General features: G+C 46.0%; 4 protein-coding genes and 1 long non-coding RNA gene across 11 annotated transcripts; 2 read left to right on the forward strand and 3 right to left on the reverse strand.

Annotated features, from left to right (window-relative positions):
* Window positions 1-5183: 5183 nt before the first annotated feature.
* Window positions 5184-9813, forward strand: LOC146176427 (thioredoxin domain-containing protein 9). 2 transcript variants are annotated; one of them, XM_084582762.1, is made up of 4 exons: window positions 5184-5342; window positions 6450-6570; window positions 6924-7177; window positions 8424-9813. In XM_084582762.1, the coding sequence occupies exons 2-4, from the start codon at window positions 6450-6452 to the stop codon at window positions 8703-8705; spliced, it is 657 nt and encodes a 218-aa protein (XP_084438888.1). In that variant the 5' UTR covers window positions 5184-5342; the 3' UTR covers window positions 8706-9813. The 2 variants fall into 2 exon arrangements, with proteins under 2 accessions (XP_084438888.1, XP_084438887.1); XM_084582761.1 differs by lacking the exon at window positions 5184-5342 and adding an exon at window positions 5765-5902.
* A 3085-nt stretch (window positions 9814-12898) lies between these two features.
* stnB (stoned B) lies at window positions 12899-62775 on the reverse strand. Of its 3 annotated transcripts, none has more exons than XM_084582755.1 (9): window positions 62636-62775; window positions 37073-39915; window positions 33203-33460; window positions 32894-33068; window positions 23715-23883; window positions 19817-19898; window positions 18736-18951; window positions 16276-16411; window positions 12899-13820 (listed from the first exon to the last, which is right to left on the reverse strand). In XM_084582755.1, the coding sequence occupies exons 2-9, from the start codon at window positions 39899-39901 to the stop codon at window positions 13465-13467; spliced, it is 4221 nt and encodes a 1406-aa protein (XP_084438881.1). In that variant the 5' UTR covers window positions 39902-39915; window positions 62636-62775; the 3' UTR covers window positions 12899-13464. The 3 variants fall into 3 exon arrangements, with proteins under 3 accessions (XP_084438881.1, XP_084438883.1, XP_084438882.1); XM_084582757.1 differs by lacking the exon at window positions 62636-62775 and adding an exon at window positions 47150-47406; XM_084582756.1 differs by lacking the exon at window positions 62636-62775 and adding an exon at window positions 42326-42549.
* ps (RNA-binding protein Nova-1-like protein passilla) lies at window positions 47655-80854 on the forward strand. 3 transcript variants are annotated; one of them, XM_084582759.1, is made up of 5 exons: window positions 47655-47761; window positions 60086-60128; window positions 76174-76317; window positions 76858-77012; window positions 77971-80854. In XM_084582759.1, the coding sequence occupies exons 2-5, from the start codon at window positions 60095-60097 to the stop codon at window positions 79180-79182; spliced, it is 1545 nt and encodes a 514-aa protein (XP_084438885.1). In that variant the 5' UTR covers window positions 47655-47761; window positions 60086-60094; the 3' UTR covers window positions 79183-80854. The 3 variants fall into 3 exon arrangements, with proteins under 3 accessions (XP_084438885.1, XP_084438884.1, XP_084438886.1); XM_084582760.1 differs by lacking the exons at window positions 47655-47761; window positions 60086-60128 and adding exons at window positions 73100-73316; window positions 75714-75912; XM_084582758.1 differs by lacking the exons at window positions 47655-47761; window positions 60086-60128 and adding an exon at window positions 72924-73083.
* Window positions 80568-101160, reverse strand: LOC146176430 (uncharacterized). Of its 2 annotated transcripts, none has more exons than XM_084582763.1 (6): window positions 100932-101160; window positions 100135-100207; window positions 99249-99370; window positions 96397-96525; window positions 91610-91714; window positions 80568-81025 (listed from the first exon to the last, which is right to left on the reverse strand). In XM_084582763.1, exons 1-6 carry the CDS (start codon window positions 101037-101039, stop codon window positions 80897-80899), a joined length of 666 nt encoding a protein of 221 aa, XP_084438889.1. In that variant the 5' UTR covers window positions 101040-101160; the 3' UTR covers window positions 80568-80896. The 2 variants fall into 2 exon arrangements, with proteins under 2 accessions (XP_084438889.1, XP_084438890.1); XM_084582764.1 differs by having other exon boundaries at window positions 100135-100230; window positions 100932-101147.
* Window positions 101161-104792: 3632 nt separating this feature from the next.
* On the reverse strand, window positions 104793-110464 carry LOC146176431 (uncharacterized). The gene is made up of 3 exons (XR_014701185.1): window positions 110179-110464; window positions 108435-108520; window positions 104793-105037 (listed from the first exon to the last, which is right to left on the reverse strand). It is a non-coding gene; the product is annotated as an uncharacterized LOC146176431 (long non-coding RNA).
* Between the last annotated feature and the right edge of the window lie 10825 nt (window positions 110465-121289).

Genomic DNA, 121289 nt, shown 5'->3' on the forward strand with positions numbered 1-121289 from the left:
TGGCTCCGCAAGGGACAAAACGACAGAAGAGACGAAGAAAGCGGGCTGTTCCGACTAGCATCTACCGCCCCCAGGAGCCGAGCAGCCTAGCGATTAGCGGCGCATGCTTTTTCAATGGGCACTAGCTTGAGAAAGCCTATACTACTACTACCACTACTATTACTATTATTATTATTATTATTAGTAGTAGTAGTAGTAGTCGTAGTAGTAGTAGTAGTAGTAGTAGTAGTAGTAGTAGTAGTAGTAGTAGTAGTAGTATAGAGGAAGACTCGTTTCACTAAGTTGGCACTGAATTGTCTGTAGGTAACGGCCAAATTAACTGGCTAAATATTACATTCACAGTTTTAATTATTATTGATAATAATATTCATTGGTTCACAGGAAGGGAAAGGCGCGGTATCTGTCACACTTGTGTCTGTGGACACCAAGGGATGAAGGTGTCCACATACACAAGGGAGGAAGAGAGAAAGAGGAGCCGTAGCGGGGGGGGGGGGGGGCTACGGAGTTGTTCAGGTGTCCACAGACACAAGTGTGACAGATACTGCGCCTTTCCCTTCCTGTGAACCAATTATTATTATTATTTATTAAAACTGTGAAGATAATATTTAGCCAGTTAATTCGGCCGTTAACTAGACAATTCAGTGCCAGCTTCGTGAAACGAGTCTTCCTCTATACTACTAGCCCCGCCGGGGTGGTGCAGTGGTAAGACGCCCGACTACTGTGCCGGAGTTCCCGGGTTCGAACCCGACCTCGGCGGCTGCGTTTCGATGGAGGCGAAACGAAGAGGCGTCGTGTGCTGTGCGATGTCAGCGCACGTTAAAGATCCCCAGGTGGTCGAAATTACTCCGTAGCCCTCCACTACGGCTCCTCTTTCTCTCTTTCCACTTTCATTCCCACCTTCCTCCCTTCCCTTACGGCGCGGTTCGGGTGTCCACAGAGCAAGTGTGACAGTTACTGCGCCTTTCCCTTCCTGTGAACCAATTTAATTTAACTCTATACTACTACTAGTACTAATGATAATAATAATTAGCAGAGAAATATTACTGTGCATAATTATTATTATTAATAATATTTAGTAGTAGTAGTAGTAGTAGTAGCAGTAGTGGTAGTAGTAGTAGTAGTAGTAGTAGTAGTAGTAGTAGTAGTAGTAGTAGTAGTAGTAGTAGTAGTATTATAGGCTCCCTCAAGCTAGTGCCGCGTCCAACGGGACGCCCATTAAAAAAGCATGCGCCGCTAATCGCTAGGCTGCTCGGCTCCTGGGGGCGGTAGATGCTAGTCGGAACAGCCCGTTTTCTTCGTCTCTGCTGTTGCTTTGTCCCTTGCGGAGCCACCGTACCGAGCAATCCCAAATACGCGGTCGGGTTCGAACCCGGGTGTCATCTGCTGATGTCGTCCCATTGAAATGCATGGGTTCGTTTTCCTGAAACCTCTTTCTCGCCGCGAGATCGACCTAGAGGTGGCGCCACCGTCACTCCGGTAGTGTGGATCGGCAGCTTGCGGCGCTCGCAGAAACGCACGCTGCGTAGGTCTGCTTCCGAGTTTACGGCGGGTTTGTTGCCGATGAAAACGTGTCTTCTGCAGTATTTCTGCAATATTGCATAAAAAATCCAAGGATTTCACCAATGCAGCAGAAGAAGTGCGGATTTTAGAAAAACAAAGCACGCAATCACCAGACTTCCAGATTTACTTCGCACGTTTCTTGCGCTGTACCGCGCTCGCGCGCCTAATGCTTGGGCCTGCCTAAGACAGCTTTGTTTTTCTTATCGACTTTTAAACAGTTTGCGCGTCTCATGCGAGTGAGACCGGCGAATTTAGTGTCAAGCCCACGCAGATACCTGCAATACTTTAGATTGAATCGAGAAAGCCTGGTTCATTATATCGTACTTAACTCGAGGATTAAGCAGGTTAAATGTAGCACTGGCAGCGCACTGCATGGCGAGTCGCTTTAGACTGAGTGCACATCAACTCTGGCCCAGACAACCACGCACAAGCATTCCCCAAATATGAGATCACGCCGACACTATACAGGAAACCTCGGCGCACAGGAAAGCTGATTGTTCACGTGTACAGTGCAGAGTGGATTGAATTTGCCGAGATGCTTTTTGCGGCCACTGTCACAGAATGTGACATATAGCGTATTACTGCATGTGCCACTAACTGTAAATGATTTCCTGAAACCGAGGAAAGTATAAGGAATTTCTCATGTGTGTGATGGTAATATATATAACGGTAAATTAGTAGTGTAATTATTTTGTTTTGCAATGCCAATCAATTTTACCGTGTGAGAGAACTTTAACACACTTGACAGAATTTACAATAATCAGCGATTAATTTTCAGTAACGTTAAAGTGCAAGCTACGAATTACTCGCTGCGAATGCATCGTTATAGACTGCGCATGGGCACTGTCATGTTTTGGGAAGCAATTTTACAGGCTGAAAATTTCTTTATCACTAATTATTTAGCAGTGACTAAATCTTATGCGAAGTAAAATATTAGGGTTGCTTCCAAAACAGATGCTGGATATAAAACTATTCCGAAAGAAATGGAGGTCATCTTATCATGCGGCTATAAAGATGTATTTATTCCCGAACTAAACACTGATATTTAACCCCTCATGATGCTGTTTTACTCCCCTTGTCAGAAACGACGAGTTTGCTCGGAAGACAGCACTTGGACGAAAAGGGATTATAATGATTATAATAGGCTACCAGTAAAGTACATTAATCTAGGTGTATTATGTAATATTTAGGGTAACAATTAGGTGCAGGGAATATGTTTCTCAAACATTCGAGCATTTCTCTAAAGCAAAATTTGCTCACTAAAACTTTTGCGGATGCACAAAAGCCTTCAACAACAACAAAAAAAAAAAAGAAAAAAAAAAAGAAAAAAAAAAAAGAAATGCATATTGGCCCGGGTTGAACGCATGAAAGCGGCATCGGCTATGACGGATGATTGCAGAGGCTGGTTTTGGTGTCGTTTTTTTTTTTCATTATTAACACCACATTTACCACGTGGGATTGTTTATTGTGCAGTCAAATCCCACAGCAGAGGAATGCCTTTCGAAACGGTTGTGATTGAATCCCCTGTTCTCGAAACCAGCAGTCGAGCGCCCTTACCATTGAGACACCGTGACAGAGGTTTAAAAGAAAAAAAAAAAAAGAAAAGTACTCACACAACTCTATCGTGAATACAGCAGGCATAGTAGGCATAGAGTGGTCTGTTCAAACTGCATTCTGCTATATGAAGCAGTCTGCGGTGGCATATGTTTCATTAGCTGCGGTATTCCAAACAGAAACGGGAATATGCGATTTCTGAGCGTTTGCATTAACTTTTATTGACGACAGCGACCTGTTTTGCTTTGACACGATGGTAACGACAGTACCACTTCGTTTGAAACATTGCATGTCAAAGGATCTCACGCGCCGAAGACCGCGATGAATGATGTCCTTATCCAAGCATGACATACTCGATACGGACAAGTATTATTTTTTTTAATGAAGCGTGGGGTTATAGACTATTCATATTTATTTTGCAAGAGGCATATAGGTAAGCAATAGCTCACAGTAACCGCGAAACAAACAAAAACACTCCTGTACACGCCGCACGCGCGCGTTAATCACTGCGGGCTGGCACGCGACGCGAAAACGCAACGTTTTCGCGTCGATGTGCCAGCCCGCAGTGATTAACGCACCCACACTGAGTAGGATTCGCCGCTTAGCCGCAAGGTGGCGACTCTGCTCGATCTCGAGGCCAATATTCTCATGCAAAACACGGCGCAATTCAAGGCTTCCTCTGGCTTCACTTTCAGGCGCCCGATGCGAGAAGCGTCATTGGAGGCCTTTAGTTTCATCCAGTTACGCTGCCCGCTTTTTTTTTTTTTTAATTCTTGGGTCAGATTACTCGAAACACCCTGTGAAATAGCCTAAGTTCAATCGCGATAGTACCGTGGTCTTGTGGTTGGCTGTTGCATATATGTTGTTGCTTGATCGATGCACTCAATTTTATTTAGTTCCATTGCGGCATTTCAGATAGCGAATAATATATTTGCTCCCTTTTCGGTGTTTCTTCTTCTCATTCCAAGTAACGTTGATGTGTCTGATTTTTGGGGCCTCTTATATATAGTTGCAATGTAGGTCCCGGCTCCCGAGCACCCAGTGCCGTTCAGGAGAATCACTATCACTCGCGCCCCCGACCTAATCTTTCCTTATTCAGACATATAATTCCTATTTCTGGCCCAATTTCACTGCAGCAGTCTAAAAAAAAAGTAAAAAAAAAATATTCTCGAAGTTCTGTAAAAATCCGCGAGCATTCCTTTTTTACCAAATTTTACTTCTAAAATATCTTGAATCAGGGAAATTTCACCAAATGGAACACCCCTGCTGTCTCCTCTTAACTTACTGAACGGGCCTGGAGTACAGAAAACAGTACGTACTGCAGAATCGTTCCACATCTTTTTTGCGTATAAGTATTGCGAAATAAACCGAAATGTACTGAGAAGGCGGCGGTTACCTAGCTTTGGCACATCGCTTGCCTGCAGCAACATAGTCAATACCGCGTTGAGCGGTGCTTCATAGCTTAAACGACTTTGACTGTGACACTGCGGATGGGAAGCAGGAAATAAAATGAAAAGCAAGGAATGCATAATACGTATGCATGTTCGTTGCATCGCGTCTGCAGACATCCCCTTCAAATGCAGCAATGCAGATTATACTTGGATAAAAGCTGAACTTTTAAACAGAAATGTTACGCTGCAGCAGCGTGGAAGTTGTTGTTGTGGCTGTAGGAAGAAGGAAAAGAAAATACAGGGGCCTGCTACTGGCTCTGTAGCTGAGCCACCTCCGCTGCCTCGTGCGGACAGAAGAAAAAATAGAGAAGAAAGAAAAAGAACAGGGGGAGAAAGACGCGCGCCGCAACAGCAGCCGTCGTCCACCACCGAAGCGGTGGCGGGTGCAATGACGGCATACAACAGATAAAAATTCGGTGGATGGCTAGACCCCGCCGCAAGCGGCGTTGAACCTACCGTCCCAACCCCGCAGGGCCATGAGCAGCCACCCCGACCAGCGTGGAAGCAGGCGCCACGCAAACGCCGTTGCGCCAGGGCGCCAGGCCGAGCGGTGACGTAAGTCACGTGAGAGCATTGAGAGCATCGTGAGAGTAACAAGGGACCACCCCCCCGGACCAGGGTGTTGTGAGGTCTGCCTCGGCGCTGTCGGCGCCACGAGAGTCGAGTGCCATTGGCCGTTGTGTGCGTCGTGCGCTGTGTGATCGCGTTGTTACCGGCAGTGAAAATCTTGTCTCTCGAATTGTACCGGTTGTGATTACTTCAACGCAACGTACTAAGGTCAGTCTGCCCCTCACGGCTCATTTTGTTGTTGTCGGCGACAGTGTTTTGTGGCACAGCTCTGTTTTAAGCACCTGTCATTCGCTCTCCGTGAATCGCACCCACGCCCAAATACGGGCAAGGACAGAAAAATTATGCCCATATTTGTCGTTACATTGGCGCCGCTGTACGCACCTGGGCTTATGTTTGCCAGTTCCCAAAGGTTTCATTCACAGATCATGTTCACATCTGACTTTTGATAGTAATGAAGTGCGCATGGTGAAGGCCTTCGAGTCGATAGGTAGTGGGTTCGAAGGCCTTCGAAATGCCCGTGTGACAGCGGTAGGATGTAGGATGCTGCGCATTCAAGAATGCATCACCAAGTCGCCCTGCGTAGAAACTACTGTCGACTGCGTCCGCGGGTCCACGCATCGTTCATTTAATCGACTGAAGGTGGCCTTCCAAGATTTGTCCATGAATATGAGCTGGCCATTCGCAGTTGAGCATGCACTATCATTTCGGTCATGGCCACTGGTCAACGCATGTATTATTCAGCCAAGGCTTCGTCATGTTTCTGCCGGGTAATGGACGATTACAGTGTGCATTTACGCAACGAAAATTTCTAAGGGGAGCCGCAGACGGGAAGCATATCTGTCGCGTCATAATCCTTGTCAGTGTCACGACCAGAGTTGCTGAATGGCAGTAACTTTCTCTGCCAACTTTTGCTATGGATTTCTTACATGATTAGCTACCTGTGTCATGTTTGTATGGCTTGTGCGTATTTTGATTTCTGATGACGTAGGAACATACCTTCAAACCGCAAAACTTGATGCAAAGCCCATTGGTTGCGTATTTTATGACGTAGGTAGTGGTATTTATCCCAGAGATTGTATGCATGCAAAAGCAGGTCACGTCTGATAACTTTTTTTAATGGTGCTCTGTTTCTGCTAGCCCTGAGCACTCACTATGGTACTCGATGTCCCAACCCAAATACATGCTTAAGAATAAACAAAACATAGGATGAAAGATTTTTCAGGCTTTTCGATTCTCATTTGTGCTCAGACTCCAGCAAGTGCTGCTCATGTATTAAGGCTTCCCAGTTGACTTGGTCTTTGTTGTGGTGCACAGATGGCTGTCAACATTCAGGAAGCCGTGGCCAAGAATCTCTTGGAGGCCTCTAAGGTCATTGAAGAGCAGATAGATGCCGAGATTGAGAAACTCGACAAAATGGCTGATGACGACCTCGAAGGTATCTTTTCCATGATCAGCTTCTGTTTATGGTGGTTTATTGCATTAGTTGCATGACAGGGGAAGTGTAGACCTTAAATTGTCTTATTATTTTGTGTTTCTTTCGGCCCTCACATATTATCCTCGTAATACACCAGGCTTAAATAATCACCATGGCCCTTATCCCTCTGTTACATGTTGACATATGCATTTACACAGAACTTACTGTTCCCACAGTGGAAAGGTTATTGTCTGCATTTACAAACATTGGAAAGGATGAAGGGGAAGAGAAGTTGCAAACAATATCAGCATTGAAACTAAAATGTTGCACACTTCATTTGCACATAAATGACTGCAACCCTGCATCTGCTTCAGGACTACGGCAGAAGCGCCTGGATGCCATGAAGAAGTATGAGAAGAAGAAGCGTGAATGGCTGCAAAAGGGCCATGGCGAGTACTCGGAGCTGGCCTCCGAGCCCGACTTCTTCGAGGCGTGCAAGACCAGCCAGGATGTGGTCGTCCACTTCTACCGCCAGAGCACCTTCCGCTGCAATATTGTGGACAAGCACCTGGCCATTCTTGCCATGAAACACGTCGAGACACGTTTCTGCAAGATCAGTGTTGAAAAGGTAGGCATTTCCAGCTGCAGTGGTGAGAGGTTGGTATGATGTACAGCCACCCAAATCATGGCGCACGTGAAGGCCACATTTTCTGTGATTTGGAGCGTTAAAAAGGAGCTAACGTGGGAAATGTCCAGGAATAAGCAAGGGTTGACCAAGCCCTTGCTTAATCCTGGCTTTACAGCACGTTTAATCCCATCTAATGCGCAGGAGCACGAAAAAGGGGGCCATTGCTCACACCCGTTAAAGATTTGGGCGGCTGTACCAAAACGTGCCACCGGCCGCTGCTTATCTCTGCGTAAGCATGAAACGGTTGGCAATGAGTTGTTCGGTGCCACATGGTGCTGTGTATAGAAACTTCTGCTTTGTAAATTGCACTCGTTATTCTATATTGCCTGGTATTTTGAGATTTGTAATACTGAAAAATATTAAATGTAAACCAAAGGCCTTCAGAAAGGGATTTTCTAAATGTTCATAATTCTGCAGAGTCATTGATTTGTCCTGTGTTTTAACAAGATTTGACTGCAGCTAGTGCCAGGCAATGCTGAAGAACCCGATCCCACTCTTAACATCATTATGTTAATGGCCCTGTTGTCCAGAAAATCCGGCATCGGCACTGTTGCTGTTTTCAGCGTCGACACTGGCATTTTGAGCGAAAAATCACGAGCATAGCCCTGACAGGGCAGGTGACATGACTAGGCACTGATTGGTTGGCAGGTTGTGTGGCATCACAAGACCTCTAGACATGGAAGAGTAAGCAGGCATTGCCAACTCTGGCTTCTTCTTTGAGGGGGGAGTCGAACCCTCTGGGACGCTTGAATCCCGAATCAAGCACGCTACCCCTAGGCCATAATGTGGCTTGGTTAAAGCGGAGTTTTATGTCTATGGCAGGCGGTCTGTTACATAACGTGCTAGCTCACAGCTGCATGCTAATGAGTGTGCGTGAGATAATAATGGCACCCGTTAAAGGATTAGTGATTAAGGAAATATCAAAGTGAATTTACGCAAACTAGGACTTGCGAGCGGATTAAGGAAAACACTGTCACGCCATACCTTTAAAGGCAGAACTTAAGTATGCCCATAACGTTTTCGTTTTAGGTGTAGCTAAGTCGGCCATTACCGTAACTATTTTTTCTTTTTTATGGAAGGATGGTTTTTCTATTTATTTTTTTTTTAAGTTCTGAGCCGAGTCTTTTGTGGGGACAGCTCCCGGATAGTCACTCTAACCTTGCTGTCTCGCATCTGTTGTGCACAGGCTCCATTTTTGTGCGAGCGCATGAAGATTCGTGTGATTCCCACCATCGTGCTCTTCAAGGACTTCAAGTCGAAAGACTTCATCGTGGGCTTCGACGACCTTGGCGGCGTGGACGACTTCAGCACAGAGATGTTGGAGTGGCGCATTGCGCGTGCCCACGTCATCAACTACTCTGGAGACCTGAGCACACCCCCCACTCAGGCGCAGGAGCGCAGGCCCCTGCTTTCCGTTGAACGCAAGACCATCCGTGGGTCTGCTGAAGACAACAGCGACGATGATTGATGCCATGTGAACAAAGAGATGGGCTGGGCTCGTATATGCATCTATTGGGAGTTGGTCTGTTTCCAGTGGCCTTCACTCATCATTTCTCGCTAATATTTGAGTCGGGCTATTTATATGCAGTTTAGTGAGGGAGGAAGAGGGAACGGATGCTTTTTTTTTTTTACATTTTTTGCATTTTTGATATGCAGTACTAGTAGAAAAAAAGTAATATGTCGAAAAACTTGCACGAAAACATTTCACCTGCAGGACTAACGTTTTCATATTCGTAAAGTGTCTGTCCTGAATTTTTCTCTCATAAGACAATTATTGGCGATTGAAGCATTCTAGATACTTTCCAGCATTCTTACCAAATGCTTATATGTCTTGGCTAATTCATACATTTCCCAATAAGCACTTGGCAGCAGTTATGCTTGTTGATAAGTCTTGTCTGCTTGGAACTCGAGCTCTGTTCTCAAATTCAAGCAAGATTTGGAAAGCTCTGTTGCTTACAGTACTTTTTCTATTGAAGTTTGCTCTCGAGAGATGCACAATGTAACATATATTGCAGTTTTGTATTCCTAGGTGAACCGCTACAATAGCGGGTGAGTAGTACTGTAAACAAGACAGCCAAGTTGCAAATTGTTTTCAAAAGTTGCTGCGGAATTCGTTCCAAATGCCATTCACAGTCTCGATGTGCTGTCTTGTGTTCATTCTGTTTAAGTTCTGTTTTCACAAAAGCCGAGAAAGGTCCCGTGTAATTTTTTCTGCATACATAATTTTTAGCAACAGCAAGTTCGTCACTGTGAATGGCCACAAGTTTAAGTAAATAGGACTTGTTTTGTTTCAATGTCTAGAACTTTTTTCTTTATAGGCACTCCCATCCCTCACTACATCATTTTCTTAGTCTCCAATAATAAAGATTGCTCTTGCTGCTCGTCCTGCGATTGAAAAGTATTTTTCCTGTGTTTTCCAATTACATAGGACAGCTGAAATCTTGTGATGTATTGAAGTGATTATTTGTCTTGTAGATTGCATCTGGGGCACTCAGTGCTCTCAAGTTGATTTGAAATTTTTCACATTCTCATAGGGCTAATTAAAAAAAGCCAGGTAAATGGCACCTTGTTGGAAACATTCTAGTCATCGTTTTTCAAAGTGATTTACCACTTTCAAATCACGATTTCTTCTGAAGCATATTGAAAGTGTCTTCACTTTGCACAATTCTGAAGCATATTGAAAGTGTCTTCACTTTGCAGAATGAAGAAAAGAACAGTGGCACTGTTAGAGACAAACAGTAAGAGCATCCAAATCCTATATTTTACCCAAAATGAATGAGAAGTTGTGGGTGCACTAGAGTCATCGCTAGTGACAGCATTAGAAGCAATTTTGCTGCTACCGGTTCCTGTTACAACCCAATGTTGCCGTAATTATCCGTAATTGTTTTCAGTGTTAGAAAAATATAAGAATAAAAGTATTTTTTTAGCAAATGGTGATCATTTTTAGCAATCCGAGGACTAGTACTAGCGGTACTAGCTAGTAAGGGTCGTATGTATGGCCAAATACTGACTATAAACAAAATGGCGCCTGTGCTGTCACGGTTGCAGCCGGCTCATACGAGTTTTTTTAACTACGTATTACACATACGAGTTTTTTAAACTACGTATGTATTACGAATGTGTCACTTTTTAGTTAATATAAGAAATTTTTATTTGCAAAACGTACGCTAACTGACATAAGCGCTGGGAACGAGAGTATTCATTCCATCGCCGAACGCAGGTCGAATGAGTTGTGGCGAACTCATTACGTTGCGAATGGAATTAGGAGGAACGCCATTAGTTTTCGCGTGTGTGGCACCATGCGAATGGCATTAACACTTAAGGCATTAGGTGCTTTATGTCATTTTTTGTGCCCGTGTGGCAGCGGTATAATGGGTCCAACCTGACAACAGCTATCTAGCTTATCGGCACTTGCAAACTCACCCACGCCACATGGTCTTCCTCAAGTTACTGCTGTACAGCAAACATCGGCACATCACACAGGGCATTCACAAATTTCTTGTATTCAGTTACAAATTTTCACTGCAGCTTTTCGAAGAATTGTTACCTCTGTACATAATAAATAGCAATATCTCTCACTGAACTGGAAGGTGCCCAGTCATTAAGTCCTCCCCAGGATGCGTATTTGAAAGCACAGCCTTTTATGGAGCACCTAAAACTGCAGACTGTCATGTTCTGCGTGGGATATGTAAACTCACAGGAATAAAGACACTAAAACCTTTGTCTATGACATGCGACAAGAAATTCACCTACACAATTGTTTTTCTCGCGCAGTTTAGGTTTCAGCCTACGACGACAGCTGCGATGTTATTGATAAAATGGGGTCATGCAAGACATTGCGTAAGTTGCGATACAATTGCTGCTAATTCACTTTTGTTATTCAGACTTCTGGACAGGTGTGCTTAAGAATTGACTCATAAATTTATCTCGCAGCAGTGTTTTCTGAACACCGTACTGCGCATTCAACTGTGCCACTGCTCTCCACCGTTTTGGTGTAGGGTCTAGCCAGAATACATACGAGCATACATGCTCAGTACAGTCCTGTATGACATTAAAAGTGGTGCACTTTCCACTGAAGAAGGTTATGTTCCCACAAACCTTATGGCATTCTGTGTCCAAGAGCTCCTAGTCAGGAGGTGCCAAGAAAGACTGCAACGCATCTATGTATTTTGCATTTTTATCGTAAAAAACTAAAATTTTGCCACTTAAACCGCAGGCTCGTTTGCGGTGAAACTGCACACAAAACGTGTGTTTTGGTAAGTTTTGTATGGTGTCAAGTTTCAAAACGATACCTGGTTGAGCCGTGCATTATGTAAAAGCGCAATCCTCTATGCCTAGATCGACAAATCGAAACCCGCAAACAGTTTTCCGGCTGGAGGGTGGCAGTGGCGCCATCTATCACTCAATTAGCACGCCACCGCTGCTTTCCCTTTCGCACTGTAGACTGGCATATTGCAGCTCCACACTCCACATCACAGTGAAGCAAAGACTGAGCATCATAGAAGAATAAAACAATAAAACTGCAGCACACAACAAAATAATCGAAAAAAATGGTTCAGGAGTTCGCGATGCCATCCTCCAAAACTTTGAGAAGAGCCATGAAAGCATGCAATATTAGTTGAATTCGATCCTGCAAGGCTTTGAGGAGAGCCACGAAAGCATGCAATATTATTTGAATTGGATCCTCCAAGGCTTTGAGGAGAGCCACGAAAGCATGCAATATTAGTTGAATTGGATACACGGACTGAAAGAGATAGTACCATTTTATTGATAAAACCTAGTTAAACCAGTTGTTCCTGATATTTTTTTCCACTAAGTTGGGTGAAAATGTTCGAAGCACTTTAGCTGAAGCAGGTGAAACTTCCCCGGAACAGCGCATTGAAAGGGGCCGCGCACCTTGCAACACTCCGGTACTTTGTCATGGCATTTTCCACTGAAGAATAAGAGATGGCATCACCACCTCCCATCAGTGAGAAAATTGTGTTTGCGGGTTTCGGTTCATCAATTTCGACGTAGACGATTGCACTTTATCATCACGCACGATTCAACCAAGTCGCACATGATGAGAAATAAACTCAGCCAAGATAGAAAAGTTACCGAAATACAGAAGCTCCATGTGCAGTTTTACCACAAACGAATCGGCAGTTGAAGCGGGAAATTTTTCTTCACGAGATAAACATGCAAAATACTGTATAGGCAGCCCATCCAAAGGAAACAGCTAGAGCAGCTTTTGCATTGTCCAAAATACTTTCGTAATTCAGCCGCTCAACAAATACTTTGCTCTTTAACATGAAACAAACGATGGCTCTCAGCTCTCCGCTTGTTTGGCGCATGATAGCTATATAGTTGCTTATGCGCCGTAAAACCCCAAATAACTATAACTAACTAACCAACCAGTGTTTATATAGTAGCAGCTGTCACATTTCCCTTCATGCACATGATTTCTAACTTGATGCACCACACACCAATGCAAGTGCAAAAAGAGCTCATTATCCAAAACCCATCGCAGACTCTCTTCCAATAAAATAAAAATAAAAGCTATTGCATTTTAAAGGTTCAAAATATTTTGACGACAAACCTTAGCCAGTGGTAAAACGCAAACGCAGTGTCTCACTCATCACCGATTCAGTAGGCAACGAAACCAAGATGAAATGCAGTAAGTGTGCTTAGTGTTTCATCTTTATTTTCCTTCAGCAATGACTGGTGCCCATACAGACACACCTTGTGCACAGAACCTCCCGGCCATGGATATACAGTTGTGCAACGAATGACTTGGTCGCTCCATTGCCGCTGTTTTATTTGCCGAGCACACACCGCTATACAACAGATGCCGAGACACTCCAAAGCTCCTGCACGCGTACGAGCGTGTGCTCTCCGGGACTATTTACGCAGCCAGCGTGGTCAACAGGAACACGGGCAGAGGCAAGCTGGCAATGCATGAATGAACTATGGCTGCAGTCACGTGTCTTCTCGGCCCTTTTCCGGTTGCTGCCGCTGAGCGATCACAGAGTTGACACAGCCCGTGTACAGAGTCAACAAAAAACTTGAAAACAAGCGGTCATAATACATGCACAAGGAAAAACGGGATCTTTAAAACTCTCTTTCAACAGGAACACATTGTGCATAGCACAGAAGACTGAACATCTGACATACATGCTGTGACTAGATAGGGCACTGCGCCCCACACGAGGGCAGCCAGGGGAGGTGTGCGCGGCACAGCAGCACACTCAGTCCGAGTCGTCGCTGGTGGCGGCGGTGGCAACAGCAGCAGCCACGGTCGTAGCTGGCTCATAAGGGGGCGCTTGCTGGGCTACGGCGGCCAGACTAGAGATTTCAGTCTCTGAGGGGGGCACTTCACCCGTCTGCAGCTCTATTTCCACTCGGTACTCGTGCTTGGACAGGTAGCGGACATATTTCTCCGGCGGATTTTCGTTGGAGACAGAGATGGACCGCACTGTGGTGTGCGACACACTGGTCGCCGGCATGGTGAACTCGACGGCGACGTGTTGTTCGAACGAGGCGGGAATCTGGTCGAATGAGGTCAGGTCTAGTCGCAGCAAGAACAGCTGGGTGGTGTAGGCACCTGCACGCAACGGAGCGCCGACAAACCGTCATGCTTTGCTCACGACGTCGACGACGTTGTGATGGACTTTGACAGAATACTGGTGCATTCACTCAAAGGTTTTGTTCGGGTAGCAAAGCTGTCCTCCAAAACGGCCCACCAAATTGGTCAAATCACTCAGTGCACGATCCTCACAAGTTAGTAAGAAAGCTTAAAAGCTTCATTTCTGATGATCCACATTGCCATAAGGAAGCAAGGACATAGAAGACATGAAGAGAAGGCAAAAAGGATGAGGAATGATGGAAACTATGGCGACGAATGTCAGTGAAATGAATTCCAATAGAATGAATTAGGTTTTGTTTCTAGTCACGCATTGGTGGCCACCTGCTGCCTACAAGGATCATACTTATGTAGCAATGTTTTTAAAGCTACCCGATTTATGGTAGCTGCAAGGAGATCGCAGGGAATTAAGGAATAGCCTCGGCAATACTATGAATTTCATGGAGTTACAAAAATACATGCATCACCCAAAACTGGAGAAAATATGTATGCAGAGGCAGAGGAAATATATTCACGCAAATCTGTTTATAGTGCGACTGGCTATCGCATAGCCGCCAATTTGTGGGCAGCGCCTGGCGCTCAAAGGAAAGTGGTCACAGCTCATGTGCTCATATTGTACACGGTAGTGCAGGATTATGTTCAGGACATCCTAAATTATACACATTGCACATAACACATTCTAGCCAAGGAATTTCACACATTCACATTATCCCAAAATTCATGTCAAATACGACTGTTACCTCAATTTTTTCCTGTATGTAGAGGGAAGAGGTTATAGATATGGTAAAATGCAACGTTGCAAGAGTTTGTACGTGGCCAAGAAAACAAGCGAAAAACGAGAGCAAGAAAATGTACAGTGTCTAAATGATCCTGTCCTTATCCACACTTTTTCCCGCACTCAGTTTTTATGCATTTCTCGCTGTCGTGACATCAAGTGAAAGGTCAGTCCTCACTTTTCTTTTGCATTAGTGGCAGCATGGAACACTACAACGAAAATTTGTTAGCAGGCATGAATTTAGGCTGCAGTCTCGTTAGAAACAGATGCACAGAGTCCCCAGCTGATCGTAAAGCATTTAGCACATATTTAAACAGTGCCAGACTTGACTACTTGTGTTCTAGTACTATTCTCCTGTCTTGTGTGTCGTCTCAAGCAACGACAAAAATTGATCAAGTTGGTGTGTGCCAATATTTAACACAAAAAAATATATAAATATATCTTGAAGACTCAACGTGCAGCAGCAACTGCCCAGCAAGGGTCTGTGCTAGCCTAGGCTCTACACTATCTGTGCAAAAAAATTACCGCTTCTAAAAGAATGTATGGCAAAAGGATGGGTAGCTAACAAATAATGCAAAAGGGTTAGTTACTGGGAAACTGTAATAACGTGATTTAACATGATCACAAAGACACTGCATGTATTAAAGAGCCTGTAACAGTTTTTAAGCTGCAGCTAAAGAACTTTGCACTTCAGTGAGAACCACACTCGAACAAGAAAGCTGTGTGAGAAGTGATTACCTCTGCTTTTACCATGAAAGCAAGTACAGAGCTTGTACTGCTGACATTTGCGAGTTGCGCAAAGAACTGATACTGTCTGTTGTAAAAGCTGACAGTCCATTGCAGCATTCTTCTGAATGGCAAGTAAGCACATGGCCAAAGGAACACCTCCGTGATAGGGAGGCATAGTTAAAGGCTGCGCACGCCCTCCAAAATAAACCGACTGCAGACACCAACCTGTTTTCTCAGTTAATCACTCAGTACAAAACCTTGAATAACAACAAAGCTTTTCAAAAGTGCAAGCCTCTTCAGGGCTGCTATACTGCTACGTTCTCAATATGGGAGACGTACGTGTAAGGGTACACTGAATGCGGCGCAATGCAGTTATTCATGAGAAAAATGAGGGAGAATGGGCACAGAGAGAGAGAGAGAGGCGAATCCAAATTAAGGATATAAATATAGATGCATCGGTTCACCACCTCCATGCTAGACAAGCTCAAAAGCTGCAGGTGCTGTTGTCAGACAGCAATTTGCAGCAGAAAACTGATTCTCGTAACTTAGCGCGAAATAATGCTCCCGCACAAATTCCGCGCAGAATTTGCCTCAATATTTTTTTCAAATAGCTGAAGGTGTACTACTCATATATGCCTGCTAGGTGCAGTTTAAACAAGTTTCCGCTGCAATATCGAGGCTACAAGAGCACATTACTTTCCTCTGAAGATGGGAGCGATCGGAACAGAAGCTCAAGAACTCGCGTTACATTCTCCGCAGATGGTCTTTTATGATTAGCCCTCTGGTGAGACAGTAACCCTTTCGCTTTTGGGGCCATTCCTTACGCAGATGGCATCCATTTCCCGGGGCAAAACTTTGGCACGCTCTTTGACTGGCCCTGTTTGCTTTGACCACCGGGGTGGCAGCCCTTACCTTGACCTTCCTTTGGCAGCCGAGGCATGCGCCACACGACAGCCTTGAAAGCATGCTCGTATTTGGCCTGCCCCGTGGACACCTCGATGAGGCTCGTCTCAAGCGGCTGGGCAGTGCCAATGATTCGCTCCAGGCCCTACAAGCGAGGAGGACAGGAAGGACACATCAATAAACATACTTCTCCTTGCTGCAGATTGCGTTTGCCAGTGAGCATGCCACAAGCTTAACTGATAGAGCACTGCATCATTAAATAGTACAACAGAACCTCACTGCCGTTAAACAGGGTCATGAAAAATGTCCCTTTCGTCCGCACCTAATAAATTCAACAAGCAGAGGCATGGGGAAACACATCCACGCGGATCAGTTTACGGCTGACAATTATTTTTATGGCTATGCACCACCTTGGAACTGGTGACTGCGATATCAGCAATGTGCAGGCTGATGATATTATACTGATACATAGTGGACCGTCGGACCATGCGTTATGGCTCAACCGCATGTATTTGCATGATTCTAACAAGCACCTTTTTTTATTAAAATAAGCGTTTAAAAAATCCAGCGCGTTACAATCGGACTTGAAAACCTCAGAATCGAAATCGAAACCTCAAAGCCCAAAATGAAGTAACTTAATAAACTACAGCTAGCCACATTACCATCAGTATCAACAAGGTGGGGAGCTTCTGGTGAGCAGTCTCTGATTTTTGGTCGAGTGTTTGTCCAGCTGCTCTGTATGCACCATGGTATCAGGGCTTAAATTAGCCCATAAAGGATCATGTGCACCGTGCACACAGAGTACAGCGACTGGCCCTATCAGCAAGCCCTCGCACGGTCTCAAAAGAGCGATGCTCGGGGACAATGCGAGATGGATTCATGGCGCGTGGAAGGCCCTCCTGCTAGCAATGGTCATCTATGAAAATGTGCAATTTCCAACCCCTTAGACGGTACTGAAGATGATCTTTCACGGTCAGTGGACAGCTAGAAAGAGCTGTTTTCTGACTCTAATGGCGAGTAGCCTATGACGTACCGCGTCTCGTAGTTGCGTTTGTATGTGCCGATTTTGTTCCATTAAATTCTTTAAGCAATTTTCAGACGCTTTTTCACTGCATTATTTCTCGTGTGTAGTAGAATTGGGGCCAAGTTATTTTCATGGTTTCCAGGCATTAAATACTATTACTGCGATTTATAATCGGGGGCATGTTAGAATCGTGCAAATACGGTATCATCCACGGTGACATGGAAGAGTGTTGGAACGCTCAAGTTCTGCGCACTGTACAGAATGCAGTCCTGCCAAGGAATTTTTCTAAATTCTTATCAACCGTGATTGTATCATATATATATATATATATATATATATATATATATAAGAAAAGATAAACCTGGCAATGATTCACTGCTCTCTGCCAGATGAAGTGGGGCAGTGCAGGTTAAATAGGACTCATAAAACTGATGCGAGAATGAAGCAGCGATTTCCCCTCAAGAAAGGTCATCCAGCCAATACTAGCACCAACTGATTTTCACGACACTGCGGGCAATACCATAGTCCCAGTGTGAGAGGGGACGAAGCTAGCCTGACTTGGGATTAATCTCACGGATTAACAGTGATGGCATGGCAATTGGTTGGTACCATTGGCTTGGATGGCCTTTTTTGAGACATTTTTTGCTTCGTCCTCGAGTTGCATCAGACCATGCACAATCACACAGGGACCAAAAGTATGGGCACAGTCAGCTAGCAGGTGATGCCTTGTATCGACCTTTCCCTACTACATGAGGTCAACATTCATTTGCAACCGAGTTCCTAAAAAGATAAACGGACACGAGATGTGTTCTCAGTGCCATATCTCACCCATACTCTTTTATGCTAAAGGAGTACATTCCTATTTGCAAAAACAACTATGTACAAGGTTCACAGTGCACACCGTTTTGTTCAACGCAGTTCAACATGTAATACTTCTGATGACTGGCCTTTGACCTACGCAGAGAACAATGATGCAGCTGGTTTCACAGCCATGGAAGACTTTTATAGTCCTGACTTTTTGTACGCTTCGCCTTAAGCACTGCACCCAAGAATGATACCACCAAAATAAGCATCTGCAGAATGCAAAAACATTTAGGAAATGCTAGACACACATCATTAGATAAATGCTAAATGCATTACAACCACAAGAAACGGTATGAAACAGGTCACAGCCATGCTTCGATGTCACAGATGTAGCATTATGGACCTTTGCAACAAAGGTTATCTGGACTGTTGCGTGAACTTGGTGCTAATGTGGTGGAAACAGCAGCGAAAACTGTTTGCAACGGCCCCCAGAGAGGAGAATTTTCGGCATCCTCCTGGCTTGTTGCAAAGGTCTAGTAAGCTGATCCCACTGGAATTGCCACAGCTTTCTCGCTACTGTTTGCCACTTCACGACCAGCAGGCGGCTCGCCCTTATCGCAAGAAACTGCGTGCAAGCGCACCTTAATCTTCCCCGGTCGCCGGGCCGCTGACTTGAGGGCCCCGTATCGGAAGTGCTTCTCCACCCTGAACAGGTAGACCCAGCACTCTGGGATGGGAAAGCGGATCTGCACATCCTCGCAGGGCACCTGGCCATGCTTGCGGCTGTGATATCCGGGCACCAGGACGTCCGCACGGAGCTCCACATGCCTCGGCGACACCCGCATCACGACCTTCAGCTGGGAGGGACAGTGAGGCAAAACAGCACTCCCTCAAACAAAGGGCAGCCGGCTGACACACTGGCAACCAGAAGCTCTCTCCATCAACATCACTGCACAAAACTTGGCACAGCACAGATGAAATTTTATCAGCTGATGCTCAGGATTTGACTGAGTGTTATACCCCAATCAAGAGTTAAATACATCTCATCAGATGATTTTACTGAGTGTTACACCCCTGTCAGGAGCTAAATGCACCTCATTAGCTGATACACATGATTTTACTAAATGTTACACCCCTGTCAAAAGTTAAATGCACCTCACAGGAGTGCGCTTCAACACCTGTCTACAGACAACCCCAAGTGGCACTTAGCTTGAGCACCAAACGGCAACGCAGAGTGCAGTCATAAAAAAAAAAAAGGCGACAGAAAATGCCCGGATGTTTCATACAATACAATGAAAAGAGGAAACTTCTTAAAAGCTGACTGCTTGACATGACGGAATAAAAACACGTAAGTGCATTTGCATACCTTAGTGTTGACACACTGCAAACTATAAATAAGCCAAAAAAGCTAGAAAAGGACTTTCCAGCCGTGTCTGGCAGGAATACAAAGAAAATGTTTCCGACGACTCGGGTTTTTCAGAACATGGGAAACGCTGACATCCGACACTACGCTTTATCAAATTTGAATGCCCCTAACTGACAAGCCTGTGAAACCAAGACATTCACTTCTACCTGCACAGCTGAACTGTGAGTGGCTTTTGGTTACTTTAGAGTTTGACTTCGTCACAAAAATGACAAGTGCTGCTATGGCGATTTTTATTGCTAGATCAAGAGTAAGCTGCCCCGAAAATATCATGCCAGCACAGGAATACAGTTGCTTACCTGCAGGGGTAGTTCTCGTGCTTTTGGCGGTCGAATCCGAAATCGCATCAATTCAAAGAGGCAGGCATCAGGGGGGTGCAACCTGGTTGGCAGTAGAGTTTTCCAAAGCACTTATCGTACCCAACAATAACTAAAATCACTTTTCAAAATAAATACACAATCAAGTGCGCTACAGGTACAGCTACAAAGCAGGCAATTTTCTTCAAACATTTTGGGGGTTTCTCTTTTGAAACTATAGTACAGTCTTGGCGATATGCACACAGTTGACACGAATTAATTTCGGGGTGATACAAATTTTAAAAAATTGTTGTTCTTAGGTTATTCTTTCAGCATGGCGGAACTGTGCTGTTTGTGCAATGAAGCCTCCTCACAAGGCTTCATCACACTTTTTGCATAGTCAGCAGTTTTCTTTTTTTTCCAATTCAAACGGAGGGAGGCATAATACATATTTTATATTTGCACATCCTTAGACCGCAGACTTCCTACAGATGTCCAAGTTCTTTTCATGCCAAGTATATCTCCAGGGAGAAAACGATAACAAAGACAAGACCTTGAATGCATCTCTCCTTAGACTCTCTCATTTGGAATACAGTCACCGCCTGATTTTTCGGACTCCAAACATTCGGACACATTTGATTATTCGGACTGCTTCACAGCACCACAACCTTTCCCATAGACTGTAATATATAACAACTGCCGAAATTTCAGACACCTTTCCACCTCCAGTTCGATTTTTTAGACTCAATCGACTGGACTTGTCTCTTATCGATGCTAGCTGAACACCCATTTTTGTTTTGAACTGAGTCTCCTTGCTGTTCCACGAGGTGGTGTTACTGAAAATGCACGCTCATCATCATTGCTTCAGCGAGTTCGCATAAGGAGACTGGCTACAGCAGTTTTAGTCAATGGTCGAGCTTAAGCCACGTCTAGGCAATCCAGTAGCCGATGCTTGTTCTGTGCCTCAATTCCTCCGTGGGTGTGCTGCAGTGCTAAGCCAGACTAGGCAACGTCAGGCGTCATATGTGACTGGTGTCAACGTGATGGTGCATTGTGCTGTGTTGAGGTTGCAGGCGATCCGACGCGGCATACGGAAAGGTCTGAAGTGTGCATAGAAATGAGGCAGCGTGCAACAGAGCATTGAAAATTTCCTTAAACCAACTGCCGAGGCTGAACAATTCGGACTTTCTTGTGGTCCCCGCAAGGCCCGAATAAATGGTCAGCAACTGTATATCTCTTTTACCAGGTTTCCTTTAAAGCCAACTGCAATAAAATTTTTGTTCTGTAAAAGAACTCTTCTAGTAGCCTCAAAAGAACGTACCAAAGCAAAATATGTCATTCATAATAAAATTGAGTGCATCCGGAATCATTGTCAAAAAAATCTTTTTAAAACCGAAACTGCTAAAAGGGCGGCCATTATTACTAGGAGGTGGAAATGATAAAGAAGCAGACACAAATGAAGCCTTGGGCACTGCAGCTGTGACATTTTGGCGGCTTGCTTCTTGCTAACATGAGGATGGGGGAAATTTAAGCTCTGCCCCTCTTTGGTGGTGCAATGGGTAGGGCACTCGGCCGCGGCCCACAAGGATACAGGATCGAATCCAATCAGTGGCGGCCACTTTTCGATGGAGGCGAAAAAGCAAGGTCCCTTTGTGCTATGCTATGTCGGTGCATAGCACAGCATGTCAGTGCATGCTAAAGAACCCCAGGTGGTCAAAATTACTGAAGACCTCCACTATGGCGTCTCTCATAGCCTGAGTCGCTTCGGGACATTAAACCCAACAAACCAAACCAAATTGAAGCTTTGCTTTAAGGCTATAAGATGATAGCATAGGCAACCAGCCCATATATCAAGCCCTGCTTTAACGAAGCCAATAAACGTGCCTGCATGCCCTACAGCTGGTAACATGAATCCAGGCTGATTGTGATATCATCCTCCCATATCAAAAGAGAGGCCCGAGTTGGCAGCTCCTGCCAAACATAACGGCAGGCAACCCTACGTCCAGTTAGTGCTCGGCCATGTCAGCTGCCAGCTACCGCCTGCCATCGCCATGCTCATGATTTTTCGCTCACAACGGCAACACCGGATTTTTGGGGAACAGGGTCCTTAACGCTATTGCATTAAAACCTCAGCAAGTCGACTGTGAGCAATAGAAATGCTGATCTATTGAATTTGGACCAATCCAAACAAATGTCTGCCATCATCATCATCGTTATCGTCGTCGTCAGCCGGACTATACCCACTGCAGGGCGACGGCCTCTTCTACATTCCTCCCATTAACCCAGTGCTGTGCTAGCTGCGTCCACTTCCGACATAAACTATTCTAAATTGTTTTGCTCAACGTTTTCTGTGCTTCGGGAATGCATGTAAAGCATTTGTTCTTGTCATCTGTGTGCACTTATCTGTGTGCACTTTTGCCTACAATGGTTACAAAGTGTTCCAGCATGGTAATCACGACAGAAATGATAAAAACTCCACCTCTGTAGCAAGCCAAGGACTCCTGAGCTATATCTAAGCCTCCAGCTTCTTAGTGCATGCCGTGTCTAGTCTGTTTAATCACAATGAACGTCCATCCCTATATCAAATATGGCATGTTGTCCAAGTCCGCAACATGATGCTAGGTGCATGCTTCATCTGCTACACAGCTTTGAAAATGCTTGCAACAACAAAATTCATATTCTAAGAAGCATGAAACCTCATTACAGCTAAGTCTTACAACCCACTAAACACATTAGCCAAACTAAAATTTCATTGTAGCTTTTGGGTGTCCTGAGCGCCCAAATGCACAAACATTCAAACACCCCCAGCTTTTCTTTGCCCACACTTTCATTAAACTAAGCGGAACCCCCGTATAGTAGTCACTGAAACCAGCAAAAATCTTTACTATATCAGGGTCTTTACTATATCAAATGTCGGTAATGAAATGGCCCTGAAGATGCTGTTTAGTAATTAAATCTAAACATATGCTGTTGCTTAATGAAAAAAAAAAAAAAAATTGTTTCCATGTCTCTCTTATCATCTCTTTGTGTGCCATTTCCTTTTTCTTTTTCAGTTATAAGATCTCCCTTTTTTTGTTTACACCTTGTGGTTACCTTGTTTACACCTTGTGGTTGTGGTGTGTTTATACCTTTTCAGCAAGAATGCAATGTGAATACAAATATACAATTGAGTTTGATTTCATGTGAAAACCAAAGCATTGCATGAACATGGCATCATCTTCAGCTGTTTCTATCTTTTAAAAGGCAACAGATTAGAAATGCGTGCGACGGTCAAGCACTGCAAAACCGCACAGGCCATGCCCCCAATTCTTGCCACCACTGCCTCGTGCTGCACAATGCTATGAAAGAAGGCACCACTTTCTTTCCACGTTCGAGGCCAGATTTACATTTGTTTCCTACGCGCTGCATGCTTTCCCACATGGCTCCAAGTTGGCTTCTCATGGGTGCTAAACCTTGCGGTAAAGCGATTATAAAACAATTTGTCATTTCGCAGGAAGTCGTCACCGCAGCAAGAAGCACTTCGCAATAACCGATTTTTAACAAAAATGTATTTACTAATAACAGAGGAAAATGAACAGTCATCTGTGGAAGATGAACTGGGACTTCAGTTTTACTTTACTATATCCGAGTTTACTAAAGCGGGGTTCTGCTTAGTGCTGTAATTGCTTATTAGCATTGGTTCACTTTGCAGGCAGTCACAGTTAACTGAATTGGTGTGATCAGCTCTGGGACTGTGCACGAGTACAATTTTTCTTGTCTTTCTAATGCGGGTCGGACAAGAACGGACACAAGCCACGACATGTGACGTTCTTCAGCACATTACCAAGGCTGTTGATGTTCCATTAGAAGCCTTAAAGACACTGGGAACCTCCCTAACAGAGCGAACAGCAAGAGAACTTACTTGATGACACGGTTGTTCTCGAACTCTCCCTGCAAGACGCACGAGTGGAACTCGCAGTTCTCCAGGCGGATCCACTCCTCGGTGACAACCGGCATGATGTCGTAACGGCCGACAACCTCCTTGCCCTGGCGTGTCAGGTCGTTGATGCCCACCTCAATGTCTGGCATTCCTGGGAACATCAAGGACAATCTCATCATCTTAAGACTGAGCTACATGTGAGCAAAAATGAGAGTGACGCGACAAGGCGGCGCGGCGAAAGCGATCAACATTCGCTCCGTCGCCTACTGGTCAAGATACATGCACGCGATAATGCGAACCGACGGCAATGCAAAACGGCGACGGCGCTCTGCGTTGCTGGCATAGTACACCGCAAAACTATTTGCAAATGAAACAACAGTCATAACAATTGCAAAAATTTGCGACAACATGCAAAACAAAATGCATTCACAACACACTATATCGAATTTGAAGCGTTCAACATGTGTTAAGTTGTGCTATACAAGTGGTCACGTGACCTTTTGCCTTTTTGGTGGCGATTAGACGTTCACTGAATCCTTGGCCATTTCACCATCGTTTGTACAAAGCGAGAAATTTACATCGCAACGCAACACTACAGAAGAAAGAAAGTGCGAAATGAGCGGCAGTGACATACGCTTCACGTTCATGCTATTGGCTGATCGCGCATGCACTTCAGGGCGAACGAGCAAAACTTTCTATTTCGGCACATCCAAGCGGCACACGCATTTCTGTTCGTGCGACATGTGCTGCTGTCGCGTTCACATGAGTTTTCGCGTACATGTAGCTCAGCTTTTACTGCAAGCTGGAAGCACAAGCATGCCCTGCCTTCATAACAGTGCCGACAGGTATAAGCAGAACAGGTCATGCGGCTAACCATGCAATAACTGCACTCTAGCTTTGAGGGTTCAATCTGCTTGTCCAAAACAATGATACACTACACAGCTCAATTCAAATGAAGGGTTCAAATGAAGGGATGAAGGGTTCAGTGGTGTTATGCGGTCCATTTGTTTCGCAGCATTGATAATGCTGCCTCTCAATATGGATGACGTGGCAAGGCTTAGGCAAGTTTAACAGCCTTGCCTTGATGCCCAATCACAGAAGCCATGGCCGATGCATGCCATCACCCGTCTCATGTCAAGAGGTGCAGCTGTAGATTATACCGCTGTCGCACGGGCATTTCGAACACCCTCGAACTGATTGTCTATCGACTCGAAGGCCTTTGAACGCCACACAGGCATTTTCAATGGCCACTGAGTCGACAGTCTATCGAGTCAACGGAACAGCTAAGAACTTAATCGAGATCTCGAACGCCTTCGAGCGTCACGCAAGGTTGCTAGCGTTGCCCCGAGGAGCACCACGCGCACTCTCATGCACAGTGCGTTTACAATACAAAAACATGAAAAAGCGTTATTATTCCATATCTTTATTTTATGCGGTAAAATATTTGTCTGCATAATAATTTTAAAATAGCATCACTCTACCACTGTAACCTGCGCCGCCGAGAAAAGCAATCAAAACTGCAACAATTTGTATGAACGTCAACGCATTTAAAGAAACGAATAAACAAAGTTGTCCTTTAATAAAACTAAAAACCTGCAGTTACATAAAAAAAATAAGTTATATTTTATTTTGCATTTATAGAAAGATTTTAGTTCTTCAAGCAAAACCGAAAGCAATGATAGTGGTGCCACATAAGTTTGGCGCCAATCACCAGAACTATTTCAACAGCCTTCGAGTTTTGCCGTGTAGCAGCAGCACAACTCAGAGTTCAATCGTGACTGAAACTCTCGAAGGCTATCTACTCAATTGCTTTTGAAAATGATCATGTGACAAGGGTATTACTCCCTTTTGTCAGTGTGCTGATAGCGCCTGTGCCGCGTCTGAAACATTGTCTGTCCGTGACGTCACTGGTCACATGTGTGCTTGCTATATAAGATGCTGTTCGCGTGAAATAAAGGGTTGTTGTTATCGTGCCGGGATCGGGGCAAGTCTCAGTTCCTTCCTGCCCGCTGCCCGGCCGCGCTCGGCGTCCGGCCAGGGACCGAACGCTACATGGTGTCAGAAGTGGGATCCTCTGGCGTTTGAGAGGCGTTGCCTTAACTTCGTCAACGGGCGCCATGTCAGAGGACAACGCAGCCAAGCCCTCCCACGGAATGTTCGCGGTTCCAGCTCCGCCAAGGTTTGACTTCGACCGGACGTCCGAATGGCCTTCTTGGATCCAACTCTTTGATGACTACCGCTTCGCCTCGGGCCTAAATGAGCGAAATGAAGAAGCGCAGGTCCGGACGCTACTTTATACGATGGGCAGGCAAGCAAGAGAAATCTTCTCTACTTTTTCATTACCTGAAGAAGAACAGAAGCAATACGAAGTCGTCAAAAAGAAGTTCGACGAGCACTTCGTCGCCGCAAGGAACCTTGTTTATGAGAGCGCGTGCTTTCACCGTCGCACTCAAGAACCTGGAGAGTCCGTCGACCAATTCGTTACCGCGTTGCACACGATGGCGGACCGGTGCGACTACAAGGAAAAGGAACGCATGATTCGCGACAGGTTCGTGGTCGGCCTCAGGGACGCTAAGCTCTCTGAGTCGCTTCAAATGGATGCGAATTTGACTCTCGCCAGCGCTTTGGCAAAAGCGCGTTTAAAGGAGACCGTCCAACGACAGCAGCTGCAACTGCGAGAAACCGGCGACGAACCCTTGGTAACGGCGACCGGCAATCTTGACGCGGTCAGCAACCAAGGGCAGCCCAGAAAGTATTCTTCAGGACAGCACTCGGACAGCTCGTCAAAGAACTATTCATCTGGAATACAAGGTCCGCGTCCCAGAGTCCAGTCCTACCGACCAGGCACCCCCGGGTCATGCCCCAACTGCGGTCAAGGAACGCACCCCAGAGCCTCGTGCCCGGCAAAAGCAGCCAAATGCAACTACTGCGGTTGTTCCGGACACTTTGCAGCGGTATGTCGAAAAAAGGCTGCACGTGATGGAAAGAAGGTACAGCTTTCTTCTCTCCATATGGACAAGGCGGCGTTCTTCGTTGGCGTAGTGAACGGGGAGTACTCTAATTCTCGGTATGTACAGGTCGTCATTAACGGCACTCCGGCGTTCGCAAAAGTTGATTCCGGTGCCGAAGTTTCTGTTGTGCCCTCGACGTTTCCCGGTTTACCTACCAGGCTAGAAAAGTGCGACCTAACCCTAACAGGCCCGTCGAATGAGCCACTGAATGTTTTGGGAAAGTTTCATGCCACTATCCAGAGGAAACAAAACACTGTACAGCAAATTGTGTACGTGGTCTCACCATTACGCTCCGTACTTTTGGGTCTCCCAGCGCTTGAGGCTCTGGAAGTTATTAAATTTGCGGACTCGGTCAGTAGCGCAACAGCCGTCGAAGCTTCCTACCCGCAGCTTTTCAGTGGTCTAGGAGCGATAAAAGGAGAATACAAAATTAGACTAAAGCCGAACTCGACACCTTTTGCAATTCATGTTGCGCGTCGCATAGCCTTACCCTTGCGTGACCGAGTTAAACAAGAGCTCGAGCGTATGGAGCGAGATGGCGTGATCCGCAAAGTAGAAGAACCAACAGAATGGTGTGCAGGAATTGTGCCAGTACTCAAACCATCTGGAGCGGTTCGTATTTGCGTTGACTTGACTCAATTAAACAAAAGTGTACTTCGCGAACGCTATGTCATGCCGACTGTGGATGATAGCTTCGGTCTTTTAGGTGGTGCGTCTGTGTTTTCGAAGCTGGACGCCAACTCTGGCTTCTTTCAGATTAAGTTGTCGCCCGAATGCCAGTTGTTAACTACGTTCATAACGCCAGTTGGGCGATACTGTTTTCAAAGACTGCCGTTTGGAATAACGTCGGCACCCGAGATCTTTCAGAGGAAAATGTCGCAGATACTTGGAGGAATCCCAGGCGTGATAAACCTGATGGATGATGTGCTCATTTTTGGTAACGACAAGGCTCAACATGACGAACGCCTGCGTCTAACTTTAGATCGTCTCGCCAGTGCCGGTGTTACGCTAAACAAAGAAAAGTGTGCCTTTGGGGTAACTGAGATAAAATTTCTTGGCTGTGTGCTTAGTAAAGATGGCATCAAGCCGGATCCTGAAAAAGTTCGTGCTATCAAAGAACTGGCGACGCCAGCTAACGTGTCTGATGTTCGACGGCTGCTCGGTATGGCTAATCATCTGGCAAGATTCATACCAGATTTGGCTTCGAAAACGGCGCCTTTGCGTCACTTGCTTTTGAAGGGTTCCGAATGGACGTGGGGACCAGCCCAAGAGCAAGCGCTGTCGTACGTCAAAGACGTTATCTCTTCGAAGCGCGTCATGGCTAACTATGATGTAAAGTACCCTACGATTCTTTCCGCTGACGCGTCATCATTCGGTTTGGGGGCCGTATTGATACAAGTTCAACCAAACAATGAAAAAAGACCTGTTGCATTTGCGTCACGCTCGTTGACGCCTGCCGAAACCGATATTCTCAGATTGAGAAGGAAGCGTTGGCAATGACTTGGGCGGCAGAACGATTCGAAGGGTACATCAAAGGTCTTGAAATTGTGTTTGAAACCGACCACAAACCACTTGTAACGTTGTTGGGAAAATCACCTTTAGATGTTTTGCCTCCTCGTATTCAGCGCTTTCGCATGAGACTTATGCGGTTCAGCTTTACGGTTGTGCATGTCCCGGGTAAGAGCCTCGTTACTGCAGATGTATTGTCTAGAGCCCCGATTCAGGGAAACCAAATTGATGCTCATGCGCTGAGTGTTGGCGAAGTCGCGAAATTCGTTTCGGGCTGTTTGACAAATGCCGTCGAGGCTAGCCTTTTTGAACGAGTCAAAGCTGAGCAAGCAGCCGATGAAGTCTGTCAAGCTCTCACAAAATTCAGCCTGGAAGGCTGGCCCAAGTTCTCATCGCTGTCGATGGTGTTGCGTCCATACTGGCAGGAAAGAGCAACGCTGACAGTCGCTGAAGGCGTGCTACTCAAAGGTGTGTGGCTGGTGATTCCACAAAAATTACGCGCAGAGGTCTTGAGGCGCTTGCACGAGAGTCACCAAGGAATCGAGAAATGCAGAGCTCGAGCCAAAGAGTCCGTATGGTGGCCTGGGTTGAGTTGCCAGCTGAGAGCGTTGGTAACTGATTGCCCAGTGTGCGCGGAACACAGGCAACAAAAGTCGGAGCCAATGATTCCGACAACCACTCCACAGCGTCCTTGGCAAAAGCTAGGTGTTGATCTCTGCCATATTGAGGGAAAATGGTATTTAGTGGTAGTAGATTATTTTTCTAGATACCCAGAGGTAGCATTGCTATCTTCGACAAAAAGTGTCACTGTCATTATGCACCTCAAAAGTTTCTTTGCAAGACATGGCATACCAGAGGTTGTCATCTCGGATAATGGAACACAATTTGTATCTCAGGAATTCCAGTCTTTTGCTCGTGACTATGGCTTCCGCACTGTGACGACGAGCCCCAGATACCCTCAGGCAAATGGGGAAGTAGAAAGGATGGTCCAAACAATTAAACGGCTGATTATAAAAGCTAAGGACCCCTATCTTTCGCTGCTAGCGTACAGGGACACCCCAGGGCCACTGGGAGAAAGCCCTGCAGAGCTTCTGATGGGCAGGCGGCTACCCACAACAGTCCCTGTCCCTCCCAAGAGCCTTCTGCCCCAGAAGGTGAGCCTGAAAAAGTTCAGAGATCGCGATGTAACCATCCGACAGCGGCAGCGTAGGTACTTCAATAGTCGTCATAGGGCTCATCCGCTGCCAGTCCTCAAACCAGGAGCGGAAGTATGGGTGACAGACTGCAAAGTGAAAGCGCGAGTCTTACGTCCTGCACAACGTCCGAGGTCGTATGTAGTTAGAACTTCTACGGGTGTAGTTCTAGAAAGAAACAGGAAATTCCTGGTTCGCTTTGTTTCCCAGCAGAATGACTGCGAGGAAGGAGGAGGTAGCTATGAGTTTCCGCAGGCATATGATAGTCAGGTAGAAATGGAACAGGAAACTAATCCATCTAAACCGAAGGCACCTGCCGATCCATCCGATACCCCCTTGCCACAAACTAGCCCTCCTGCATATAGAACACGATTTGGCCGTCATGTCCGACTGCCAGACCGATATGGGTTCAATGACTGACTGTTATTTTGTTTTGAGCATTGGTTGCATCCATTAAAAAGTGTTCATCCTTTGTTGGTGGCAGTGCTAAGTTTGTTGCAAATGCCAATGTATCTTTTCAGAGAAAAGGGGAGATGTGCTGATAGCGCCTGTGCCGCGTCTGAAACATTGTCTGTCCGTGACGTCACTGGTCACATGTGTGCTTGCTATATAAGATGCTGTTCGCGTGAAATAAAGGGTTGTTGTTATCGTGCCGGGATCGGGGCAAGTCTCAGTTCCTTCCTGCCCGCTGCCCGGCCGCGCTCGGCGTCCGGCCAGGGACCGAACGCTACAGTCAGCAACAATAAACAGCAATTTTCCTACGCACACAATTTTACTCTTGCAGAGTTAATATACAGTAGAACCCCTTTATAGTAAAGTCACGGGGACCAGCAAAAACATTTACTATATCAGGGTCTTTACTATATTAGTTGTTCGTGATGACTTGGTCCTGAAGATGCTTACTGGTAGTTAAATAGGCACTTACAGAACACGTCTTGTTGCTTAATAAAAATAAACTCTGAAATTCCTTCAATCTCTCTTTTATCATCTCTTCGTGCAATTGTTTTTATAAAAAGTGTTTTTGATATCTTTTGAAAGTACCTTTTAAGCATGAAGACAACGTGGCTATGAATGCAACCAAGTTCGATTTCATGTGAAAACCAAAGCTTTGCAAGAACATGGGGTCACTTTTTGCACATGGCACTCAAGGGCTGTAAGACCGCACTCTCTGCACCTCCACTTTTTGCCTCCGCTGCCTCATGCTTCGTGCTGCACAGTGCTATGAATGTTTGCCCGTTTCTTCCCCTTTCCTATTTCTTGCTGCACTATTACTCTCCTTTACTTTCTGAACAAACCACGTCGCCTCCTTTCTATGTTTGTAGACAGATTTAGATTTTTTTTTTCCTAAGCACTGCATGCTTTCCCTCACTGCTCCTAGGCTGCCGTAAAGTAGGCTTCACCTGAATGCTGTTAAGCCTAGTGGTAAAGCCAATTAAACAATCACTCGATGTTATTTTTTTGTTTTCAAATACAAAAAAATCTTCGCCTCGTGATTCCAGGTAATGCGCGGGCGGCGACATCATATCATGGGATTCGTCGCCGTGCCCAGGCGCACTTTACTAGAACAAATTTTTACCAAAAACGTCTTTACTATAAAGGGGGAAAAATGTACAGTTGTCTATAGAAGATGAACTGGGGCTTCAGTTTCACTTTACTATATCAGAGTTTTTGCTATATCTGAGTTTACTATAGCGGGGTTCTACTGTATTGAATTTCTGTTGTGGCCCTTTAGGGGGGAGTTTTAGTACAGCCGAACCTCAATATAATGAGTATAGATATTACAAACGATTGGTTTTATCAAATTCTTAAACATTTTTACAAACATAAGTAATTTCTGCATTATATATTGAATGTGGCTTGCTACGAAATGGATACATCGAACTCCCAGCGCCAAGCGGTGCCCACTCAGATCGCAGGTGGCAGGCTTCATTGCAGTACACAAGTGAATGGTGGTGGTGCAGCGAGCATTCATGCAAAGGTTTAAAAGGTTTGCACATTACAGTGGTCAACAGTGTGAAAAATAATGACGCCAACAAATTATTGATTTTCAACCAAATGTTTCGAGACAAACTTGGTCCAACTCTCCTTCAACACCACATCTGAAGAAGGGACCAAACGGGTCCCAAAGTGTTGGATCAAAAATCAATAATTGGTTGGTGTCAGCAGTTTTTAAAACCCTTGTTTCAAAGTTCCAACCAGGTTGACTTCTACCAAAGATGTTCTCATTTTGTAGTGTTCATATCTCGCATTCACCAACAGCACCGCTGAGGAGCTAGAGGCATGGATGCTTGTTACTGCGGCCATCAGGACAACTCCACACGTTTCGAATCTGTCCACAGCAGTGGAAAAGCAGCCGCGCGGACAGTCGTACCTCATAGCCATCACATGTTCATGTCGGCTGTCATGAAGATGGCGAAAATGCCGATAGCTTCCATTCTGACACACCATTTTGGCTGTGATGTAAAAGAGCCACCCTAGGCCGCGCTTGCCTTGCTGTTTGATGATGTTAATGTAGGTCAGCAGCGTTGTGTGGGGAAACCAAATTATCATGCATTCGGGTTTTTGTGATCTCCAAAATCACTGCCACCATCTTCAAAAATGTTGATAAAACTTAGAAAAAAAGTCTTCCCATTTCACTAGCAAGAATCACACGAGTTCGTCCTTTCATAATTAATTTGCACTGCTTTTGCATGCATTTCTTACGAAATTTTTTTACAAACTTAGGCTATATTGAAATATTTTGTGATTTACTTGTTCGTTATAAGAATATTTAACTATATTATTGCATCTTTTAACAGCTATAACTTTAACTGCACAAGTAACACTGTACTGCAGCCTTGGCACTGAAACCTCAATGTTTCACACTATTGCTTTTTCTGTACAAAATGTTTGCAAGAGCAGCAAAGATTAGTACAAATAATCAATTGCAATCTGTTCAGTACTATCCCTATTGAATTCATATTTGATTCGGTAAGAATAAGTTGCTATTTCCACAACCCTAGTTAGCAGCATTCTTGCACACAACCATTGGATGAAATTTTTCAATGCGCAAACTATTCCAAAACGTTACTAAAAGAATAGAGTTAACAAAAAAAAATGTGTTTAGAGCGGCACAACATAAATAAGTTCTAAAGACCTGCTAAATACCTGCTAAACAAACTGCAACTCATTTTCTGCAGCCGCTCAATGTTCATTATGCAGTAATGTTAATTATGCAGTAATAGTAATAAATATCACTATTCCAACGTAGCAATAATTCAGTAATTAGTCATTATTTAGGGTAAAGTTCATAAATGAATGGTTTATACTTCCAAACTTTGTGATTAACTCAGCATCAAGGAAGCTTATTAATGCTCTTCAGTTCCAAGGATCACGTCACAGTTACATCAGCATGAACGCAGCTACAATGTGCATGACATTTAATCCAGTAGCACTGGCCAATGCTTACCTGTGACAAATGCAATGAAGAAGACGCGCACACGGGCCTTCTGCTTCCACACGTGCCCCGTTTTGTCCTGCTCGACAATAAATTCGTCCTGAACAGTGACCTGAATCTCTTCTGTCTTGTACGTCAGTGCCCGATCCCGATGGATCTGGAGATGGAAGAGAGCATCCTCCACAACCTGTGGGGCGAAGGTAGAGACTACGGTCACAATCACCGTCGCTAGCCCTCACCGAGACAGTGTCATCGTAACCATGCACGGCCAAACGAACGAGCATGCAACGAGGAGGGGCTGGACACAAGACTGTGATTCACCTGGATGAAGCTCTTGAGCTCCTCCCAGTTCTGGGTTCCCAGCTTTAGCAGTTGCGAGACCTGGGGTGCGTGCTCCAGGGGCAGGCCCAGCTTGGCAAACTGGCCCATGCTCGTGATCTGGCCCTGCATCACCTTGTGGATCTGGCCCGGCCGCACGCCCACCCGCTCCCGGTAGAACACGTACTGCAGCTTCACTGTGAAGATCTTGCCGTAGGCATCAAACTGCTGGGCACCCATCTCGGACAGCGAGTAGCACGCCTGCGACAGCAGCAACACAAAGAGTCTTAAGGGTAGACGCAGTGGTATCATTAACACTGCCTTTTCATTTGGCAAATTTCTGACATTGAGCTTGGCAAAACGCTAAACGCCTTTCATTGATTTGGTTTCTGGGGAAAGGAAGGCTTAGTATCCGTTTCACTTCTCGGTGGACACCTGCACTTACAATTAATGGCATACAGTTAGAGATACATCAGTTCAGTTCAGTCGTTCAGTCGTGTCCGACTCTTCGTGACCCTATTGACCATGTCACGCCACGCTAGAGATACATACGTCGTTTGTTTGAATCCCTATCGCAAACTAGCTCCCCCATCTTGACTGACTAGCAGATGGACACTAAATGGCAAACAAAATGATATGAAACCACCCTGAATGATGCACAAAGAGCAGTTGCATCTCAATTATCATACGGAATCGTCAGCATACTTTTCCAAAATCTTTCTCAAAACTAGGGCACGAAGATGCCTTTAGGGCCAGACGAGCTTTATAAGCTAATGTGAAACACTGCAACACAAATAGATGGGACAAAGGCAGTTGACTGTCAATTATGTGTCATTCTGCATCTGTGCCTTTTTCACCTTGCTAAGATTTGTCTAAATGGACTGACAAGCTCAAGTCAAACTCTTCGACAAAAATATCAGCCGTTTGAGGGATGTACAGGTGAGGTCTATTAACACAGTGGAACAGTTGCCAGCACAGTAATCACAAGGCCAAGCTCATCAGTAGCTAACAACTCAGCTCTTACAACAAGCAGTTTTTACACCTTCCAATTAAGAATCGACTGCACCTGTGATCACTATCCCCTCCCCATACTATAAGTTCTTTCTTTTTGGCTTTCCATGTTTTAACTTTCTTGTTTACATTCAATCTGACGTCGAGTGAACGAGATGCAACAAAATTGCACAAGTACAATCATCGTGAAAGAGAACACTCAAGTTTGCATCCTTATAGCCAATCATTTCTACTCCTGCAGCAAACTCGAAAAAGCAGTGAGAGGATCACCTATTCAGACAATAACTGTACTTGAAGAAAATAAACCATGCTACTTTGAGAACAAACTGAAGTTGGCCTGTACCATCGAATCACTGCGCTGACGAATGACGAAGACACAATTTTCAGTGAAGACGGAGCTTTGTAACCTAGCGAAAGTCAAAAACTGAAAAGCAGGTATCGCCACCCCTACCACCCCGGCTCTCCTAGCAAGCAAATTGTGGTGCGCCAAGAGCTTGTTGTGCACAGCTAATTCCAGAAGCTAGGCTACACACAGTTTGAATCAACTGGGGGAAAATTTTTGAATCCATTTCCTCATAACTAAATGAGTCTCTTTTGCCACGAAAACATCGGCATGACCAGAAAGAACTGATACAAAAAACAGTGATTGGATGGAGCTGTGATGGCAGTCATTTTGGGTAGCGTCGCATGACCTAGGGTGGCCGTAAAGTGTGCCAACTTCTGCGAACGACAGTATGAGCCATTAAAGGCTAATACCTGACGAACTGTTTGAATAGAATTTTCACAGTTGCATGCACAGTGTGAAGTACCTGGAACTTTTTCCAGTATTTCATTGTACGGTATTCATGAAACTGTGCAAACAATGACACTAAGTTGAGACGTTATTTAGACCGGGATTCAAAGCTATCTACTTCCACGGGGCTTACACTATGCTCCTAAAGGAAGAAAAAAAAAACTGCGTACAGCCCATTACAGCCCAAAGCTTGGCACACAAAACATCATGGCTCTTTTTGTGCTGGCTCAAGTAAGGCCACTTATCAGCAACAGGCATAGCCAAACACAAGCAGTGGTAAACAAAGTGACCTGGAGCTGATGAATTTCATGAGCAGTCATTTTAATACCGCAATGACTAGTTATACATTTTCCATAGTGTGTGGCAAAGCTTAATTGCATGATTTCAGTTTTAACCAATTTATATAGTACTTGCTATTTTCTATTTACATTATTAAAGCAGGATGGAAACTGTACGCAGTGGCCTTTTACTAAAGGAGCACAGCTCCCACTCATTTAATTGGGTTGAATGTCACCTTAAGAGCACAATGCAAAGATTTTAGAAGCAACACTGCTGCTACGGGTTTCTTTTAGTGAAGTCCAATGACGTCCGATGCTTTGGTAATGCAGTCCAACGACGTCACACATTCAGCGCACTGCCATTTCACTAGAGCTCCTACCAACTCCGCCATGTCACATGGTCTCATGACATGATACAGCCTGCCAACCAATCGTGATCGACCATGACTAATGCCAAATGCCACAGCATCTGCCAACTCAGTCACGTCACATGGCTCGTAACATCGCACGCCTCGCCGAACGATCAGCACTCGGTGGTCAGGTAACATGACCTGATTACCTAATCACTGAGTAGTGATTCGATGATGACATCACATGACTTCTCTCGATGAACCAGGGGATTTCGTTACGGAGAATGTGAGCTTTCTGACGGGATGACAACGCTAAGGCCATTGCATTAAAGCTGTCCTCTTCGAAAAAGTGGCGCATTTCTTGTCAATGTTTCCTTAGGTCTCCAACATCCTTGTAACCTACATTAATATAGGCATGGCTAGCAATTACCACACTCCAATTTTTAAAAAAATTGGATAGTGGAGAGCATCTGAAGACAGGGATTATTCTCTGAGTGCAGTGGTCCAACGTCTTTCAATATCTAGTGCCTGAGATTTACGCAGCTCGTGACGACCATGCTTTACATAAGCACCCAAAACTGGCAAAATGCACAGCTTCCTGCGCTCCGCAGAATTGAAGAGCGGCACAGTGAATTAATTCACCTTTTTTTCGAACAATCTTCTGAATACTGCTCTTTGGAAGACAATGTACATGAGAACAGTCTCAGAAATATCACCAAATAATACAAGAAAAACCCTGATGGTGCTAGGCCGCCTTTACTGATCTGTGTTGTATCATGTTGCCTCCGTGTTGCATCACATTGCATCAGCAGAAAGAGAACAGCCTGTACAGAACGTTAACGTGACCTGACCGCTTAGATATGCTTCTTTCGACCTTACGCCTAAATACAAGTTGCAAGCAGCAATCATTAAAACTTTATACAATTTGTATTATACACACCACACCACCACAGCAAAACTAAAGTAGCACCGCTGGACGTTATTATTACTGTTATTACTGAAATTCCAGTTAAGTGCTTAGACGAATGCACAATGAAATGCATAAACGCAAAACTAGAACAAAGTGCACATTGCGCACACATTATTAACTCCGACATACAAAGCAAAGTCACACGCCGAAAAAAAAGGAAAAAGGCAGTTTGCGTGGAATGACTTGAACGTTGCCCTGCACTAACAATATTGTTTTTCCACATATTCTTTTATAACTTGCCAAGTCTGCAATAAAACCGTGTAATGTTAAACGTATATTCGATTAAGAAACAAATCTCCCCAAAATGGCAGTAAAAACTGGATGCCCAATATACACCGGAAATCCAAATGCATAGTGCGCAAAAAGCTCAGAGACAAGTTACTACTTCAAAGCTACTTTTGCATCACTGAACAACTATTTCTCCCTCCTGCAACAATTCCAGCCACACAAGCACATTCAACGATCCCTCACCTGGAGAGGCACCTCCTGGAATGGGTCACTGTCCTCCCGACTGTTGTGCAGATACAGGATGTTCTGCTCCGTCATGCGCACAAACACTTTCTTCCAGTACCGATTGCCGGTGATTTTCTTCTTGTTTGGATGCCGAAGCATCATCTCCCAGCCGTCGCCCTCAAACTTCGGGCGGAACTCTTCGAGCGGCTGAGAGGTGTCCTCGTCAAAGAGAGGGGTCGACGGGCTCTCCGCCGTTTCCCGCTGGATGGCTGCTGCATCCCCCAGTGCAGGCGTGGGGCCCACTTCGTCGACCACTGGTTCATCTTGAATCGCCAAGCCCTTGTCAAACGGATTAAACCGAGACCGCACAGGTGACTTTGGTGGCGGCTGCAGCTTGGGCGGTGGCTCAAGACTTGCAACATCAGGCACAGCCTCCCGCATCTTCGGCCGGATGACTACCGACAGGTCTGGTCCAGCATCGTCATCATCAAATGAGTCCTGCGAAAGCTCCTTGGGGGGCGCTTTTGGAGATGCCTTCGTGGGCAGTGGAGCTTTGGGTGCGAACGGGTCAAATATGTCCATGCTGTCAAAGCCTGTGTCGCCGTCCTCCTGTACCAGTTGGTCGAGCGGCTCAAATGCCGGCGGCAGAGAGGAGTCTTCAAATTTTTCAATGGCTTGCTCAAACTTGGCTGCAAACGCTTCAAAAGCGGCTGTGTCCGTGAAAGGCACAGCATTCTTCGCAGGTTCCAGTTGGATGTTGCTTGTGTCGAAAGGGTCACCGCCACCTGTAGAGACTGAAGCGGCAATGTTGCTCGAACTGAAAGGGTCATCACTAGACTCTCCTGTGGCTGTGGCAGCAGAACCAAAGGTGTCAAACAGGTCGCTGCCACTGGTTGCAGCTCCAGCCGAAACACCACTCACGTGGAAGGGATCATCGGCTGTGGCAGCAGGAGCACCGATGCTGCTTGTGCTGAAGGAGGTGTCACCGGCTGTCGTGGAAACAGGAGCAGTAGTGGTGCTGTTCGTGTGGAAGACGTCACTGGTGCTCACCGCAGATGGGGTGGCAATGTCACTCATATCAAACAGGTCGGGGCCACCTGCAGCTAAAGCACTGGCGGTGCCGAAGGTGTCGTCACTGGCAGTTGCAGCCGTGGCAGGTATATTGCTGGCACCGAAGAGGTCATCGCTGGTCTTTGCCCCTGGTGCCGATGTGACACTTGAAGCAAAGGGGTCGGCATCGGCTGTTGCAGGTGCCGCAGACAGGCTGGTCCCACCAAAGAGATCATCAGCCACTTTTGGTGGAGATGTAGTCGTGCCTGAATGAAACGGGTCATCTGAGGCTATCACAGCTGACGTAGCACCTGAATCTTTGCCGAAGAAATCGCACTCTGTAGACGCAGGCAGCACTTCATTCGTAGCAAAATCTGAAAAAAGCTCAGCTTTGTTGCCATTGGTTGCAGTGGGTGCCTGCTGTTTTTCACTGGGCCCAAGGTCAAAAGGGCGAACGTCTTCTCGCTGTGGGGTAATGCTGGCCAGGGCGGCCGGAATCGGCTCTTGGCTCTCTCGGCTAAGGTCAGAAAATGGGTCGAACGAGCCCCCATATTCAGGCAGGCCACCTTCGACTTCCTCCGGAGATGTGTCCTCAAAAGCACCACCCGAAAAGCCACACTTGTCCGGCGAAATGCCTCGGTCAAAGCTGGCCTTGCCAAAAGCGACCTGGAAGGCATCTGGTGCCTCTGCTGCTGTGGCTCCAGCAACGTCGGGCTCGCTCGCAAACGGGTCAGACTTGGAATGATGCTCCCCTTGACTGTGACTGCCGAAATCCCCCTCTGGCTGCTGGTCTGTGGTGTCTTCCGACCCGCAGGGAAACGTGGCCGCAATGTCCTGCAAAAGATCACTGCCTTCCCCACTTTGTGCTGTCGCGCCCACAAGAGTGGCTTGAAAGAAGGCCAAGTCATCCTCGAGGTTGTCAAAAGGGTTTGTGCTCGACCTCCGAGAGCCCGAGAAAAAATTGGGAACATCGGGTGTGACATCACTGGAGGCGAAGAGGCTTTCACCAGTCGTTGCAGACACATCGGTAAGAAATGGGTTGCTCATATCTTGGCCGGCCTCACTGCCGTCAGCTTCAGCGGGTGGCGCCTCTTTGGGAACAACGCAGCGATCCACAAATGAGGTGTCAAAAGGGTCAGGCTCAGTGCTGGTGAGTGTGTCGTCCACAAATGATGTGTCAAAGGGGTCACTGATGTCTACGTGAAGGGCTTCTTCCGAAGACTGAAGTTCCTCGATGCCAAAGGCACTGAGGTCCAGGTGAGGTGCGTGTGTGGGCTGTGGTTCCTCAACACCAAATCCAAACTCTTCTAAAAGCTTCTTGGCCTCTGCGTCGGCAGCAGCTGAAGGAACTTCCTGTGGAGTGCTAGCTGGCTCACTGACTGGTGCACCAACTGGCTCACTCACTAGGTCCTTCACCAGATCGCCAACCGGTTCTTTGGCTGGCTCGGCGGCGCCCTCTGCAGTTTCACTCTCCTCAAAATTAACCCACGACCTGGCGGGGCTGGCAGGTTCCGGAGGTGCAGCGGTGGACTCAAGGTAATAATCGGGCCGGGTGAGCTCACTAATAGCCGAGCTCTCTTTAATCTTGGTGAGAGTGGTTTGGGTCTTGTGCACAGTGTCCTGGACGCGCTGCGTGAGCTGCTCAAAGAAGCGCCACTCCTCGCCCGTATGCTCTTTGGTGCCCTCTGGTGGCTGCTGGCCCTCAGCTAGCTGCTTGGCATAGATGGCCGCTTCAACCTCGTCGTTCTCGAGGCCGCCTCGCTTGTGGCCCTTGATCTTCTTCTTGAGGAAATTCATCTCCTAATACTACCCTGCAAGGAGGAGAAAAAACAAAACGGCTCCCACCACTTTTTCTCACCTTCGGACTACATCTCCTAGTACTGCCCAACAAGGCATGAGCTACAGCGAAACTATATACGATTTCCAATATTTTTTTCAATTTTTGAAGATTTCCAATAAAAAAGAAAGGTTACCTTGTAATTATGTCTACAAGATTAACTCGGTGCATTTGTTGTCTGTCAATGAATACAAATATCTTGTCTATTTAACAAGTGAACTGTATTAGCATCGGCACATTAATTATGTAACTGCAAAAGCAGGTCGTGTGCAGGGTTTCCTATGCAGGCATGCCAATGTTTTCCTTTAAAAACCAAAGGATTATTGCACACCACTAATGTAAGACCTATACTAGAATACACGTGTATAGTATGGGATGCTAAAGCTAAAAATGATATTGAAAAATTAGATGAGGTTCAAGACCTAGCTGTCCATTTTGTTTTAAATAATTACAGCAAGAATTTCAACGTGTCAACAGCAAAGAAATCATTAGGATGGGTTTCACTAGAGAAACGCAGATACATAAGGATGAAATTCTTGCGTATCATATGAAATTCAATTACTCATTGTCGCCTTGCTATATGTCAGCAAGGAGCTACACTTACAAAATATATGAAATAAAGTGCAGAACAGACCTATTAAAAATGTCATTGTTTCCTTGAACAAAAAATGAATTAAACAAGTTGTCCCCAGATGTCATCTTAACAAAATCTAATGAAACATCTGCTGCACCACTGTGATATGTGTGCTTGTATTTGTGTTATTGTGCATTATACTTTCTTTGAACGTTTCTTTTTTTCCTGCCAATATGTTATAAACCTCCCCCCCCCCCCCCCCTACAATGCCAAAAGGCCTGTGGGTAATGTGATAAATTAAGTAATGCTGACATCATGAGCCCATCACAATTAAGTTACATATTAGCAAGAATCCAAACTCCCCATTAGAGAGGCCAATGTGTTTAGACATATTCCACCTATCTATGGATGAGATATAGTCGAAATATTGTCAGCAGTAGCGCAACATCTACCAAGTCCCCTGTAGCCCAATGCAGGATTTTTGTAACATTGAATTATTCTTCATCTTTCTTTAAATTTAGCACCAAAAGAGGCATCAACAGATTTTACCAAGTTCAAACGGCATTTTCAATAAAATTGAATAAAAAGTAAACAGCACTACAGCTGACCTCAAAGTACTCTAACTTTGTAGCTTAAAGTACAATGCGAGGAGTGAATATTTATCATTCTTTTTGCAAATGTAATTTGTTTCTTATAAATTCCTTAAATCAATATGCCTCAAGCATAAAGAGCCAGTCTCCCTTATTTTCAGATTTTCAAGACTAATATATTTTTCAAAGTCCAAAGTGATGTAAGAGCACCACTCTTCCCACTGCAAAAAATATGCCTCAGAAAGTGCAGAGCCACCATCATGAGAGCTGATGCCTGCTCTTGAAAGAAGCCAGAATTAATCGCATCAAACAATAAAAACTGCCACTGAACCTTTACTAAATGATGAGCAGTTTTAATTCCATATAGGTCACCCACAAATATCTGGTCCCAGAGTGTGGTAAGTCCGGTCAGAGAACAAGAACTGCAACAGAAATCCCAAATGTATGTCACATATTTCTCTGTCAAGGTCACTAACAAGAGTGTTTTTTCTTATGAGCAGTGACAGACCCCTCCAACTTAATTCCAGACGTCCTTTCCAGCCTAAGAAAAGCTCAGTGAAAGACTACAGCCCTCCTCTAAAAAGACTCCAAAACAGAGCAAAGGTCTGACCTTGATGACACAGGCGTATGATTACAGGAATAAATGCCGAGATTTTGGCAGTAATGAAGCTTTTTCCCCAAAGAAGGTCCAGCAGAAAAATAGACACCTATCCAGTGACCCGCGGAAAGCGTGTCCTCTGTCGGTATCCTTGGACGCGACCGCAAGTCCCCAGAAGCACGAAGGACCACTATCAGACCTGGTCCGCACACCAGAAGTGCTCACACCTCACAAGACTTGGTCATCAAAAAGGTTCTATAGCGGAGCCAACGGGATTTCGCAAGCACCAAAACTGGACGAGCCGAACACAGCACATCGGCGTGCGCGCGCGCAGTCCCCTACCGACGTCCGCACCGGCGCGCCGGCCCGGAGGTCGCGGTCACTGGGCTCGTGGGGCAATTGGGGTCGACAGAGCACGTCCGCGGGAGGGACACAGCAAGCTCCACCATCGCAGGTAATTATCCGGGGCCCGCTACGAGGAAAGAAACGCACACGAGGCGGGCCGACCTATGGCCCGAGCCGCGAGCTCGCCATCTTCCCGATCGATAGCATCGCGCGCGGGGCCAGCAGAAACCGGTATACGTCGTCGTCGTCAAATGGCCGGTGGCGGCCATGGCCTCACCCGTCCTGGTCCCTGCGGCGGGCCTTGGCACCGAGCAGGCATGCCGCAGCCGGCGGTTGGGCCCAGGGTTCTGGCAGCGCGCAGTTCCACCCACGAGAACGGCGGCCGGCTTCGCAGCTAGCGCGCGCCGCCGGGACGACGCCTTCGATCCGCGCAGAGCCGCTTTTCTGCTGCTGTTGCTCGCTGCTCGCTGTGCGCGATGCTGCCAGTCGCCGCCGATTGGTGCGCCTTCGATGCGCCCCCGGTGCTCGAAACTCGAAACTCCGTGCTCGGCCTCGCAGCCAGAACGCACGCGCGGCTTATGACGAACGCCTCGATCGCTCCTCGGGCTCACCAACGTGTGCTGCGGGTTTTCCACCGGCCCACGCCTCTACGCGCCGCTTGACCCGGGTGCCACTCGAGACGCGCCGCAGTAGCCAAGTGTAGCGGATTCACGCCCCTCCATTTTGTGACTTCGATTTACGCCTCTGTGTGGTACTTAAATGTCTATCGCCATACAAGTCCTTGGGACTCCGAAGTATCCGCTACACTACATCATATGCTGAACTAGATTTACACTGGTCGAAGGTGTCCTTGAAACTACACGGAAAACTGCGAGCAGCAGGAAAGTGAGCTAAGCACCATGACTTGCAGAATGTTCCGCTCACGCGCTAAGTGTCCTTGAAACTACACGGAAAACTGCGAGAAGCAGTGAGCTAAGCACCATGACTTGCAGAATGTTCCGCTCACGCGCTAAGTGTCCTTGAAACTACACGGAAAACTGCGAGAAGCAGTGAGCTAAGCACCATGACTTGCAGAATGTTCCGCTCACGCGCCAAGTGTCCTTGAAACTACACGGAAAACTGCGAGAAGCAGGAAAGTGAGCTAAGCACCATGACTTGCAGAATGTTCCGCTCACGCGCTAAGTGCCCTGCAGAACATTGAAATATGCGATATCCGACGTAAAGGCGCCCGGGCAGTAAGCAAAGGCCACGGCGCTGTAGCCAAGGCACACTTTCCGGCGGAAAACTCGCCAGCGACATGGAACCGCTCCCTTCTTACGGAAAAACATGTCGCCTGCCGACAGCCAAAAAAGCTCTTCTCCCAACAGTATCTCGTATGACTCCGCGAGTAAGAGCAGAAGTTCGTGCTTTGATAACGACACCGCGAACTGGACGGGACACGAAAGAAAACCTACACGCGCTGACTCTCAAATGAACGCTCTAGACCACGAATTAGCCTACACGGGAATAAAAAGGGAGTAGCGTGTCCTCCGCGCACTCCCTTTTAGAGGATGGTTATTCTTCTCAAGCTTTGAGGTAGACTGCAGAATGCAATACTGTCCACAACAGACGTATATCCGAGCGTCAAATCGTATTCATTTGGTGTAATTAGTAATGTAAGAAAACTAATTACCGCACCAACAGAAGCCCTGAGGTTAAGAAATGTAACTGATAGAACTTCACTTGTGAAGAATAAGCTTCTGTTACCGACCACAGGAATCCCGAATTTTAGGCGACTAAAATCTACCTCAGGAGTTGGGCAACATGCCCCGCCACTATAAAAAGTGACTTCTTTTGTACTCCCTTACAGGGTTATTCGCGCTTAGAGTGAGCGTAAACTGCGGTCATTCCAAAACGTGTAAGCACGTTCACCCACGCGACACAAAAAGGTTGCGTAAAAAAAAAAAAAAAAAAAACGGATCGGAGACACACCGGTTGGCGTTTTTCCTCGTAACAAGCCTTCCATTACTTCATGGATCACCTTAACCCAATGACGGAACAGAACCATGGTGTCCCCTAAAGAATGACGTCCGTTTACATTCCCAGCTGTGCCCCGGAAGGTGGCCAAGCGGGGCAGTAGATTTGCGCGCTCAAAAAGCTGCATGCTACACACCGACCGATGCCCATGTTGCGCACTAGAACGGGCAACCTACGCACGACGCCCTTTCTGCATCGCATGGAAGGCGACGGATCTGCTGTGCAGGCCCTCCAGTTCATGTAGACACCGGCCTCCGTATTTACACGGGTATCTGTTGCTAAAACCGCCAACAGGAACCACGCCAGTCATCCTTCAGAGACCCTCGAAGGGAATTGTCACTTCGATAACCGACTACTTTTTTTATGCGACACGGGCGAGCTTTCTTCCAAGCGGCTGTGATGTAGTTTCCGAAGGTTTCTTTCTGCGAACATATCGATCCCTTGGCGTTTTCCTCAAAACCTGTATCGAGTCAGCGTGCGTGATTCCTTGTTTGCGCTCCGTCCAGTTTTTGCTGTTTTCACCATTATACCCTCTTCAAGAACTTCAATCCCGGTCAGTGTCGCAGAGGTCCCCCTGTCGTAGCCAATCTCAGCCGCGAGCCACTCGTACACAACCACAGCTCATTTACAAAGTGCGAAAAGGCAGCCCCTCTCATAGCTGAAGTAAAAAGGAGCAAATGGACTTCAACAGGGCACGCCCAGCGCAAACAATACATGCGATTATCTCTAGTGCAGGAGAAATAAAACGTAGCCAGGGATACCGAAGACTCTGTGAAGGGGCGCTATTTATTTTTCCGGGAATAGGGTAGTCGCGACTGGATGGAGCCTTGAGCTCAGTGACGAACGCCTTTATTACCCCCCTCTCTAAATTCTAGCTCACTTTACCCTCTCTAACGTACACAGGACGATAACGAAGGCACCATTATGGCTTTATCACTGATCACCACATTACTGAAAAAAAAAAAAAAAAAGCTTTATATGCAATATCCTCAGCATGTTTCGTCATACAAATGTCTCAAGTTATCATACAACGCGTATGAGAACGAATGGTACTGTATGACATTTGTATGACAGTATAAAATCGGTATAGGGGGGGTATTCACGTGACGTCACAGCTGACGTCAGTATGCAGCCGACGCCATCTTTGCGTCCTGTTCCGACTATAGTACGGGGCGGCGGTTAGCTTAGCTGTTCGTGTGCGTCCTGTTTGCTCTGTCACTCTGCCTCATGCCAGCACCGTTGTTATGAAAACTCAATCGGTATCATGAGTGGCAGTTCGATTTATCGGCAAAGTCTGCGCGATGCGGACAGAGACCTGTACGAAACAACTTTGGTACCGACTCGCGTGCAGTCGATATGCGCAACTGCACGGAAGCGTCGGCCTGTGCCTACGCATAAATATGTGCGACATTCATGAATTCCTTGTCCTACGGACGAGCTTCATCACAAGAAACCAACCGCAAGCCCACTGACCACTCGAAGAACGCAGCTACGTTAAGAGCCGCGATTGAAGCAGACGAACTTGCTCTTTGTGCAATTACGTGCGTGCCGTACAACATTTATACCAACTAAACCGCTGAGTTTTTGTAGCGGATATTTTGCATAGAAATGGCGTTTTGGAGTCAGTATCTTTTATACAAACCTTGTTTTGTGTATTTGTCTCAATAGATCAGAAGTCGGATCGCTGCCACAGGCCACAGCGATGACACCGGTGGCGCCACCTCGTTGCCTTGCGGGCTCGAAGTAAATTTTTCGCAACAAAACTCTTGAAATACAGCGCAGTCTTGGCCAGGCTAAACTTAATTTGTTATTAGAGATAAACAAGTTTATAAAGTTCTTCAAACCTTCTGCAAAACAACTCAGCCCGCCTAAGTTCCTTCGCCGAATCTGCATGCGGCCTGCTTTGAGCAGCCGACACAGACGATACGAACATCCGCCTTCTGATCGAATGAGGCAAGTACGGCAAACACTAAGTTCTAAGTTTAGCGAGCCTGCTTAAAAGGATTTTATTGCAGCAAAACACGACGAGGAGGTGTTGGCGGCGCGCTGCATGCATGCGCATGACTGGAAGCGATACACTGCCGCGCTGCTCTTTTACCGGAATGTGTCTTGCGAGTGCGTGAAGAACAGTCGCGCACGGATAGTGGCAAGAGCTGGCTGCTAGGGCACATCCGAAAGATTCCAGTTCAGCCCATTTTGAAATGCATTTCTCGTATTCCATGATACTTGTGGGTTGAGCCGTGGCAGCCATACGTAACGTATGGCTCGGTGAGGTGCCTCGTTCGGGTGTTGTTCGTGTGTACTTCCGGAACCTTAAAATGCCGAGGTCGTTCGCGAAGCTCTTGGGCTTCCGTTGTTTACAGTGTGCACGCGTCTATTACAGTCTACAATAGCTCAATAAACAATATACAGCTGCGGATGCCACTGCTTGTAGAACCGCACGACAGCACTTGATACGTACGTTCGCCCTGTTCGTTCCGTGGACACAAAAATGGCCGACTGCGCCTCAGTTACCCACAATGCACCGCGCACAGCGAGTCAATGAATATCCCCTATAAAGTTATTGCATCATACATATTTTCTTTTTCAGCGGGGTGATGACATCCACAGCAATGCAAATTTGCCAGGCCTCTTATTCAGTCTAGTTCGTTACCGCTCTCGAACAGGCGCGCCAACACGTACACCTGTTGCCATTAGCCTGACGACACCGCAAGAGCGCATCGAAGCGTGCTAGCGACGTCATCCCCGTTCTCAATAAAATCCGGCACTGTCGACGTAGCGAACTAAAAATTACAAGAGCATGCCTCTGGCACGCGGGTGACATGAAGGTTGGCATATGGCCGGGCAATGATTGGTCAGCGGGTTGTGTGACGTTACGAGACAGCATAATGTCACGGCAGACACGCTACCCTTACGCAGGCACACTCCAACGGTATGATCATGGTCCCTCGTATAGTGCGGTAACCGACGACGACATTGAAAAGTATGTCAGATAAAGGAGGCACAAATTAGGTACGCTAAAGAGGGCGCAATTAAGCGGAGTTACAGCGGAGGAAATAGATCCATCAATACTGTCGCGTCATACCCCGAAAATTCCTTCAATTTTTTTAGCCTTACGCTGGCCTGCAGGCGGCGGATTCGACTCAATCATACATGGCTGCGCCGCGTACTTGAGCACAGATGCGCCCTCAGCGTAAGCGGGCAGCAAAGCGGCCGCGTGTTCTGTCATCGAATCGGATCAGCGCTTCCCTTTCTTTACGGATCCCGGTTCGTCCAATGTGTCTTTCGCCTTATTGCGACACACAGATTCCGGACCCTGCTGTGGCCCAGGTGGCATTGCTTCAGCGCAGTGCTTGTTCGTGACGTCAAAGGCCGCGGAGCCATCCATTATCGCTCGAGACAAGAATGACGAGGTAGAGCTACGAGCGTGTGCTTGTGAAGCAGCACGCTTGCCATTAACCTTACGGCAACGGAACCCGGTCTACTGTAGCCGACAAGCCTGGCACACTTTTAAATGTCAATGCTCGCAAACGCCTCGCGCATTTCTTTATCTTTTGTAGCTGCACTGACGGCTTTATCGCGCCTGCTATTCCGGCAGAAGACGTGCCACCAGTGATACCGGGCCATGTTTGTCTCGAGAAATATGTCTGCGGCATTTTTGCGATAAATATGCCGAGGTTAGAAGCCACGACGGTCGGTGAGCACACACTTTCCGTGCCGCTTTCTGATTATTAATTTTGGGCGATTCGCGGGAAGTCCAGGGCGCCTACATCACCCTCCAGTTTAACTCCAAAATGCACAACCTGGGGGGGGGGGGGGGGGGGGGATTCCGCAAGCGGTAACCCATCCACGATTTGTACCCCTCGTCGACCTTTCTTTATTTGTGGGGGGGAGGGCACAAGGGCGTCTAATAAACGCTCGGCTTCGCGACTCCCTTCGCCAGCCTGCGTGACGTCACGAACGCGCGACGGGGCAGATAAATAAGCGTGACACACGGCCTCGTTCTCCACAAGGGGGCTTTCTCACAATAATTCACGAGAATTTTTCAGGATAAATAACAAAACGGAGTGGGCAAAACTTGACGGCGGCCTTCACCATCGTACTTCGAATTCGTGGGTGAGGTCTGGCTCTACATCTCACAAACGCTCAGCCTGGATTATAGGTACAAATTGGTCAAGCAGAGAACTGGTGTTGGATAACCTTTTATTTAATTACATGCAGTAGAGGCTATGCTACGGTTTTCATTTGAACGTCATGCTACAGGACAGCTAGATCATTTTAGATATGTTAGGTCCCAGAACTACGTTCTCAATAGCTTAATTACTTCTTGTTAAAATCTCAATAACTACAAAAAAAAATGGCATCTGATGCAGAAAGCACTCCAGCATTAGTAATCTCTAAACGCAGTCTACCTCAAAAGGCAGCAACAAGACCAAGCAGCTCACCGAAAACACATAGAATTAAAAAAAAATGCGTTATTGCTGCCCATCCAACTAGCAAACAGGTGTCTTTATATTTGCACCATGAGAGCAAAAACATGCACAATATGAACAAAATGGGGGGCGGGGGGGGGGGGGGGTTCATGAAGGCATTAAGAGTATGATGCGACAGCTTCAATAACCCTCTCTTACTTGCTCCCCTTGTGGATCCTTGCTCTCATCTGTTCACTCTGCTAATTGCTTAATCAGCGGTCTTTGATTTGTGCCTCTATTATCCTACGCATACTTGCTAGCGCACAGTCTAAGACACTTCATCATGTGAAAGACCACCCAACAGATGTAAATCCAAACTTTGGCCAAGCCGTACGACTAGCATGCCTGCGCAGCCTTGGGGCAGTGTAACTCGAAATCCAAGAGTCCTAGAAGGCTGCATTCCAATCTTGCCCTCCCATCTCAACGTCAAAGCCCGAGTTGACAGCCAAGTCAGCCGTGTCATGTAGCCTCGTGACATCACACAGTCAAACAACCAATCAATTACCAGCCACGTCAGCTGCCAGCTACTACCCATTGAGAGGCAACCCATTATTCGCACTATGGAGGCAAGTTCAGAATAGACCACCTCTGAGAACAATGCGGCTAGGAGGCTATCAGCTCAGCTTTACAAAAGTGACTGAAATGCTGCGCCATAAAATAGCAAGCATTTGGGCACCACAAAAATATTGCCAATCACACTGCAAAATATTTCCAGAAATTTTACACACTACCAAGTTAATCCTGCAGTTAATGTGGCTAAAGCCTTTTCTACACGAACTGCCTCTGCGAACCAGTTCAAAGCCTACAAGTTACTGTTCCTGTGAAGCAGCGACTCCCGCACAATGCGGCGTAGACTTCCTATGTGGCAATACTTCAGAGCAAAACTGGCTAGCCTGGTTAGCAGATGTGTGCGCGCCACCTCTGGACACACCTGCCTAGTGTAAGTGCAGCACTTGAAAAGGATTCAAAAGCGGGAGCCTTTTGGTGAGGGCATCACTAGTTCCGATTCCCACGGGTGGCAGAAATGGAGAAGGATGTCACTGTTGCCAGATGATCAATGTTTCAGCACACACATAGGAGAACGCCTGCCGAATCCAGGCCCAATCAGCCTTATTGGGACTCGAGTAGCATGGTCGCTCCGGTGAAGGGTCGAGGAAGCCAGTGGCTGGTTTAGAATAAAGTAGCGAGGAATCTTCACACCAAATATTTAAATCATATTGTCATCTTCAAGTCAAAATAACAGCACAGAGACAAGCAGGCATCAAAGCCACTGCAGGAACCAACTCACACACATATCCCCATGATTTTTTTTAGGGATTATCCCTAGGTCCTTCAATGGTGATCTAGCTATACTCAGGAACACGTTTTCTTGGCAATGGGCGCAAAGGTAGAGAGACGGCGCGTCTTTAAACGTGTCACTCCGCCATGTAGTTTGACCACGCGGCTTTCGGCCTGCGCAGACGTTGCAAATCATTTACATCGCTTGCTTCGACAGCCAGCGTCTCTTGATTTTGACTCGAATCTTGTCTGGTGAAAACGCTTCCAACCATTGCGGAGTGGACGACCAGAACCGGAACGACCTGAACAGGCGGCTGTAGCCATCTTGTCTGCAAAGTCGGGGCGTCTCGAAAACCCGCGACAGACAGCAGACGAGAAAACCCGTTTGAACCAAGAAAAAAGTTTTAGGCATAACAACTTCATTTCGGAAAATCAGTTCCGTGATAAAAATATACCGTAAATAACTAGCACTATGATTTCAATTTGTTTTTGCAGAAACTGCCCATGTAACTATAGGACTATATTCAGCTGCGTAGGAAGATGATGCGTTCCGGCTCCGTAGCTTTGGCTCCATTGCCAAGGAAAAGTGTCCCTGAGTACAGTAATGGGATCATGCATGAAGGAGAATGAATTAAAGGTACAAAATTAGAAGGCCCACCACTAATCTACAAATGGGGAAAACCTTTGACTTACCTCTATGTCCTCATATTCTGCAGAACGACTTATCTAAGTTATAGTAAGCCCTAGCAATAGACAAATCCAAGACAACTCACTTATCTGTCATAAGTTATAGTAAGCCCTAGCAATAGACAAATCCAAGACAACTCACTCTTGGAGCAAGGAAGAGGAAAGAAAAGAAATGACTCTATCCACATAAATCAACAATCAATGCACAAATCTCACCTGCAGTCTTTGCACAAAAGCAGGTGAAATCTTTCGCAATCAGGTCAGAACAATTGTGCCAAGTGTTAAGTGCACTCCCGCACACTACTGCCCACTCTCTTGTACCACTCAAAATTAACAAGCTGCATAATACAGGCCAGAACAATATTTTATCTGCTGCATTGCAATGTAGAATAAAATGTGCCTATTCATTCAACTAGAATGCTCTAAATCCACAAGCAGTGAAATCGGAAATGTATTCCACAAGCAATGTGAATAAAGGGGGGAGCAGGAAGTTCCCTTCAAACGCAGCAATGCAAGGCAGCTAAGAAAATACTGCATTACCCCGATAAAATTCTCGTTGCCAGTGCACTGAGTCTTTCTGGATCGTTCCACAAGCCATGAATCCCATATGACCCATGGATCCTATATGACCCATGGTTTTCAATATGTTGCCTAACTCAAATGCCCATGCGTTCAAGTATGCCTATCTAGGACAAAAGTATGAAAACTGTAGTTTTGGTTTCTGCATGCTTGGTGGCAGCATATGAGAAATAATTATTTCGAGCAGGGTGGTCTCAAATGGCAACAAAAAATGGCATCAAGCTAGCCTAACAACACGCTGCGAGTTCAGAGCCATTCACATAATTTCGCTGCTCCAACTGCCAATTTGCTTGATGAGAAAAATGGCAAAGAGTCCAAAGACAACTTCACGCGCTCTGACTTCAGCTCGAATGATGAACCTGGCAAATAACAGACTAGGATTTTAACCAAATGGCCTTAAGGGGAGATGCACGTCGAAAAAGCGAGTTTTTCGCGACATTTTTCAATTTTCGGTTTTTTACTGCAAAATTATCTTTGGGCATTCAGCTACAATCCCCCCAAAAATCAAGGCAAAATTCGAATGCGAAGTTAATAAAAAATCCATTTTATTGAGCCAAGGTGACTCGAGAAACAGCAATTTTTCGCGCACATCGTCAACTTTCGCGCGTCTGCCTCTCGAGAACGCGGGAGCGCCCGCCATTGCCGTCTGCTTGGAGAGGAAGAGTAAGCCTTCTTCTCTCCGACAGCATCTCCTGCAGTTTCGTATTTTGGTATTTTTTATTTTTGTATTTTGTGAATAAATTTCATGTGCTTGTGTCATGTTTTTCAAGAATGCAGATGTTTCAAACTTTCAGATGCGTTTTTCTCCAATTCTAATTTTCAGCATTTTTTACATTTTGTGCACAAACTTTCAAGTGCGTAGAATTCTCAGATTTGGATAAAATTTTGCACACAGCTTCTTCAAAGTATGCAGAATGGGCATATCTATCTGGATTGTCAATATCTCTTCTACATTTTTTGGCAAAAATTCAAAATGTTGACTAGCAGCACCCAGAATGTACACTTTTGATGTTAGTGAATTTTTTTGCAAATACAGGATATTTATTGTAATCAAATTTCAAGTAGTTTTCTCATACTACTAAACCTAAGATGCAAAATGAGCTATTGCAAGCTACTCTAAACATAAATTTAATCCTCAAAAAAGTGTGCACAAAAAGCCCTATATTTTACTTTTGAAGACTCTATTACACAAAAACTATGCATGCTACATAAAAACTAAGACCATATTTGGAATCTGCATTAAAATCCTTATCAATGATATAAGTTTCATAATCATAGGTTGAATATTAAGAAAAAAGTATCTTCGAGGAGCATCTCCCCTTAAACTGTGGACTCTTCTTTTTTTTAAAGCATATTTTCAATTTATGCTGAACCTTATGCAGCTGCACATGCTCACTGTGTGTTTGTGCTGTTTTATTAGGTTCACTAGGGTTCAACAACTTATGCTAATGCTAAGGTTTCAACAGCACGGAAGGCTCCCGTACAGGTACTAGTATCCAGTTGTCTTCCAAAACCCCAAAAAGTGAGCTCTTTCAGCCATATCTGGCCTTGTTTGACCACCCAACTTTCCAAAGAAGAGCTCTTTGAGCAGATTTTCAATATGGATGGCAGACTAATTGAAAGCAAGCCCCACTGCCCTCTGCAAAGCATGCCAGCCATAAGCCACAAAAAAGTTTAAAAACGCAAAAACTGTAAGCTGCGCTATTGGATGAGGAGGACAGCTGAAGTTGAACATTTTTAGAAAACTTAGCAAAGTCATCTGGATTTAACCACACAACAAAATAGTTCCTTAGTAATTTGGGTATATTGTATTTTGTTAGTGCAGTGAAGGGAATGGGTACATCAGACAGCAACAACCACCACAGAAAACGAATGAATGGTGACCACTGCTTCTGAACACCACTAAAAAAGAAACCTGCAGACAAGTGCGCCGAACTCTTAGAACTAAGAATGCTACAATGTAGCAATTTTGCACATTCTGAATTACTTTCATTACCTTCTTTTATATTTATGTTCACAACTTTTGCAACTTTTCAATGCTTTTTTCAGCCAGTTCGCAAAAAAATCTGTTCTTTGTGTCATTTATAAAATTTTTAAAAATTGCACCAAGATTGCCCCAGAGCATGAGCTGCGAGAGCTGCAAGCAGTGCCATCTAATTCTTGGATTTTGTACTACTATAGCGAATTACAGCCACCTTCGCTATATCAGGTACATTTCTCGTTATATCAATTGTTAAATTTCATGAACGTGTACATCACAACATGACGAACGATCAGACACCAACCAGAACTCCCTGCGACAAACGATTCGGCCATTAGGCAGTCTGAAGCTCCTTGGAATGCGCTGTTTGGGGGGCGGAAAGGTAGTCGGTGCGAATCCCACACATGCAACATAGCATATGACTCAGCCCATTAAAACGTAGCATGCTCTAATAAGTGGAGTCAAAAACATTGTGTAATCACAATGCTGTCATAAGCAGGACTCGTGACTCGTATTTTGCTAACGACGATTAGATGAATGATGGTTACAAAGGCCGAGAATGAGTGTGCTGCAATCGCGCTCGATATAAGCTATCCCATGATATGATGCAGTCCAAAGTTCAAATGCTGATGACAATTAACTAATGGCTATTAAGTAAGACCTGCAATTTTGGTACTGGATCGTACTCAACATTTGCCATTCTGTGATATGACTTACCATTGCAGTGATGAAGTTCAATTGTTCATCACAATTAACAAATTAATGGCTATTAACTAAGACTTAATTAGGGTATTGCAATCGTACTCAATATAAGCTATACCGTGACATACGACTTTACTTTGTAGCCTAAAGTGAAATGCTTATATATAATTAACAGCTATTTATTAAGGATGGTAATCTGTATACTGGAATAGTATTCGACATAAACTATCTTGTGATATATGACTTGGCATTGTAGTCTAAAGTTCAAGTGTTAATCACACTTAACTAGTTAACAGCTATTACCAGTCACTGGTAATTGGTGTATTGCAATCGTATTCAATATAAGCTATCTTTTGATATATGACTTCACATTGTAGCTTGAAGTTCAGTTCTTAATCACAATTAACTAAGTAACAGTTATTAACTACAGCCGGCAATTAGTGCAGTGCAATCTTACTTGGTATAAGCTATCCAATGATATATGACTAAATGCTATAGCCTGAAGTTCAATTTTTAATCACTGGTAATTAAATAACGGCAATTAAGATACGAAAAAAGTCAAGCGCATTTGTACTCGACGCAATCCATCCAACAATATATGACGATGTTGCAGCGTAAAGTTCATTTTTATTCACAATCAACTAATTAACTACTGAATATCTACAATAGTATTAGTGCAATTATACTAGACCTAAGTTTCCATGGATATAACAAAAGTGGTATTGTACCTAAAATAAAACACAGCTACAAAACTACTGTGGACACTCTCTCTACACATCCTGTACACAATGCTCATCAGCCTTTTCAATGCTTCGGCAAACGATATTGCCTACTAAGAAAAGTCATTTTGATCTAATTACAAAGTTGTGATCCTCCCCAAAAGGCATATAAGGTTCCTAATCAGCTATGACGGTCAACTTCTCCTTTACAACAGCCTGGTTCTATAATACAAAGCGTGCCACTCTTAGGCTGGGGACCAAAACGGCGGCCCACCAAGATTGACGGCCGTTTTGGCCCAAATAGGCAACCCTAGCATGAGATGTCACCACCCTAATGGCGTGGTCACACTCTAGCATTCGGCGGAAAAAGCGAGTGAAATCCGCGGCCGCGGCAGAGAATCTGCCAGAAATCTCGGCGGAAAGCCAATTCGGTCCGGGACCGATTTCGCCGCCGAATTTCTTTCCACCAAATTTCATCAGCCAATAGGAAGGCGAGAAAGTTGGGCCGGCGCGGCCCGCAGCGTCGACCGGTTAGCATCCCTCAGGGGCCAACATGGCAACAGCGTACTCAAAATCGACGATAAAACAATGAAGAGAGTAATTTACCGAGCGATGTAACCATGAAAGAAAAAACAACAGAGCACTTGTAATGCATAATACTTTACGTTTTTCTCAAGCTTTTGCGCTCCTTCTTGCACTGCGTATAAACAAACCGAGCCCTCGGTAATCGCAACGCTTCCCGAAATGGTTACGTACAAATAAGATTTAGTTACCAGCAAAATAGTGTCCTCGCTGCTGCGCTTGCCGGTTTTGAAGCTTCGTGGCACTTTTTTCTTGAAGGTTTGTGCTAAAGCTCCGTGTTCAACAAAAATTACGTCCACGGTAGCAGAGCATGACCGAAGAGCCGGCGCTACTAAATTTGCCAGCGCTGTGAAACTTCACATGTTAAAATGATTCCAGTGCACAAAATAGTGCGCATAGGCATCCAGAACATTAGTTGCAAGTCGTGAGAGCAGGCAGCATGCTCTGATGGTCAAGAAATTGTAATTTTTAGAGAGGCAGCAATGACCTGTACACCTCAAAACATGAAGTTCCAAAATTATAAATGCGGCCGTGACATAACATGCAAAAATATTTCTAAAGTTGCCATATCTCAGCGTGGCCAAGTGGTTAGCATAGAACGCTACGGAACAGGAGGTAGTGAGTTCGAATCCTGCTAGCGCTGCCGTTTTCTTCTACAAATTGACTTTTCTAGCTTTTTTAATTTATTTGAGGTGCTTTGTTACTTTTTAGTTTTTACTTTTTATCCGAGGCCCTTTTTCGCCGGGCGACCAGCGCAACAGGGAAGGATGCAATAGGGGAAGAATGACATTTGGAATAAGATTGACGCTGTCCTTGGTATGAGCGGCAAGTATGCTCCTTTTGTTTACGATGCCTCCAGATAACACGTTGAAGTTCTTGTTGCCACAGTACGTGGGTCAGATGTGAGATTTAGTGAAGAATTGAATGATAATGCGTTTTTCCTTCGGCACTTAGCATATTGTTAGGACCAACAAGGAGGAAGAAGCGGGCAGTGGCGCGGGCAGGAGCGCTCACGCTAGGCCCGCTAGCAATTCATTAAACGTCATATACCATCTCCATCGGTCATGTTCTGTCGTCTTCCTTCATCGGCTTGCCACATTGTAACATTTGGTTGGAGGTGCGAGGTACTTCATCATCACCCCCTCATCTTGGTCCGGAGCTTCGGCGCCCTACAACTTCGTGCGCCGTCGCTTGAAGGCGAGGAGGCATCGCATGGCTCTTTCCCAGCCTGCCGGACCCTGCAAGACCTTGCCGTTTCTCCGTCCCGTCCCCCCGCCCCGACCACAAGACACAACGGAGAGACTGACCCGAGACGCCACACGTGACCACAAGACACAAGGAGAGATCCGAACGACCATATGTGGCCCCACTGACCTGATATGTCGACCAACGACCCCACGACCCAAGACACCACTACACTGGAAGACATCCTCCCCTGCCTATGCCATGCGATGCGTGCCTTGGCCTCCGCCATGGGGTTGTGGAGACGTGTGGCCTGGGAGTGTCCTGGGCCACGGTTCACTGGGAATCATCATGCCGGCAAGCCGTTCACTTCTTCTTTATTCCTCTTCTTCAAGCATCCAGACAACACTCCTATCATCATGCCATGAACTCATCATCGATAAACTTCCACGTCCACGATCGGGACGATCGCTCGGTGGCCCCGGGTCATATTACAGACCAACAAAGAGGAAGAAGCGGGCAGTGGCGCGGGCAGGAGCGCTCGCGCTAGGCCCGTTTTAAACGTCATCTACCATCGCCATTGGTCATGTTCTGTCGTCTTTCTTCATTGGCTTGCCACATCGTAACAATGTGTATGCTTTTTGTGGAGTATGTACGTAGCTGCAGTCGAGCAGTCAGGTCGGGGTTAACAGGAGCTCGCAGTCGAAGCAGCGACGGCGGCGATATGTTGGCTCAGAAGTGTGAACGAAGGAGCGCGTCAGCGGTAGTGGATTTCACTCGCTTGCGCCTCCGATTGCTCAAGTGTGAACGAGCCTTAAGCCGGGCGCCGCGGCACAACATGTAGGCGCCCTATTTCCTATACAAAAGCAGCGCCATCTACTATGTGGATTGGGAAATAATATTGCAAATTAAAAACACATTTGCTATATCCGGAATATTTATTTATTATATCAGCTATTACAGCGTACAAATGTGCACACCTAAACGAGCCAAATCAGTTGACACCATCTGAAACCCTATGTGACAATCAGTTTAGTCATAATGGCCGCCCAAAGATCTACCATATTCACGGGTTAAAGGCAGGCAGAAAGGTGGTCGGCACAACTCTAACACATATTTAGCCTTTCTTTCAATTAGAAATTTTATCCTTTAGAAGGTGTCGAGTCATTTGACACCACCTTGAATATTCTGCGTCAAATGTACAACCCCTTAACTTTATCAAAATGGTGGTCTTGGGGGAGGGGGGGGGGGTCCCCACTTAGATGGCTGATATAGTGGCACACATAAAAGAAATCGAACGTATGGTAATCAGTTGGAGTGCTGTGCGCTCAATGTTGCTATACACATTAGAATGATCACGTGATATGTATTTCATTGCCTTTTTGTCTCGGCTTTACCTTCAAATCAGGCATACACGACCTTGGAAATAGGAAGTAGCAAGAGCTAATGATCTTAAAACTTTGTATTTATTTGAATGAGTCAAAACAGGTACGTTTAAGTGTACAGTCAAATCCTGATATATTGAACACGAAGGAAATCGCAAAATAGTTTGAGAGGTCAATAATACCATGCCAGTAGATGAGCTTGTCTGTAACCCAGAAACGTAAATATGATGGACTGATGCAAGCAGCGCGCTGATCCTTACGCACTGAACAGCACCTTGTGCCAGGCATTGAGTTGCGCGCCACTCCGTGGGCCGGGTTGGACCATGTAGCAGCGTCAGAGCTCGAGCTGCTCTCATCTCACACTACACCACATTAGTACCGTTGGGTTCCCATCAAAGCTGCAGCGACCAATGCCTTGGGAAAAGCCACCACCTACCATAAAGTTATAATTCTGTTATTTGCACACTCTAAACGAAATAATACCTCACAGGTAGGGTACAGCTGATTTGTGAGTCACCTCCAGCAGCAAAGTAGGCCACGTGAGAGCTACCGCAAGCCTTTCGCCCCCTAGGCTTCCTTCACAGCAAAACCAGAGCACTGAATGCCAACTTCCCCACATGACAGCAGTGTCGCGTTGAAAACACGCCAGACCGAAGGCCACTTCATGCAGACTCTACATTCACCTCATCACACTTTATACAGCAAAGACAACTAGCCAACCCGACTCCATCAGCAAAAAGTTATTGTGGAAGCAACATTACGAGAAGCACCTCTCGCAAGAGCATAGCACGCAGTTTGATATACTATTGAATGTTCCATAAAAAGAAGTTCGATAAAAGCAAACAGTGCTGCACTTTGTGGGATTCGGGCTTGCTGCGGCTGCCCTTTGCGCGGCCACCGCCCGCTCCCCAGTTGTTCTCCTCGTTCCCTTTCTCCCGCCTGAGGCGGCAGAGAGAGGCTCGGACCACTTGTCACTGTCGTTCGGGCCACAGCTCCGCCCTGGCGTCCCAGTGGCTGTTCCCATTGGCGCCTTTTGGCGGGAGCATGGCACCGCTTCGACGGCCGCGCTCGCGCGACCCTCCGAGCAGGGCCCAAAGAGAGACCCCTCCGAGACATCGTAAGGTGCGTACGCAACTGTTCTTATCTGCCGGCCTTTGTCGCGCAGACCAGTGTGTACTCGAGTTCGTCCACTCCGGGTCGTACCTGAGAGCGCAGCTCGAGCCTGTCGATCGTGATCCAACGATCCGCGACAGGCGCACCTTGCGGTGGTTGCCCACTCTCTCAAAGGAACCCTTCGGTCACTGCGAGAGAGAGATCACAGCACGCCCTTGCGTGCTTGCGGCGCGCACTCCGTGTCACTTCGTGCGCGCAGGGGAGCCTTGCTCCTCGCGCGCTCCCTTGACATGGTGACTGAGTATGTGTGTGTATGTGCGTTTTGTATATATGTGTATGTGTGTGCGTGTGCGTGTGTGCCGCTGGAGGATGGCGTTTCAATAAACGTCTCCTTTGTGAACTTGGAGGTTTGTGTCCTTGCAGCGCAGTGCTCTCCTCCCGGTGGAGATTGAGTGCGCGCTGCGGTGTTTCAGTGTGCGCGTGGTGACGGCTGATCGGGGCTTCGGCTTGCGCGACGTTCGAACCCGCGGTGGTTGGTGGCCTATGCCTACGTAAAAACCACAACTTTTGCATACAGGGTTTTCAAGGAAACATTCAAGCAGCTCGATACAAACAGTTCGATATATCCGGAATTGACTATTTTGTAAGGGAATCATGTAAATATTTTTTTCGAAAATTTTTTTTTTGATCAGAGATCCTTCAGGGTAGCCTGCTTTTTCCTGGTTTTCGAAAGAGCTAACACCAAAAAAAAAAATGAAGTAAATAAAACTTGGGCATGTAAGCCATATTTTTAAAACTAAGAAAAGAGGTATTTTACCACATTTTGTATATTCTGAATTTTCGTTACTACTATTCCCTTTTATACCACCTTTTGAATTTTGTTTTATTTTTAAGTTAACACTGAAAGCTTTTTTTTTTTTGTGCAAGTATAATGGTCAAGGTAAATGTCTTCATATATGAATGAGCATATAAGTAGCTACCTATTGATATACGTTACACCAAGGTTGTATTGATACTGAGTTTATAAAAAATTTTCCGAGACCTCTCAGAATCACTTGCGCTTCAGTAACAGTTAATTGCCCACGCTCGACCAATGCTGCTTTAGCATAATTAGGGTGATATCTGTCCTTGCGTAATAGATAACTAGAGATGCCAAATGAATAGAATTTAATCCCACTTAATTTCTGAAACAAATGCCACAGAATGTTTTACTTATTGCTCATTAAAGAGGAGACTGATATTGTGCTCTAATAGGTGTCCACTAGAAGAAACCTAATTTAGTTAATTTAAAGGCCTAATATGCACATTTATAATGCTTTTCTTTACAACACGCTTTTGCAGCCAAGGAAGATGCTGTACCCTGAGACCATAGAGGCCACAAGTAGTAAGTAGCTTCTAATTAACAATAATAATCACAGCAATAACAACAATGTTTATTTACACCTAGTTCATACAGAGGATAGGCGAGCACGGCAGAAAAAGAACTGTCATAACGAGAACTTCACAATGCAACAGACCAGTGAGAAAAAAATCCACACTAATATTAACATGAATTCGTAGCTGAAGATAAGCCGTGCTTCAAAATAGTCGCTAAAGAACCAAATATATTATTACAGCCCTAATACAAACCTGTACGTTGCAAGAAATGAAGGCAGGATTACTGGCCAATAATTCCATTTCTAAGTAACTCATTTCTCTAATACAACCTTTTCTTATTCCAAATACTTGCAAATATAAAACGCTTGAAATTCCTTCACGGTAACAGTGAAAACTTGTGCCCCAACAGCTACTTCTGACTCCTTTTCAAATAGCACGACAATGTGTAAGCCCCTATTTATGGTCTAACCGGCCACAGAAACTGCAACAAGCCTGGGAAGTTGACGTTTGATACTGGTTCTTGATACGAATTGACCAGTAGTTGTGAGCTCTGCCCACAAAACGACCATCAATGGTTAGACCTGTCTTTCATTTGGCTCTGCACAGCAAACAGACAAGTTACTGCACTTTCAGTTTCATCTGCTCAATCGGTGAAAACAGAAAAACTAGTCCCAATACATTTGTTCCAACATTTCCGCAGACATCCCTGCCGCAAGTGCTAGGTTTTGGGTTGAGAAAAGCTACAGAGGGCGATGCAGTGGGCAGACACGATGCGACGAAGTAGATTCCAAGATCAGGTTCAACGAGATGAGGGAGCAGCACCTTGATAATCGGGAAAGGCATGCCCAATAGTTGGTGCAGACAGCACAGAGGGATAGACTCCGCCACAGAATCTAGGACTCGGCTAGGACCCTTTATTGTACACCCAATATAAAGGGTCCAATCCAATCCAATCCGTGGACAGCTGCAAGAATATAGGTGTGTTTCACACACATGCAACTGCTGCTAAAAGCTTTCACATCATGTATACAGCTACTGAAAATATTAAGACAAAGTTGGGAATAAAAATAAAAAATAAAATGCAATGATAAAGCGTCCCTCCATTTAGAATGTTACGATGTCGTGCAACATCACCTAGTTCAGCTCAAACATCAATCGAGTATCCAAAAGCAATACTGGTTACTGACGAATGCAAAGTAGCTAATGTCCCTTTGCCAGCACAGAGCCAAATGACATCCATACAAAGCCGAGACCATATCCGGTCAGATACTTTCCAGGCAGACCTTGTACAAAATACGGCGCATTCTCGAGTTTTAGACAGAAAATATATTGCACGTGTTTTATAGCACGAAGAAAATTAAGCTTTTAAATGCAAACCTTGAAGCAACCTGGTCCTAGTTTTGGAAACAAAAAGAAAATTATGTGATGCAAAGGCCCACATATTGGCATGTTGAATTTTTGCACTAAATAAGCAGTACATCTGAGAATTTTCAATGCCACAGGTTTTTTTTACAGGCACTGCACAATGAAGGGTGTTACTTGTTCAGAGCAAATTAACTTTGGAGGTTAGCAGACTACCAAGCCACCGGCCGGATTCAGATCTGCTCACCACTCCCCAATCGTGAAAAAGTGGAAAAACAATGGTTAATGGGGGACAGAGCTCTTTAAGCTTTTTTTTTTTTTTTTTTTTTTTTTACTTTTAGACTAAACTCAGCGAAAATGCAGTGTTAATGTTTTTTTTTTTTTTTCATGTTATCAAATATGTAATCACTTTTCTGTTAGGTAACTTAGTTTTTAAAACATTCAACATTTTTCACCCCTTTGTTTAAAGGAACAATAGAGCAAAGAAAACATTAATCAGAAAACTATTATTAACATGTGGCTGAGTAGAATACAGTATACGGAATACAATGTAGGAACTACTTTTTTTGATTAACACAATATTCATTTTACAACTTGCTAAATTATGATGTTGGAAAAAGTGATTTATCAGCCATTTAAATTAGAGCGCAGAAAAAAATTAGCAAGAATAAAATGACAAATATGTTGCCAACATCATATAGTTTGATCACTACGAAGCATGCTAAAATTTATATCATTCCTTTATCTGCTCTAGATGTGAAGATATCCTTCTTTTTAAACTAGCAAAGTGTCACAAAATTGTGGGATTTATTGTGGGATGTAGGGGTATGATTTATTCAGCCCGTTTGCACTTATAAAGTTGAATTATTGGCCCAGGGAGTGAATAAACTAGTTGGGATGTAGGTGATTGGCTGTAATTTTCAAAATTTCATTTAAAACAAAAAGACTTTTTTTTCCCGCGATTTTAAGCCAATCAAGAGCCTTCTCCCCCCTTAAGAGGGTGCCACTGACAGCCGACCGCCCAACTCACAAGAAAGTGGCCACAGTTAACAGCCGGTTATGGACTAGCAATTTGAAAGGTGGTAGAGTTAACTAAGGATCAGGTGACGGCCACCAGCGATAACAGACAGAAGCAGACAAGAAGGCACTCACGGATGGGGGGTGTGCTCTAGGAGGCGTGCTCTGGGCTGCTCAGGGAGCTGCTCCCGGGAGATTGCTGGTGGCAGTCACAGGGGCAGTCGGGCTGAGGGGTCTCCCGGCCAGGGCAGTCACAGCAGCTGGCTGCCTGGCTGTCCTCCGACCTCTTGCGACTCCTCGGACTCTGGAGGCCTTCCTCGCAGAAGTGGAGCCAGCTCTTGAGCGAGCTGCGGCGGGGGCTCCGGGGCCCACGTCCCGTGAACTGCTCCCCGGGAAGGAACAGCCGGATCTTGTCCGGAGGGCAGGGCTCTGGCGACACCGGCAGGAAAGCCTCCAGCGGAGCAATGTTGATGGGCGTCGTGCTGCGTGGGCGCTCTATCGGAATGGTCACCACCTCAAGCCGCTGCTGCCGCGAAGGCACGGGGCTTCGAGATGGCGGAGGCGGTGCGGCCGATGCGACTGACAGGAATTCCTCCGACTCCACTGAGTCTTGGGCAAGCAGGGTCTCAAACTCGTCCTGACTACTCTGCTTTGCCAGAACGGCGTCCAGCGCAAGTTCCGACTCAGACGAGAGCTGCTCAGGCGACTCCCTGCTTCCCCGGCGGCTAGCGCTGGGAATATCTGCGAGCGACTGACAGGCGCGTTCCAGCAGGCATGACCGGTCAAACGGGTCATTAATGTCCAGATCCTGCGGTCGCGCGCACGGCTCGTCTCGCATGCCATCCTGTTGCTTCTTTCGAGCACCACCTTGCTGTTTCTTGGGGTTGCCCTCTGGTTGCTTGTGTGGCAAGTTCTCTGGCAGCTTATTCGGCATACTATCCGGCAAACATTCTGGCGGTTTATGTGGCACGATCTCAAGTGGCCTGCATGGCAAGCTGTCTGGCTGGTTATGTGGCAAGTTGTCTGGCAGGTTGTGCGGCAAGCTGTCCGGCTGGTTATACGGCACACTTTCTGGCTGCCTATTAAGCAAACTATCCGGCAAGCCGTCCGGTTGGTCGTCGTGCAGGGTGACTGAAAGGCGAGGAGCGGTAGGCACAGGTGACGGGCTGTGGGGCGATGGGCTGCGGGGCGACTTGCGGCCACCAAGCTTGAGCAGAGACGAGAAGAAGCCCTTGGGCTCGGGGCTGGTCCCACTGCTGCGCGACGGAGAGCGGCCGCGCAGAAAGAGTTCAGTCCATGATCCCTTTCGCCGTGTGGGCTCTTCGGGAGTCAGGGAGTCACCCGAAGGCGTAGGGGGTTCTAGCAGAGATGGCGCCACGGGTGAGGAGGGTGACCCATTGGCAGTGAGCACTGAGCCACACGGTGTCAGCGTCGCCAGCGAGTCGACATCCCCTTCCACCTGCAACGACGGGGGGGAAGGTTAGAAATCTGGAGCTCTAGGCCACGCTATTCATGCACTTCTTTACCACTTTCAAAGTGTAAAATTTCTTCAAAAGCAGTCAAGCGTCCTGATTTCGGGCAATGCCTTCTTGGAATGCGTGTTATGAATACCATCAAAAGCTCGAGGCTGGTAAATTAAAATCGTCACACTAAATACACAGTACAGCTACTAGCACTACAAGCTTGATTCCTACAAAGGATGCATGGGGACATCTTGCAACCACTAGCACCGCAATGGTACAACTGCTCACACAACAAAAACAGAAAATGGCTTTGCTGCGATGGCTTAGTAGTTGGGGCACTCAACTTAGCCGGGTGACTCATGTTCACATAGATTTTACCAAAAAAATGCGGCCCAACGATTATGATAATGCGAAATGTCAGCACAGGTTCTTAGGTATTTGAAAACTTGAACAACAGATGATCGCAGTACTGAACGGTGGTAGCGTTTGGCCTCGGCATTGGCACAGCAGCTCTGTCACAACAGCCTCCACCACAGAAAAAGAGAATGGCAGTTTCTACCACTCTAGCCCCTGCCCTCCTCGCGCTCTCGCCTACCCTGCTGTATCCTCCTCTTCCACTTTTCTTCTCGAGACTTTATTATTCCCTCTTCCTCCGCTTTGCTTCTCATGCTATAGCCTCTTCCTTCACTTTCTTTCTCAAGCTCTCCCCCCCCCCCCCCCCCCCCCCCCCCCCACACATACTTTCATCCTCTGCTGTGCTCATCCTTTGCTGTGGCGGTTACGCTACCGCTGAGGCCAGCAACCCTCAACTCACGAGCAGGTGCCTCAGAAGAGCTGTGCTCTAAACTTGACAAGCTTGTCACCAGTGCCATTTTAGCAAATTCTGCACTGCCTGCATCATGCCAGCTGGAAGCTTTCATGCGTTACGTGGATAAATGTTCTGTACCCCCCATGGCAGGCGCAATTCGAACGACTCTGGCAAAGGATCGATCACACAGCAGCTGGAAACTAAGCAAGCAGGCATTCATACTGACTTAAAAAAGAGAGCCTAGGGTAACTGGTGAAACGATGCTTCAATGACAGCTGAGCATTTGGTCACAACCAGTAGCTGTTCATTATTTCGCTAAGCACAATTTATGCACCGTATCTTCCCTCCAATATAAAGCAGAATGCAAGAGAATGCAGCAAATAATTTATTTTCGTCATGAGCTTTCTGAATTGCACTGAATGTTCAACAAGGAGACATTTATTTTACTTTAATATCTGCTAAATACCACCCTTGCTGCTGAGAACTAAAGACATGAACTCCTACTCGACAACCAAACACCGCAGCTCAAAACAAGGCAAAAGACAGATGTTCAACGATGACACACCCGTTACCAGGAGGATGCTCACAGCAGCACACACCATGAATACCTGCTGTCAGTTGCTTTATGCTGCTGTTCTATTATAGGTACAGTCGTGCATAAAAGTGCAGACAAGATTAGACAAAACTGTCTGCAATTATTTTTGTTACGTGCAGCCGTTGTTTTTGGGATATGCATATGGTGTCCCCTCTGATATTTATTCATTTATTCAATATACCTTACAGGCTCCTAAGGCGGAGCATTGAGTAAGGGGGGAACATGAACAGTGAGAAACAAAAATGATTACAGGCTACGGCAAGATGATTATACAAAGACAAAATGCAACAAGAACATGTAAAAGAATAACACCCAATGACAAACTATTTATTTATGAACAATTTTTTGTGAACAATTTTTCCAGCGCGTTTAATGACGCCCGGTCAACTTCAGAGGCGATTGTGTCAGGAAGACTATTCCATAGTGAAATGGCTCGTGGCAGTGCAGATGAATTGAATGCCAGCGTTTTGCCAGAAATGCGTCGATAGCTAAGATTATGATGTAGCCGCGATGATATGCGCAATGGAGCTTCAAGGGGAAAGGGGCATGGTCTCAGGCTATGAACATATTTCTGAAAAAGGCATAAAAGGGCGAGTTGTCGACGAAGTTTTAATGGCTGAAGTGAAATGGCCTGTTTAATTACTGTAATGCAAGAGTTTGGTTTGTAATTGCCTGAAATGAAGCGAGCGGCTCTATTCTGTACAGATTTTAGTTGGCAAGTTAAATACTTTTGGTATGGTGACCATACTGCTGAAGCATATTCTAGCTGTGGACGGACAAAAGGTAGATAAGAGAGGCTATGTACGGTGGGCGGAGACTTGTGCAAATTACGGCGGAAATACCCTTAGCGTCTTTGATGCTTTGCTATGAATGGTGGAAATGTGTAAGGACCACGATAGGTTAGGCGTGAAATGAATACCTAGGTATCTGTAAGATGAGGCCCGAGGTACAACAAAGTCATTTAATAAATAATTAAATTTGGATACGGTCTTCTTGCGGGTGAACGTCCTAACCTTGGACTTCTTAACGTTAAGAGTCATTTGCCAGGCTTGACACCAGTTAGAAATTGTGTCAAGATCTGCCTGAAGAGCTAGATGATCGTCGGTGTTGTTAATCGTACGATAGATAATACAATCATCCACAAAGCGCCTCAATTGAGAAGGAACCTTACTATGCAAATCATTAATATATATCAAGAAAAGTAAAGGGCCGAGTATGCTGCCTTGCGAGACACCGGAAGTTACATCGGATAGGGGCGAGGAAAAGCCATTAACCACCGTAAACTGCTGATGCAGAGTTAAAAAGTTACGGAGCCAAGATAGCGTATGGCCTCCTTAGACAAGCATTTTCGTCACGTGCACCTTTTTTATACAGAAAAACGGAAGTCGCAGCATTTCATGTGGCTTCTCTCTTTTTGCACACTACTGTACACATGGCAAAAAAAACGAACACAAATTTCTTTAGTTCTTTTCTTCAGTCTGAGTCGCTCCTTCCTCAGTGTGGATGTCGTACTTATGTGCCAAAACAGCCCCACTTGTAGCTTTATTCACTTTTGCACTCGGTACAAATTGCAAAACAAGGTCCGTTTGCCACTCCCTAAATGACAAGGTGAGAACTCCGTGACAGCAGAAGGTATGCAACTGGCTGTTTATCAAAAGGGCGGGTCATCCCACAGTGTTTGCCATGGTGCAACCAACCACTAGAATGGTTCTCAAAGTGGGTTCCAAAGACCCTTACAAGGTTTCTTGGAGTACTTTTCGGGTTCTCCAAATACACAAATCAATGCACGCTTTAACCCTCATCACTGCTTTACCAGCCTACATATTTTGAGACTGTTTCACTACAAAGAGAGTCGTTTTTGTCATTGAATTTGGCCATGTTTTAAGGTTTCGTATACGTGTACTTTCTTTGTTGGTGGGGGGAAGGAGGAGGGTGCTACAAGACTTCGTTCACCAGGAAATCCAATGTCGGTGTTGTCGGCGCTGGTATCGCGAGTAAAATTACAGGTGTCCCTCTGGCAGGTGGTGGCTGACAGGTTACACAGCCGTGCAATGACTGGCTGTCACGTTGTATAATGGCAAGAACCCCATGACCCATGATATGGCCAAGATGACATGCACTGCCAACTCCGGTTTTTGCCTTTGAGATGAAAGGGCGAGGTCGATATCCAGCCTTCCAAGATCTTGGGATCCCGAGCCAGACTCCTCAGCCGCGAAGGCACATTCGTACGGCTTGGTTAAAGCGGGGCTTCATACATAAGTCTAATGGTCTTTCATGCTGACAATATAATACACTGATATTATATTATTATTATATGTTAAGACTGTATAATAATGAGTATGTGTGGGTTGATTGAGGCATGAACAGAAAGATAGTACTCAAGTAGCACAGTGCATTGACAGGAACAAGGATCAGCAAAGGGAGCCGGCAGATGGAACCGGTTAACGCCATCACGTCATACCCTTAAAAACGAAGCTTAAGTGCCCAGCCAGCTTTTCGCATACGTGTTACGCAGGAAGGGGTAGAAGCAAACCCCACAAGTTTCCTCAGCATCTTTTTAAAGCTGTTGCGGTTCCCCCGAAGATAAAAAAAAAAAGGCTGATAACCTCTGACCTACAATGAGATTCAAACTGCAATACAGCTGCTGCCGTAGCATTGAGATCCCCCTGAGCCCCACTGTACATTGATCATTAAGCCAGCCCACCTGTGGCGTGGACACCTCAGAGGGCACGAGGGTGTCAGGGCTGCGTGCCTCGGGGCTGCTGTCTTGGTCATCGGTGGGTAGGTCTTCGAAAGAGGCCAGGGGCGCCGGTCCAAAGCGGCGCTGCCGAGAAGGGTAGCCCCCCTTCTTGGGAGGCGCTGCCATCACCTGAAACGCACCAAAGTCACCACCACCATGCCACTGCAAAAGATGTGACAAGTGAAAGCACTGCATTGTCATACAGACACACAAGTTCAAATTTCATTGCCAGAATGGGGTTCAAACAAATAAAGGCTGCTTCGCATGCAACGCTTCAAACAATAAAATATAACCTAGTCACACAGTCATTACAATGCTAATCACAGTAGCTATTTCAAGCACTTGGAAAGCCTAGCAATTTTGAGTGGTGTGGCACAAGAGACTGTTCATATAAAAGGAACAATTTTTTTGCTTTGGTTTGGTTTATGGGGTTTAATGACATAAAGCAACTCAGGTTATGAGAGACACCGCAGTGGAGGGCTTCAAAAATATGGACAACCTGGGGTTCTTTAACATGCACTGACATCGCACTGCTCACGGACGCCTTGCTTTTTGCCTCCATTGAAAAGTGGATCTCGCAATCTTGGGTACAGCAGTTGAGAGCGCCCCTTTGCGCTCTCAACTGCTGCGCCACCGTGGTGAGGCAAAATAATTTTTTGAATACATATTGGGCATCTTGTCGCACCCTTATTTTATGTGAACATTTGCTTGAATTATCTAAATTCTTAAAAGGGGCTCAGATGCTTCATCACACTGTGAACAAAAATACTTTTCCAGCGTAATGTCATGCAGCACACGTCATGCTTCAATTCATAACCTTGCTACTACTTGTGCTGTAACAGAAAAAAATTAACAACAGGTATGACTAGCGCACATTACTTCACAGCATTACATAAAATGCTTCCCTTCAGACGTAATTCAGACAGTACAGCTCTCCAGCTCTAAATGTCAAGAAACATGGTTTCAGCATCTAGTGACAGCAGCTGCCCAATGAAGCAGCAAAAGCATAGGAATTTAGCATGGAGCAGCAGAAGCAGCATGGAATGAAATAGCAAAAGCGTAAAAAAGGGGATGCTAAGGACTTCGAAAATTACAGACCAATCAGCGTACTACCAGTTACATACAAGGTATTTATCAAAGTAATCGCTAATAGGATCAGGACAACCTTAGACTTTAATCAACCAAAGTATCAAGCAGGATTTCAGAAAGGGTACTCTACCATCGATCACATCCACACTATAAACAGGGTGATAGAGAAGTACTCTGAATATAACCAGCCCCTATACATAGCATTCATTGACTATGAGAAAGCATTTGATTCGGTCGAGACCACAGCAGTAATGCAGACATTGAGATCAGGGTGTAGGTGAGCCATATGTGAAAGTACTAGAAGATATCTATACAGGCTGCATAGCAATTATAGTTCTGCATGAAGAAAGTGATAAAATTACAGTAATGAAAGATGTTAGGCAAGGAGACACGATCTCTCCAGTGCTCCTTACAGCAATTGCTTAGAGGGTGTATTCAATGACATGGAGTGGGAGCAGTTGGGAATCAGGGTCCATGGCAAATATCTCAGTAATCTGCAATTCGCTAACATTGCCTTGTTAAGTAACTCAGGGGACCAACTGGAACTAGTGATAGATGGTTTAGACAGGAGAAGCAGAAAGGTAGGCCTAAAGATTAATATGCAGAAGACTATGGTAATGATCAACAGCCCGGGAAAGAAACAGCAGTTTAAAATAAGTAGCGAAGTGTTGGAAGTGGTAGGCGAACGTGTCTACTTAGGACAGGTAGTGACCACAGATCCGGACCACGAAAGGGAAATAACTAGGAGAATAAGTTTGGGATGGAGCACATTTGGAAGGTATTTAAACATTATGACTAGCAGCTTATTGGTATCACTCAAAAGGAAAGTGTATAACAGTTGCATCCTACCGGTACTGACCTATGGGGCTGAAGCATGGAGGTTAATGAAAAGGGTTCTGCTTAAGTTGAGGACAGCGCAGAAGGACGCGGAACGGAAAATGGTAGGCGTAACATTAAAAGATAGGAAGCGTGCAGAGTAACCAATTGGATTCCAAGGGAAGGTAAGCATAGCAGGGTGCAGCAGAAAATTAGGTGGGTGGATGAGATCAAGAAATTCAGGGGTCAAATGGATGCAGCTAGCACAGGACCGGCTTCGCCCTGCAGTGTGCATAGTCCGGCTGATGATGATGATGGGAATTTAGAAAAAGAGAAAAGAAGTGTAACTGCAAGTTCGAGTGGTACAAGAAAAAAAAAAGGATTACAGCGACAAGCGAGAATTCCCTCCAGCTTCAAAAGCAAGGCAATTTATTCTAGAAAGCAATATGCTGTGCCTACAAAAAAAAAAAGGGTGCATATAGTGCATAGCAATTGGAGCTTTTCGTGTGAGTGAGTGAGTGTACAAACTGCGGCCTTCAGCACCAGTAGCAGGCTGCTATGATTTCGAATGCTATAAAACCTCTCCAAAGCATACAAGGCAAAACTTTTATCACCTTCATTTTTCTCAGCTTCTGAGGAAGGAGTAAAAGCTAAAAACATGTCACACACACACACACACACACACACACACACACACACACACACACACACACACACACACACACACACATATATATATATATATATATATATAGTACCCTAACATAAACGTCCATAGCACTAGATGTCTACGGCGGGCTAGATGAAGTGCAAAAGGGGAGATTGAAACCCAGAGATGTAAACTGGCGAGCATAAACTAGTAGAAACACTTTGCTCGCAGCTTAACTCTACAATTGGACCAGAACCAAGCTTCATTGGTATTCTTGCGCGCAATAATGAATGCCAAACACGCAGCAACACGTCGATAAGTGCTTCACACATCACTGGAACTGAAGGCTTTCATTCCTAGGAGACATATTCGGCGGACAACCTCGAGTGGATGAAGTGTTGCACCTAACTCCAAAACTTTGTTTAGCCGAGCCATAAGGCAACGCATAAGGACACGTAGTACGTGTATGTAGTACGTGTGTAGTACAGGCATGTGTGTGCGGAACGCAAAGACGAGCTAGAGCAGAGCAAAACTGGCGCAATATGAGAGCCAGCCCGCTTCTTGCCGGCTGAGCAACCGAAACGCATGCATATTGAAGCGCACGGGGCAAAGAAGGCGCGGCATTTTTGCATGGCGCTACGCTCCGGCAGACGTGCACACAGGTGGAAAGCGCGCTGCTCGTGCCGAAACTCTCACGGTAAATTTGGATCACGCAACAAATCGGTAGGCTAATGGGAAATAAAGGAGTCACTAGCAGTGCACGCACGATCGTCAGGACGAAGCCGCAACTGCTAGTGAACGGGGAGTGACCATATCTTCCATTTTCAGCACACGCACAAACACCGAAAACCACCGGCTAGAAGAGCGCGCGCGCGCGCGCGAGTAGGCCATGCGAAACCGTCTAGGCCTAAGTTGCCGCTTACCGCATCATTCCGAGAGCTCCGGTACGGCGCTTCCACGGCAAATGCGCAGCCCCTCACTGCACTCGATGGTTTAAAGCCTGCTTTAAATCGGACATAACTCTTCGGTAGGCCCTCGCGATCTAAACAAAATCTGAAGATAAAAAAAAACTGACAAGAGACGGGGGTAAGCCGCCGCGCGCTCCCACCATGCAAGCAGACGCGCCCTTCTCTCCCTCTATTTTTGTTTTTTCTTTTTTGGTACTGTATTTTTGGTTTAGCAGGTCAGCTCCGCAGAGATGCACTCGCGGTGGTATTTTGCCAAATACTATTTTGTGTGTGTAGAATAGTCGAGTTCATATCTGTCAATTCATTTGAATTTTTCGACAAGTGTAAAATGCGAACCAGCTATTATTATAAGTAACAAAAAAGGATAATCTGTCAAAGAAATATGCACGTAACGTACCCTGGTGACAAGGCTTGGCAACTAAGCTCAGTCAAGTGCATTGTCAGTGGACCATTTCTTTATCCAAATTCATCATTTCTAGCTATTTCTAAGGACCAAATGAAACGTAAAATAGTAAACAACAGCGCTTTGGACGCAGAGCAGGAGCTCAGGTGTGATGCGGAAGACAAGGTAAGAAATTTGAGTCTCCCGCGTGTTCTGCGAATGTCGCTCCCCTGCACGGTAGACGCAGTATGCAGGAAAGCCCCCATCACGTGGGTTTCAGAGCGGTTTAAAATCGAAGGTGGAAGAGCTGCACTTATCCACAAGTACAGTGCGAAAGGTGATGCGCATATTTCTGAGGTAGTTGAGCTACTGAAGTGATTCTAACCCCTACAATTGGCTAACAACAGATCGTTCGCAAAATGCACCACCCTGACGCGCACTAATCGATTTATTATATAGCCTTTAATTAGCATCGGGTGTGAACTGTGGCATATAACGTATGCCGCTTGCGTGAAGCGCGGTTTGAAATACACAGTGCACGGTAATGACAATGGTGGTCATCACTATCACAACACCGCGCCAACACAGCTGATGGGCACGCGAGCTCGAGCGTTATGCACGTTGGAAGCCTTTCTGTGCTGCGAAGAGAGCTTGCAAAACGTTGATCTAGGTGCAATGTTTTTGCGATGTGAATTCTGTTGCGACATAAAACCGTTTTCAACGTCAGCAGTGCCATGAGTGATATAGTGACAGATATGCAACGAGCGTACAGCCCGCGTTGCACGAGCGATCGCCGCGGCTGCCGCGGCTGTCGACGTAGCTCGCCGTTTCAACGAGGGATGGCGTCGCGACTCGCAAAGGAACAGGAAGAATGATGGTCCGCAGCGTCTTCCGGGAGCCTCGTGTTGACGTCGAGAGTGACGTCAGAGCCCGGACGTTTTTGCTGGAGAAGATGGCGACGGGCCTAGGAGGTGTGAATGGTTGCCCCGACAGCGATATTGGAGATTCTAGGAAGAGGCCCCTGGATTCGGAGCTTGATATTGGGGCAACGAAAAGGTCCCACCATGGCGGAGGTAGCGTACCATTTGCGTCCCGTGGGGCGTCTCGCATCTTGTGCGCGGCCAGCTCAACTGGGTGTGACGTGGGTCGCACCATATGACACAGCGGCCGGACCCAGGCAGGCAGCGCTCGGTTTTCGCGAGCTGCTTTGGAACGCAGTGTGACGGCACAAATGCGCATTTGGCAGGGGAAAAAGAACATCTCCGAGCCACTCCGATATTGGGCCAACCAGAAGGAACCGAGTCAGGTGCCCGAGGATTTTTTTTTTTTTTTTATCGCGTCTGAGATGGCGAATTATCTGGGTCCCATCAGCCGGTCCACGCTGCTGTCTTCGTCGTGATATTGCTGTCTCGGATCTGTTCTGAAACCATGTCCACTTGTTCGTGACAGCGCTGCGATCTGCCTGCTTTAGCTGAGGCTTTTTTGTTCCTCCGAGCAGCCGGGAGGGGACCCGGCGAGCGTTTCTCTTTTTTTGCTTTTTTTCCCGTCGTCACACACCTATATGTACGACGATTTCTTTTTCGTTGGTCGGACCGACGACTTAATTCGCGACCTTTTCTTCCTCGATGGACTAGCGGGGCCCGATATGTGGGGCAGCGGACTTATCTGCCCGAACCTGCAGCGAGGTGTTGCGCCGGGCCTCGAGCAAGGTCGACCATTTTCGTGTCTTGATGCTCACGCTGCTCTCCGCCCCGAAGGCAAGTGACCGACAGCTTTCCTAGCCACGGTTCGCATATCGCCGCAGAGGCAGCTAGCGAGACCTTCCGCCTCGCAAGTCCTGTGTTTGGTCGGAAATTTTCCGTCTTCCCGGCCCCTTGCTTGCCGTCGTGTTTTCATGCAGTGTTTTTCCTTTACTTTCGTTGTTTTTTTCCTTTCCGGTGGATGGGCTCCCGATCAGGCTCGCTGAATGCCAGTAAAGGAATGCAACGAATCTTCGACGCTTTGCGCCTTAGACCTTCGAGTTCGCTGCCGAAGGAGACCTTGCATATGGTGCCAGGCACTGCGCCGGCACGACCCCTCTACGGCGCCCCTAGGCCTATCGTGGAAATTTTTGCCCGACGTGCGAGCTGTTTCGACGAATCCCATTACCACGCATAGGGGCTAACAGAAACTAAACGATACACGAGGAGAGAAAGGCAGAAATAGCCGAGTCGCGTATTTTTTTTTAGCGCATACCAGCGGGCCGTTTGGGGCATTTGCCGGAGCTGCCCCCCTTCCGCCCTATGCGTCGTCGGCTAGTCTTCCGCGACCTGCGGAATGCAGTGCCTCCGATCTGGACTTGTGCGGCGGCCGCTCGTAGCCCCGCGTGTCCTTGCCGTTGACCCGGCCGCTGAGACTCCGTGTACGCCGCGGTAATCGCATTTATCGTCTCCGCCGGGGACTTGCCGGTAGCCCTTTAAACCCACACCTTGCTTGAGTGTAGCGGCCATGCCGTGGCGGAAAGTGCGAAAAATCTCGCCTCGTGGTTGCCGAAAAGTGCAGGCGTGAGCTGTGCTACGCATTTTTCAATGAACGTTTTCGAGTTTTCGAGTAGTCCGAGAACGGGTGCGATCGTCGACAGGCCTCGCTGTAGGGCGAACGGCACAGATACGAGCCGGTCATTCGCGAAACGTCAGCACGTCGTCGCTCTGAGTTCGCCACGACCTTGGTTCTGGTCCCGTTTCCCTGTTGGTCGCATTCTCTTTCCGTCACTGTTCGCCCCACTCCCATTCGTAACACTGATCCCGCAGCCTTGCTTTATTTTTATTATCGTGGCTGGTAGTGCAGGCGTTCGTTTTGCCCGAAAGTGGTTACGGTGGAAGGTAAATCGGGACCATATATGGACGCCCAGTTCCACACTCTGCATGGGTTGAGTTTTCGTTGGTCGATCGTGGCAGGTGCAGAACGAAATGTTGGCATGTAAGGAGCTGCAGTGCTGTATGGTTCCATAACACTCCCATGAATATTTTTATCTAATTTGACAGCCAAAACAAACGTAGCTTTTAACTCGGCAGCCAAAACTAGTGTGTGATCTCCAAATTGACCCCTGATCCATTCATGGCTGTAGATAATTCACTCGGGGATGTCGAACATTAAAAAGTTTTCAGGTGTACCATTCGAGCGTGAGATCCCACGTTCAAGCATTTGCAAAGCTTTGCTGACCTACTGCAATCTTGCATGGGTGATCAAGAGATGTTTTAATTCTGACTTGGAAACTTCGACATGAGTGCCTACAGTCAAGAGAAGAAAATTTCTTAATACTAAAGAAATTCTTGATTCGGCAAATGAGATCTGCCAAGATGTGTTTAAAACTGACCTACTTTTGCACATGTTTTCATGTGTCAGCACTTCATCTTGCAGAACCACTCTGCACCTCAACCCTGGATTTTACAGCATGTCTTAAGATGTTCTGAATTTTTTTTTTTCTTTAATGCTGCACGGCAAACAAAAGCAGCTCTTCTCCTGACCTGCGACGGGTTACTTGCTCAGCTCTCGGACAGCTTGTTCAAGACACATGGAGCCCAGTCTAGGGCGTCGGCAGAGTTGTGCTTCTTGTTCATTGGTTCAAGTTGTTCCACCTGCTGCCCAACCCCCATATCCTCGAGTCCTGCCTGGGCTGTTGGCTGTGGATCAGTTCCACAAACCGTCTCTCTCTCGTTTGCAGCCTCGCAGCCCTTTTGACGGGCACCACTAGCCAAGGTGCGCTATGCTCAGGCGAAAGAAACGCAGTTAGAGCGAGCGAGCAAAACAGGAGGGGCACACAGACAGACGTTTGAAAGGAAAAGAGCCTGGAGCGCCCTTCCCCACTACTCCCTCGCAAAAGAAAGTTTTGCAAATGGAGCAATTACGAAGACGAGCGTCAGGTACGGCCTTTGTTCTCCTCTTCATCTCCTTGTCTGCTGTTGGCCGCTTGTTGCTGCATCGTAGCGCCCATCACGCCATCATTCTTCACCAGACCACACCTCCCGTGGCCTCAGGAATCACAGACCGCCACGGCTTCTTTTTTCTCTCCATGACTCATACATGCACCGGTAGTCCTTTGCCCCTCTCGTGCGTGTGCCATTGTCTGTCGAGCCCGTCTGCGTCACGTGAGTGCAGCGAGTGGTCTCCCTTTCCGTTTGCAGGCAATGGGACATTCCATTTCAAGATTCTCGTTCCGGCAGTGGCTGCAGGGGCTATCATTGGCAAAGGTGGAGAGACTATTGCACTGCTCCAAAAGGAAGCGGGAGCCCGGGTGAAAATGTCCAAGTCGAATGACTTCTACCCAGGTGAGGCTTCACTGTGCCACCACCACAAACTTATGGTAACCTAAGTGGAAGCAGTGGTTGTATTCGTACTGTTGGTGTGCCAGGGTTTGGGCAGGCATGAGTTCCTGTCTATCTTTTATTGCTTGGCTATAGATGGCTGCGTTGTTTGCGTGACACTTACAAAAGCACCCCCTACTTCTTATAAAAGCTCTTCACAAAGGCCTTATAAAAGCGCTCATAAAAGCTCCTTATGAAAGCCCTCCCCCCAGGTGCAATATTAGACAACCTATTCATGATGTGTTGAGGCAAAAATGGCACTATGCCCTTATCAAACGGTGCAATGCAGTTTGGTGTATCCACAGTTACTACTGTGCCATTGCCTTTTGTGTGCTGCTCCCTTTGTGTAACTGCAAATAACGTCACAGTTGCATTTGCATACTTGTAGCAAACTCACATTGCATTTTTTGCTAGCTTTATTTAGTAGTGCTGCTTGGTCATGTAATCTTCACAGCTCCACTGCCGTTGCACTCGTAGCAGATTGTGAGCATTTCACACTCGCAGGGACCACCGAACGGGTGTGCCTCATCACGGGCAGCGTAGAGGGCGTGCTACGCATACACGAGTTTATCATGGAGAAAATTAAGGAGAAGCCGGACCCGACAGCCAAGATTGCCATTGACTTCGACCACAAGCAGCCAGCCGAAAGAGAAAAGCAGGTAGGCACCCGACATTGCGCTGCAGAGAGCCACGATGAACAAGAAAGCTCCTGGAGCAAACTGGAGTTAGTATAGAATATGCACTGCGACAACCTCCGGCGCTGCATGGTTATATACAAAAAACAATACACACACACAAGAGAATTAAACCAGGACGTTAACACAGATGATGCGCTCTGTGTTAAGGTCCTGGTCTAATTCTCTTGTGCGTGTATTGTTTTTTGTGTATAACCATGCAGCGCCGAAGGTCGTCGGAGTCGTATAGCCAACTAGCCCGCTCGCAAGTCCTAATGCACTGCGGTCGCAGCTTCTTGAAAATGTTTTTCTCTGCGCTCTTGGGAAGGCGTTGCTTTTTTTTTACTAATAATTCTTGACCTATCCTAATGCCAGTGTTTACGCCTCGACCTGTCTGCTGTTTTTGGATAACGTGTTGCTTTTTTTTTTTTTTTTTTTTTTACTAGGAGCACATTGGGAGGGAATATGTGTGGTTTACCTTAATGTTGGCTCATAGCCACATCAGTGTTCTGTAATTCGCTGTCTGCAGTGGCTGCCTCCCCATTGCACGCTGCTAGCATACAGACTTGAAAAACTAGTTTGACCCTGGCACTTTGGACTATGATTATGGCTCTGTGGACTATGATCTGGGTCTGCTTTCTATGTACTGTAGCTTGTGTATGCAGTTTAGTAACTCAAATTGAACATCATGCATATGTGCCAAAGCTTTGTGCAAATAAATTCGGAGTTTTTTGTCTTGTGGAGCTTTTATCAAACCCTTACATTCTGTGCTGGTATACTGCACTTTGAACTTATGCTAGACAGACTAGGCCAGGCATAACTGAGAAAGAGGCAGTGTGGTACAGCCGATGGGAGCTGCTGCTGATTATTGTGAACTCTAGTTTCAGTCCCTGAAAACCAAAGTGCAGCCGAGCTCACAGCACAACATGCTCCCATTTTGCAGGTGAAGATCTTGGTCCCCAACAGCACGGCGGGCATGATCATTGGCAAGGGGGGCAGCTACATAAAGCAAATAAAGGAGGAGAGCGGCGCCTACGTGCAGATCTCGCAGAAGTCCAAGGACCACGCCCTGGCCGAGCGCTGCATCACCGTCATTGGCGAGATGGACAACAACAAGAAGGCCTGTCATATGATCCTGGCCAAGATCGTGGAGGACCCGCAGAGCGGCAGCTGCCTGCACGTCTCCTATGCCGAGGTGACTGGGCCCGTTGCGAACTTCAACCCGACGGGCTCCCCGTATGCCAACCCATCGAGCGTGCACTCGACGGTGAACAACTCGTCGGCCAGCTACAGCTCGAGCGGCAGCCTCAACAGCCTCAGCCCGACAGCCAATTTTGGTGGTGCAGCGGGATCGATGGTAGCTGCCCCATTCCCGGGGGCCAATGTGGCCCAGCTGTTGGAGAACGTCAAGGCAGTGTTGCGTAGCAACGGATACACCGAGCAGGCGACAGCTGACATCGCGACCGCCATGGGGACGCTAGCGACGTACGGTGTGCTGGGGTCCAGCCTGGGCGCCCTTCTAGCAGGCGCCAACGGGGCCATGATGGGGCAAGCTCCGCCGCAGCCACCACCACCACAGCAGGTCTACCCACCGTCTCCGATGGACGCTACGCCACCGGTGGTTGCCAGCAGTTCGGGAATTTTCGGCCCCGTTGGCAGCGGTGGCTTCGGCTCGCCCCGCTCCGAGCGCTACCACAGCGATATGGTGTTCGACCCGTTCCGGCGGAACTCGCCCGCGCTCGGCTCACCCGGTGCGGCCAACAATGGCGCCGGCACCATGCCAGTCAACAACAACTCGTTTGGACTGGGCACCGCACTGGTCCCTTCGGGCGGGGCCATGTGCAAGTCACCGCCACCTTCGGCTGCGGCCGACAAGTGCTCGGACGCCGTCAAGCGAGACCTCGAAGTGGGGGAGAACATTGTGGGGGCCATCTTGGGGCCGGGGGGCAAGTCATTGGTCGAGATCCAGCGCTTTAGCGGCGCCGCCATCCAGATCTCCAAGAAGGGCACATTCGCACCGGGCACACGCAACCGCATCGTCAGCATCACGGGCACGCCAAACGCCGTCTCCACGGCCCAGTATCTGATTGAGCAGCAGATCGCGGAGGAAGAAGCCAAAAGGTCACAGCAGAATGCACTCGGGGTACTGCGCTAGGTGGCAGGTCTTTTTTTTTTTCTCTCTCTCGGCTGACCCTCCCCACCCCCTTCCCCTTCTCTTTCTGAAGATGTTGCAATGTGATGATAAAAAAGTAGTTAAGTAATATAACATACGGAATATACATAATGTATATATATATACTACACGCATGTCTGGGTGTGTACAGGTGCAGAAGTGTGGGCCATTTTCCACGTCGGACTCGGGTGCGCGTGCCTCGCTGGGTTTTCTTCTTCTCTCCTCGTCGTAGTGTGCCTTGGGAAAAAAAAAGGTTTCTCTCTTGATGGCCGCTGTGGATTGTTGCGCCTCCCCCTCCTGAGAAAGAACAAGCAGTAGCACCTATGCAACGCCCTGTCAAGACAAGAAAGAAGACCTCCTGGTGTGTTGGCCCCCCCTCCGAGAAGAAACCCCCGTTCGGCTGTAGCAGCAGCAGGGATGGGGGGGTCGGTGCTCGCTCAGTCGGACTCTCGGGGAGAGGCCTGCTGAAGTTGTATCCCGCGTGCTCATGTCTCATAGCATTATTTATTTTGAAAGCCCTGCTCTTCCCAATGTGTGCATCTGCGCGTGTATGTGTGTTTGTGTGCATGGATGTGTGTGTGTGTGCATTGCAGGGTCCCTGTGCCTGCTGAGAGAGAGAGAGAGGGGGCCTTGTTGTTTTTTTTCCTCAACGCTGGGAGGGCCGCAGTTTATTCTTTCTTTTTTTCATCCTTCGAAATCGCGGCTGCAGAGCCCGATGTTAACATAATGAATTTTGATGACGCTTTCTGTGCTCGACGAGGGGGCAACAACCACCACCACCACCACCATTACCCCCTCCTCAATGCACCTCGTTTTAATTTTTTTTTTTTTCGTTGTTTCAACTTTTTTAAAGAAAATGCCGCCGCTGCCACCTTCCGCTGTTGGCCGCAGTGTGTGTGTGTTTGTGGCGCCACTCTTTCTGTGCGTACGCATCCCGATGATGCGCGAGAAACTGTTGAACCCACGGTGTGCCGTGTGCCGCGCGCGCGTCGTTGCGAATGAGTTCACCGTGACCGCCGCCGCCGTTGGCTGCCATCACTAGGTGCAAGTGCTTCTGTTAGACACGTTTTTTCCAATTTTTGCCATGATGTTTTTGTTTACTTGTTCCTAACACATAACAAGGGTTGCATGAACATTTTTTGTGAGCATCTCTTCAGTTTTCTTTCGTCTTCCCCCTTTTTGCCCCTTCCCCCCCGAGTTGTTGCTTGCACATTCTATGCTAGGAATATTCTAATTGTGGCTCTTGACTGGGACACCAACTTTTTTCGGGCCAGATGGTGCGGGGAAGGGCAGTACTTATAGGGCAGGGACTGTGATCCTCTACGTGCCCCTTGAGCCTCTAGTCTCGAGCCGCAAATAAATGAGAGAAAAAAAAAAACAATAAACACGACGTTGTTGCCTGGGCGCTTCTCATCACATGGGAGCACACAAGTGAGAACAAGGGCGCGCCAGAGCTGGCCGCAAGGCCCACCACCACCACACCCTTTTTTTTTTTTTTTTTGTCTACAAGCGGGGTCAGGGAAAAAAAAATTACACGAGCTGCTGCAAACCATTATTTTTTTTATTGTTGTAAACTGTTGTATCACTGCTAGAACACTTAATAAAATGGAGAATAAAGAGAAAAAAAGGGAAAGCATGCAGCAAGGCTGCTGAATAGAGTGTCTCAGTCTCTCCCAAGTTGTGCTGTCCGCAGCAACTAAGGCCAGAATCCCGGGTGGCGCTCGGCGAGGCTTTTCAGTCTTTCTGCGACCTTCCCGCCATCGAGGTGGTGTTGCAGCTGATCCTTGTACTGGCCTAGCTCTGTACACCCATGTGGGTGTCGTTCCTGCATAAAGTTTAGAGAGAGTAGAAAGTGTTATGTGTACTGTGGTGCAGGATGAACATGCTACCGTAACACCTTGTCCATTTCCATCTTACTGCTGTCACTTGTGTTGCTAGTGTGAGCTATAGGTCGAACAGATTGCATATCATATCTGTGTTGACTAGCTTCCGCCATACATCGGATAACACCATCTTTGCTATGTTAGTGCTTATCAAGCTTTGTTTGTTGTGCCCGGATGCGTGGGAGAGATAGAAAACACACCAAAGTTCACAGAACTGTGCTCAGAACAGAGGATTTTTGCCCATCCTACTAGCAGCAGTTATTCCACTGCTCCCCTGACACGGAACTGTCACGAGTGTGCATATTGAATGCTACGTATTTGTGGACAGTGCAGATTTCGGCAACTATTCGGACACTGATCTGAACCGTCGATGTTGACTGGGTGAATTACAAAACTGTCAAGAGGGACCAAATGACATTTTGTGACATTTGGTTGGGTCTCTTTAGCACCGCATGCACCTTGTAATGAGTGGTAACTGCACTTGAGTGACTGGAAGTGGAAAGTCTTAAAGGGTTAAAGTTGGTCAGTGTAGATAGCCGAATTCTAAAGACAGTGATCCCACTGCAGTTGCTCATTGGCGCAATTGGAGACTGAACCCAAGGACGCGGAATTAAATCTCGACCACAGCGGCCGCTTTTCTATGGAGGCGAAAACCAAGGTGGCCATGCACCGTGTGTTGTCGGTGCACGTTAAAAGATCCGCTGGTGATCTAAATTTCCGGAGCCCTCCACTATGGCGGCTCTGTACACACAGGCTGCACTATGCTCCTGTTAATTACAAAGCTATCGCAACCTGTAGTTTCTGATAGAGATTTAAATTGGCTGGCAAGAAGGTATCCGAATCCACTCTTCTCGCTGATAAATGTGCCTTATTGCTGCTTTGCAGACATCGACATTGCGGAAAAAACCAGAGGATCAATTTTTATTGGGAACAGTAATCTGTTGCAGTTGTCCCCTGTGCTTTTACTTTTAATGAAACTCTGCACCTACTGAATATTCATGGAGAGAGTGCACTGCAATAGAGCTTTGAACATCCGGCCCACTCTGATAAAATTGACTGCACACTGCTGGTGTAGTTTCGTTTTCTTTCAAGGTTAATGCCCTCAAAATGGCAATTCACCGCATAAATACGGGTTGCCTTTGAAGTCGTTGATCCCGACTTGACGTTCAAAGGCAAGGAAGAGTCGTGACAATGCTATGCATGGCTTGCAAAAGGTCAAATGACAGCTGCTGGCATCTGTGACGCACTGTGACACATCTGTGCCCTACAACCTGTGGTCTGTAAAGACCAAAACCCTTCACGCAGAAAAAACTGAACACTCTCTCCAGTTTTTTGCACAGGCAAGAAATGTGTGAAGCAGCTTTAGTATTATTTCGTAGAATTATGTTTGGCTTTTATGCCATAAGTGACTAAGGCTGTCATGCACCAAAGCTTCCTGCACCACTGCCATCTTGTCAGCCCATCGCTAGTCACTAAAAAGAAAAAAAAGATATGCTAATCACTGTAATGCCTCTTTTGAGTCTTTGTCATCCTGGCATCGCAGATCATTTTTGCAAAGCACTTTTTATATGCCCCAGGAAGATATCAAAACTATTGAGTGTAAAGCCTCTCGCGTGGCATTGGTTCGAAAACAATGGTCTCAAGCCACGCAAGGCATACATATTAGTTGGTGCCATTTCCACGCAGCACAGTTTCCTGCAACTACAGTATACTTCAGCCTTGCAAGCAACTGGAGGAGCATGCTAACACGGCTAACAGGGAAAAGTTCCTTTCACTAATGGCTGAGCTCATGGCTTGCATTCCAAGCTGCGCATTGTGTGCAAATGGAATCCCACGTTCAGCTTGCTCGAGTGCATCTACCTTTGAAGGAAGGCACGTTTTGTTTGTAGTAATGACTCCATTGTGCTGAGTGACGGCAGATGTCGCTGCACTGGCTGAACGTTCAAGCTAGCTGACAATGCCCACCTTCATCGGAAAACGCCATTTTTCCACCACTTTTGCGTACTACGTTGAATCGAGACATTCACCTCTGAAGCATCTAACTAAATGCTCCACTTTTCAAGTGAGGCACATTTGTGCATAGCGACGAGGTTCAAGACAAAATGTCATTCGTGCCGCAGAATGCACTGCCTTGATCATACCGCCAATTGCTTTCCTTTATTACTTTTTGTCACATAGGCTGTAGGTAATGCATGTGAAGTGTTTTTGCGCTAGCATTAACTGATACTGTAATCTACAATTAAACCTCAAGCTTCTCCTCACAGCACTGAAGTTCTGCGGAAAAGCTCGGTGATGACATCACGGACGGTAGTACTTCCGATGTTCGTTGCCTGCACCCTCGTCCTGCTGCGCCTTTTCCGACGGTGGTAATCAACATTTCTAGGGCTTTGTTTTCGGAAGCCTTGTTTTTATTTATTCAAACCAAATGTGTCAATGCAGGAAACGTACCGCTACCGTCAATGACGTCATCATGCATCCCCCACCCGTCGCTATGCAGTGCAGTGAAGCCTGACAGCCGTCATGGTTTTAATCGCTAATTGCGCCATTGTTTCAAATGCTAGTGCCAAGATATTCGCATGCTTTAAATGCAAGACAGTCATTCAACCGCTCGAAACTTCCCTTTGCAGCTTCCCTTTAAGAACAGGTATATGGAATACAATGCAAACGAAAAGAGAAGCGTGTTTGAATGTGAAAGCATTTAACAGCTCATGAGTGGCGTCCGCAGAAACTGTGGACAGGAAGTGTCCGCTCCACCCGTCGATCATCAGAAAAATAAAATTTGTCTCCGTCGGAAATCGAACCTTCATCCCTCGGATCCCCAGCAGAGTGCTTTAACCAACTGCGCCACGTCCGGAATCATGAGAAGCTCGTTCTCTAGCGTGAGGACGACAGTAGTGATGGCAATGACGCTGCAGTTAGTGATAGTGATAACGATGGAAGCAGCAATGGTAATGAGGTGCTTTTAGTTGATAATGATAATGAGAGAAAATGTGATGCACCGTGTGCAACAGCAATGCTCAGGCTTTCGCACAGTGTAGGTTCCACAGTTCTCTCGGATTTTAATTCATCCTCCACCGTAAAACCGTGCATATTGTGCATATTGCACAAAAGACGCCGCAACAAAGAGAGGGCAGGAAGACGGACCACTGTGGTGATGCTAAAGTTCGAAAACTAGCTTGCTGCAGAGAAAATTGAACAACGTGCAGAGCCGTGCAATTCTTGTGGCACTGAAAGTGAGTCCTTACATAGACGTTTTCTAGGAACTTTCACCATTAAATTAGCATCGTCGCAAGACCAACTATCTCCACCCCATGACGAGGCCTCTTCCATTGTCCTCCAATTAAACACGTAAGGACACACACTTAAATGTCTCTTTCAAATTGTTGCACGAGACAGTGGTATGCGAGGAATTAACCTGGGCTCGCTAAATAATCCATTATTTAGTTCTTTCTTGCCTGAAGCCGTTTCCATTTCAATAACCACCACTGTGGCCATGACTTCACAGATGAAACACTGGGGTCATGCGACTGTAAAAACTCTGCTTTAGTCATTTGTATTCACCTTAATTCATACACCAGCCTGGTATTCTGATCATCAATCGGTAATTTTATTGCATGACGCCTCAACGTTGCCGCCAGTTGACTACACTATCGCAGCCATGTTTTGATTTGAAACCAAAACAATCTAAGGAAAGAGCAAAAAAAAAATTATTTACCTAACTCGAACAAATCCACGAGGCTATCCATGTTCACTGATGTATTCGGTGTTCGTAGTCCTCTAATGCTGTAATGCTGTAACTCTAATATTTCTATGCTCTGAGCAAAAAGCAAAAGTATTTCACAGTTGCTTCAGAGTTGTTTTTCTCTTTCATTTTTCCACACTGACATAAAAAGCTAAGCTGATGCTGCTGCAGGAGGTCATTCAGAGTTTCATTCAAAAGCAGCAGTCTTATCTAAATCCCCTAATGGCATTCTGGTCCTGAAAAAGTTACGGATACTTAAGTTATGCTTTCAAGGGTATGACACATCAGCATAGGCTACCAACCCACAAGCCCGGCTATGACCAGGCTGTATGATTGTGCCTGCGTGGCTAACGGGCAACGTGTCTCTCTCAGAATGCAAGGGTCCTAGTAGGCTAATTGAGATATCACCCTCCTGTAGGAAAGGAGAATCGGTCCAAGTTGGCAGCTCCTGCCAAAGCACCAGGCTCATGACTTTTTGCTCACAACTCCGGCGCCGGATTTTTTGGTGAATGGGGCCTTTAACACTACCACGCTAAAAACGGCATCATGTCATGACAAACCACCTATGCACAGTTTCTTTCTTGCCACTGGAAGTGTGCCCCAGATTACCTTAATGTTCTGAAACCTTTAACATTGATATCTGGGCAAGAGAAGACAACAAGGCGACACGGCAGTGCCCTGTGTTGTCGCCTGCCTCCGTTACCCTGTATGCTGCAGCTTTTAGTCATTATGCCTCATCAACTAAGCCCACAACTTTACCCTCCCAAGTTCACACAACCTTCACCTTCGAAGTATTCACCTTTTGCCAATGATGTAATACATTCTTCACCTCACGGCCGTCTCATTCGCACAGTCGTAGTAACAGATATCACAAAGGCCTACGACAACATTCTCCATGCAGCAATCCTCAGCACTATGTCATCACTTGAAATGCCCTTGCAGCTTTGTAGAGTAATTCATGCTTTCCTCTCCCATCGAACGTTTGCTATCCGTGTTAATGGTAAACCAACAGGAATTTTATTTTTAATCGAGAAGTACTGCAGGGCTCCGTTTTAGCCTCAACTCTATTTAATATTGCATTCCTTCCTCTCGTACATAGCCTTTCTGCACTTACTAATGTTAGAGTGTTAGCATATGCAGACGACATTACTATCTGGTCTACAAACCGCTCAGTGCAGCAAGACTCCCAGCAAAATGCCATCAATCTCCTTCACAAATTCCTTACCTACACTGGCCTATCCCTCAACCTTTCCAAAACATGCTATATCCATGTGGGCAATAAAGCTGGCCGCAGAACTTTCAAAGCCACTCCATTTGCACTCACTATTGACAATACGCCACTCCCTGAAGTGGAACACACTAAGGTTTTGGGCCTGCACGTTCATTCTTCAGGAAAAGGCACAGTTTGGTTGTCAGATGTGCACAGGAGTACTATAAATACACTTGGACTCATCTGAAGAATAGCAAATTGTTTTGGTGGTGCCCGTTCAGATACCACTCAGCGACTTGTTTGTGCTTTTCAATTTCGGCTCCTATACCAGGCACAGTTTCAAAAACTTTCAGTTTCAAAACAAAACGACAATGGTCCACACTTTAGACACTCAACCACGAAGCCATGAGAGTCGTTACAGAACTGCCTCGAGCAAATCCTATCCATCTGCTCCAAGCCATAAGAGTCGTTTGCCTCGAGGTCTGCTCCAGGAGTACGCCGACCTCAACACACTGGCAGGATTATCTGCCCAACAAGAAACGAACAGAGGAAGAAGAGCTTCTGTTCGTCCTTCATTCGAGCATCAGCTGCCTCCATGGGACTAGTGACGCCTTACTTCTACCAAGCCTCTTTTCCTCAAGAAGCCACAGTTCTCCTCACCACCATTTCCACTGGCTTCTTGCACAACACATAATGACTGCGTTCCTTACACAAATGCAGCCGTAACTCCAACAGGTGGTTCAACTGCTTTTATAAGCTCAGCACACTGATCTGACCAGCAGTCGAACCTACATTACTGATACCAGACCTTACCTTGCCTTCAAACTGCAAGCGACCTTATATGCCATAGAAGCATTACCTGCCGACCCTTTTTTATAAAAGAGATTCACATAATGACTCACTCACAAGCCATGAAGCATCTAAAGAAAGTTTGCGGTACTCTTAGGGGCGCACAGGTTATACATGCTGCTTCTCACCCTTACCCAGTGCCTATACTCAATCACTGGGTTAAAGACAACACAGATGTTATTAACATCGCAGCATGTGAGCTTTCTCGTGCAACAGATGTGTCACAACCTCTCCATGATTCTTTGCCCCCAGATCCACATCTGGTGCATTTGACATCTTCAGCATCCCTCAGGCAGCGTGCATGTCTCCGAGACGGCTAAGAGTCGAAGTGGCCTTGACACCTACGGTTTGGCACCAGTGGCTCAGTGAGAGGATGCCAGCTCCGGGCGAATCCACACACTGTGAAGTACCCGCTTGTGACACCACTGTGCACCATCCATTATAGACATGCAGAGGAACTTTGTTTGCGAGCAATATTATTCTCCAAAAGGCAGGACTTGTGCCAACTAATGAGCCCCATTTGCAGTTATATGCTAGCAGTTTAAGTGATTTTTTACTCATGACTAGATTGCGCATGCATTTTTGTAATGCTGCTCCTTGGTACAACCTTTTATGCCGTGTGCAAACTTAGCACCATAAATAAATAAGTCCACAGAAGAGGCTCGGCAACAGCAAGTAAGCAGTACAACCTTCCTACACCTGTCTCAAACTCTGTGAAGAGAGCCGCGCTTATCACCAGAAAATCGAGAATCCACACAAAGGAGAACTTAGTGTGCTTTCGCACCAATGAAAGGGCACCACACCAAGACGCACCGCTTGCCAACATGCAATCAGCAATGAAGGAGCTACATGCACTTCAGGTTGTCCTTTTCAGAAAATGCTGCAAGCCCAAAATAGGATGCATTTTAGCCTGACAGCTCACCTGCCATGGCAAAGATTGTTACTTGACGTACAGTACGGTCCACTGTTAAAGGGAACATGAGACTATGGATGTCACGATTTACAAAGCATTCCCGAGAGCCGGCGACAGAGGATCGCACAAAGCGCATGCGCATAATGCCGACCATTCTCACTAGTTGTCGGTGGCAACAGTTGGCAAAGTGTTTAGACCACACCCTTTAAAGGGAAGCTGAAAGGCTTCTTGGACAATTTCCTGAGATGCGCGCATTACAATATATGGAAGTTGTAGATTAAGCTCATGAAATGGTTTCGCGCTACCATATAAAGTTATGACGTAATCTACTATTAAATTTGCGACAATTCTCAGGCTTCTCCTCATAGCATTGCAGCAGTGTGGGGAAACTAGACAATGACATCATTATGGGTGACAGTGAACCGTACTGTAGATCCTACCCTTATTTGGACGCATTTGTGCCCTTCATCTGGTACTTCCTTCAGGCCCAGACAAGATTTACAAATCACAAGTCAGGAAAGCTCAAACCTGTTCATGTTCTTAAAGAATCAGAACAAGCGTAAAAGACCCGGAAAGACATAAGGTCAAAGCACCCAATTCAAGAATGTAAATGTTGACCGAGGTACAAAAACAATGATTGATCATTCCGCTTCATAAAAATGTCAGTTCGTATTTTTTTGCACAAGTTGCGAGCACCTCCTCTTTTTTTAGTTCTCAAAAAATTCAGCTCACTTCTGCTTTACGCTTTAGCTTCCCTGAAATCAGCAACACACCCAGTCTGTCGACGGAAATGGAAAGTTGGGATCTCTTTCTCGTAATTTTTTAATGCTTCGCCCCCTAGCACTGATGCAGTGAGGGAAATTATTTCATGGATGAAGACGCAGCATTTCTTTTTTTGATGACACGTCTCCGCGGAAACTGCCCTCTCGTAAATTAGGACACTTTATTTTTATTATTAATTTGTATGCTTTGCCCCGGATCACCTAAGCACTAAGGAGAAGCCACCAGGTCGAATTAGTGATGCTGCAAATCTGGTTCTTCATTTTGGACGCATGAACGAGGCAATCGTATAAACTGGGAAAACATCAACAAAGTTTTATTGTAAGCTTGCTCCTGCTGTGACTACCATCTGAGCACCACTGCCACAGCCAAGCTTTGTGGTTTCAAGCTGTCTTTCAAGGCGATCGACAACTTCTCTTATCGGCAGTGCTCCTGAAGCCAGTAATTAAGAATATAGTCAATTAGCCCTTGTTAAAAAAATTTGCAAAATAAAAATATACTGCTTACTAAGCGTGCAACTCTCAACGTCCCTCAATTGGTTTTGCTTTTCTAACACTTTATTTACTTTTAGCTGGGACATGTGATGTATTTCACGCGCACACACACACACGCAAGCAGATACAAGCACACACACAAGCACAGGCATACAATATATATAATACTTGTTATTAACACGTCAAGATTGGCCAGAAAACAATTCCTAGTCCTCTCAGATGATTAATTACACCATTTCTGTTACATCTCCATATGCATATGTCATGATTTAAACCTGCTTCTGTGGTCCCAGTTAAAGTTATTCTGTTATTCATTTAGGTTATGAAGTAGTTACGTAAACATATCTGCAGACTTTATGCCCTTTTAAAACACTGATACATGCAAAACAAGCAAGCCATCTTAAAACTGGTTTACCACATCATCATCATCATCAGCCTGACTATACCCACTGCAGTGTGAAGGCCTCTCTTATATTTCTCCAATTAACCTGGTTCTGTGCTAGCTGCATCCACTTGACCCCTACAAACTTCTTAACCTCATCCGCCCACCTAACTTTCTGCCGCCCCCTGCTACGCTTTCCCTTGGAATTCAGTTTGTTACCCTAAGCGACCATCGGTTATCATCTCTTCGCACTACATTTCCTGCCCATGCCCATTTCTTCTTCTTGATTTCCGCTAGAATGTCAGTAACTTTAGTTATTTCTCTGACCCACTCTGCATGCTTCCTATCTCTTAATGTTACCCCTACTATTTTTCGTTCCCTAGCCCTCTGCATTGTCCTCAACTTAAATAAAACCCTCTTGGTTAGCCTCCATGTTTCAGCCCCTATGGGTTTACCGCATGCCTGTCTCCGAATAATGCCACGCAGACTGTCCTAAATGTAGAGTTCTTGACAAGCTCACAGTATTCAGAGCAACGACACAAAACCAAAGAAAGGAAGAAGGGAAGGCAGAAGGACGACGACAGCGCTGCCTAACGACTGTTTATTTAGAGGCAATACTCTCAGGTCAGTTCAGGGCCACATTGTGCAAGGAAGAAAGAAACAATGCATGGAACCTTTACCGCAGACAGAAACTTTGAAAGAAACGTCTTTTCTGTGCCATACAGTAGAACTTAAGTGTCGCTAACAGCTTTCCAATCAATTTTCTAAATATAAATACCCCTATTGTTACACGTGTGATTTTCAATCTGCTTTTTCTCAGAACCCTCAAGCCGGAAAACATTGCTGTACAATCCTTGCAAGTACTGCAGTGCATAACAAGGTTGGCACCATCCCTCAGCACAAACTATTGGCCCATACAGGTTCATACTGGTTCTAGGTGGGCAATATACGGCACATCATAGGACCAGTGCATTGTCAATGTCGTACCAATGTTGGGCCGGTGGTTTGTGCCGCCTGGGCTAGCTGAGGCGGTTGTTGATGCGACGCCCTCTGTCTGCCCGATGCACAATCTGCCAGACATCAGTGGGATTTCATGCACACAATGCCTGTAGCACATTCCACAAAACGGTGCCCATGCCTCTTTTTAGATCGTTTTTCGTCTTCACCGCTGATGCGTCAGGCCAACTGGCCAAGCTTGTGAAGGTTTGAAAATACCAGTGGCACATTATGCTAATTCGCCATCATTTTGAGGTCGTGGGAAATTTCATGCACGTAAGGCCTCACTTTTAGCCTGCGGAGGAATTATTGCCTCCTTGTCAATTCAGGGCTTCATCTTCTTCAGTAGTGTTTCGGCCATGGCGACAACAACGACCAACCCAGAAAAGTTGGTGGGCTTAAGCCAAGCCAATTTCCTGAAGCTACCTTGCATATCTTTTGCACCATTGCGCTGAAAACTACGAGCTTAAAACTGTCACAAACGTTTACAAGTGCAATAAGTTGAAATCACAGCACACTACATCCCAGCAGTAGCTAAGACTGCAATCAAACAAGTTGTGCGTAAGGAGTTCTAAGTATTAACATAAATTTAAAATACAGACAGGGCATGTGCATGCATACATGTATGAAGTACAATGGTAGAAAGGCTACTTCCCTGAACTGTCAGTATTCGCAACTCACAACACTGAATTCTTCAAAGCCTTCATCATTCTAAGAACACAAGGGCATATTTACAGAGCCAACTGCCTCCCCTCAAACCACAATGGCCCACAAATGTCCCCAATTTCACAACATAAAAGTTTTTAAAATGTAGTGCACAAATAGTTATTTCCCCCTCCACTACAAAACCTTTTTCTTCCTTCTTACACTACCTTCCCTCACAGCATGAATGAGATATCAGTCTAGAAGGAGTATAACTATTTAGTGAATGCTAATTAACACAGTACAGCAGTCTCAGGGTGCAGGAAATAAATTAAACACTTTACTACCAATGTACACCTCTGTTTCATACGCATCTTAGTGTCGAATGCCAGTTGGTCAAATGGAAAATGACTGAGTAACCACAGGAAGGCTTGACTCCAATACTATCAACATCCAGCTGTGACATATTCGTGAGCCAAGGTCACACAGATGGGAGGCACCATCGACCAGAGGCTTACCAGCAATGCCTGCCACAACTGGCCTTGGTCTTCACGCGTCCAGCGAATGTAAGCCTTCAGGGCAAGCTGCTGTTGCTGGCCACTGCGCGGTAGCCATTGATGTGCCTGCACGGAAATGTCACACAAAAACAGTCAATCACTTCGAGTGCCCACTATCCAAGGGACCATAGAAACTCGGGTATCATTCGTCATGACAACATTCAGGGCTTGTACAGCCTGCTCAGGCCGTGCAAGTATAATTTATTAGCGATAGTGTGAATATTCCAGATTATAAATACGAATTGAATATGCTCGCTATTTTGATTCATATCTGAGAAACTGATATATTCGAAATTTCCAAAAATTCAAAAATTACCAAATGCAGAGAAAATTTTCGAACTGACAGCAGTTTCCCCGCACTTCGCGCTTCACAGCCGTGCAGTGAAGCATCCTCAATATGCAACGCGGCCATTTCGTGAAGAGAAATCTACCCTTTTGTGAAAAAGGCCTTGTCGACAGTGTGCACAAAGCAAACCCCTTGACAAAACAGGGTAAAAATGTCATTCTCACTTTGGTTTCATCTCAAATGCAGACATACATCACACAGATGTTCATCAGATAAAATTACTGCGATGCAAAAGTTTTTTTAGGCCCATTCGATAACTAGAGTTTTCAGTTAATTGACATTTTTTTTCTAGTCTCGTGAAGGCCGAATTAACAAGAGCTTACTATATGCAGCAGCTATATGACACTACGACTGTATTCAGCAGCTATGCAGCTCCAACTGGTGTCATGCAAGTCATTCTTGATCAAAAATTTGATATACGGAATCCTGTATGAAATTCATACTAGATTTTTCAGTAAGGTATACACTTCTCTGTACTAATTCTAGTTTATTTTATTTGCAAATACCACGTGAATTTCTTCGAAATAAACAAGAAAAAAAGTTTTAACAATTTTTATTTTTTATTTTCTTCACTGCCATTTGATTCAATATTCGAAGGCATTTTTTTTTTAATATTCGTATTGCAAAATTTCAATATTCATACACCCCTAATATTTATTGGTACCTTCTCTCTGACACTGCTAAATATGGTGCAGGGCCATTTCCATGCACCATGTGCATTCTTGCAACACAGGTAAGCTGCATCTCATTACAACGTAGTCAAAGTGGCCCTGCCAATTATTTGATGCACTTGCTGCTTCATCATAGCAGTATGCAACCTCTGCTAAGACTTAACTCTCCGCTGTATACACCAAAGACAATGTAGCAAGCCAGCCTGTAGTGCACAGCCAAAGAGCATTAAGAAGCTTTCAAGACGTATACACCAAATGTGCATATACTAACCTTTGACGAGGTGCGATGCAAAAAAAACGAGACTATGTTTGTGGCTTGAAAAAAGAATGGAATTGTAATAATTGAGTGGATTCTCAGTGGTCAGACTGTTAATCAACACTACTACATTGGAGTATTAAAAAGACCGTGAAAAAATTAGAGAAAAAAAGGTCACACTTGTGGAACTTAATCACAGAGGTGCCAGCGGAAACACAGACTCGTACACAAGAACAAGGAGGTTCAACATGCACCAACTGGCCCAAGAGCTAACGTTGTTGCACACTTGTGGAGTGACGGATAGCTGTTGCACCAGGACAATGCGCCCGCTCACATGGCCCTATCTGTCAAGCAATTTCTGACCAGCAAAAACATTACTCTGATGGAGCATCCTCCTTAATCACCTGATTTGGCTCCATGCGACTTTTTTTTATTTCCTAAAGTTAAATCTTGCTTAAAGGGAACCCATTTTACCACACTTGAAGAGGTTCAGGCAAAAACAGAGAATCTCCTGAAGAGCCTTCCAAAAACCTCGTTCTAGAACTGTTACCAGCAGTGGCAGCACCGAATGCAGAAGTGATTGAATGCTGAAGGCGACTACTTTGAAGGTGATAATGTCACAGAGAACTGATTCTGTGAGTACAATAATTTATTGAACCAGTCTCTTCTTTTTGTGTCACACCTCATATGTCAGCCCTGAAAACAAGCACCTAATTCTTCCACAACATACCCAGGCTTCAAGACTTAAAACAGGGGAACAGTAGTAACATCACAGAAGCAAGGCAGAAGCTCAATGAAAATATTCAACACCTTTCCTATGTACTAAAGCTGATACGGGCCACCGTAAAAGAGGGTGCGAGGCGTTGATTTTCCCTGCATTAACGCCAAGAACACGAACCAAAACACTTCACCACATGACGGCAGTGCATTGAGGAGACTGCGCACATTAGACTCAATGGTTTGATTACGGTTACTTTCTCTACAACGAATACTGTTTTGCACTTTCGTTTTCCCCACCTGGTCGCATGAGAACAGCACAGTGCTCATATTGTTCAGCATGTCAAGTGCAACCACAGTCTGGAAACGAAACCAAAACTGCACATGAACATGGGACCAGAGATGCAGTAATCAGAGACTCAGAGGTGCAGGAAGCCACACACAACAAGGAACTTGGAAAATCAGGGAACTCCAATGACACTGTTCAGTAGGCAATATTTGGAGGAGAAGGAGCCTAAAACTAGGTCCCAAAGGCCATGAATTGACCAGAGAGACACTTCATGCAGATCACGCTTGAGGCATGATATAAGCAAGTGCTCAACAGAGCAGGTTATGTTCGGTGATTTTGTCTTGCAAAGTCCAATCAAGTACAGATATGTTGGGAGTTATCACGAGCAAACATGCTCAGCGCGAAATAGACACTGAGGTTCAATTTGTTATATATTACGTTGTAAAGTAATTTTACTCTGTAAAAGCGACATATTAAACACACTGGGCTTCTAATGCAGCTTCCAAATGTGCACACCATCTCGTTATAGCGAGGCTCGATTGTAGTACTGACAGTAGATCTTGTGCTACCTTACTGCAATGTTTTAAAGACAGTCTTTTTATTTAAAACATTTAAAACATTATGGTATGGCATGATACATGAGTTTTAACGTCACAAAAGAGGCGTCCACTATGAAGGATGCACAATGGAGGGCTCCAGTAATATTGACCACTTGGGGTCCTCTTAACATGCCGACGCTGCACAGTACACGAGCACCTTTTTGTGTCCATTGAAATGCAGTTGCTGCAGCCAGGATCAAACCAGCATCCTTGGGCCAAGTATCAAAAACACACCAGCTTGCGTTTATAATGAGGAAGATGTTAACCAATTGGTTGGCTATGGTCATCCTTTCCCATATCCTTCCTCCACACTGTTCTTTACTGTGAAGTTAGTCAATCAGGCAAGACCACCACAGCGCCTCCACCCTTTCAGGATGCCTATTTCTCTCCTTTTCCTTTTTCTATTTTCTTCTTCGTTCCTTTCCTCGGGGTGCAGTTAAGGTGTCAAGCAGAAGTGAGAAACTTACCGCACTCTTTTCTTTCTTCAATAACCTGTTTTCTAAATAGTAGCTGCTGGAGAAGAAATTCAGCTAACATATATTGCCACATCCATACCACAGTCTTCCTTTAAGGCAAAAAGGATAAAAACTAACCACACTACTAGCTCCTCTTCCTCTCTTTCCACTTTCACTTCCTCCCTTCCTTTACAGCACGGTTCAGGTGTCCACTGAAACAAGTTATACTGCGCCTTTTCCTTCCTGTGAACCAATTATTACATTACTGATAACCTGGATCCCTCAAGTAAAATGTTCTCAATTTACTGCTCCCAATACAACTGTCTCATTTGCATTTTGTTAGACACTTACAGTAAACACAGTGCAACCACAGCTATTCCTAAGGGTGTGAGATACACATCTAGTAGTAATTCTTTTCAATTTAGCCAAATTTTACACTTTGTCTAGCACAAATAAGATTTTTTTTTTGCGCCAACTAGAAAAGAGTGTATAAACACCTAATACACATAACACATATACCAGAACAACGAGCTTGGTAGCACAATATTGGCCATTTTCACACAGATTTTTGTCACCGGTAGTACACGTAACTTTCTTGATCTGCATGTTTTTCCGATGCTTGTAATCTCCAACCATCGCGAGCCTTTGTACACAATGTCTTGCACACGCCAGCTCAAAATCAAGTTCTTTCTTCGTATTGCGAAACCTGTTGGCTTTATTAAGGCCAGACTACAGCGTGTTGCACAGTTACGTGCATGCTGTAGAATGCTTCTCTCAGCCAAAACTGCTGAAACCTTGCAACTCAAATTTCTCACAGAAATTGCAATTGGTCGTCAGTATTTTTTTATACCAAATTCATTTGGGGTACTTGCCTCATTCGATCAGAAGAAGTCGGATGTTCCCATCATAAAAAAGCAAGAAAAACTGCTATCTCAGCGATGGCACTAGTTGCGCCATCTTGTGCTATTTGTAATAACCTTCCGCCCAATGATGCCTTTCCTTTCCTGCAACAAAGTTGCTCCAAGCAACACTAGATGGCACCACCAGTGCTATTGCAGGTGCAGCAGCTTGTCTTGTTTTGCCGCCGCATACGATGGGAACAGTCGACTTCTTCTGATCGAACCAGGCAAGCACCCCAATTGAATTTGGTATAAAAAAATACTGACAGCCACATACCATTTCTGTGCGAAATTTGAGTTGCAAGGATTTAGCAATTTAGCTGAAAGAGGAACTCTACAGCACACACGTAATTGAGCAACATGCTGTATGTACCAGTCTAGATGGAAAAATATTCGCTTTCTTTTTCTAAATAACTGGCAGCGCCTTGAAATCTCTCTGGATTTTGGCCAACAAAGTTCCCCAGGATTGCACTGTTGCGAAATGAGACCATAAACACCAGTGCCACCAGCACTCACCCTGTGCAGAAGGTAGGCATGCTGCTGCAAGGTGGCCCCGAGGGTCCTAAGGTTCAGGTGCAGGCGACACCAGGCCAGGCGACAGACATCCTGGCTGATCACATCGGACTGGTGCAGTTGTTCTCGTTTCTGCAGCAGACAATGTATGTGATTTCAGGACAGCAAAGAAGTACCAGAGCAGATCTTCAAAATGATGTGCTTTCAAATTATTGCTGTCAGCAGTGCCTTTACTCCTGTGTGGCTAAATACACTGCAGGGCGTGCTGCCTAAACATTTACAGGGGGCAATTTGCATGTAGTACAGGGTTTCATCTACTATCAACTTTATTAATGCAACATGCATATTTGATGCTTTCATCCCACTACAGCTGCTTTCTGACCCCTAGGAGGAGAAAGAGGCCACTACAGTGAATGTAGAATACTTACTATAGCTTTTTTTGTGAGCTGTACAGGTCATGCAGAGGCATGCAGCTTAATGTCATATAGCGATTTGCCACATGACGGGGAAAAAAAGTAATCAAATGCTTCACATGAGCTGTCAATATTTGTACACTTAACTAAGCCTAATTGACAAAAGCTTGGACATGCTTATAATAATAACAAAAAGTACAACAAAGTGAAAAGAGGCTGAGAAAAAAAAAATTAAACTGCTTTCAAGAGAACAATACAAATTCATTTCACTTGAAAAGAGATTTTAGAGTCCAGTAACTGCAGTACTGCGAACACAAAAATTAAAAGATACCAGCACATCCATTTTAAAAATTAAATGAAATAGCACATTGAAGACTCACTCTGTGATATGCTGTATGTATAGCAGGGCAATCTTTAGCGTCTTGCATTACACTGGTTAGCTTCCATCCTATACTTTTTTCTCTGCTGCTGAACATCACTGTCTTGATGCTTTATTTAGTTAATTTGCACAACAGTTGTCGGCCAAAATTCGCCACAGTCAAAGGAAAAGACACCATTAATTTTCCCTAAAAGAACAATGGCTGAACGCGGAGCTATTTCCAAAATGAATCACACAGACGTAATATGCCATAACAGAAACTTCCAGCGTGACCCACTTGCCAATCAGAACGTCCTTCCAGTGGGCTGCAAAGAGACCACTCTCAAAACGGTGCTCAGTGTGATCACAAGACCTAATGCTAGGCTGCAGAGGCGCCTAGAAGTTCACATGTCGGAACTGTCACTGTTGTGTTCTCCACAGAGGAGGAGAAAAAAAATGAACAATAGCTTTTCTTTTCCTTTATGAACTTAGATGCTACAGCACCACACAGCGCTGATACGCAGTAGAGTCACATATACAATTTGTTAAGTTCACTGCACCACATAAAGTGCAGCTGCAGATAAGAAACAGCCCATTGAAGGCTTCCCATGCGATAAGAGACAAAATTTCAGAACTGATTACTAAACAAAATGAAACAGTAGAATTGAAATGTATGGATTTGCAGGGCATATACAGTTTACGTCCCGAATCAGCATGTGGGCTATGAAGGACACCCTAGTGGTGGGCTACGGATTAACTAGACCATCTGGGATTATTTATGTTTATTGACAGTGCACAGCACACAAAGGTCTTTGCATTTAGTGGTGACTGTCCGCCTTAACAGAACACCTACGTTATGCTTATTTTAAAAATATACACTTTGCTGCCCAATCACAGTAACTGCTAAAACCAGGCTGCCTTCCGCTCTCAATGCCAGCATCTTCTTTAAATGCTTGTAACAAAAGTTCCGCTAAGCTTGTTTCAAGCTTTGTGTATAAAATGTCTGCTAAGTCTGCCAGTCCACATGAACTTGGCCTCACACCACCGAGCTTACTGCGCACTTTGCAACAAAGCCACCCTTGGCTTTAGGTTGACTTCAAGTTATTTCTGGCACAGTCAGTTTATATTCCCATTTAGCAAAATAAATAAATTGTGTCGATGGCTTGGCGCCCGTAAAAGAGATCTGTGAAGCCAGTTTTTCCAAATTTTCAAATCGCCTGCAGTATATAAACAAGTCATCTAATAACATCATTGTCATACTTTCCACTGTAATCACCATAATCAGCCAAATTATGTCAAGTCAAGAGCATGACAGAAGCGTCATCAAATAATCACCAGCTATATCCGCCTCCAGCCAGCTGTGATACTGCTGGAGTATGTCCCAGTTAATAAAATACCTGTTGGAACAAACTGACACATAAAAAAATTCTAAGGATGATTATGATACTTTCTAATGCGAAATTTGAGTGCAGCCTCGTATGTGTTTTTACGATACGTTGAGGCAGAGGAATTGAGAGGAGCTTGTATGTATGTACGTGATGTTACAAAGCACCCTTTATTTTTCTCACGAGCCAAAGAGAAGTTCTCATAAGATGAAAAAGAAGACCCACAAGGAAGTGCATAAAGCTTGAGGCTCTTTTTTCTCTTCCAACAAATTTTTTTTGGCTTGTAAATCTCTTTTGCTCAGTTACACCGGCAACGACTCCAATGGCGACGCAACTCAACCACCAAACGGGCGCATAAAAGCTGCTCTCTAAAAATGTTTGGCCTCTTCTGACTGGCCTTCCTTAATTGCAGTTCCTTGGCCCCAGTGCCAGCATTCAAGGTAAGGGAAGGTCATCGGATTCGCTCTCCAGGTAAGCCAGTACTATCTGCGGTAATAAGTAATTACCATGCAGTGCCTTGTTAAAAAGTTTCAGGGTTTCGCAAATGCAGACGCTACACAGAGAAAGAATTTTATGCTTCATGAATGATCGTGCAATGAGATAAATAACATTTTTGTTATTTTTTGTGGTGGCTTATACAGAGGCTGCTAGCAGTCACAGTTGAAATGAAAATGAGCTGTGTATACTGGCAGATCTCACCTTTGGTACAACAGTGCCTGTTGGAGAGATGACTCTTTCCAGGAGGATCTCGAGTGCATTCCTTCGTGCCACTAGCCAGCCGATCACCAGCATGGCAACAAAGTTTGATGATGGCTTGAACTCTGCAATGTGCAACACAATGTAGAGACACTTTGTTCCAAGGTCCTGAACATAAAACAAGAACGACGATGGCAATGTAAAGTTAACACGGTGAAAAGAAAAATGTGCCACATACAAAAAACAGAATCTGCCAGAAAAAAAAGCTGTAATATTGAGAATTAAATTCCTGCAATACACTATCTTCGTAAGATTCACTCACACACCCATACATACGGAAAAGGATCACATGTTGTCATACTGCACCTTTTGATATCCAGAGGGAGCACCTGTTTTCCAATAGTCAAACCTTATGCAAAAAACATAAATCTTTCTAAGAGAGAATGCGGGGAAGGGAGCTTTATCAGATCAGAAACATTGAGTTCTCAGGCATTAATAGTCAGCACACTTATGGTTTGATCTATAGCTATCCTTAATACTGAGTCTGTCTAAACTGAACATCAGCATCCTTGTTAGCCTTCCTAACATTGAGCTGTTATAACGACGACATCAACTGGAGAGAACCCAAGTCAAAGAACAATTTATAACCCTCACACCATAGCCATGACTGTCATGTCGAGCTGAGAAGTGAACTGCAACCTCATGCCAGGCAAGAAGGTGTCTTAATTGCAATACCACTGTGGATCGAAATCCTGCAATTGATCACAGCCCCTAGGTTTGCTACCCAGCCAACAGAATAAGAGTTTATATTCTTTATGGTACCTTAAATGTCCCTGACAAATACATTGCTCATTAAAGAAAAAGCCCCACGTAATGTTGCAGGGTTCACCTGGTGAAGTTGGGGCTAGATCTCCTGTCACCAGTGACTCAAGTTGGTGCAGTACAGCTAAAAGGCCTTGATCCTGCATTAAAAAACGGGCAAGCACTGCAAGGAGGTATTGTCAGAAAAGAAACAAGAACCGAAAAATTAATTAACGGTCAATCATACAAAAAAGCTACCCCAGCAACATGTATGAGCGAGAAAAAAAAAATTGCATTCTGAAAATCGACATTCGTTTTAGATAAGCGAGAAAAGCGGCAGAATTTTTAAAATGAACATTGTTGAGGAAGCAGTACATTGATTGGCATATAATCAGAGCTCACAGTTAAGGTCGTTATCGGAGCGAGGTGATCGAAAGACACGCGCACATTGTAGACTATTTTTTGGTAGCGATTTATTAGCCGGGTGGCTAAAAGTATTTTTTTTTTTTTTTTATGACGCAAAAGCGGTATTGCTAAAAAGAATCTGAGCCTTCACGGCGCACACAATGATAGCCCGTCACACTGTGCAGTGCCTCAGTCATGCGATCTAAGTGCCAAATCTATTACAGCTTGTTTAGTTTATTAACGCTTAATGTGTTTACGATGCGCGCTTCACGAGTGTGTGGGTCAACGTTCGAAACGGACGTTGACCCACATAAGGCAAAACTACCGGCAAGCTACGGCTGTAACCTAGACATCAGCGTTGGGATATTTACACTAAGCTAGTCCACTCTCGGGTAAAAATAGTCGATGTTTCAGAAACGCGCTGACGTGCTAAGTCAACACTACAGCACCCCGAAAGTTGAAGCTGGTTGTAGTACTCACACAGGGCCCTGAATCATCCAGAACGTTTATCTCGGAAGATACGGGACACAGCCCGCTAGCTGCCATCATCTCGAATAGTGAGGAAAACCTCTGACACGAAGAGCCCATGTTTTTTTTTTTCTATTAACTTGTCAGGTCACCTTACAACCTTACAACTGTCAAACGAGAACATTTCTAAAACTCTGTAATGTAATTTCTAACCAAACCGCTTCCGCAGCTCGCTTATAAAGACATGGAGAGATGTAAGGAGCTATCATGGTTATCATACCATCCTTCCAACTGGATGTAAAAACTCAGACTAGTTTCTATTTACCCTGAAGCAACGTATGGCAGGCGTCCGTCGGCAGGGTAGAATATACGATACAATCGGCCATATGTACTTCAATTTTTCGAAAATGTTTGCTTATGCTACGCTGGGACGTTGACCTCATCTCTTTAGGGCTACAGTGCTGCTATTTCCAACTTCTGCACAAAACGGCAGAAACCTCGCGAAAGTTAGTTTGTGGGGTTTAACGTCCCAAAGCGACTCAGGCTATGAGAGACGCCGTAGTGGAGGACTCCGGAAATTTCGACCCCCTGGGGTTCTTTAACGTGCACTGACATCGCACAGTACACGGGCACCTTGCTTTTCGCCTCCATCGAAAAGCGGCCGCCGAGGCCGGGATTCGATCCCGCGTCCTTGAGAACAGTAGTCGAGTGCCTTAACCAATGTTCCACCCCGGCGGGACCTCGCGAAAGTTGCCGCGATAAGTGACGCGCTGGATAAGTTAGTTATTTGGTTCTCGTTCTTTCGATATCGTGCCAGCTCTGCGAGACAGCTATAATTACTTCCTCGTTGTTTACCTTCGCTTCCCTGGAGCTGTTTTTAAACCGCTGTGTTTGGACGTCTGGGCCCTGTCTGCTTCACCACAACTCAGAGGGGTAAAGCGTGTGCGATCTACTGCAGTTACAAACAGAGAAGAACCATCCGTTCGATCGGTCCAGAAGAAGAACAAGACGATTTTACGGAATGGTGAAGGCTGCTGCCGTATTGGGGCTGCTTCCGCGACCCCGCTACCACTTAACAGCCCAGTCACACCGGTTTTTCTCGGGGTCGTAAGATGGTTCACATCCTAGGCGTCCAAAAATGTGTGTCGAAGCGTTTATTTTATGGTTTCCGACATGAGGATCGCCCTAGTGAAAACTGAATAATTCCCAACTGCAGGTACGCCGCATATACTTTCTCATTCAGTCTGAAAAGTTCGCATATGAGCTCACGTGAGTACAAATGAAACGTAGTATAGGCTTCTATCGATAAGTAGCATATACTACCTTTTGCGACAAGTTTTTGTTCTTTTTTTTTTTCATTCTAATGTTCGCTTAGCGTTTACCATACGGTGACCAGCAAATGTATGTGTGACGAGACAGCCGAGTACCTCGATCGCTAGGATATGATACGGGGATGGCATGTATTAATCCTAAACAGACAATTTTTTTTCTTTGATGGTTGGAAATTTTCTTACATTTCGTAAATTTCAGCGTGATTTTCAGCTATACTTATTGCATCCAAAGGCCGAGAGGGAAAGATAGCAAATTAAGTCAGCACGCGTAGATAGGTTCGAAGGGGGCCCGTGCTCTCAGTTCAGAGCTAGCAATTGCAGCAGCAGTCGGAAACGACAGGTGAAAATCTTAACTGGTCTAACTGGTTTAAGGAACAAATTCCCAGTTGATACCAGTGGAATTCCAGTTGGGGATTATTGTTATCCAACTGGGAACCAAATGGGATGAACTGGAAATTTGTTCCTTAAATCAGTTGGACCAGTTAGGATTAAAGGGGCCCAAAACAGCCTTAGCGATACAGTTTCCCTATGCCTAGTATGTGAAAGAATATCGATGTAAGATAACGTTCCCGCAAAAAATTTTTAAATGCGGCATTTGGAAGCAGAGTTATTTGCAATCAAATTTTGAATATCTGCGCCTTCGCGGCTTTCCTCCTCTTTTCAACTTTTTAGCGCGCGCAAAGGCTGACCCTCCTCCAAGGCCTCGCCCACTGCCACGTCACAACTGACGCATCTGCGCTTTTACTTTTTTTGCTTAGCGCCGCACGCCGCAACTTCCGTTTTGGCGCGCTTGCTTGCCGACGCGCCGCCGGGGGCCTCTTGTCGTCTGCTTCATCGTCATCGCCCTTCGGCACGAACTCGCGAAAGTTTTGTTGCCACGCTATACATCCCTGGCGTTGACCTCATCTTCGATTTTGTGTTACATAGTGTGAGCGACGGGTGCAGAACAGTTCTGGGCTAGACTGGTCACTCTCTTGAGTTCGCGAAGGCAGTTATCGAAGCGCTGAATTGTTGTTGACGGGACATGAGCGGGAGGTTGTTACAGTGTGCAGTCCCTGGCTGCGAAGGTATTGCTAGTGACGGCAGGAAAAACATTCTGCATCAAGTGCTTCAAAACGCCACCCTCCGGAAACCGTGGCTACAGATCATCGGATAGCCAGCATCGGTGAAGACAGCGTTTATCTACGTTTGCTTTACCCGGATATGTGGTTCGCGATTTGGGGATCCCGACAAGACTGAGTCTGCATGAAGGAGCGGTACCAACGCTGTTTCTTCCAACCCTGCCGGTAAGTGTAAAATGAAAAGATTGTGATAATATTAGCTTTAGACGCGTTATCACAGTACAGAGTGGATTGTTTCTTTTTTTTAACTCAGGCGATCTTGCTCGGCGTTGTGGCATGCATATAGCAAGATTTGTCATGATCACTGTGAACTACACTGCTCAAAATAAACCAGTGGCGAGCTTACGATGGGATTTTATTATTTTTAATGTTATGCTAGTCGACCCCACGCACCAATGCACCCATATAAGCCGTATACTATCATCGTCGGGGTTTAGCAGCGGATTCTTCAACGGCGTGTACTTGTGGGGGTCGAGTCCCATCTCGGTACTCATTCGCCGAAGTCGCTTTTCAAGCTCGGGGTCCATAATATCCGTACCGCAGCAAGGGCATGAGATGTTAGCGAAAGACTAGAAATTCAGAATCGAGATCGCAGAGAGCGGTCTTCCGGTCGTTGCGGAGGAAAACTCTCTCGTGCACCTTGCCCGAACCTTGAAACCTCCGTGTTTAGGTTCCTCTTGCTTTTGACTTATGATGCCCCTTCGTGAAAGATAACGATCGATTGTAAAGAAAAAAAAAAGGAAGGGGATGAGGAGAAGGGGACTGCGTAGTTGTGCGCTGTGGTGTAGTTTGTCAGCCGCGGTTCGGCGTCAGCTGACTGCAACGGCGAACACGCGCGCCGACAGGAAGTAAACAAACTCTGTTCGGTGCCCGATTATTATCGCAGCATGACTCCTGCCCTGTAGCTTTTTTTTTTCTTTTTCTTTTTTTAACGCCGTGTGGTGTTTGTGCAGAGCGCACCCTGAAATGTCGCGCGGATGGAGCCGCGTCCAAGTTTACCAACCGAGGCGGCCAGGAATTAGAAACACGTGAAAACCGAGATGGGCGTTGATAAGAAGAAAGTCAGGAATGAAGAGATGGAAACAGAAAAAAAAAGTGCCAAGAGGCTTTACCCATCAGCAGGAGGGGAGGGGGGGAGGGGGGTCGCGAATAAAACGTTATCACTCGCTTGAACTGGCTTAGTCGCTCAAAGTTGTGCCTCTTTATCCCTAAGCGATCAGCTGCCGATCGGAAGTGTAAGAGTTGGTTTTGACAGGAGCATAGACAGGAGTTATATACACAACTAGATTTTTCCTGCGGAAAGGGGGGGGGGGGGGGGGTGGATTAACCGCAACAAGGGAAGTGGACTTCTCCAAATGGCTCACGGACAGCAATAAGAGCAAGAGCCTTCTCCGGTTCCTAACGGAAAATAATTTGCACGGGTTCTTATAATATGCCTTATGGCAAGCTTGCGTAATAAAAAAAGAAAAAACAGCGCGCGCATGCAGTAGTGCAACGATCGAGTGACACATTCGGCACAATGTTACAAGTGGCTCACAAATGCACATTTATTTTTGTCCCAGCTTTTCCAGGAACAGCGGGTGCAGATCATCAGCCAGCTGGATGGAATGGAAGTGGACCTCGCAGGAGATGGGCGTTGCGACTCCCCCGGCTACAGCGCCAAGTACTGCACGTACAACGTTGTTATCATTCAGACTGACCATATTCTACAATGGGAAAAGGTAAGAATAGGAGAGGTAAGGCAATGCTGCGATATGAAAATTGGCAAGCTGCAATTCATATTAACTGTGTGAAGTCAGCCGCAGTGCCCAATAGTGCGAGCAGGGGGCCTGGCCTCAACTTAACGAGTCTCAGTGCAGTCTTTAACAAAAGGCGACAATTTCTGCATATTATTAGGAGAAATTATTTTCAGCCTCCCCAAGAGTGCCCTTGGCAAGTGCTGCTTGCATGTCTATACATAAAAAGAATCAAATTAATCATTATATAATACAAACAATTGAATTACAAAATGTTTTATCGTTGCAAACCATTGGTGAAGAGGTACATTTGCTGACATATATTATTATGTAATGAGTTTTTAATTTCATCTACAGACCACCACCCAGCTATCTGGACATATTGCAAGAGCAGCAAATCGCCCATACAGCACTACTTTGATGCTTGGTGCATTACTAAAGATGCATGCAGTTGCTTGCTTTAATAATTAGGGCGAATACATGGTAATAACAATATTCTATACTGCATTTAAAAAGTTGGAAGCTGTGAGCAGGTCAAAGGGCTGTGAAGCAATAGAACCATGGATCCAGACAATCACAAGTCTATGTTGCTGCCCTGGGCCAGGGTAATGGTGACCTGATCATCAGCATGTAGCAGCCTGTTGAACCACATATGCGATAAGCGTGACGGCCATGATAGACCATACATCAAATGCCTGCATTAGCTCCTTGCAAACAGGCAATGGATGAGCAGAGGTAATCTGTTTTGCATAGTTTTATTTTTGTAAAGTTTTCACTTTGATGTTGTTTGGAAGGTGCACGGCTCACACTTGTGGCATTTGTCAACCAATGATAAATTTAAGAGATAGGTAATGCAAATAGAACTTCACAGAAAAAACTTTGTATACATTCGCACATAACAGGAAGTTCACATATGACATAGCTGAGAAAGAAACCCCTAATAAAGTGAAGAAACAGAATAGTGTAAATGTGAGTGCTGAGACTGCAAGATATTTTAATACTGAGGCAGCTTGGTTATACATGCTAGTATGGAACACAAATACAATGGGATTTTCCATACTGTCCTATACTGACAATTTTAAAGAAGACAAAGTGTAGCATGTTTGCTCGACAACATCTCTTAGATTTCTTTTCACCGTAATATAGTAGTACAAGACCTGGGGTGTTTTTAAGAATATGATGCTAAAACTGTTTTCAGCTGCAATGAAGCAGCTGTAAGCAGGTTCAGCATCTACGATTGACTAGAACACACACCAACACTGCAACTCATCAGCCAAATATTTATATATATATTTTTTATGTATATATTTTTAACAGATTCATGTGCTTTCAAGAAGCTGAACTCCATTCTGAAGAACTCCCAGTTTTTGATTGACACTCGACAACTGTCTCCCAAAGCCCAAACATCTTCCCTTGAATCTTTTCACAACTTTGTCATCAAGTTTGCTCCCAAATCAATTGCATACTCGGATGGTGGGATGCAAGTAAGGTTTGTTGAATGAAAGAGAAGACTAAGACATTATTTTTCCCTCTAATGTGACTATGTAGTCCAACTTTTCTGCATGGCATGTGCAAACAATAAGTCCTTGCATGAAGCTTTTAATGTATGTACATAATATTGTCATTATAAAAGGAACAGAGACCATAGGAAATTGAACACAGTGCGAAAAAGAAGACCAGAAGTTCATATCATTTGCTCCATTTCCTTTTGCTCCTTTTGATTCTTCAACTTGCTAAGCAGCCCATTGGAACTTGCAACTAAGCAGATTGCTTTTAGTTCGTGCTATGGAATAGCCCTGGAGGGCTGAAAAATTGCTTTGTGACCAATTTCAAGCACCTCAAAACAGTCATTCTCATGGTCTAGTGCTGAGGTTTAGAGAAAAAAAGTTCAAAGGTTTTTTTTTTTGTTTTTATTTTTAATGTGAGGAGGGGGAAGCTGCTGTGTTACTGGACGCATTTGGCGCCTTCTTTTTATGGAAGTTGGGCTTGACTTCAGTCTCCTTAGTGCAGTGCTTGATCTGGAGCTCTCATGTTATCAGGCTAGGTAAAATGAGACCCTACAATTGCGATTCACAGGAGTCGACCCTGACATCTGCCAAAAAAAGTGCCCTCCACGTAACTCAATCCCAACTTCTGCATAAAGTAGGCACTCAATGCACCTTATGAGCCAGCTGCCACAATCCTTCCGTCCTGATAGTAAATACACTGCTGTAAAATTAGCTGAACTTATCTTGTGTCTTTCTTTTCGAAAGTTGGAACACTTCCATGTCAAAGGTAGTTATCATACATTTGGAGGAGACTGCAGTGCACACTTCTGACATTCAAGGATGCTTCATATAATATGGTAAAAACATATTTGGTAGAATGGTAGCACTAGCCATTCTGTAATCCCCTTCCATGGAAAAAGTGAGACAGGAGGCTATAGACATACTGCACAGGCCACCAAGGGTCCTCATTGAAAGTCATTGCTGTTATATTAGAATAGGCAGATGCAATGAGATAAAGAACAGTGCACCAGGAATACATACAGACAAAAATGACATGAGCTGAGACACTGCAATGACACAAAGTTGAGGGCGAGCATGGAGGGCTGGCTGGAAAAACACCTTGTCTCTCTTTTGTGCGGCCTCGGCGGCTGCGTTTCGATGGAGGCGAAACGAAGTGGCGTCCGTGTGCTGTGCGATGTCAGCGCACGTTAAAGATCCCCAGGTGGTCGAAATTACTCCGGAGCCCTCCACTACGGCCCCCCTTTCTCTCTATCCACTTTCACTCCCACCTTCATCCCTTCCCTTACGGCGCGGTTCAGGTGTCCACAGAGCAAGTGTGACAGATACTGCGCCTTTCCCTTCCTATGAACCAACCAACCAATCTCTTTTGTGCTCCTCATCTTAGTGCAGTCCCAAGACAAAGGTAGTTTTTAAAGAACTGGAAGTTATCAGCGCAAGTTTCCGACCCCTCTAGAACCATCTCGAACGTCCCGAAGCTAATGTATTGAAACTGAAAGAATGCTCAAGGTTCACTTGATCACTTGGACTAATGATGATCGCTAGAATACCACAGCAGGGAGAACACGGGTGATCCACGATATGAAGTTGTATATAGCCCATGTCATACATTAATTTTTCTGCTTGAAGATCATTGCATCACATTTTTAATTTGATATAAAGGCGCTGAATATAGAAGCTAAAATAGAAGCAATCTCTGCTGCAGTGATTTGAATATAATGCATAATGGTTTCTTATAGTAGCCTCTACTTGGTATAATTTTGCTAGTAGACAACAAGAAACACATTTTTTTCCAAAGTATGAGAAATTCATTCATATTTACCTTCTTTTTAGGTCACATCTGGCTGTTATTCACTTCAATGAAAATTCTTTTAAGCTCCAGGCACAGAAAAAGAAAGGAGAGGACGGCTGGAAAGTGAAAATGGCAAAATCAAGAAAAGGACATTTCAGTGCCGCTTCAGTGAAAATGGAGCATACTTTTTGTAAGTTAAAACTTTGTTTTACTTATGTTATTACACAAAAAGCTAAGTTAACTGTTGTAATCACGATGGCTATTTCGCGCAGCGTACGTCCAGAGGCTCCTCCAGGATGCGGTGAAACGGTCTCGGGGCTCTTCACACAGAGACACAGCTGCAAGCAAGCTTCAGAGCGCCACCTTATGACTGATGCCTATGAAAGACCGTCAAAAGAAGTAATTGCTGCACACAGGCACAGATTTGTGCTTCATCATGACTATTCAATTGCACAGCACAACTGTCAGTATACTTAACCCAAATGCTCAACAGACTGGCATCAGCGAGGCACAGCATTGGCCGCTGGAGCCAAAACAATTGTTTCAATATGTTTGCTGCAACTAACAATAACTGGAGCGCAGTTTCATATGACTTTTTTTGTCGCAGTGAGTGCAGTCTTGTACCCATGTCTATGTGTTTCGCTTCTGGCTGCGGCCAAGCAAACGTGCACACAAAGCATGTTGCTGTTTGCTTATCGCGGCAACTCCACATGGTGTGCGACCGCTCGCAGGCCCTTCAAGTATTGCATCAAAGCTGCCACTTGAAACAAAAAGTAGGAAAGACAGAGCAACTGTGGGTTCAGGGTGTGTGTAAAGCTAGAGAGCGAATAATTATGCCGATCAGAGTTGTTCAGCTTCTTGAGGTCAAGCTGGAAGTAAATGGAAGTAATTAAAGTGAGCCGACTTCACAAGTGACCATGTCACATCTCTCTTTTCACAGGCTCGCTGTTTCGCATCCGTTAAGGTCCACAGTTTACAAGACAACAGTGTAATTGCGCTTATTATTATTATGTGGGCGATATAATAATGTGTTCTTAGCGATAATTTATACTGCTGAGCGACTAAGAAAGCACAACGCTTCGCTGCGGAGAGGTTTTTTTTTTTTTTTTTTTTTTTTTTTTTTTAATAACGTCAATTGTTTACCCTCAGAACATAATGGAATATGCTCTAGGACTTATCTAGAGAAATTCTGTAGGCCTTCTCTAGAAATAAAGTTGTTTTCTTTGTTTCTTCGGTGCCTCCTCATCACTGCACGTCATGGTAAGGGGCAGATACAGCATGCGAATGCTAATACGTGTTTACCGCGGCGTCTTGTATCTCACCGGCCTAACCGCTCAGTAGTTTGTGGTGAAACTGCACACGGAGCTTTGATATTGCGGTAACTTTTATTTACTCGCAGTAAGTTAGGTAAGGGTGCTTAATTCGCTGCTGCTGCGTACAATGCGAACCCGCAATCTGCGCCAGTATCGGGGGCCGAAAGCTGCCAACGCCGGCACATGATACCACGGGTTCGCCCATCGCGCACGGCCAAGCCAGGTAGGTACAGTTGCCTTAGCTAATTTACTATAAGGCAAAAGTTTATAATCTACAAACTTACTACGAGAAAAAATGCAACCTCCGTGAGTAGTTTCACGCAATCAAGTCAACGGTTAAGACGGTAGGATTTTAATAGCCGCCACAGTAATGATGCATCACAACAATGACTAACTCATTGCACCTGTGAAACCGTCGCTTATCTATGCGCTATGTTCAAGCTAGTAAACACATTACTTACCAGCGTATGCTGTCGCCTTGACTTGATCCGAGGTGCGTATTTTGGTTTGGTGGACACAGGAACGGAGCAGCGGTTGCCTCCGAAATTTTGCTGCACTACGTAAGGCGCAGTGGATTGGAGCCCGACATTTAAAGCACCGACTTAATGTTGTAAACCTGTAAGCCGACTTCGAAGTTCATTTCGCATGGGCGACACAAGAAACGAGAACATTCACAAGCGGAAAGTGCCCCGCAAGTACACTGCACGGAACTGAAACGAGATCGCCGCTCGCGACCGCGCCGCGATTGCCGTGGTGCCTGCGTGAAGGGCAAAAAGATGCGCGCGTGCGCGCGCGAGACCGGAAGTGCAGGAAAAAAAAGCTTTGAAAAAATGTTTCTGTCTACAAAACATCCTAATTTTCTTTCCTGATAGTTAAAAGTTAAGCGTATTTCGATTTTTCTGGCATAAGCGATAGTTTAATGGCTGTGTGACGTCGCAAAGAAGCAGACCAATAGTCATTCGAAAACGCATGCACGTAGCAGCGTTGCACAGAGGAGAAGGAGGACTGGCAAAAGTCGAAGGAAAGAACGCGCCAACTTTCGAATGGGATTGTGGGACCTGCACTGCGCGTAGACGTGTATTATTGCGTTCAAATGTGTATCGCAGCATAATCTAGCGACTGAGATAGTTTGTGAGGAGTGCTCGGGAGGTGTTTCATTCACATGTTAAAGATTCTGGCTTCCATACATATCTGTACAAAACGGCTCTAACCGTTTGGATTTGTTTCCCGCCTCCTGCGGTGGATTAGTGATCTTTCTAGTTAGCACTTTTTCTGTTATTTTCATTCTGCATCCATGCAGTTTTCTGTCACTTCTTTTCCACTATCATACTGCTGCGGTAAATACTGTTTACTGATTCAGCGCGACCAAATTTATATTATATTACAAATAATAGAATATACATTAAAGTTACCGACGCCTCATATCACTGTAAGATGTTTTACTTAAATCGTCGAGCACATGAACGGAGCATGCACGGATCGCAGAAACCACCTTTAATTTTCGTGACCTTATCGGAGCTGTAAAAGAGGAACGACCCTTGGAGAAACCGGTTTGACTGGGCTGTGAAGGGAGGGAAGTCGTCAACACTTTCCTGTGCTACGATAACAGCCCAGCTTCCCAATATGGCAGCACCCTTCACCCCTTTGTAATATCGTGTATAGTTGGTATATCGGAATGATACTATCGGATAGAGCATCAAGGAAAGGTGTACCAGTGACCAAATGGTTGATTTGGGTTAATTAGGTAATTATGTGCATAATTGGGAGCCAAAATGGCCGCCAGTCAACTTCTATAGTTTCGGTTCCCAGCTTCCGGCCCCCATATGAGTCTCGCTGCAGAAATTCGAAAGTCTGAGCTGCTACACACGGTACATCGCGCGCCTCTTGTCGAACGTAACCAGGAGTTCCGTTGAATGCAACAAAATCCTCCGCCCCCCGGACATTCGGGAGGAGGGGGAGGTACCGGGGATGATGTATGAATGATGACGGGCAGATAGATTATGTGAGGCCTTGAGGTGCGACCGTGCGGCGCCTTCTGGAGTCAAACCTCTTCCCATCTGACAACGGTATCAAGTGGTATTTAGTGAAGGCCAAAAGACAATTTGGTTGAACATCGCCGGAGTGGCGCAGTGGTTACGGCGCTCGACTACTGTTCCCAAGAACGCGGGATTGAATCCCGGCCACGGCGGTCGCTTCGATGGAGGCGAAAAGTAACGCGCCCGTCTGCTGTGCGATGTCAGTGCACGTTAAAGAACCCCAGGTGGTCGAAATTTCCGGAGTCCTCCACTACGGTGTCTCTCATAACCCGAGTTGCTTTGGGACGTTAAACCCCACAAACCAACCAATTTGGTTGCCGCCGTTCCATGAGTGGCCTTCCGGCTGCGCCTCCAGGTCACACCTGACGACGCCCGGGTTCTATAATTGGTTTACATGAAAGAAAAGGTGCAGTACCGGTCGCTCGCGGAATCCCGCTGACACATCTGGAGGACAACACAGCAACGCTTAGGCTTGCGCATTTCTCCAGTGCAGATTTTGCAGTGATTTCGGAAAATTTTTTTACTCCTCTTTCTGAACGGCACAAGGTCTGCGTCCACGTATGTCCATTTCCATCTGGCGCGAAATCAGGAACTTAGTAAAGTAAGGCTTAAAAGTAGTACGCGTGTGGCTATAAATTAATTCACCCCGGATTTGAGCCAGCTCGTGTGGGAATACGAGGGGTTTCAGAGAGTGGCCGACAAGCTTGCATCGCCCCGGGAATATAATGTGACGACCTACGAGACGCGAATGTCCGCTTAAAGAAAGGCGCAACTCAAAGTGAATGTTCGAGTGCGAAGCTTCATATAGTGAGCCAAAACATGTCCTGCCACGTCTCAATCCAACACTTCAATAAATTCATCGCTATCTCTTCGAGCTGACGCCACGAGAACTGCTCGAGCCATCAACAGAGACGGCCGAATAGAGTGAACGCACTCTTTGAGCTAACGCAATAAGAATTCAACAACTTGAAATGCTTGAAACGCCTGAACGATAAGTGTTTAATCATAAGCTTCACAAGCGTGATAATAAGCTCTAGCGCACATACTTCGCATTTTAGCAACTAAACTAACTAAACTGAGCGAGGTCGGGTGGCTACTTCAGGCCCTCCGGAGCTCGGAACCAGGCACACTCGCCCTTTGTGGCAGGGGTTCCTTGCCACCGGTATAGTACCTGTATCTGTAGCGCATATGCAGTCATTGCCCTCGCCGCCGCTTCAGTGGCGGCCGACGATTGTTGCGACGCGCGTCTTACTCTTCTCTTTCAGTTCTTCTCTCTCCGCACGAAGCAGCGGTCGTGACTCAGCGCAACGAACAACTAAACTGAATCGACTGAAATCTCCCCCTTCCTTGAATTAACACTTCACTGCCCGCGCCTATTCACATCGATTGCCCGCTAACGATGGTTTCACGATTCGATTTTTTCCGCTTTCGAAGCACTCCTCGACAAGTGGCGTCATCCAGTGAGAAATAGAAAAACTTATTTCACTATATTAAAACAGCGTTAGAAACACGGACAGATTCTCTGCTCCTAGCGCTGTTAAAACATAAGTCCAACCAACTCGCCCAACAATCGACTTTGCTCTTATTTCAGTTTCGCTTTTGGTTTTATTTTTTTCCCGCCGCGTCCCTTGTTTCCATCATGGCGTCGACATCGCGCGCTGGTGCTGCGCGGAAACGACGCGTTTCCACGGACACTGACGCATCTGAGAGCTCGTTTTCGGACGCAAGCAGCAGCAGTAATGAGTCTGAAGACGACGACAGCTCTTCAGAGTTTAGCGCCGACATCGAAACTGCGTCAAACCGACCCGGAACGTCAACAGCCATGCCCCGGTAAGTGTAGGTTCATCCTCCGAAAAGATCCGCTTTTGGCTGATCGGAAGAGACCTCTGAAGGTCACAACTGTTATCTGCAGGGTGTCAACGTCTTTCGGGCGGGACTACTTGCCTCCAGCAGCGCAGAGAGGCGCGTCTTCCGCTAGAAGACAGCCAGCTGCCGACCTCAGCGTTACACGCCAGAGTGCCGCACGGCGGCGCTACTCCAGAGCCATCGATTTCTTCCTCCTGTTCTTTACCTCGAAAATCATCGGGGAGATATGCGCGAACACCAACAAGTACGCGCGGATGCATATTTTGGAGAAACCTTCTTACAGGGAAAAAGATGGATCCTGGCGAGATGTCACCCCGGAAGAGATGATAAATTTTATTGGGCTGATAATATACATGGGTATTGTTCAAGTCCCCAGATTGCACTGGTACTGGAACACAGGAAGCTTGTTTGCAGGCCTGGTTCCGCCGAGAGTGATGGCTAGAACACGATTTAAGGCATTGCTTGCCTTCTTGAGTGTGAGAAATCCGGAAGAGACCACTGCAGCGTCCCACGGCAAGCTTCACCGCATTACTCCCCTGATTGAACATATGAACCGATCATCACCGCAGTTTTTCCAGCCACGTCGCTACCTCTGCGTTGACGAGAGAATGGTGAAATCGAAAAGGCGGTCTGGAACTCGCCAGTACACGCGAGACAAGGTAACAAAATGGGGATATAAGTTATGTGTTCTGGTCGATTCTAAAACTGGCTACACAGTTCAATTTGATGTATACGCGGAAAAGCGCGATACACCTAGCCCACAAGACTTGCCGTTCAAAGTTGTGACGAGACTATGCGATAACTATCTCGACCAAGGCTACATAATATTTTTGGGCAATTTCTACGCGTCGACATCTTTGTTTGCGCATCTGCTTGAGCGCAAGACACTCGCTTGCGGTACCACGCGAAAAGATCGCCCCGACTTTCCTAGTGAATTGAAAGACAGAAAATGGGAAAAGAAAGCAAAAAGAGGAGACGTTCGCTGGCTGAGAGATCAGGACGTCCTGTACCTCCAGTGGAAGGACAGGCGAGTCGTCAACATGATGTCTACAGCGCACACGGCAAACAAGTTCGTTCTCACCAAACGACGAAAGAAAGTGGACAACAAGTGGAGGGAAATCTTAGTCAGAAAACCAAAACTCATCGACGAGTATAATGTAGGCATGCTCGGAGTAAACAAGTCAGATAAACTTACCGGACGCTACAATGTCCTCGTAAAGAACGTTCCCTGGTGGAAAGCGCTCTTTTTCCACTGCATCGACATAGCGGTCGCCAACAGTTTCATACTTTTTGACACGTATCGCCAGGAGCATCCCGAAGTGCCAGAATTATCGAGGAACTCAAGATTCGATCAGTTCGCTTTCAGGCTTGAATTGATCGAACAACTCCTCGGATTGTGTGAGCCACATCCTGCTGAAGACCCCGGTGTTCGCACTCTGTTACCGCCTCACGATGAACCTCGGGGGCTGCAGCAGCACAACCCCCAGAAAATAGGAAAATACAGGAACTGCAAACTGTGCTACGAAGAAAAAAAGGTGGAACAAAAAACAAAAGTTTTCTGTGAGACGTGCGCAGCAAACCTCTGCTTCACGACAACCAGGAACTGTTTCGCGCGGTGGCACGATATACATTAGGGCGAATATTTAATTTCCTAGCTAAAATTTGCTGTAGTGTTGCATCGGTCCCTGTTCCAAAAAATGTATATATCGAAATTTTAGTTTTATTTGTGTGAAGAAACTGATGTTTTTGTGCGTTTTTTAACTATGTTTTTTCTAACAGCCTTCTTTGCTTTATCACTTACTCAATAAAGATGTTGCGACTAATACCACTGTGAAGAGAATTTCCTCCTCTACAATTTGATACCATACACTCCAGTACCAAGCAAGTATTGCTGTAGAAAACAAGACACCGCCCAAAAACCACTTTTCCCGCGGATAGGAAAGTGTTATATAAATGCTTTTTAAAAGGCTAGAGCTCCATGTCTCTAACTCGTTCATTTTTTTCTTTTTCATTCGGTCGAGTTCATTTTTTTTTCCATCCTTCTCTACCGATAAATGCCCCACCTGCCAACAACACCGACCTACACTATATCATTCTGTTTGGGCCTGCCCAAAGCCACCCGGCGGCATTCCACCTGTACCTCACCCCACCCTCTCATGCCTTGTCCCGCACGGAGCTGGCCTAACAACGCCGGCTAATCGAGCGGGCCGAGAGGATTGCCGTGGCCCATGGGCTTATGGACTGATTTGTATTTATTCTTTCTGAGACCGTTTTATTCGCACCAACCCGCAAGACCAGCGACAGCTGTTCTGGCAGGCCTGCAGGATTCAGGCGGCACATGGAGCCCTGGACTGAGGGCTCCACTCAGGAAGAAAAGGAAGTTTATATAATAAATGTTTTTCCTCCTCCTCCTCCCGACAGTACAGGTACTGAGCTTTGGAGGCTGATAAAACTTTATTCACAATAAGTGGGAGGAATAGGGGAAGTCAGCTAGCGTGCCGCAGGCCGTGGAGACTTTTGGCAACGCTGGCCCATTCGACGGCCTTGAACTGGATGCCAGGGTCATCGCTGGACCTTAGCTTGTCCCAAGCTTCTTTAGAGGGATCAGGCAAGAGTTCTGAGGGAGGCTTTATGAGCTTTGCTCGCCCAGATCATATCCTCGAAGTTGTCTTTATCCCCGCAAAACCGGCAGAAGGGATTCATATCCTTATTTATGAATTTTGATATGTAGTTTGGATTGGGGAGGGTCCCCGTCTGTAGCTGTCTCCATATTACTTGTTGTCTGGTCAGTGTTTTATGGGGTGGTGGAAGTGTTCTTCTCATTGCTTTGTAATGTGCAGTGAGTTCGTGGTATGATACGGCTGGCTCACCGAAGGGTTCCGGTTCCTGATTTTGCGCCACCGCTCGGCCGGCTAATTCTCGAGCGTATTGGTAGGCAGCCTCATTTCCCGGATTCCCCGCATGAGCTGGGGTCCATATTAATTCGGTATCTCTCTGGAGAGGAGATTCTCTCATTTCACTGAGTATTTGTGAGGCAAAGTTACTGATTGCCAGTTTGGAGTCGCTTAATATGGTTGTTGCATTTGGTGAAAGCGATGGCCGCGGCGATGGCCACTAGGGGTCTGGATGTGGAAACAGTCCCCGCCATAACAGTCTCGCTGGGTTAGTGTTAGGCTGTGTGACTCCACATGTCGAATATTTGTTAGGGTCTTCCGCGTCTTCTGCGGCGTCGACGTAGATGACATCCTGTAGCCTTGGAATGCACATCGCTCTCGTGTGTATATTGTGCATGTGCCACGATTTCGAAGGCGAAACATTGACTGCTCAGCCAACTCCTAATGCCAGTGTGTGCCGTTATCGTGCGTTGAAGTGTCCACAGAAAACAAGTGAAACAGTTACCGCGCCTTTCCCTTCCTATAAATCAATCAGTTTTTTTTTTTTTAATCGTGCGGCCAATCCGCGCAGTGATTATGTGCCCTATCTTAGAAAGGCGCGACATTTTTCATTGTGTGGTCAATGCCCCTCTTTGATATGCCACGTTTTAAAAGGCGCAACATACATCACTGTGTGGCCAGTAACTCTGCGAATAATAATTGGCTCACAGGAAGGGAAAGGAGCAGTATATGTCACACTTGATCTTTGGGCACCTGAACCGCGCCGTAGAGAAGGGATGAAGGTGGGAGTGAAAGTGGAAAGAGAGAAAGGGCAGTCGTAGTGGGGGGCTACGGAGAATTTCGACCACCTGGGAATCTTTAACGTGCGCCGACATCGCACAGCACACGGACGCCACTTCATTCCGCCTCCATCGAAACGCAGCCGCCGTGGTCGGGTTCGAACCCGGGAACTCCGGCACTGTAGTCGGGCGTCTTACCACTGCGCCACCCCGGCGGGGCAAAAAAACTGCGAATACCTGTCATGTTTTCCAGGGAAAAAAGGCAGCAGCAACGCCAACACTTCCGAAATATGCGCGTCGCACTTTTTCCGGCAAACGAGGAGGAGGAGGAGGAGGAAAAAACTTTATTTGCAGAAGAATTCGAGGCGCGCAGGCCTCCTGGGTCTCCGCACGACCCCACTCACGATCTAAACGTTCATATTATGTTTATCCATGACGTATGCGGCCCGGCTGACGACGATCTTCTGCCTGGCCGGGTCCGCTGATCGCAGTGAGGTCTCCCAGTCCTCCCAGGTTCGGAGAGGTACCGGCCCGGCGGGGGGAGGAGACGCAGGGCAGGATAAAAGAATGTGGGTAAGAGTGGCCTTGGGGTGGGAGCACAAAGTGCATATGGGGGATACCGGCTGAAATTTCGAAAGTAGAGCTGGTGTCGGTAGAGTTCGTGTCTGCAGACGACGCCAGATTGACTGCTCTCTGATAGTGAGGGATGGGTGGGGTGACGGATAGATGAGGCGCTCAGCGCGGGAGTTTGCGGTGAACTCAGCAAACGAATGCATACGATCCTTCGAGAAATCCCCCATGAGGTCCGCCTGTGCCCGGTTTCTAGACCCTCGGGCTAAGGAGTCGGCAGCCTCGTTGCCGGGATTTCCCGAGTGCGCAGGCACCCAGATGAGCTCAATCCGTCGGGGGAGGTGGGAGTTGGGAATGTGCAGCAAGCGGTGCGCCGGAGGATGAACCCGGCCCCTGGAATAATTTAGAATGGCAGTTTTTGAATCACTGAGTATGTAACTGGCATCGGTGTATGCCAGAGCAATAGCTATAGCGGTCTCCTCGGCTTCTTCAGGGGTCGTGCCTGAAAGAAGCTCAATAGTTAAGGGGGAAGTGTGGGGGTTGTGGACAACTGCAGTGGCTACGCTCTCATCGCAGGCGGCATCTACCCAAACGGCATCGGGCTCATTCCCGTACCATTTGTGGAGGGCTGCCGCGCGCGCCTTCCTGCGACCTTGGTCATAGTGGGGGTGCATGTTCCGCGGTAATGGTTTGACATAGATTGAAGTGTAAATTTGGCTAGGGAGTGTTAATAGGGATGAATTGTTTGCAGGAATAGTGATGCCTAGCTTAGTGAGTATATGTCGTCCGGTAGTTGTAGCAGCTAATCTGAGGTATTGTGCTTGTAAATGGGCCTCTCGAAGTTCATGTATTGTATTATGTACTCCAAGTTCGAGTAGTCTCTCGTTACTAGTGCTTTTCGGTAATTTAAGTGCTGCCTTTGTTGCTTGCCGAATTAATGAGTCTGTTTGCTGGACCTCACTGCATGATAGTTTGAGGTATGGTGTAGCATAAAGAATTCTGCTGAGGGTATAGGCGTGCACTACTCGAAGTGTGTCCGCCTCTCGAAGCCCATGTGCGCGTCCTGTCACCCTTTTTATGATTTGTGTGGTGTTTGCAACGGCCTTTTTGAGCCGCTTAATTGTGTCGACGTTCTTTCCATCCTGTTGCAGGTATAGTCCCAGAATGCGGATGGTATGAACCTGTGGTACTTGTCTTCCCTGAATTTGAATTTCTATGGGGCTTTGGTAGGTCCGTCCTTTAGGGGGTATGATTAGTCATTCTGATTTTTCTGGGGAGCACTCTAATCCGATTGTTGCGGTAAGCTTGGTTATCGTGTCTGCTGTTGTTTGTAGCGTGTCTTCGATTTCACCGTCTGATCCGTGTGTTGTCCAGAGTGTGATGTCATCGGCGTATATGGTGTGACCGAGGTGAGGGATTTTCTGTAGTTCTGCGGTTAAGGGGATAAGGGTAATGTTGAACAGAAACGGGGAAAGAACGGAGCCTTGCGGCGTCCCCACGTTGGCAAGCGTGTACGGTGAGGTGTGGAGATTGTCGATGTGAAGTGTGGCTGTCCTGTGCTGAAGGAAGGCTCTTATGTAGTTGTAAAGCCTAGGACCAGTTTGAATGTTCGTGAGTGCCTGTAGGATTGCTGTGTGTTGTACATTATCAAACGCTTTTTTGAGATCTATTGCTAGTATCGCCTTAGTATGCGTTGGTATATGTGGGTCAAAAAGCACTGCTGACGTTAGCTGCAGCATAGCGTCCTGCGTAGATAGACGGGGCCTGAAACCGACCATTGAGTACGGGTATTGGTCCGTGTCATCCATGTATGCAGTTAGCCGAGCTAGTATAACCTGTTCAAAGAGTTTTCCTAAGTTTGAGGTGAGCGATATTGGGCGCATATTCGCTGGGGAAATTGGCTTATTGGGTTTTGGTATGAGAATTACTTTCCCGTGTGTCCATTCTGCTGGGAGTGTCCCTTCTTCCCAGTGTTTGTTATAGAGGTCCGTTAGTTGCTCCAATGATTTATCATCTAGATTTCTTAGCGCCGCATTTGAAACCTGATCTTCGCCTGGCGTTGTGTTCTTGAGCTTGTGAAGTGCTGCCCGTATTTCTGATGTCGTTATTGCAGCATCTAATATATCATTTGGTCCTCCTGCATAGGAGGGAAGGGATTGTGGTTGACCCGGGGTGGTGTGCATATGCTTTAGAGTAGCTAGTAGGGCATCTGTGTCATCTCCGTGTTGATGGGTTAGTCTAGCTATTATGTTTCGTGTATATGTCTTGCTCTGGGTTGGGTCCAGAAGGTGCCGAAGTAGGTGCCATGCACGCTTTGTGGTGAGATTTCCTTTTAGCCCTTCACATATTTGTGCCCAATTCTGCTGAAACAATTGCGCTCCATAGTCTTCAATTTGGGTGGCCAGATCATTAATCTTCTGCTTAAGTTAGCGGTTGTGCTTCTGTGTGGCATACCGTTTATTTAAACTACGGTGGGCCTCAAGTAAATGCGCCATTCTGGCATCTAACGTTGGCACATCTTCGTTTGTATCAATGATCTGCGTATTATTTTCCTAGTCCTGAAGTAGTTGTCGCACCCATTGCCATAATTCTATGTTGTCTTCAGCAGGGGTGTTTTGTCGTTGTTTTCGAAAATTTTCCCAGTTCACCAAGCGATGCTCATATGTCTTTGGCGTGCACTGTGGTCCCTCAAGGGTTAGGGCGATGATATAATGATCGCTGCCTAATGTGTGTCCGGTTCGTTCCCATTTCAGGTGCGGGATGTGTCTGCCGAGCGTGAGATCTGGGCTGGTATCCATAATAACAACTGTACCCTGTCTGGTGGGCATTTCAAAATCATTATGTACGAATAGCTGTGACTGCTGTATCTGATTGGACAGAACCTCTCCTCTGCTGTTTGTACGGCTGTATCCCCAATCAGCGTGTGCGCAGTTTAGGTCCCCCACTATTAATAAAGGTGTTTTCTTGGCTTCCTAATTAGATTCGCGCAACGAGATGCGGGGCTGCTAGGAGGGTTGTATATATTGGAGACTATTAATGATTCTTTAGTAACATCATTCGGTATAATTTCTACGGTAATGTGTGCTACCTCGTGTGTATAGTCGTGTATTGTGTGCCTGAGTGTGCGTCTGATGTAGGTTTTAACCACGGGCTTGTCCACGCCAGGTGCATGGTATGCTGTATATCCTGGTATGTTGAGTGCTATACGAGTTTCTTGTAGAAGTATAAGGTCTGGGGGTGACGAGTTGCTAGTAATGAGTTGCACTAGAGGATCCCGCTTTCGCTTAATGCTCCGGCAGTTCCAATGCCAGATTATTAGTGGGTTGTTGTTGCCCTTAAGCCGCACCTCTAGCTGGGCCGTTAGGGTTTGGAATCGTTCTTCCATTTTCTGCTGGAAGAGTTCGAATTTTGCTTGAAATTTCGCCTC

Source organism: Amblyomma maculatum, chromosome 10 (genome assembly GCF_055883805.1).
Source record: "Amblyomma maculatum isolate TAMU_Amacu chromosome 10, ASM5588380v1, whole genome shotgun sequence".
In the NCBI taxonomy this organism is placed as follows: domain Eukaryota; kingdom Metazoa; phylum Arthropoda; class Arachnida; order Ixodida; family Ixodidae; genus Amblyomma; species Amblyomma maculatum.

Bases quoted from the DNA above. Each gene is read 5' to 3' on its own strand.
- LOC146176427 (XM_084582761.1), top strand. From the start codon at position 5,846: ATGGCCACTGGTCAACGCATGTATTATTCAGCCAAGGCTTCGTCATGT. The intron at 5,903-6,449 runs GTAATGGACGAT...TGTGGTGCACAG, and splicing joins CTTCGTCATGTTTCTGCCGG to ATGGCTGTCAACATTCAGGA. The intron at 7,178-8,423 runs GTAGGCATTTCC...TGTTGTGCACAG, and splicing joins GCAAGATCAGTGTTGAAAAG to GCTCCATTTTTGTGCGAGCG.
- stnB (XM_084582755.1), bottom strand. From the start codon at position 39,901: ATGAATTTCCTCAAGAAGAAGATCAAGGGCCACAAGCGAGGCGGCCTC. The intron at 33,461-37,072 runs GTGAGGGATCGT...CTGCTGTCGCAG, and splicing joins TCCAGGAGGTGCCTCTCCAG to GCGTGCTACTCGCTGTCCGA. The intron at 16,412-18,735 runs GTGCGCTTGCAC...CCTCGCTTGTAG, and splicing joins GGCGACCGGGGAAGATTAAG to GGCCTGGAGCGAATCATTGG.
- ps (XM_084582758.1), top strand. From the start codon at position 72,963: ATGGCGACGGGCCTAGGAGGTGTGAATGGTTGCCCCGACAGCGATATT. The intron at 76,318-76,857 runs GTGAGGCTTCAC...TCACACTCGCAG, and splicing joins GTCGAATGACTTCTACCCAG to GGACCACCGAACGGGTGTGC. The intron at 77,013-77,970 runs GTAGGCACCCGA...CCCATTTTGCAG, and splicing joins CAGCCGAAAGAGAAAAGCAG to GTGAAGATCTTGGTCCCCAA.
- LOC146176430 (XM_084582763.1), bottom strand. From the start codon at position 101,039: ATGGGCTCTTCGTGTCAGAGGTTTTCCTCACTATTCGAGATGATGGCA. The intron at 99,371-100,134 runs GTGAACCCTGCA...TGCACATTGCAG, and splicing joins TCTAGCCCCAACTTCACCAG to AGTTCAAGCCATCATCAAAC. The intron at 91,715-96,396 runs GTGAGTGCTGGT...ATTTCCGTGCAG, and splicing joins ATGCCTACCTTCTGCACAGG to GCACATCAATGGCTACCGCG.